Source organism: Panicum virgatum, chromosome 2N (genome assembly GCF_016808335.1).
Source record: "Panicum virgatum strain AP13 chromosome 2N, P.virgatum_v5, whole genome shotgun sequence".
Lineage (NCBI taxonomy): Eukaryota > Viridiplantae > Streptophyta > Magnoliopsida > Poales > Poaceae > Panicum > Panicum virgatum.
Window position 1 is genome coordinate 37,934,895 of NC_053146.1, and position 144,179 is coordinate 38,079,073.

Sequence of the window (144,179 nt, forward strand, 5' to 3'; positions counted from 1 at the left end):
TTGTGTTGTCATCAATCACCAAAAACGGGGAGATTGTAGCAAAAATGGCCTCTCATGCCATATTTCAATATAATGTTTTGGCGATTGATGACACACACAACACTTGGACTAATATATGTGTTAAGATGATCATTATCAGGCTTATAGGTCCAAAGGATGAAAAGATACAAAACACCGAATAAATCAGGTCGAAAGGACCAAGACAGAGGTAATTTGCACTCACCGGTTAAACCGACGTGAGGCAAATTACACATACCGGTGCAATGAGTTCAGAGAAGACTCAATCAGCAGAGTGCACCGGATGAACCGACGATGGGAAAAAATGATGGCGTCGGTGCAATGGACCCAGAAGCTGAGGCTAGGGTTTAGCATCGGTTGAACCGATGATGCGCCGGTCAATTATGTCGGTATAGTTGTCCAGAGAGTTGGTTTTTTAGTTGATCAGAGGACAACTATGTTCACCGGTTGAACTGACGCTACATCGGTTAATTGCCCGTACAAGTAATGGCTAGTATTTCAGTCGGGCAGATTACATTCACCAGTTGAACCGACGATGGTTATTGGGGGAGCGTTGGATTAACCGACGTTAGGTACTTTTCAAGCAGCTTTTCTCCAACGGCTATATTTTCTTGTGCTGCCTATATATACCCCCATGGCCGGCTATCACATATGGTTGGAAGCCTCAAGAGATGAAGAAAGTGCTGCCAAGCAAAGATCCATCACCAACCATCCTAGAAGTGCTTAGTGTCATATCTAGCTTGTGAGAAGCTTTGAGAGAGTGCTTTGTGCACTTGTATAGGCTTAGTTCTTGAGAAAACTAGCTTAAGAGAAGTCTTGCCGAGGCAAGCAAAGCATTCCCGTCGACGACCCTCTGACTTGGTGTGGAGCGGTGCCGACACTTTGTACGGGGGAAGAGGAGACCCCCTCCTTGGTGGAGAAGCTCTGTAGTGGATTTCGGCCGGGTGACCGAGAGAGACGGTGGCGGTGCACGAGACTCATTGTTTTGTGGGCACTTGCCTTTGCTTGCCGGTGCGCCTTGGTGGCCTAGTGTAAGACAGTGATCGGAAGAGCCTCGGTGTCCCGTGGACGTAGGCATTTGAGCCGAACCACGTTACATGACCATGTCTACTCGGGAGTTTGCATCCCTCTTGCACTTACCTCTTTACTTACCGTATTACGTTTCCACACTTACTCTATCTTGCGTGCCTTTACTTTCCTAGTTAGTTTGATTAGGATTGGCTATAGGTTGCATGTCTTTTGGGGTAAGTAGAGAGTAGCATAGATAAACCTTAGTCATAACTAGCATGAGTAGGACGTGTTAGGTTTATCTTATGCAAGTAGATTGAGCCCTAGGTTAGAAAACGAATTAGCGACCCTATTCACCCCCTCCCCCTCTAGGGTCGGATACCCCGGCGATCCTTACAGTGTCCTACCCTAGGACTGGAGTAACTTCTAAAATAGACCTGTTAGGATGAACCCCGTCAGATTAACCAAGTTGAAAATATTTTTGAAATACTCCTTGGGATAAGCCATAGTCTAGAATCTACTCGATCGATGCTCTTTGTTGAGCAAGGCTTGTGGAGTAGTGTAAGAGGAGAGGTATAGGTCGCATCAGTGAGAGCAAAGTAGTCGATTTATGAGGAAATCAACTTTTATTGAGAATTGTCGTGATTACAGAAATTGTAAAATGACAGACTCTGACTCTTAAGACCTACCCCTTGCTCAAGGTAGTAAGTACTTGAGCAATGGTTTACGTGACTAGACATGAAGGTATTAAGGATAATTCTAGTCAACATGGCAATCGACTAGTTTTTGGGTAAAGTTTCCTTCACCAGGGGCGCTCCGAGGGCTTTATGGAGTGTGTTGCACTCAAAGACTGTGTGGGAGGTCTTTGGGTGCATGAAGCACTTGCGTAGGAGCGTTTTGTTGATCTTGCCTCCTCCAGGAGGCGCTTCTCCGCGGTGTTGGCCTTGAGGCTTACCCTGAGGAAATGTACCTACCGGCTTGCGTTTCTTGAAGGATGCAGAGGTGTGTGCCAGGATGCGGTAGTTGGAAAAAGAACTGTATTTCTCTATTTCCTCACAATCCTTTTTCCTTGAGATGATCACGTTGCGTGCGTCACGGCCAATATTGATCACATTGCGGAGATCGCTGTTTGAGTAGTCGTAGTTGTCGCCCTGCTATTCTTGTCGGCGATTGGCAACGCGGTGGCGCCTGAACGCCCTTTTTCAGGTTGAGCAGGCAACGACGCTCGTAGAGCTTTTCTGCCATAGGCTCCTCCTCTAGTTGGACAGTTACTGTGACAGCCGGTGGAGCTGCAGTCGGATCTTGCTTGATAGTAGTCTTGACTTCTGTGACTGTTGAGGGAGTAGTTTCCATGATGTAGGAGAGGTACTCATCATAGTCATCAGAATTGTAGTCGTCAAGGTTGACGCACTCCATTGAATCATCGTCTGATTCGTGGAGCTCAGAGATGCGAACCATGAGGATTTCGCAGTAGAGGTCCTCGACTGCTTGGTTTTGTTTAGTTCCTGACGGATCTATGGGATCCCCTTTCTGGAAGGATTGGTCGGCTCGCTGAGGGCTAGGAGCCTCAAGGGGTTGAGGGCATATCTCCTCCAGGTGCACTGTCCGTCCTTGATGTGTCGCATATATGACCAGTTTAGGCATGGAGTTCTGATTAGATTTGGGAGTTTTAGTCGAGTTGGATTCAACTTCCTTGCTATACTGGATTAAGCTATCCAATTCATCCTCCGAGTTGAAAGAGTACTCGGAGTCAGAATCGGTTAGACCGCCGATTTTAGAATATGTGTGTTTTGGGTGAGCGAGAAGCGGGATGCCCAGCTCTACGCGAAGGGCGTTCTCATTTATCCAATGTAGCCAGGATTGGGTGGGAGTAAGCCCTTGTAGTTCCTTGATCCAGGGTTTGTCAAAGATCAACTCGCTGGATTGCTCAGGGGCATTGGGTGCTCCCTTTTTCTTTTTAAGCTAGACTTGATCCCATATGGCGTCATCCATGCGGGGTGAATGAGCCATGACATCCATAAACTAGTCGACATCGTCTGACCAGTCCTCGAGATCATTGTATTGTTCGAGGTTGTCGAGACTTTCCATGAACTGATACAAATCCTGATCGAATAAGGGGTCAGAGATGTCGGTTGGTTCAGGAGTCCACTTGTGAGCAAGTTTCGGTGAGGGGTTCTGGGGTTAAACAGAGAGAGGCGGTCCCATCCGATCAAGACGGGGGTTTGCCTTTTCGGGTTTCCCACAGGTTTTTGCTCCCGAATTCTACTCCTTATTTCGCAGAGTACTTTCAGCCATGTTAATGAAGTCGATGAGTGTAGAGTCGACTCGATTGATCCCTGAGAACATATTGCTCGACCGTTTTGGTGGTGGGTTTAATGTTTCTGGGTGCTGCTGTGCCTTGGATGAGCCGAGAGCTGATTCTGCAAGATTAATGCATCCCTCGATTGATCGTGAGACTCATTCTACTCCGTCGAGTAGTTCTGAGTTGACAATCCTAGGGCGTTTAATTGATTTGAGGTAAGCCATGTATTTTCCGAGAGTTTCGGAAAATTAAAATTTTTTGGAGTTGGAGTTTGCATCGGACTCGACTAGCTCGTGAATTCGAGTTGGAGTCGACGCGTTCTCAGTGATGTCGGAGTTGAGCTCAAGTAGAGCTTGGTTTTGCCGAGTTCTACAGTGTTGCAGATTTCGGCAGATTGGTTGTTGATTTTTTATTCAGGTGCTTTGGGCATGATGAGGTGACTAGAGAAGCCGCCCGTTCCATCAGCTGTGCAAGCCCAGGAACCAAAAATGAGGGTTGTGCCCTTAGGCACGCTGTTGGCGTCGCTTGATCTAGCCATCGAATTCGCTGAAGAACTCGCCGAATCCCCTATATGGCGCGCCAGCTGTCGGTGTTTAGCCACCAAGCCTGCTCAGGGATATGCTTAGTAGTAGGATTGTAGGTAGGGATCGACTGCTCTGGAACTTGATGGTGCAAGGAACACAAGGATTTAGACAGGTTCGGGCCGTGAGATGCGTAATACCCTACGTCCTGTGTAGTTGTTTGTATTGCCTTAGATGTTGATGTGTTTAGAGGGGGTCCCTGTCCGCCCTTATATATACGGGGCGACAGGGTTACATGGAAAGTCCTAGCCCAGTATAGTTGGAGTCCTACTACAACACGATCGGGTAGTTTCCCTGTACTGTAGCTAGTTCTATGCCTATTCGTATAGTTACAAGAGAGGTAAGGCACATCCATGTGCTATCCCTTACTCTAGAACATTCTATGCCTATAAGCTGTCCCGCTACCCCGGGTCTGACATTACCCTTTGTAGTTCTTGATTCCTAGGTAGGCTAGCCATTGTATGCGTGTGAAGCGACCGATGAACTTCCGGATGGCGCCCAAGAAGTCGAACAAAGGAAAGCGTGTGGAGGCGAAGCCAACCCATGACGAGGAATGGACATCAAGTAAGTGTTCAGAATCTGATTTAGAAACCCTCGTTTCTGCTGGGCTTTTGCCAGCAAAATCCGTGATCCAATGGCATTCCGGCTTTGGTCAGGACCGTCCGTATGAAAATACGAGCGAAATTGTTGGTTTTGCCCCTTATTTTGAACGGGAATTGGGGCTCCCATGTTCTGGTTTCTTCTCTGGGCTCATGTATTACTACAGGATCTAGCTCCACCACTTGACCCCAAATTCTTTTGTTCATCTTTCTATTTTCGTACATTTGTGCAAAGCTTTTCTGGGCATCGAGCCCCATTTTGAGCTCTTCTGCTTTCTTTTCCATCTTAAGCCCCAGCTAGATTCTTACAAATTAGATGTAGTTGGCGGTGCGGGCCTTCAGCTTAGACAGGGGAAGGATAAAGTTTATATCCCCTATAAATTGTATAGCAAAGTAATCGACTGGAAACCAAGATGGTTGTACATAGCGAACCAGGGAGAGACCCTTCCAGTGATTACCCCAGGCCCTCCGATTCAGAGGCCTGAATGGAATAAGAAACTAGTAAATGATAGCTAGATCCCCGAGCTACTCGATAGGATTGCCAGCCTAAGGCAAAAGCATAGTAATCGACTCCACAGCAGGATGTGTGCTGCTATCCTTCCTTGATTGTTACTTAGGCTACCATCAGATAGCCCTCAAAGAAGAAGACCAAATCAAGACGGCATTCATCACACCATATGAGGCATACGCCTACAAGACCATGTCCTTTGGGTTGAAGAATGCAGGATCTACCTACCAGCGTGCGATACAGCTGTGCTTCGCTGATCAGCTACATCGCAATGTTGAAGCTTACATCGATGACGTCGTTGTCAAGACCAAGAGCCAAGACCAGTTCGTAGCCAATTTGGAACAAACCTTCAACAGCCTCCACCAGTTTCATTGGAAACTTAACCCAACCAAGTGCATCTTTGGCGTACCCTCTGGAAAACTACTCGGATTCATCGTCAGCCGCCAAGGAATTGAAGCCGATCTAGAGAAGATCAATGTCATCATGGCCATGGATGCTCCAACAACTATCAAGGACGTTCAGAAGCTTACAGGCTGCATGGCAGCCTTAAACCGGTTCTTGTCTAGGCTTGGTGAATGGGGCTTACCCTTGTTCAAGCTCCTTAAACAACAATATAAATTTGAGTGGACTACTGAAGCGGCGGAAGCACTCGAGAATCTCAAGCATCACCTCCAGTCACCGCCAATTCTTACAGCTCCATTACCAGGAGAGGAACTACTCCTGTATATCACTACGACTACCCACGTAGTCAGCGCAGCAATTGTGGTTGAACGACCGGATGAAGGCCACGCCTATGGCATCCAGAGACCAGTATACTTCATCAGTAAAGTCCTTTCTGAATCAAAGGTCAGGTACCCTTCAATTCAGAAAATTCTCTATGGAATCCTAATCACCTCCAGGAAGCTTCACCACTACTTCGACGAATACAGGATCTCAGTTGTCACTGACTTCCCATTGGCGGATATACTCTCCAATAAGAATGCCGCAGGAAGGATTTCAAAGTGGGCAGTGGAATTGGGAGCATTGGAAATCAAGTTCAAGCCAAGAACGGCTATCAAGTCACAAGCACTAGTCGACTTCCTAGCTGAGTGGTGGGAGAATCAAATCCCAGCACCTCTTAATGTTCCAGAGCATTGGGTAATGTACTTTGATGGCTCACTCAAGCTCGATGGAGGTGGCGTGGTACTTCTATTTATCTCTCCTAAAGGAGAGCAACTCAAGTACGTGTTCCAGATCCTATTTAAAGTCTCCAATAACGAAGCAGAATACGAAGCACTCCTCCACGGGCTTCGTTTAGCTGTTTCCCTTGGCATCAACCGACTACTGGTATACAGCGATTCTCTACTCATCATCCAGCAAGTCAACAAAGAGTGGGACATCAACAAGGAAACAATGGATGCGTATGTAGAAGAAATCAGTAAGCTCGAGAACAAGTTTTCAGGATTGGAAATCCACCACATAGACCGCGATAACAACGTGGGAGCTGATGTCGTTTCCAAGCTTGGATCTACTCGACCAACTGTTCCACCCAGAGTTTTTGTTCATGAGTTACACCATCCATCGGTCAAGATTCAAAATAAACAAACCACCGACGCGGAGGCCTCAGCCATGGTCAGGGAGGTTATGATGATAGAAGAAGACTGGTAGATACAATTCATTGACTTTATCAAGGAGTTCAAACTCCCACCGGGTGTTGAAGCTAAAAGTGCTCAGGCAGCGCGCATCATCAAGCGAAGCAAAGGATTCATCTTAGTCGGCGACAACTTGTACAAGCACTCCGCCTCAAGCATTCTCATGAAGTGCGTCACTCTTGAGGAAGGCAAGGATATCCTAAGGGAAATCCACGAAGGAGTCTGCGGCAACCATGCCGCATCAAGGACACTAGTCGGCAATGCTTACAGGTCAGGTTTCTTCTGGCCAACTGCTGTTTCAGACGTAGAAGAACTTGTCAGAAGATATCCTAGATGTCAATTCTTTGGCAAGAAGGCTCATATTCTAGCACACAACTTGATTACAGTCCCTCCTTCATGGCCATTCACATATTGGAGCCTGGATATGATTGGACCTCTAACTACAGTGCCAGGAGGATTTAATAATGTATTGGTGGCAGTCGACAAGTTTACTCAGTGGATCGGGTACAAGCCAATTGTCAAGATCTCATCTGATAGAGCAGTGGATTTCATCTTCGATATCATACATCGATTTGGTTTCCCTCATACTATCATCACAGATTTGGGTTCTAATTTTACCTCGCAATCTTTCTGGGATTTTTTGTGACAACTCCTGCATAGAGGTCAAGTATGCTTCAATGGCCCACCCACGGGCCAATGGTCAAGTGGAGCGCATCAATGGCTTGATACTCGACGGCCTAAAAAAGAGGATCTACGACGCTAATTCTAAAATGGGCGGCAAGTGGATTCAAGAACTGTCTCATGTGATCTGGGGGCTGCGAAAGCAACCTAGTAAGGCAACTGGACAATCACCTTTTTTCCTCACCTATGGATCAAAAGCTATATTACCCGTAGACATTATGTGGAAATTTCCAAGAGTTGAGGCTTATCAAGAAGGAGAAGCAGATGAAGCTCAACAACTTGAGTTAGATACAGTCGAAGAAGCAAGAATCAACGCTTTGACTCAGTCGGCTAGATATCTACAAGGAGTCAGACGCTATCATGATGAAACAGGACTGCACAAGCTCAATTCCAGATGGGAAGGACCTTTCATAATCTTTAAAGTTACAAGACCACGATCCTACAGAATTACCGATGCAGATGGTAACGAAGTACGCAATTCTTGGAATATTGAGCACTTGCGCAAGTTTTATCCTTGATTCAGTTGTATGACAAAAGTGTCAGTTGATCTCTTTAATAAAGCAATGGTTCCCAATACTTGTCGACTACATTAAAGGAAGCAATCAATCTGATACTATTAAGATTGACTACTTCAATCAAAGGGTTTTTCCAACCAGGGTAATCTTATGAGATTCACACCGACTTGGATAACCTATACAATTTTTCCTACTGGGATAACCTTTTAAGGTTCATCCGAACCGGATAACTATACATGCCAAATCCCTGTCCTTAAATAGGACACATCCTACTCGCCTTGCTTGAGTAGGTTCTTGGATACCTTTAAAAGTTAGTCTCACTTGGGGAACCCGACGGGGTTCATCCTAATCGGTCAACTCTAAAGGTTACTCCAACCTTGCACTAAAGACACAACTACTCGCTTGCTCGAGTATGTTTTGGATACTTTTAAAATTAGACCTACTTGGGTAGCCCGACGTGGTTAATCCTAATCGGTCAATTTTAATGTTTACTCCAGTCCATAAGACGGACACTCTACTCGCATGCTCGAGTAGATCTTGGATATCTCCATAAGTTTTTTTCTATCTGGGTAATCCGACGGGGTTCACTCTAACTGATAAACTGCAGCGGTTACTCCAGAAAGACACCTTACTTATTTGCTCGAGTAGATTATGTATCGACTACTAGTCCTACGATTTCGGAACAAGCTTCTGGTGATGTATCAACAGGACAAAAATTGATCTTTACATCGACAATACATGTTTTTACATATCCAAGAACTATTACAGGCAATTCAATCTGCCAAGTTCTTCATGATCTCCTCAATAATTGGCTCCGCTTCTTCACGATACCCGAGAAAATCGGCATATGGGCATTCTGAAGCAATTCGTAAAGCTATTGGAGCTAAGTTATGCTGAGGCCAATATGATTTCACAATTCCAAGCAAGTGGGCAATGTAATTTTTGGTGGTGGCAGAAAGGTAGTCGAGGATCTTCCTGGGAGCTTCTTCTAAGCGTTCGACCAAGGATTTTCTACTCGATGCACCTTCTTCCTGGGGATCCACCATATCGACAATTACTTGAGCCGCAGCTACTAGTCGCTCGTGCTCACTTGATGGACCTATACAAGGGAAAGGACTTTAGTGATTCTTAAAACAACTACTACAAGCTACCAGGTACGGTCCGAGTACTTACAGGCTTGGGCAGATTGCAGTTGTTCTTGGAGCTTTGTCTTCTCCTCTCCAAGCTCTTGATCTGCTATTTGAGAAGATAAGTCTCTCGTGTATGCTTCCAGTTGGCTGCATAAAGCTCATTCTGCATAGCGAGAGATTCATCAATCCGCTTGGCAATCTGCGCATCTTTTTCTGCAAGGAGTTTTCGGTTGTCTAAAGTCTTGTAAAGAGCATTTGACTTTAGGAACGACTGATTGGCAACATCCTACAAAGATGACACACCAGTTGTCAAACTACTCGATGCTAAGACAGATTTGGAGATAATCAAACTTACCTGCGTAAACTTGAAGCTCCACTTCATGCAGTCTTGGAGTTTTTTCATGTTCTCTAGAGTAAGGAGGGGATCGTCAAAAAGTTCCTTCCCCAGTTCCTCTTGAACGGAGGAAGGGAGAGACTGGAAGGGTATTATTTGTGTACCAGAACTACCCGACCCTCCAGCCTTTCCAGCATCAGCAGCAGCCGCGGACGGAGAAGGTTCTTCAGTATTAGTCAAAGATGGAGCAGATTTCTCTGCTCCAGAAGCATCTTCCTTTGCCTCTCCAGAAGCACTCGCATCTTGGATAGCTGCATCACCAGAACCTTGCACCACCCCCAATATTGGTGAATCGGGGGATGATCGAGTAGAAGTTCCTGGGTTTGCTTCGCACCAGTTGCATAAATCTTGAATTTGAGCTTTCTCTTGCTCAGGGAGATGTTGAATCCCGAAGTACACAGAGTCAGCACAAAGCAACCAGATGTAATTCGGTATTCTTTTGAGATACTTAAAGATACTCACTCGACGCTGTTAGTACAGTAAACTTTTTTCCGCAACAGAGAAGGTCCTGGGCTCTCCTTTCGCTTCTTTCCAATGACATCAGCTAGGGTCCGATTGTCATCATCAGACCATGCAGCTTCAGGAGGAGGTGGAGGCATGCAATACCACACCTTGTAGTTCACCTGTAAGAATGATTACATCAGAAAGCAGAAGAAAGTAAACAAGGAAAGTACTCGAGTATGACTATCGACTACTTACCCAGGCATTCTCAGGCGGATTTGCTGCACAGAATAACATTGGGAGAGTTAGTGACTTATCAAAGCCATCGAGTACTTTGCAGCATCTCTTCAGTAGTTCAGACTGATGGATCTTCTCAGGGGAGAATATGGGGGGATCTTCCAGACCTTCATATCTGGACCCGGGATGCACCCGACGCTGCAGTGGCTGTACTCGACGGCCAAGGAAGGAGTACACCACGGCGTCTCTAGTCACTCCTTTTTTCTTCAGTCTCTCCAAAGCACCACATAGTTTTTTTAACTTGGTTCCCTCCTAGGTCGGCATCCATCCAATTTGCTTGTGCTCATGGGGCCCCGGGAACACGATCTGGCAAAGGAGACTCAAAATTTCCGACGTAGAACCAATAGCTTTTCCGGTCGACTCCTTTACCAGAAGGTTGATAAGATAAGTACTCGCCCTCACTCTCAGGGCGAAGTACTAGTTCAGCTCCACCAACATCTCCAGGCTTGCTCGCGTTGGGGATTGTGTGGAGGAAAAAGAAGTGTTGGAAAAAATGGAAATGTGGCATGACGCCAAGGAAAGCTTCACACAAATGTGTGAAAATGGACAGATGAAGAATAGATTGCGGGGTCAAATGATGAAACTAGATTCCCCAGAATCGCAGAAGAGCATGGAAAAAATCAGAAACAGGGACCGCAAGACCACGTTCCACAAAATCGCACAAAATGACGGTCTCAAAAGTACCTTCGTACGGGCGGTCTTCTCCTTCTGCAGGACGCCATGGGATAAGGGCGCGGCTCTGGAGCAGTTTCATGTCTTCCAATTCTTGCACAGCTGCCTCAGACATCTTGTATTTCTTCCAGCCGGTTGCAAGATCGGGAATTTCTTCAACTTCAGGTTTGGACTTGGATTTCCTTGGGGCCATCTTGGTGTCACGAGCAGGCTTCTTTGCTCGGGGGCTATAAGAGAGGCTAAGGGAATGGAAAACAAGTGAGGAAAAGCTTGGGTAGTTTGGATCTGCAATTGGCAACGGCCAGGAGCGAAAGGCGTAAAAACCCTAGGGAGTTACCTCACAGTTAAATAGGATTGCGAGTGGCAATTTGGTGAATTATTAGAAGTCCAACGGTCATCCTCTATTCTGAGCGGTTTTCAAAAATCATCAGAATATGGTTATATGCCACGAGTTTTGGATCCTCAAATCTAAAGTACGAGATTCACATTCAAGGCTCGGGGGCTGCGGGAAATGTGGCATTAGAGATTTATTTTTCAATCTTTTTGGAAAATAAAGGATGAAAAAGACTGAAATGACCCTCAGCCTAATTCTGCGATTCAACCTAAGGCTCGGGGGCTACTCCATATGGAGAGCGAGTACTTCATTCACCATATATGATCAAGATTTCAGTGCTTGAGCACCTGACAGCCTCAGGGCAACCGGAAGAACTTGGAAGACTACTCGATGTACTCGAAGGAAGGCCCAGAAGCAACCAGAAGGATGTTCTGACTACCTGAAATACTCGAAGATGCTTGACCAAGTACTCGACGCCTGCAGGACTCGACTACGAAGAGCTCGGGGGCTTGTCAGACCCAGGACGGTGGGACTGTGTAACACCCGGTTTATAAAAGAACATAAACCGAGCAATCATATACATGCCAGGATCAAGTCACACGTATATACAACAGAATGAACAGTATATCACAGCACATATCACGAATAAGACATAATAAATCGAAATACGAATGTTATTTATTACATTAATGACAAAAATGTCTGATACAGCGGAAGCGAAGTACAAATACGATAAAAGCTCTCCGAAGCTAAAGCAGGGCGCCACAGGGACGTCGACTGGGAGACGAACACCTAGAAGTCCTCGTAGTCCTGGTAGCGCTGGACGAACTCCCTCGTGTCGGCAGGAACTGAGCAGCAGTAGCGTAGCCAGGAGGAAAAAGTAGAGAAGAGGCAAGAGTGAGTACACAACTTGTACTCAACAAGTATAACACAAACTATGAGGCTCTAGGCTGGCTGACTGACTGCATTAGCTTTTAAGTCTTGGCAAAATTTTATTAAAGCCATTTACTACGAGTTGATGAATTACCATTAACCCAGTTACATAGTAATTAATCAAGATTAAGCATGTTACTACTGAGAACCAAACCGAAACCAAGCCACCAAGGTAACCCCGAGAGGCACCTCCCTCGTCGGAAGGAGACAACCCCACTAATCAAAAGGAGGATCTGGGCCGCTCATGGCCGTGAGCACGGCTAGTATACCAGTTTTACACTCTGCAGAGGTTGCACATCTTTACCCACAAGTCGTGAGCTACGCCAGTTGTTCATCACACTTCCTTAGGTGAGATGGCTAGCGACTCACTACGAGGCCGTTACAAAGAATCTCGTTGGTAAGGCGTAACCGCGAGAGTTAGGTCAGCGACGATGGGGCCCACCTCCAGGGGTACAAGCACAGGAGCGCAATCCAAGCACAGACCAAGCCGGAGGAGCAGGGACCATTGAAGCTTACTACTCTTGCCCCGCAGGTAAGTCACTCCAAACCAAAAAGACCTAATTAGTAAGCCAAGTCTATCCCATTCTAGCCTTGTGGTAGTGCTGTTGTCCCAGGTTGTCGCTCTATGAACCGGTCCTTATGGAGAGTGGCCAACCAGGCAGTAAGCACCGTGCTGGCCCCCTAAACCATGTTTCTATCAAAACCAATTTTAACGAGAAGTGAGCCACTCAAGCCACACAGAGTGCCACTCTCAGAATTAAATTCAAGTAAACCATTAATCAAATTAATTAAAAAGGACCTGAATGTGTTATAGCGCAGCAACCTAGCACAACTAACCAAAATGCAACCCAAAGGTATATATAAAGGATATAAAGTGGCTAGGAAAGTCCTTATAGGCATACAGTATTAAATGCAGTATGAAAATGTAATTAAAAGTGATAGGTTGTTCATGTTATACTTGCCTTCCTCATACTGCTCCTGCTGCTGCTCAAAGTGCTCGGAAGACGGCTGCTCCGGGTACTGGTACTGGGGCTCCTCAGATGGATCAACGTCTACTCACGAACACATGGCCAAAACAATGCATAACAACAAGCATACAAGCAAATACTAACAAAAACTAAGAAATAGTACATCAATACATAAAAACAGCACACTAAACTAGCCTAAAACTATTCTATGCGTTACAACGATCGCGCGGACATAAAGAACGCTTAAACGGAGCTAAAACGCGTATTCTAGGCTAAAAACAAGGTCCAGGGGCTTATTTGTAAGAAAACTGAAGTTCCAGGGGGTTTTCTACAAAAACCGAGGGCTAAAACGTAATTAAACTAAAGCTTCAGGGTCTAACTCGCAAAAACTTCATGCCTGGACTGCGGGTACTAATATTGGAAAATGCAGGGGCTTACGCGCTAAAATCTGGGCCTCAGTGTAAATATTTTACACTAACTAGGACTGCGGGTTGAAACCCAAAAAGAGCAGGGGCTCTTTAGCAAAAGGTACAGGCCGAACCGGTATGGGTGATCTTCGGCCGTAGGATCGCGATCGGAGGGTTCTGGATGAAGGGGTTTCTGGCTTCTAATCTTGGGCGTAGATCTTGGATCGGACGACGCGGGTGTGTTGGGGACGTGGGCGGCGGCGGGCGTTCTGGCGCACGGCGGTGAGGTCGCCGGACTTCACCGAAACGGTGATTCCGGACTTGAATTCGAGCGGAAATTGGTCGGAGAGCAAGGGAGCGACACCCTAAACAGATCTAGGGGATTGACGCAGGGCCACAGCACGGCGGAGGCCCAGTACGGCGGTGAGGCGGCGAACTCTACTGCGGCGAGCGATTATGCATCAACAGAGGGAGGATAAAGGGAAACAGGAGCGCGCCGAGATTTCTCACCCACGTGCGAAGCTTCGGCGGTGGTCCAGAGGGTCAGAGAAGCGGCGGAGCGCGGAGTTCGCGGTGGCGCGGTGGCTCTGGTTCTGCAAGGCGGCGAAGTGCGAGAGCGGCTGCGTGGACGCTTCCCTGGGTGTCGAGCTCCGGTGGAAGGCGGCGCGGCGGTCCTGCAGAGGTACCAAGCAGGTCAAGGGGGCGGGAACACGCCAGCAGCATGGAAATCATGGGGTGGCGGCGCTCACTTGAGACGGGTCCCGTAGAATTACCGAGCAAGCGAGCCTCGGAGTCGCGAACAAGGGGTTGGTGGCCTTCGGGGCGTCGATGCGGGGCAAGAGTGGGGACTTGCCGGGGTGGATCTGCAGTGTGGTGACGGTTCCATGGTGGCACAGAGGAGAGGCGCTGGGCGGGGCAAAAGCGGGGCGAATGTGCTAGGTTTTTGGGTGGCGGTTGCGGATGGGGGAAGAGCGCAGGGTCACGGGGCACCAGATAAAAGGGTAGCCCGGGGATCACGGCGTGCGGGGCGGGCAGGGGATCTCCGGCGGGGATTGCGGAGGCCGTTGCCTGGCAGGATCTCGGCGGGGACGATGGGTCCGACAAGTGGGGTCGGGCGGTCAGCGGGGGCATCGCACGCGTGCGCTGGAGCGAACGGTGACGCGCGAGCGGGCCGTCGTGCGGGGGGAGAGCGGGGGCGCGGGTTGTGCTGGAACGGGGGAGCGCTGGCTGGGCCCGCGTGGGAAAGAGAGGAAACGGTTTGGGCCCGGGGTGAGGGGAAAAAGAGTTGGGCCGCGTGGGTGGAAACGGGCCCAAGAGAGAGGAGTGAGCTAGGCCGCAGGAAGAAAAAAAAAAGAAACTGGGCTGGGTCGAGTTTGGGCTGGGTTTTCTGGGTTTCTTCTTTTCTATTTCTATTCACTCTCTCTTTTCTATTTCTAATTCAAACAAAGTTTGAATTCAAATATAAATTTGAATTCAAACCACACTCAAATAATTAAAACTATGCACCAGCATGAATGCACAAACATGTTGACCCTAAAATAATTTTTTTTAATTACTTATACAACAAAATTAGATTAAATGCAAGCTTTGCAAATTAAATCCTTAGAAAATTAAATAAAACCAATTAAATTTATTAATAAATGCTGAAATTTAAATTAGGGTGTTACAGACTGCTCATAGGCATAGAAGATTCTAGGGTAAGGGATAGCGCATGGATGTACCTTACCTCTTTTGTAACTACCCGAATAGGCGTAGAACTAGCTGCAGTACAAGAAAACTACCCAATCGGGTTGTAGTAGGACTCCAACAGTACTCGGCTATGACTTTTCATGTAACCCTATCCCCCCAGAGTATATAAGGCCGGGCAGGGACCCCCTCAAAACACATTAACACCTAAGGCAATACAAGCAACCACACAGGACGTAGGGTATTACGCACCTCGCGGCCCGAACCTGTCTAAGTCCTTGTATTCCTTGCACCATCGAGTTCCAGAGCTAGTCGATCCCTTGCCTACAATCCTACTGCTAAGGGTATCCCAGAGCAGGCTTGGTGGCTAAACACTGACAAGCTCTTTGTTATAAGGGGAAAAGTAGTTGTAGTTTCGTGAAATAGTCATCAGAAGTTGTAGTTCTTTATTTCAACAAGGCGTATGGATCGCGCATTTGCACGGCTAGGATTGAAAATTCAAAAAATCATATGTCTTTGAATCCCTAATATTATTCAAAAATTTATACTATTTCTTACCATATATCATCCGCTTCGCTACTGTAAACTATGCCTTAATGTTGGTAAAACGATTCAAATTTGGTCTACCACAATAACAATTTGCTTTGTTAAGCTTTAATAATTTTTTGCATATAATTATTTCTATTTTTATTCCGATCGAATAATTGTTATTGGCTTTCATTTTTATTAACAGTATATGTTTGTAACTTATACATAGCTAAATAATATTTTATATTTAGTTTGTCATAATGGCAATAGTGGGTTATTTTTATTATGGTGTAAGAGTATTTTGGACTAATATTTATCGTAATGGAAGTTGTGGGTGATTTTATTTCTTCTTTTTTTTCTACAATTAACGTGGGACTAATATTTTCGAACAGTGGTGGGACTAAGAGGTGGAACATGCCCATGAGGTCAGGCTGGGGCGGCCTGTCGGGTTGGGCAAGGCGGAACCTGCCCGAAAGGAGGGCGCTGCTGGGGTAACCCGTGTGACCCATAGCAGACTTTTCACACTAAGCCCCCCTCCCCCCCCCAACTCTAGATTTTATGTTTTTGTCCTAAACTGGGCCAACAAACCGACTCATATGTCAAATTTGTTCCAAAACAATTTTTTGTTTCGGTAAATTTGTTCCAGCAATACAAAAAAATTGTTCCGGAACAAAAGATAGTTATTGGGCCTTGAGTGGTGGTTTGACTGCTAGTCACATGAGCGACTCTTAATATTTGCTCGAAAGAAAGTCCTGGTCTCTGGCCTGTTTGTGGGCGATGGGCCAGCTCATGATCTTTACAAGGATGACTTTCGTGCCGAGCCGTCTTTGGTGTTAATTTACCCTTAAATACTTATACCCATCAGGCCAATCTCAATGGGAGTATTATAGGAGTGTCATGGACATTAAATTTGCTAACATGTACTAATAGTATGAGGAGAGAGGAGAGAGGAGTGTCATCACCATAACACTCCACTGGCACAGTTCTAAAGTTTTCAGTCTTGGTAACTGTGTCGATGACACTTCCACTAAGACTGGCCTTAGTACACCCCCGAGCCCGCAGAGAGTGGGACACTCCTGTGGAGGCTTGTCCTTTTATTCCTCAATAATTCGTTTCCGTACCGCCTTAGACGGTAACTGCGCACCAGTCGGGCGAGCCCCCGAAGGGTCATGTCCCTCGATCAGGGCGACACATGGTCTCTTAAAACCTGATGGGACGGCTCAGTATCCCACCGGTGGATAATGATGGTTGTGGCGTCGCTTCACTCACGCGGTGTTTCGACTTCTGCCTTCGCGAGCTATAAGAGCAACTCCAACCCAGGCTCTCATTTGGGCCCCTGTTTTAAATTTTGAGAGTTTAGGGAGAAAATAAACTCTAGCAGGCCTCCTAAATGGGCTCCTATTTTAGATGGGCTCTCAAATTAGCACTCAAAGTCCCTAGGAATAGGACCTCCCATCTCCTTCCATCTCCTATGCACGCGCCGCCCCCACGTGCCGGTCCGCCCCCCACGCGCCGCCCCACCGGCGCGCCGGCCGGCCCTACCCCCCACGACGGTCACGACGGAGTCGGGCAGTCACAGTGGCATGCTCCGCAAGTCCATGCACATCCTCGGTGGTGACTGGTGAGCGGGCCGCGGTGGCAAGACATGCGAATCGAGATCTAGAGCGGACCGATCTGTGCCGGTGAGATGGACATCATGGTGGGCGCGCTGTCGGCCATGGTGGACGCGCTACCGGGGAAGCTCGGCGAGCTGCTGGAGCAAGAGTACGCGCTGCTCTCCGGCATCCACAGTGATGTCGTCTTCCTCCAGGCCGAGCTTGGGAGCATGCGCGCCGCCATCCACCACTGTGCCTCCCTCGACCACCCCGACACACAGACCAGGGCCTGGATCGGCAGCGTCCGCGATCTCGCCCACGACACTGAGGACTGGGTCGACCTCTTCACCATCCGCGTTGATGCCGGCGCGAGCGCCTTGTCCTCTGGATTCCTCGGCTTCTTTTGCCGCGGTGTGGACAAGCTCAGGACACTCCCCGCCCGCCACGACATCGCCAACGCCCTCTAGGACCTCAAGAAGCACGTCGTTGAGCTGAGCGCGCTGCAGAACCGCTACAGCGGCATGCCACCTATCCCCGAGGTAGCGCAGCCAGTCGACCCCAGGCTGATAGCGCTCTTCGTCGACCCCGGCAGCCTAATCGGCCTCGAGGAGCCGGTACAGGAGCTTTCCAAGATTGCCATGGACACTAGAGGCTGCATTGACCTCAAGATTGTCTCCATCATCGGGATGGCGGAGCCGACACAACGTGCACCTCCCGAAGCATGCCCACGCTGCCGTCGCCTGCCAGCAGCGTGCAGCTATGCACGAACCACTTGTACGCCTGCTGTTGATGGTCGTTAAGTGCAAAATATGACCGTCAACTGTACTCACTAAAGAAGGAAAACCATACCTCTTACTCGCATATTTGTATCACTAACCCAGCTCCATAAGTTGTTTTGGAAGATTTATGATCTCAGCAGAACAAGTCCTGAATAAGAAGAAAACATGAAGAATACACAGACAAAACCACAGAAGATCGCATCCTGCGTAACATGTGCAAAAGAGGCCCACAAGTCAGAGCAAACCGACCAAACACCACTTGGAAGCCTATCTCTCACTCTCATTTGTGACTTGTACTTCTTAGGGTAGTGGAGCTAGGCTAGTACTTCATCTTCTTTAGCGAATCCAATCGTCTCGGGGTCGGCGAGCAATCCTCGGCCTCTGGTATGGTTTTGTATTCTGACTATCATTATGGTATTCATACAGAGTTCGTTCATGGTTATGTTGCTATGTTCTTAGCTTGCTTTGCCATGATCTTTTGTTCATCAAGTTATACTAGTTGCTTGCTTAGACCAGATGATCTGGGTAAGGATATCGGTTCATTGTGCTTTCGGGCTTGCCTTAGCATCTTACCTGTCCATCCGAAGGGTGGGGGACCCGGGGGTGCTAAGGTAGTGACCTCCTATGCGGGCATGGTGCCCGGATATGCGGGATCCCTCGGATATGACGGTGCTCCATGGTTTGACTGGGGTAGACCGTAGGTGGTGACAGCCCTATCGGTCCACCGGGAAGCTGCTTCTCGGTTAGCGTACTCCCCGACGTTCGGGTATCGTGTAGGAGTTCATGCAAAGATGAAACAGGACTGGATGTTCTCCAGTGCGGGTCATTCTCCTCGATGTCCCTAATTTCCCGGCACCTGCAGTTCTAAGCATGTGGCTAACTTAACTTCTCTTCTAACATGAATAGTATACTAGGATTCGTTGCTTATGCTCCCACTAACCTTAGGTGTATTTGTTTATTCTTTATTCATGAGGGTTGGCTGTTCTATGTGTGTCACATTACCCATGCTTATCTTTATTATCACTTACCCCTGTATAATCAGCAGTTTGCTCCTTATCTCATAATGTTATGGTTATGTAACTAGTAAACATCTTTATACAACCTCGCCATCCCTTGGGAAAATATAAATAACGATACCCTGAATACTTCCGGGTGAAATGCTACAACGGTATATCCGTGTGCTTGCGGATCCTTCTATAATCGTTAAGACATACCGCACGGCGTTTCATGGCATCATTGCTATGAACCAAACCCGTTCATAGTGGCGGAGCTATGGAATGCCCACCGGCATTTCTTGGCGGCGTTGTTGGGAATTAACCCATCCTAGTAGCAACGTTAAGAAATGCCAACAAGTATTTCTGGCGCCATTGCCGGGGATGGCACTAGGTGTAAAGATTTTACTAGCACATAAACCTGGCAATATGAATAAGAGGTAGCTACTGCTTATACAGGCTAATGTGTTTCCTTTTTGTTTTCTCTTGACTGGATGAAAACAGTGTGGTGTATGTCTGGTTTCTCCTTGCCAACAAACATCGTTGAAAATCCTAAGAAGCTCGTGAGAAGGGTCCAACCTCGCGTCGTCCCTCCTCCGCTCTCGCAGTCGACAAGAGAACCAGCTCTTCAAGCACCAATGACAACAACCGAACCCATGGCTGAGAAGACTCTCCGCGACTTCTCCATCCCCTCAGCTGCCAATGTGGCAACTGGACCCAATGTTGATGTTGGGGATGTGAATTTTGAGCTGAAGTCCAGCCTCATAAACATGGTGCAGGCTAGCCCATTCTATGGCAAGCCAAATGAGGACACCAACACCCATCTCCAGAACTTTCTGGAATTATGCAAGACCGTAACCATAGGGGGCATTACGACTGACGTCATCAGGCTCCGCCTGTTCCCTTTCTCCCTCCCGGGGAAAGCAAAATAGTGGTTTTATCAGAACAAGGAAGCCGTCAGCACGTGGGACAAGTGTTCCATGGCGTTCCTCGCCAAATTCTTCCTGTTGGGCAAAATAAATGCCCTACACGAAGAATAACAAGTTTCCAGCAGGCGGGGATGGAATCCATCCCAGAAGCTTGGGAGAGACTCCAAGAGTACATACTCGCATGTTCTCATCATGGGATGGATGAGTGGCTCAGACTCCAATGCTTCTACAATGGGCTAACAACAACATCTAGAGCCCATCAGGATGCTGCTGCTGGAGGAGCCTATCTGGACCTTATAATCGCCAAGGCTACGGCCTTAATTGAAAAGATGGTCTCCAACCAGGGCTGGAACGAGAAATGTTCCCAGCTTAGAACCAAAGGCGGAATGCATACCGTCAAGGAGACGGACATGCACGCCACCAAGCTGGACCTCCTACTGAAAAAGCTTGATAAAGGGAACCAGCAACAGATGCTCGTTCCCGTCCATGCCATGAACTCATACTCAGTGTGTGAAGTTTGTGGTGACAGTAGACACTTGGGGAATGACTGCCCCGAGACCCGTGAAGATGCAGCTTACATCAACAACAAAAACAACGGTTTTCATCCACAAGGAGGACAAGGGTGGGGTCAAGCACGCCAACCATTCCAAGGAGGAGGTAACAATTTCATTTCGAACTAACCCTCCTTGAGAGATCTGGTCTTTAGCCAAGCTAAAATACATGTATCTTTAAATAAAAAGCTTGCTGCCAACGACAAAGTTTTAGAAAACATAAATGCCAAAATTGAAACTCTTTCTTCTGCTCTTAAAAATCAACTAAGTTTCAACAAAATAATAGAAACACAACTTGCACAAGTGGCTGCTGCTATTTCATTTTTATAAAAGATAAATGTGGTGACCACGAGAGGTGGTAAGTCCACTCTTGATCCACCACAGCCTAATCATGCAGAGAAAGCAGCAAGGTCACAGGAAGAGGAGGAAGAACCTCCAAAACGTGACAACCCCGAAGATCCCGAGGAAGAGACTCCATAGAAATTCATCGATACAAGCTTCCTCCCGTTTCCCACCCGGAAATGAAAGACCACCGTGGACGAGCAGTTCACTCGATTTGTTGAGATGATCCAGAAGATACATGTTAACATCCCATTGTTGGACGTGATGCATGTACCAACTTACGCCCGTTATATCAAGGACATCATCAACAACAAGCGACCACTGCCCACGACGGAAGTCGTCAAACTCACAAAAGAATGTTGCGCAGTTATACTCAACCAACCTTCGGAGAAGAAAGAAGATCCAAGCTGCCCAACGATCACCTGCTCAATCGGCACCCAACACTTCGGCCATGCTTTGTGCGACCTTGGGGCTAGCGTCAGCTTAATTCCTAAGGTCGTCTTTGACAAGCTCAATTTCACACATCTAACGCCAACACTGATGCACCTCCTATAACACCCGGTTTATAAAAGGACATAAACCGAGCAATCATATACATGCCAGGATCAAGTCACATGTATATACAACAGAATGAATAGTATATCACAGCACATATCACGTAAAAATATATAATAAAGCGAGTACGAATGTTATTTATTACATTAATGACAAAATGTCTGATACAAAGTATGCGGAAGCGTAAAACAAGTACGGAACTCTCGGAAGCTGGGCGCCACAGGGACGTCGACTGGGAGACGACCGCCTAGAAGTCCTCGTACTCCTAGTAGCTCTGGGTGAACTCCTCCGCATCGCCAGGAACTGAGTAGCAGTAGGGTATCCCCAAAGAGAACAAGAGGAAAAGAGTAGAGTAGGCAAGAGTGAGTACACAACTTGTACTCAACAAGTATAACACAAACTATGAGGCTCTAAGGTTGGCTGACTTAACTACATTAGCTTTTAATCTTGACAAAATTTTATTAAAGCTATTTACTACAAGTGGATGAATTACCATAAACCCAGTTACATAGACATTAATCAAAATTAATTATGAACTACTGAGAACCAAACCAAACCAAACCACCCGGGGAACCCCCCTAATCAAAGGAAGATAACCCCACTAATCAAAAGGAGGATCTGAGCCGCTCATAACCGTGAGCATGGCTAGTATACCAGTTTTACACTCTGCAGAGGTTGCACATCTTTACCCACAAGTCGTGAGCTACGCTAGTTGTTCATCACACTTCTGTTGGTGAGATGACTAGCAAACTCACTACGAGGCCGTTACAAAGGACCACGTTGGTAAGGTGTAACCGCTAAGGATTCAGGCTCCGCAATGATGGGGCCCACCTCGAGGGGGTACAAGATAACACAAACCACGCCTCGCAGCGCAGGGACCATTGAAGCTCACCCCCCCCCCCTCTTGCCCCGTCGGTAAGTTACTGCCGAACCAAAATGACCTAATTAGTAAGCCAAGACCATCCCATTCCAGTCTTGTGGTAGCGCTGTTGTCCCAGGTTGTCGCTCTATGAACCGGTCCTTATGGAGAGTGGCCAACCCAGCACTAAGCACTGTGCTGGCCCCCTAAACCATGTTTCTAGAAAAAAACCAATTTTTAACGAGACGTAAGCCACTCAAGCGGGCCACTCCCAGAATTAAGTTGCATATACCATTAATCAAATTAATTAAAAAGGACCAAGTGTGTTATAGCACAGCACCTAGCACAACTAACCAAAATGCAACCCAAGGGATATATATATAAAGGTTATAAAGTGGCTAGGAAAGTCCTTATAGGCATACAGTGTTAAAATGCAGTATGAAAATGTATTTAAAAGTGATAGGTGGCGTTCATGTTATACTTTCCTTCCTCAAAGTTCTCCTACTGCTCAAACTATTGTGAAGACGGTGGCTGCTCTGGGTACTGGTACTCCTCTGAAGGATCAACGTCTACTCACAATCGCAACGCCAAAACAAGTCCAGCACATACACATACATGCAAACAAAGGCAAAAACTAAGAAACAGTAAAATAATACATAAAAATAGCAAACAAAACTGAGCTAGAACTATTCTACGCGTTACAATGATCGCGTGGACATAAAGAACACCTAAAACGGAGCTAGAACGTGAAATCTAGGCTTAAAACAAGATCTAGGGGCTAAACTGTAAGAAAAATAGAGTGTCCAGGGGTTTCTGCAAAAACCAGGGACCTATATATAATTAACGGCTAGATCCAGGGGCTAACATGCAAAACTACAGGGGCTGGACCACGGGTTCTATTTTTATAAAGCTCAGGGGTCTAAGCATTAAAAACAGGGCCTCTCTGTAATTACTTTTGAACTAACGTGGACCGCGGGTTGATTTCAAAGAAACCCGAGGACTCTTTAGCAAAAAGGCCAGCAAACCGGTATGCGGGATCTAATCCTGGACGTCCAAAATAGATCGGGCCGCTCGGGTGTGCTGCGCGCGCAGAGCGGCGGCGGGACTCACCGGGGTTGGAGATCCCGCGGCGGCACGGCACGGGACTCGCCGGAGCTCGGCGTTCTAGGCTGTCCCGGCTCAAATTCGGCTGGGTTTGGGTCAGAGAGGATCTACGCGTGACACGTGATCTACCTGGGCGCTAAGCTAGGCTCGGGGAGGCTCTGGAAGGTGGATGCAACGGCGAGGGCGGAACTGCACGGCGAGGCTCGCCGGCGCGTACTCGTGCACTCAGATCGGTGCTCTAGTTTGGGGCGCAACAAGGGTTGTGGGTGTGTGCAAGGCCAAAGCTAGCCTAAGCAAGGCCCACGCGAGGCGGGGTGGTGTTGCAGCAGGTCCGCCACGGCGGGGCTACACGACATGCGGCGGCGGAGCACCAGCAACCGGTGTTCCTGCCCCTAGGAGGGCCTACGTGCCAGAACAACAGGCACAAAAGATAGGTGAGGCTGGGGTGTGGCCCACCGAGGCTCGAATTCTTGCAGCGTTGACGTGCAGGGCCGGCGACGTCGAGACCGTGCATTGGCAGCGGGGACCAACCTCGTGGAGGGGGCGCTACAGAGGTCTTTTAGGCTCTTGGATCCCACAGATCGATGCGGGGTCGTGCTGCGGAGGTGCAGAGGGGGTCAGACAAGCCGGAGTTACACCGGCGGCGGAAAATCGCGGTGGCAGTGGAACTTACCCGAGATGCACTCTGAGTACAATTCCGGCGAAGCAGAGGTTGGGATCGGGGACAGAGGGCTCGGGAAGGTCCTTGGGCATGAGGCGAAGCTGTGGCACGACTCGGGGGAGGCTGCGGTGCGGCGGGGAAGCGAGGCCATGGTGGCGTGGGGCTGTAACACCCTAATTTATATTTCAGCAATTAATAATAAATTTAATTGGCTTTATTTAATTTTCTAAGGTTTATATGCTTAGCCTTGCATTTAATTTAATTTTTCTTTCGCAAGTAATTAAAATTCATCTTAGGTTCAACTTGTTTGTGCATTCATGCTGGTGCATAAGTTTTATTTGGTTGAGTGCATAGGAGTTTGAATTCAAATAGTTTGAGTGGAGTTTGAAAAAGAAAAGAAGATAGAAAAAGAAAGAAAAGGAAAAACAGGAATCCCAACCCAACCCAGAAACCCAGCCCAGCTTGCTTCCTTCCCCGCGGCCCAACCTTCCCCATGCACGGCGCACTCCCTTTCCTTAGCTCGGCCCAGCTCCCGCACCAGCCGCTCCAGCGCACGTCTCGCGCGCGCCCTCTTCACTGACAGGGCGGGCCCACATGTCGGCGTTTCCTTCTTCCACCCTTCCTTTCTCCGTGCCGCACCCGAGCTCCAGCTCAGCTCCGCTCCGCCCGCTCTCTTGCCTGCCCGTGGGCCACCCCGACCCTGCAGGGCCACTGGCCAACCTCCCGCGCACACCCTCCTTCCAGAAGCTTCCATACCCGGCACCCGGGATCGCGCAATGGCCGTTGTGCGCGATCCGCTTCCTCCGCACGCAGTGATTGCGGCCGTGATCTCCGCACTGGGCGCACGCACATCGAAGATCCTCATCCCCTCCTTTAATTAGCGTCGCGACCCCCTGCGCCCTCATCCTCCCATCCCGCAGCCACCAAACCCTAGCCGCAGCCACCGCGCGACCTCCGCGCCAGAGCAGGGCCCTGCGCCGCCATAGCCTCGCCGCGCCGTCGCACCCCAGCCCCGACAAGCCACCGCAGCAGCTTCGCCCCGAGCCCAGGACCATTCCCGAGGCCACTGCCCTCCTCCTCCGCCACGACCGCGCCAGGATTGCGCCTGACATCAGCCGAAGTTGACCTCGGCCGCCATGCAATTGCTCGCCGCCGGTGGCTCTCTGGCTTGTCTGACCCCCTCTACACCTTCGCAGCACGACCCCGCATCTCCTCGACAGATCCAAGAGCCCGGAGACGCCCAGCAACGACCTCCTCCGCGAGCTCCGCCACGACCAGCCGCCTGGACCTCGCCGACGACCACCCTGCACGCCGAATCACCCTGACCCGAGCCCTAGGTGAGCACCACCTTGATCCCCACTATCTTTTGCACCGGTTGTCTTAGCCCGTAGCACGTAACCAAGGCTGGAACGCCGGCTTGCCGGTGCTCCATCGCCGCCCGCCCGCGGTGAGCTCACTGCAGCATAGCCTAGCCCCGCACATGATTTGCCTTGGCTTGCACTAGTTCTGCACATGCACGCAGAAGCCACAACACCCGAATCCGAGCCCCAGAGCCACCCAGCGCCTACGCGCCGGCGAGCGCCGTCGCGCAGGGCCGCCATCACCGTCGAACCCGCTGCTCCAGGCTTCCCCATGCCTCGCTAGGGACACCAGTGGATTACCCATCCCGCTGTAGCCCCCAGACCGCCTGCTCCGACGAGTCCCGGTGAAGCGCCGCCGCGGAAACTCAGCTCCGGCGAACAACGCCGCCGGCCCCCTCGCGACCCCGCGCCCTGAGCCATCCGATTTAGATCCAGTGGCCCAAATGAGCCCCGCGCGCGTGTCAAAGGAGCAGATACCAGTCAGCTCCTGCAAGTTTTGCAAAAGAGACCCCGGGTTTCTCTGGAATCAACCCGCGGTCCAGTTAGTTCAAATTTAATTCCAACCAGGCCCAGTTTTTAGCGTTTTAGCCCCCGAGCTTTTTGGAAATAGCGCCCGCAGTCTAGCCTATGCGTTTTTATGTGCTAGCCCCTGGATCTTACCATTAATTATGTATAGGCCCCTGGTTTTTGTAGAAAACCCCTGGAAAGTCTGTTTTTCTTACAGTTTAGCCCCTAGACATTGTTTTAGCCCAAGATTTCGCGTTCTAGCTCCGTTTTAGGTGTTCTTTATGTCCACGCGATCGTTGTAACACGTAGAATAGTTCTAGCTCAGTTTTGTTTGCTATTTTTATGTATTGTTGTACTATTTCTTAGTGTTTTCTCTTGTTTGCATGTATGTGTATGTGCTGGACTTGTTTTGGCATTGCGATCGTGAGTAGACGTTGATCCATTTGAGGAGTACCAGGAGCCATCTTCAGAGCAGTTTGAGCAGCAGGAGAACTTTGAGGAAGGCAAGTATAACATGAACAACACCCATCACTTTTAATACAATTTCATACTGAATTTTAATATTGTATGCCTATAAGGATTTTCCTAGCCACTTTATATCCTTTATATATATCCCTTGGGTTGCATTTTGGTTAGTTGTGCTAGGTTGCTGCGCTATAACACACTTGATCCTTGTTAATTAATTTGATTAATGGTATATGCAACTTAATTCTGGGAGTGGCCCTCTGTGATCTGTTCTTGAGTGGCTCACGTCTCGTTAAAAATTGGTTTTTCTAGAATCATGGTATAGGGGGCCAGCACGGTGCTTAGTGCTTGGTTGGCCACTCTCCATAAGGACCAGTTCATAGAGCGACAACCTGGGATAACAGCGCTACCACAAGACTGGAATGGGACGGTCTTGGCTTACTAATTAGGTCTTTTTGGTTTGGAGTAACTTACCTGCGGGTCTAGGGTGGTAAGCTTCAATGGTCCCTACTCCTCCGGCTTGGTCTGTGCTCCGTGTCTTGTATCCCCGTGAGGTGGGCCCTATCGTCGCTGATCCAACTCTTCGCGGTTACGCCTTACCAACGAGATTCTTTGTAACGGCCTTATAGTGTGTTTTCTAGTCATCTTACCTAAGGAAGTGTGATGAGCAACTAGTGTAACTCACGACTTGTGGGTAAAGATGTGCAACCTCTGCAGAGTGTAAAACTGGTATACTAGCCGTGCTCACGATCATGAGCGGCCCAGATCCTCCTTTGGATTAGTGGGGTTATCTTCCTTTGATTAGGGGGGTTCCACGGGTGGTTTGGTTTGGTTTGGTTCTCAGTAGTTCATAATTTAATTTTGATTAATTACTATGTAACTGGGTTATGGTAATTTCATCAACTTGTAGTAATTAGCTTTAATAAAATTTTGCCAAGATTAAAAGCTAATGCAGTTGAGTCAGCCAACCATAGAGCCTCATAGTTTGTGTTATACTTGTTGAGTACAAGTTGTGTACTCACTCTTGCCTACTCTACTCTTTTCCTCTTGTTCTCTTTGGGGACACCCTACTGCTGCTCAGTTCCCGGCGATGTGGAGGAGTTCACCCGGAGCTACCAGGAGTACGAGGACTTCTAGGCGTTCATCTCCCAGTCGACGTCCCTGTGGCGGCCAGCTTCCGAGAGTTTTCGTATATGTATTTACGCTTCCGCTGTATCAGATTTTTTGTCATTCATGTAATAAATAATATTCGTGCACGCTTTACTATATCTTTTTACGTGATATGTGCTGTGATATAATGTTCATTCTGTTGTATATACGTGTGACTTGATCCTGGCATGTATATGATTGCTCGGTTTATGTCCTTTTGTAAACCAGGTGTTACAGGGGCTCTGCTCCGGCGCGGAGGTCGCGGGGTTGGTACTGGGGTGTAGAGGTGGCGGCTGCGGGATAGGAGGAGGGCGCAGAGGGGAGGCCGGGCATTTAAAGGAGGCGGCCGGGATCTCGGCGTGCGCTCCCGGGAAGGAAGGCCGGCGCAAATCTCAGTCGGGAATCTCGGCTTGGCTGTTACGTGAGCGGAGGGCGCGGGAGGAGGGAGACGGTGCTGACGTGTGGGCCAGGAGTGTCAGCGGAGGGCGACGCGCGCATTGCGCAGGGCGCTGGGCTCAGGCGCGGGGTGGAGCTGGGCCGGTCGCAGCCTTGCTGGGCCGAGCGCGGGGCGAACGGGCTGGCGAGGGTGCTGGGCTGGCACGCTGGTTGGGCCGGGGAGAAGGAAAAGGGGCGCTGGGCTGGGCCGATGCGGGAGCTGGTGGGCTGCAGTGGGTTGGGTTGGTTAGGGTGATGGGCTGGGTTGGTTTTCTTCCATTTTCTTCTCCCTTTTCTTTTTTCTAAATCAAACCAAACTAAACCTATTTGAATTCAAATTTGAATTTGAATTCAAACCACACTCAATCAAATAAAATTATGCACCAGCATGTATGCACAAACATGTCGAACCTAGAAAATTTTAATTACTTATGAAAGAAAATTAATTTAAATGCAAGACTAAGCATATAAACCTTAGAAAATTAAATAAAGCCAATTAAATTTATTATTAAACACTGAAATTTAGATTAGGGTGTTACAAATCCTACCCCCTTACAGGAATCTCGTCCCGAGATTCTGAGCTGGCTAGCAAAGAGAAATAAGGATGGGATTAAGCTCTACGCACACCTGGTATCACCTGCTGCTGATCCTGATCTTTCTGGGCACCCCGTTTGGAGCAGTTCCCGGAAATAAGGTGGGTCTCGTCACCACTGGTACACGGGATTGGTGAAAGGACCTGGACTGGTGCTACCGGTGACAGGCGCTTCTATGGACAACTTTTGGCATAATGACCTTTTTGCCTGCATTGGTAGCACATGTGGCGGCGGTGAATGGCCCTACTTGGTTGACCTCCCTGTGAACTTAACATCACATCTTGCATTATTTCTGTTACTTCCTTTTTGGACTCCTTGCGGCCGTGTGGCTGAATCACCTTCATAGTGATAGTCAACCCATCAACATAATCATATAGGGCTTGGTTCTTGACCTGTGTATCTCTAGAGCACTCAGGATCCTTTCTCTTCTGGATGGTCTGTAGCTCATCGACCGATGGAAAGTCAAGGAAAAGGGAATCCTCTGCTAGCTGCTCTTGATGAGACATCTTTCTCTTTGTACTGGAGAACAACCTCTGGTTCCTCCTAGTTGTGGCTTCATCTTCAGTCGCACGAACTTGACGACAAGGAATGTCATAGAATTGGCAACAAGGACAAGTTTTCTCACCATTTTCTGGTGGTATGTTGTTTGCGAAGACTGATCTTGTACCGTTATCGGCTGTTCCACGAAAACTGTTGCATGAACACCATCACCCATTGCACTGTCTCCAAGGCCTTTTTGTTCTGCCGACATCTGAGCTGGGATAAAAGGAAACACAGATTGGTAAGGTCAAGGAAGAGAGAAAAACCCCACTATTTAAGGTTCTATCTTATTTAGACAACACTGCCCAGGCATCACTGCTGCTAACTCCAAATAGGTATTACATAAATCCGAAAAAAGGGAATTATAGCATAACTCTTCTGCCTCGTCCGAGAGATTCTCAAATTCTCCTGTACTATCTGTAGGCCAGGGTGTCACATCCCTACCCCCTTATAGATACCGACGTCCTCGTCGGTGAATCCCTGGATATCACATCCTCTTCGCACTATCCTTCTTCTCAACAAGTATGACAGGAGAAACCCAAGGCATGATAAGGTAGAGGGAAACAGAGTGTATGGTTTTATCCCCAACGATCTAACTCATTTTTATTACTTAATTCAGGTTGAACTTAAGGGTCGATTTACATGAGCAAGTTTAACTACTATGCTATGCAATCAACCAAAGATCCAAATCAAACATTTAGCATAACCACAAGCATTCAAAAGTTCACACTTTAGTCGAGTTTATCACGCGACTCGACTAACACAACGCATCGCAAAACGGTCTATCGTGCTGAGGTCAGGGAATCCTAGACTGAAAAGGGTCGGTGAGATACTTCAAGGCCAAAGCTACGGAAACTAATTATATAGAGAAAAATCAAGGTAAGACGAGTAAAAATCTTAGAATTCAAGGAGTATAATAGCAAAATAGTTTCAGCAGACAAGGCTTAGAGAGAAGAAGACCTAAAACTCGACCAGTTCTATCTAGGCTTTCGTCCTACAGTCGATATAGCTCTGATACCACTCTGTAACACCCGGTTTACAAAAGGACATAAACCGAGCAATCATATACGTGCCAGGATCAAGTCACACGTATATACAATAGAATGAACAGTATATCACAGCACATATCACGTAAAAAGATATAATAAAGCAAGTACGAATGTTATTTATTACATTAATGACAAAATGTCTGATACAAAGTATGCGGAAGCGTAAAACAAGTACGGAACTCTCGGAAGCTGGGCGCCACAGGGACGTCGACTGAGAGACGACCGCCTAGAAGTCCTCGTACTCCTGGTAGCTCTGGGTGAACTCCTCCGTGTCGCCGGGAACTGAGCAGCAGTAGGGTATCCCCAAAGAGAACAAAAGGAAAAGAGTAGAGTAGGCAAGAGTGAGTACACAATTTGTACTCAACAAGTATAACACAAACTATGAGGCTCTAAGGTTGGCTGACTTAACTACAATAGCTTTTAATCTTCGCAAAATTTTATTAAAGCTATTTACTACTAGGAAAGTGGCTATAGGCATACTGTATAAAGTGGCTAGGAAAGTCCTTATAGGCATACAGTACTAAAATGCAGTATGAAAATGTATTTAAAAGTGATAGGTGATGTTCATGTTATACTTGCCTTCCTCAAAGTTCTCCTACTGCTCAAACTGCTGTGAAGACGGTGGCTGCTCCGGGTACTGGTACTCCTTCGAAGGATCAACGTCTACTCATGATCACAACGCCAAAACAAGTCCAACACATACACATACATGCAAATAAAGGCAAACACTAAGAAACAATACAACAATACATAAAAACTACAAACAAAACTGAGCTAGAACTATTCTATGAATTACAACGATCACGTGGACATAAAGAATACCTAAAATGGAGCTAGAATGCGAAATCTAGGATTAAAACAATATCTAGGGGCTAAACTATAAGAAAAACAGAGTTTCCAGGGGTTTCTGCAAAACCCAGGGACCTATACGTAATTAATGGGTAGATCTAGGGGCTAACATGCAAAACTACAGGGGCTGGACCGCGGGTTCTATTTTTATAAAGCTCAGGGTCTAAGCGTTAAAAACAGGGCCTCTCTGTAATTACTTTTGAACTAACGTGGACCGCGGGTTGATTTCAAAGAAACCCGAGGACTCTTTAGCAAAAAGGCCAGCGAACCGGTATGCGGGATCTAATCCTGGACGTCCAAAACTGATCGGGCAGCTCGGGTGTGCTGCGCGCAGAGCGGCGGCGGGACTCGCAGGGGTTGGAGATCCCGCGGCGGCGCGGCACGGGACTCGCCGGAGCTCGGCGTTCTAGGCTGTCCTGGCTCAAATTCGGCTGGGTTTGGGTCAGAGAGGATCTACACGTGACGCGTGATCCACCTGGGCACTAAGCTGGGCTCGGGGAGGCTCTGGAAGGCGGATGCAACGGCGAGGGCGCAACTGCACGGCGAGGCTCGACGGCGCGTGCTCGTGCACTCAGATCTGGGCTCGAGTTTGGGGCGCAACAAGGGCCGTAGGTGTGTGCAAGGCCAAAGCTAGCCTAAGCAAGGCCCACGTGAGGCGGGGTAGTGTTGCAGCGGGTACGCCACGGCGGGGCTGCACGACGTGCGGCGGTGGAGCACCGGCAACCGGTGTTCCTGCCCCTAGGAGGACCTACGTGCCAGAACAACGGGCGCAAAAGATAGGTGAGGCTGGGGTGTGGCTCACCGAGGCTCGAATTCGAGCGGCGTTGATGTGCAGGGCCGGCGACGTCGAGACTGTGCGGCGGTAGCGGGGATGGAGCTCGTGGAGGGGGCGCTGCAGAGATCTTCCAGGCTCTTGGATCCCACAGATCAATGCGGGGTCGTGCTGCGGAGGTGCAGAGGGGGTCAAACAAGCCAGAGTTACACCAGCGGCGGAAAATGGCGGCGGCGGTGGAACTTTCCCGAGATGCACTCCGGGTACAATTCCGGCGAAGCAGAGGTTGGGATCGGGGACAGAGGGCTCGGGAAGGTCCCTGGGCACGAGGCGAAGCTGCGGCGCGACTCGGGGGAGGCTGCGGTGTGGCGGGGAGGCGAGGCCATGGCGGCGCGGGGCTCTACTCCAGCGCGGAGGTCGCGGGGTTGGTACTGGGGTGCAGAGGTGGCGGCTGCGGGATGTGAGGAGGGCGCAGAGGGGAGGCCGGGCGTTTAAAGGAGGCGGCCAGGATCTCGGCGTGCGCTCCCGGGAAGGAAGGCCGGTGGAAATCTCGGCCGGGAATCTCGGCTTGGCTGTTGCGTGAGCGGAGGGCTGGGAGGAGGGAGACGGTGCTGACGTGTGGGCCAGGCTTGTCAGCGGAGGGCGACGCGCGTGTTGTGTGACACCTCTGGTGTCAGTTTAACCAAAACCAGTCAATTAACATAACTTCACACACAAATGAGCTAAGAAAACTTAAACAAGAACCCTATATCTAGTTTTTGCAAACTTGTGTGTAAATGTATGAGTGCATGTGTTTGAGTGCAATAAGCTTGAAAAACAATGTTTGGTACACTTTTAAAACTTGACATGAGTGGTAATAACACACTAAAGTACACCTTTCATAATGATCTATAAACTTTCTATGCAAATCAAATCCAAACTGGAAAGCCCTCAAATGCAAAAATCAATGGAACCATTATTTGATTTATGAAGAGCTACTAGTTTAAACAAAATAAAAATTTGAACAAAAGGTTAAACATTCCTTTAGCACATAATAATAATAAATATTTATACAAAACAATAATGCATACTTGTATATGAGTATGTGTGGATATAAAACTTGTAGAACTCTCATGCTCAATTTGTCACAACAATTTAGTATAAAGACACACTCATATTTTTGGGGCACATAGTTTAATTTAAAAATACTTTTGCTATCTCAAAATTTAAACATTCAAATAAACAATAGTTCTATTTCTAGTGTTAAGGGAGTTAAAATAACTTCAAACCAATGCAAAGAAGCCTATGAAAATGAATAACAATATTCACCATGTCATGTTAAACAAAAGTTTAGTTGAAGCCTAGGAGTAAAAGTGCCAAAATTCACATGAAATGATAAGTACTTTAGATGGCAGTTTTTGAAATAATTAAATAACTCTCAAACCACTGCTCTAATGAAAAAGTGCATAACATGAAAGTTGTAGATCTTGAAAAACTGAGCAAAAGTGGTATTCAACACTTTTTCATTTGAGGCCCAGAAGAGGGAGACAATTTGAAATTATAGAACTGAGTTTTGAACTTTGGATTATTTACGAGACTGCCACTGCCAGCACACCTTTCTCCTCACACGCCGTCCGTACTCCGGCGACGGCAAACCGCCCCGGGAACGGCCGTAAGGGCCTGCGCGCCCCTGGTTTTGCTCGGAACCGCGTCGCCCTGGCTCGTCCTCCGCTTGCCACGCTCCCATGGTTACCTGGACGGCCGCCACGACGCCCGCCATGCGCCACACCGCCCAAACGGCGTCGCCGCTCGCCGTCGACTGCCTCCGCCCCCGGCCCGGCCGAATCAACCTCCCCCGGATGGCGCACTGCACTCCCAGGAGCGCCCTCCCTCTCCTTCACCGCCTATAAAATGACCTCAAGCCCCCTCGCGCGCCCAGACCACATCCACCGCGGCCATTGGCGCCGGCGAGCTAAGCTCGTCACGGACTGGCCGCCCCAGCCCCACATTGCCCAGACCGGCAACACCACCACCCTCCCAGACCTCTACCGAAGCTCTACGACCCGGCCGCCCAGCCCTACGGCCAGCAAAGCGCTGCCGCGTCGGAGCAGACCCTCCGCCGTCCGCCCCTCGCCGTGGAGAGCCCAGCTCCAACCACCTCCGCTCCTCCCACGACCACCCAAGGGTAGCTCTCGAGCCCCTCTCCATTTTCCCCCACTTTCCCCTCGCCGCCGGCCATCCCCATCGCCGGGAACCGCCGCACAAACCCTCCCCTGTTCTGTGAGTTCCGCCAGGGACCCCAAGTTAAAAGAAACGAAACTTCCAGGGGTCAAACTGCAAAATGTGATTAAACTTCAAAACAGTGAACTTCAAAAATGCCTAGAAAATTGTATAAAAATCAGAAAATGGAAACTAAAATGTTTTGGAATCCTTGGAAAAAGATCTGCAAGTTTTGTTACATGCACATGTTCATAATCTGCCTACATTTAAATCTACGAAAATGATTAGATTAAATGGGCTATGTTTGTTCTAGGTGTTGCGCTCTGTAACCATAGCTGGTTTTTTGGCTAGGTGATGTCTTGCAATGTTTCTAGTACCTGGTAAAAATTTAAATGACTTGTGACACAATTAACTAGGTCAAAATTCCAAGATTCCTAAATCTACTAGTATTGCTCATGTATTAATGCTGGTAGAAATAATGAGGTTCTATGTATGAAACTTTTTCCTTGTATTCATGTCACTAAAAACTTACTTTTACGAAAGTTTGAGAAATTTTAGATCAGTCTAACTATATATTTGATTTAATGATTGTTAAGTAAGCTTTAATTATGATAAATAGTTACTTTACTTAGAAAAATCTAATAATATTGGTGGAACTCTCTTTTAGTCATATATTTATGTACGTAAAGTTTGAGATTCATGTGATGAACAGAACTGTAGATGTAAAATATGCATGTTATATCATGTTTAGTTTTGCTATTTTTGTTCTAGAAGAAATCTGTCATATCTAGTCTTCATCTTTTGATATGTTACTAGTTAGAATGAGAACTAGCTATGGTAAAAGTTTCACATACATTACTGGTCATATTAAAGTCCAAATGAATATGCATGTTCATATCTAGTTTAATGCATGAGTAATTCATATTCTAGAAATAATGCCTGAAAATTTTACTGAAGCATGTCTAGTCCATGTCTAGGCTTTGGTAAAATTTTGACAACCATATCGCTAGTATAACTCTCTGTAGAATTAACCTTATTTAATAGCTTGCTAAATTTGTTCATTTTGTCACCTCTGATGTATAAGTATATAAAATCTGGAAAAATTACGGTACTGAGTAGATGCTTTTTAGATGCTCTCGTAAAATTTGTAGCACCAGAACCCATGTCAAACTTTCTGTACAAAAAAGTGAAGCAACTAGAGTAATCTACTTACATGCTTTGTTATGGTTTATTGCTTTATGATTAGATGCTGAAAACTATACCATAGATGCTAGAGTACCTGATCTGTGCTACTTAAATTTTTCATCACTAGCTCATGAGTAGATTTGTTGTAATGAATAGTAAAAGCATGCTATGTTTTAATGATAAAAATGAAAACCAAACCACGCAGCTTTTTTATGAAGTAAAGTGAATTTAAAAACTACTCTATAAACGATTGCCCAGAAAATAAAGTTAACTAAGACCACCACAACAGACACATGCTATACTGGACTACAACTTTATAGTGAAGGAAAGAAATATGTTTATATCATGTTGTAACAATATCATTTCTGCATGCATATAGAAACGGTAAATCTACTCGACGGTGATTACGAATTGGTGCCCGCGAATACTACCACTCCCGAGAGTGTCTCTCTTAATATTATTGACTTGAATCAAGACCCGAACCAATGTTCGGAAGAGCCCAAGGCTACTTTTGAACAGTGCCCAAGAAGGCAAGCCCCGGTGCATAATCCCATTATTTTACACATTATATTCATCTTACTATTTGTATATGTTGTAATAATTTTTATTATGCATTTACGTTTTCTAGGAGTTGATCGAAAATCTTAGGTGCATGATCCCTAGGTACCTATGTTTGTTATCCGGATCTTTTTCTCGACTAGTTGCCCCGCTAACTAGGTACGGTAAAAGTCGAGAGGTTTCCTGCCTTTCGCGAGATTATAGGAGTTGACTGACTTTAATTCCTGCTGAAATATAAGGACAATGGGCGGGGTTGTGTAGTTGTGATACCCCGCTGGTGTAGTCAAAAATAGTTAAGGTCGCGGTGTGTGGCTCATTTTGTTAAGCGTTTGAAAGTACTAGCCACATGCCGAGAAATATGGTAATCGGTAAGGTTAAGTACCTGATTGGACCAGCGAGTGGAACGATCTCGCACCCTCTTGTTAGAAGTAGGTTTTATTTTTGTCCGGACGTACGGGTGCAGACACGTCGGGCTCTGTAGTCGGGGAGGGTGTGCCGGATCCACGGACTGGAAAGAAAGGGGAACTGTAGCGTGGGCGGGAGCGAAGTCGATCCCCATGCGTGTGGTCTAGGTTCCCCTGGCCAGGTTGAAATTCGATTTGGAATCGTCCGCCTCTCACGGCATGAGATTGCTTACCGTTTTCAGTCACACAGAGTAACAAGTGGAACATGATGATGATAATACTGCTGGATGATTAAAATGATTGATCTACCATGTTTGTGTAGAGATAGATGCAAACTTAGAATGGTTAATCCAACTGGAAGATGGCTAAATAAAATCTGAAAATAAGGATCAACATTTAGTGGCGTTTTTGGCAAAACAAACCCCAGCAACCAAAAAGCCTTGCATGTCTAGTTATCGGACTATGTTATATCCGGTGACGGGTCAGTCTTGCTGAGTATTAGTATACTCAGCCTTGCTTGTGGCACTGTTTTTCAGGTACTAACTTCGAAAATCTGTTTGCAAGTCTTACTTGGCCGTGTACCTTGCCTCCGGACTGGTCTGTTGAGTGGGATGGTCCTTCAGCTGGTGCTGACCACCCTCCTGCTGAGTGACGTGTTCCATATGGGCTTTATCGATACGTCATTTCCTTTCGTTAGATGTTTTATTGCTTCCGCTGAGACTATGACACTTGAATAATTTGTGTAGTTTGGAATTTTGTAATACTTTACTACTCTGAACATGGTTTGTAATAAATTTCTCTTCCGCTGCAATCACTCTGAGATGTATGAAATGTCCTGTTTTGTAATCTCTGAGCTCACCTTCGTGTGAGTGTTGTCTGCTGATCTTGGAATAGCGTGGCTTTTATCGAGGCTTCACTCGAGGAACTACCGGTGAGTGCCAAATTTGGGTCAGAGTTGCTTAGCAACAAAGATCAGTGCACCTGGGCCCAGTAGTTTTGGGTGGTTCCGCCACAGCTGACATCAGAGCTCGCAGACAGCCTACCAGAGATGACAGCCTCGGTTCTCAAAACAACAAATTAAAACTTGACTTCAAAACTACTAAAGTTTTTGAAAGAGTTTAGGACCTCCAAGGACAAGTCTAGAACGTAAAGCCTTAGGGGATCTTATGGGTATAATCAGGTGGCTTATATTGTATGGCTAACTTCCAGCACATTACTTTTTAGTATTTAAATTCTGTAATTTAAATTCTGCAACTACATCGTCGCCACGGAGGTTTGCTTACTCAGTCAGCTGAGGGAGTCTGACCTTCCCGTCGGTGATGCGAGCCGAACGCTAGAGCTAGAGCAGTGGCCTACTTGAGCTGCTGCCCATATACCAACTCCGGTTGATTATATGGGGAGTAATGGTTCGAAGTTGGAATTCAATTCCCCGTCGAAGACGGTACTCAGTCAATACGTTGTTTCGATAACGTATGCTTAATGTTGTCCATACGGCGGTAATTGTATGGATGCCGGTTCTATAGTGATCGGTAATGTATGTGAACGCTTTCGTGAGTGCTGGCACGGAAGGTTCAATTTTATATATTGTCAATGTTCTGCAGGTACGCTAACTCGAAATCGATTCCTAGGCTAGATATCTATATTGAGTAGCTATATAGCGAGAGACGTATTATGTATGCCACCGAAGCTAACCACGTAAGTCCAAGGTTACTTGGCAATTCTTTTCTTTGGTGAGGACGATTAAGATCTGCATTCATCCTCAAATCATCAGCAAAGAAACTTTTGAAAGAAATCGTAATCAAAAAGGTTAAAACACAATCTCAAGGATCATCTAGACAGTCTGCAAATTCTGGAAAATTTGGCTTTCTCGAATTTTAAGATATGAAGATTTTCTCAAATCAAGTTGGGTCAGTAAGATAAAATGAAGCTACCTAAATCACCAAACTACTGTAAAATTTGAGAATTTTTGAAGACTCCTAGCTTGATGTTTTTGAACTTAGATCGATCCTCTGTAAAACTGTCAGTTTTGAGCAGTCTGTACAAACTCAATTTTTCGACCTATTTCAGTTGCTCAAATGAAAACTAGTACAATATGAAAGTTGTAGATAACTTAATGATGAACTTACCATAAAAATTAGAATTATCTTGGTCAATTGGTTTGGTAGATATGGTCAAATTACTCTTTCTCTGGACAATCTATTTTCTGGTTTGACATCACTTCAAAACCTTGAGGATTTCACCTTGTTAGGATCTGAACTGGCCTTAGTGTTGAATAGATGAAGTGTTCATCATTATCTTAGGCATCTTCTGTAATATTTTGAGATTTTTTAACCAAGTAGATTGTCCTTGGTGAAGAAAACACTAGCTCTCGGTTCGCTGAATTTTCTGGACATACAGTAAGGAAAACTTTTAAGGAAAATACCATCATAAGGTTTTAATTAGACTTAGTCTTGGCTAGAAAAGTTGTGCACAATGATATTAGGAATTCCCTAGAAAAATTTCAAAAATTTTTGGACCCCTCAATTTAGAGTGATGAAACTCTAAACTTGCTTCCGGTACAATTGAACTCTCATTGTCTAGTTTATACCCTAGGGATTATTGCTGAAATTTTCACCCTTGTAGATGACTCTTCTTAGCTGTGAGTTGAATAACAAAGTGGTCACAAAATTTCATGACCTAAATTCTCAGAAATTTTCAGCTTCTTAATATTAGTATACTCCAAGTTATAGGCAAAACACTATTGCCCGGCCTGCTGAAAACAGCCAGAACAGAGAAGCAAAGACCGAATATTTCAACCATCTTAACCATTGTTTTAGCCTTGGAGTTGAATACAAAAGTTGTTCCAAATTTCCTAAGCTACATGCCTACAAAATTTCAACTTCATTAGATGTATATAGTCGGAGTTATGGCCTAAATACAGAGACTCTATTCAGAAAACCAGAGGTGTAGTAATGGACAATTTCGACCATCTTACTCTTCGAATTAGCCTCTGAGTTGACTACCAAAGATGTAGCACGTGAAATTATCTAGTTGCTGTCAAAATTTCAGAAAGTTTTGATGAACCAAAAGAATGTTACAAATTTCTTTGTAACGACTAACGCTGCACAAACTAGTTACACAGCATTTGTTGTGTTCTATTGTGTTGCACACTTGTTCATTGCATCTTGGAAGCTATACGAATCATATCGCTGATACTTGAACTCATATATTTTAGATGGTGAGAGCAACCCATAGTACTCTAGATAATTTTGGTGCCAGTGGTAGCGGATCGCAACCACCACCACCCGGCCTTGAGGAATTACTTGCCACCCAAAATGAGTTGCTTCGACAACTTGTTCAGGGACAGCAAGCGATTTCTCATTTTCTGCAGCAACAACACTTTCAACTAGATGGGCACAAGGTCCACCAATCTCCAGTTGCAGACTATCAAGAGCTCCATGAAGAGACACAAGAAATAAAGGATGTTCACTCGGACTCCCTAATGCCGCCATCACAACTTCCGATGAAACTTAAGGATGACCAAGTAAAGTGTCTGACCCCCAAGCATGGCTCAAGCAATATGGACTTGACTGGATGGGAAATTACATGCACAAAATTCGTTCCCCGTGGTAAAAGGCAAACCCGCAATGCTATTGCTGCCAACACAATCCTAAGAGCAAGAACTCGCTCGCCTGTCCATGAAACCATGGACCCAGCTAGGTGCACTATACCCGAGAATGGTTCAGTAGATATGCTAGATATGACATCCTCACAATGCAAACAGCACAGTGGTCCGAGTGAGACGAACTGTTGTTTCATCTGTAGAAGTCCTACCCACTTCACTCGAAGATGCCCTCAAGCCACACAGCAAAATCAGGACCAAGGTTCTAGCCAAACAAATAAAAGCATGCGCAAAAGATTGCGGGATGAGCGCAAGAAATAGGCTGATCAGGTCGAACAAGGAAGGATCAATTTCACCACTCTTGAAGAAATTCATGATGGTACCCGTCATACCTTCCCTATTCCAACTCACCTGGCTCTCTAGTTAGCATATCAAGGATGAGTAATGTGTTGATTTGATTTCTAAATTCAGGTCAACAGAAATATAAAGAACTTGCATAACTTTCTTGGTCAGTACACTGCATTGGAACATGTGCAATGCATGCCCACACACATACTCAGCACACTTGTGTGTACCACATTATGTGCATAAACCATGTGTATCATCACACCATGAACCGCACATCCACTAGCTTACCTCAGGACAAATGCACCAATCCGTGTGCATATTTCTTAGGAGTATGGGTCGTTGTATCCGTATATTACATCGACACAAATTTATCTCCCATGGGTGCTTTAACTCATTTAACCACATATCTGCATTGCCACATTTCACAGATATGTTGGTATTTCCACAATACGTCACGACTTTGAACAATGGTGCATCTCTCTCAAAACAAGTACCAACTATTAAATAAAATCATCTTGAGCAAGAATGTCTTGAGAAAAGTTTGCTTCTGCCGAAGAATAAGATCTCCATACTAAAATGCTGTCAGATATAAGTGGACCGGCAGGTACAGAAGAGAAACCCAAATTTTTAGACCTGATCAACTACCTCAAAATAAGTTGAGCCTGTGGAACCAAATGTATTAAAACAAATCTCCTTACTTATATAAAACTTTGAAAATTTTTAGAGAAGTGTAACCCACAAAATTCAGTCTTTTGGTAAACCCCTATGATCCTGTCAACTTCTAGCAGTCTGGCCACATGAATTTTTCTACCCACATAAAAGCTTTTCCTGAGAAAACGTTCAACATGAATGTTGTGTCTAACTGAGTCTAGAAGCTACTGAAAAATTTTTAGAATTTTTAGTCATTTTATTTGGTACTTATAGTCAAAATACGAGCCCTCTGTTCAGTCTGAAATCTGGGTCAACCTTTAGGCAAACACTTAATGATTTGACTATCTTAAGCTCTGTTTCTTAGTTGGAGTTGACTAGAGGAAATGATCATCATTATCTTAGGCACCCCCAGTAAAAATTTGATAATTTTTAGACCTTGGATTCCTCAGTTATGATCAATTCTATCAACTACCCAGAATCTGTCCTGAGAAAATCGTCAAGCACAAGCTCTTCTAAATAATGGAGAAGCCTAAATGTTTTACTACAATAAGGATATAATTTTATCGTTCGAATCTCCATAGTGGATAAAATGAATCATGATCTCTGAAAACCAATTCTTGATAGGTCATCTCTCTCCAAAGCTTTGCAATCACTTGGGTATTAACGAAATATATCAAGACCCTAGGCAAAATTTCTCGCTAAATATATCTCATAATGCTATACCAAAGACCACTAAATATTTGGACCAGACTTGATAATCAGGAAAAATAACCAACAAAGATAATACTAGAAAATCTTAAAGCTACCCACTCTAGCCAAATGAGTTATTTGGATAAAAAGAAGAAAATCTTTGCAACTCAAAGCCGGTAATAATGTCTACCTTCTGGTTTCACCAACCAAAGGCACACACACTGTCCACACTTAGTTTATTCACCTGAATCTCGGGACGAGATTCTTTTTAAGGGGGTAGGCTGTGACACCTCTGGTGTCAGTTTAACCAAAACCAGTCAATTAACATAACTTCACACACAAATGAGCTAAGAAAACTTAAACAAGAACCCTATATCTAGTTTTTACAAACTTGTGTGTAAATGTATGAGTGCATGTGTTTGAGTGCAATAAGCTTGAAAAACAATGTTTGGTACACTTTTAAAACTTGACTTGACATGAGTGGTAATAACACACTAAAGTACACCTTTCATAATGATCTATAAACTTTCTATGCAAATCAAATCCAAACTGGAAAGCCCTCATATGCAAAGATCAATGGAACCATTATTTGATTTATGAAGAGCTACTAGTTTAAACAAAATAAAAATTTGAACAAAAGGTTAAACATTCCTTTAGCACATAATAATAATAAATATTTATACAAAACAATAATGCATCCATGTATATGAGTATGTGTGGATATAAAACTTGTAGAACTCTCATGCTCAATTTGTCACAAAAATTTAGTATAAAGACACACTCATATTTTTGGGGCACATAGTTTAATTTAAAAATACTTTTGCTAATTCAAAATTTAAACATTCAAATAAACAAGAGCTCTATTTCTAGTATTAAGGGAGTTAAAATAACTTCAAACCAATGCAAAGAAGCCTATGAAAATGAATAGGCATATTCACCATGTCATGTTAAACAAAAGTCTAGTTGAAGCCTAGGAGTAAAAGTGCCAAAATTCACATGAAATGATAAGTACTTTAGATGGCAGTTTTTGAAATAATTAAATAACTCTCAAACCACTGCTCGAATAAAAAGTGCATAACATGAAAGTTGTAGATCTCAAAAAACTGAGCAAAAGTGGTATTCAACACTTTTTCATTTGACGCCCAGAAGAGGGAGAAAATTTGAAATTATAGAACTGAGTTTTGAACTTTGGATTATTTACGAGACTGCCACTGCCAGCACACCTCTCTCCTCTCACGCCGTCCGTACTCCGGCGACGGCAAACCGCCCCGGGAACGGCCGTAAGGGCTTGAGCGCCCCTGGTTTTGCTCGGAACCGCGTCGCCCTGGCTCGTCCTCCGCTTGCCACGCTCCCATGGTTACCTACACGGCCGCCACGACGCCCGCCATGCGCCACGCCGCCCAAACGGCGTCGCCGCTCGCCGTCGACTGCCTCCGTCCCCGGCCCGACCGAATCAACCTCCCCCGGATGGCGCACTGCACTCCCAGGAGCGCCCACCCTCTCCTTCACCGCCTATCAAACGACCTCAAGCCCCCTCGCGCGCCCAGACCCCATCCACCGTGGCCATTGGCGCCGGCGAGCTAAGCTCGTCACGGACCGGCCGCCCCAGCCCCACATTGCCCAGACCGGCAACACCACCACCCTCCCAGACCTCTACCGAAGCTCTACGACCCGGCCGCCCAGCCCTACAGCCAGCAGAGCGCCGCCGCGTCGGAGCAGACCCTCCGCCGTCCGCCCCTCGCCGTGGAGAGCCCAGCTCCGACCACCTCCGCTCCTCCCACGACCACCCAAGGGTAGCTCTCGAGCCCCTCTCCATTTTCCCCCACTTTCCCCTCGCCGTCGGCCATCCCCATCACTGGGAACCGCTGCACAAACCCTCCCCTGTTCTGTGAGTTCCGCCAGGGACCCCAAGTTAAAAGAAACGAAACTTCCAGGGGTCAAACTGCAAAATGTGATTAAACTTCAAAATAGTGAATTTCAAAAATGCCTAGAAAATTGTATAAAAATCAGAAAAATTCAAACTAAAATGTTTTGGAATCCTTGGAACAAGATCTGCAAGTTTTGTTACATGCATATGTTCATAATCTTCCTACATTTTAATCTACAAAAATGATTAGAATAAATGGGCTATGTTTGTTCTAGGTGTTGTGCTCAGTAACCATAGCTGGTTTTTGGCTACGTGATGTTTTGCAATGTTTCTAGTACCTGGTAAAAATTTGAATGACTTGTGACACCATTAACTAGGTCAAAATTCCAAGATTCCTAAATCTACTAGTATTGCTCATGTATTAATGCTGGTAGAAATAATGAGGTTCTGTGTATGAAACTTTTTCGTTGTATGCATGTCACTAAAAACTTACTTTTGCGAAAGTTTGAGAAATTTTAGATCAGTCTAACTATATATTTGATTTAAAGCTTGTTAAGTAAGCTTCAATTATGATAAATAGTTCCTTTGCTTTGAAAAATATAATAATATTTGTGGAACTCTATTTTAGTCATATATTTATATATGTAAAGTTTGAGATTCATGTCATGAACAGGACTGTAGATGTAAAATATGCATGTTATATCATGTTTAGATTTGCTATTTTTGTTCTGGAAGAAATCTGTCATATCTGTTCTTCATCTTTAGATATGTTACTAGTTAGAATGAGAAATAGCTATGGTAAAAGTTTCACATGCAGTACTTGTCATATTAAAGTCCAAATGAATATGCATGTTCATATCTAGTTTAATGCATGAGTAATTCATATTCTAGAAATAATGCCTGAAAATTTTACTGAAGCATGTTTAGTCCATGTTTAGGCTCTGGTAAAAGTTTGAGGACCATATTCCAAGTATAACTCTCTGTAGAATTAACCTTATTTAATAGCATGCTAAATTTGTTCATTTTATCACCTCTAATTTATAAGTACATAAAATCTGGAAAAATTACAGTACTGATTAGATGCTTTGTAGATGCTCCCGTAAAATTTGTAGCACGAGAACCCAAGTCAAACTTTCTGTGCAAAAAGGTGAAGAAACTAGAGTAATCTACTTACATGCTTTGTTATGGTTAATTGCTTTATGATTAGATGCTGAAAACTATACCATAGATGCTAGAGTATCTGATCTGTGCTACTTAAATTTTTCATCACTAGCTCATGAGTAGATTTGTTGTTATGAATAGTGAAAGCATGCTATGTTTTAATGATAAAAATGAAAACCAAACCACACAGCTCTTTTATGAAGTAAAGTGAATTTAAAAACTACTCTATAAACGATTGCCCAGAAAATAAAGTTAACTAAGACCACCACAACAGACACATGCTATACTGGACTACAACTTTATAGTGAAGGAAAGAAATATGTTTATATCATGTTGTAACAATATCATTTCTGCATGCATATAGAAACGGTAAATCTACTCGACGGTGATTACGAATTGGTGCCCGTGAATACTACCACTCCGGAGAGTGTCTCTCTTAATATTACTGACTTGAATCAAGACCCAAACCAATGTTCGGAAGAGCCCAAGGCTACTTTTGAATAGTGCCCAAGAAGGCAAGCCCCGGTGCATAATACCATTATTTTACACATTATATTCATCTTACTATTTGTATATGTTGTAATAATTTTTATTGCGCATTTACGTTTTCTAGGAGTTGATCGAAAATCTTAGGTGCGTGATCCCTAGGTACCTATGTTTGTTATCCGGATCTTTTTCTCGACTAGTTGCCCGCTAACTAGGTACGGTAAAAGTCGAGAGGTTTCCTGCCTTTCGCGAGATTATAGGAGTTGACTGACTTTAATTCCTGCTGAAATATAAGGACAACGAGCGGGGTTGTGTAGTTGTGATACCCCGCTGGTGTAGTCCAAAATGGTTAAGGTCGCGGTGTGTGGCTCATTTCGTTAAGCGTTTGAAAGTACTAGCCACATACCGAGAAATATGGTAATCGGTAAGCTTAAGTACCTGATTGGACCAGCGAGTGTAACGATCTCGCACCCTCTTGTTAGAAGTAGGTTTTATTTTTGTCCGGACGTACGGGTGCAGAGACATCGGGCTCTGTAGTCGGGGAGGGTGTGCCGGATCCACGGACTGGAAAGAAAGGGGAACTGTAGCGTGGGCGGGAGCGAAGTCGATCCCCATGCTTGTGGTCTAGGTTCCCCTGGCCAGGTTGAAATTCGATTCGGAATCGTGCGCCTCTCACGGCATGAGATTGCTTAATGTTTTCGGTCACACAGAGTAACAAGTGGAACATGCTGATGATAATACTGCTGGATGATTAAAATGATTGCTCTACCATGTTTGTGTAGAGATAGATGCAAACTTAGAATGGTTAATCCAACTGGAAGATGGCTAAATAAAATCTGAAAATAAGGATCAACATTTAGTGGCGTTTTTGGCAAAACAAACCCCAGCAACCAAAAAGCCTTGCATGTCTAGTTATCGGACTATGTTATATCCGGTGATGGGTCAGTCTTGCTGAGTATTAGTATACTCAGCCTTGCTTGTGGCACTTTTTTTCAGGTACTAACTTCGAAAATCTGTTTGCAAGTCTTACTTGGCCATGTACCTTGCCTCCGGGCTGGTCTCTTGAGTGGGATGGCCCTTCAGCTGGTGCTGACCACTCTCCTGCTGAGTGACGTGTTTCATATGGGCTTTATCGATACGTCATTTCCTTTTGTTAGATGTTTTATTGCTTCCGCTGAGACTATGACACTTGAATAATTTGTGTAGTTTGGAATTTTGTAATACTTTGCTACTCTGAACATGGTTTGTAATAAATTTCTCTTCCGCTGCAATCACTCTGAGATGTATGAAATGTCCTGTGTTGTAATCTCTGGGCTCACCTTCGTGTGAGTGTTGTCTGCTGATTCTGGAATAGCGTGGCTTTTATCGAGGCTTCACTCGAGGAACTACCGGTGAGTGCCAAATTTGGGTCAGAGTTGCTTAGCAACAAAGATCAGTGCACCCGGGCCCAGTAGTTTTGGGTGGTTCCGCCACACATTGCGCGGGGCGCTGGGCTCAGGCGCGGGGTGGAGCTGGGCCGGTCGCAGCCTTGCTGGGCCGAGCGCGGGGCGAACGGGCTGGCGAGGGTGCTGGGCTGGCACGCTGGTTGGGCCGGTGAGAAGGAAAAGGGGCACTGGGCTGGGTCGATGCGGGAGCTGGTGGGCTGCAGTGGGTTGGGTTGGTTAGGGTGATGGGCTGGGTTGGTTTTCTTCCATTTTCTTCTCCCTTTTCTTTTTTCTAATTCAAACCAAACTAAACCTATTTGAATTTGAATTCAAACCACATTCAATCAAATAAAATTATGCACCAGCATGTATGCACAAACATGTCGAACCTAGAAAATTTTAATTACTTATGAAAGAAAATTAATTTAAATGCAAGATTAAGCATATAAACCTTAGAAAATTAAATAAAGACAATTAAATTTATTATTAAATACTGAAATTTAGATTAGAGTGTTACACCTCCAGCTAGCGGATTCTTCAGTCCGCCATCCAGAGGGAATCGTTGAATACATTCCAGTCAAAAATCGAGACTACTTCATTCCGGTTGACTTCGTAGTGCTCGACATGGAAATATCAAAAGAAACACCGCTTATCCTTGGGCGGCCATTCCTGAGCACTGCTGGAGCACACATCGATGTAGGAGCTGGAGAAATCTGCTTCAACATCAACGGAAAAGAAGAAAAGTTCCCGTTCCAGCCCAAGAAAGAACAATGCTCAATGATCAACACCAAATCTGGATAGGGCACGCAAGAAAAAATTCGAAGTGACTTCTCCCGATCAAGAACCAACGACCACACGGACCACAAAGAAATCAAAGAAGGAGTAGCGTAAGGTTGCAAGTTCGTCTTCATCCACTTCTCCAGGACAGGCCGAACAATGGTAAGAAAAGTAGGAGAAAGGTCCCGCTCGTCAGACTCAAAACGACGAGCCCTTTCCAAAGGTAAATCAGTACGTATCTCATATTTATTTTCCACCATTTTGCTTTTCTCGACTTTTTGGTTTTTCCCACTGCATAATTGAATTTTCAAAACACCCTTTCATGCTAGAATCTTTTCTAGCACTTTTTTCTGCTATTTAAAAAAAATTAAAAAATATATTCTGAGCATTAAAATCCTTTCAAAAATAATTTTGAACATCTTTTGAAGCAAAGTTTTGCCAGGCACCCAAGTTTTCAAAGTTTATGGCCGTCAGGGAGCACCTGGGCCCTGGCTGTCAGCTAGAGGGCCCACAGGGGGGCCGGCCGAACCCTAGGGTTAGCCGACCCCACCTGGCAACGGCTCCCTGCCAACTTTTTTCAACGGCTAGTAGCCATTGTGTCTAGCTCCTAGCTGTTGTACCCGGCCATTCTCTCTTTAAATAGAGGCCGAGAGGTGGGTGTTGAGCTCTCACACTCAACTCTCATTTCACTCACTCCCTCTCAAACTCTCTCAAGCTTTGCTCTAGGGTTTTCATTGGATTTTTGCTCAAATTTGAATTCAAGAAACCTCTCTCTCTCTCTCATTTCTTTGCTGCTAGAAAAGAAGGAACAACTCACGGGTAAGAACATTCATTTCGATTTCACTAACGTAACCCGTTTCGAGTTGCACGTGTTTTGTTTTGTCCAAAAATGAAGGGCATAGGGCGGAAGGTTTCCGGCGCATTCAAAAAGATGATGGGTGGAAGTTCATCTCGTTCTTGGGGTGGCTCGAGCTCGCACACTCCTGAACCGACACCTACACCAAGCACGATGGACTATGAAGAAGAAGAACAACATGAAGAGATGAAAGCCGAACCGCAAACCGAGGCCATAGAAATTGACGAAGATGACGCTCTCTACCTCGACTTACGAGATGATCGTGAACGACAAGGCTACGCCATCCTCAAGAACCGAAGCTTCGTCCACACCCGAGCCTTCGATCCGGAACTCCCCATCAAAACAGGTATGTACGAAGACTTCGCTAATATTTAGCATGCAATTGGATGGGACAACTTCGTTCCCATTGAGGAGTATGGTTCTCGACTCCTCACCACCCAATTTCTTTGCACTCTTCGGGAGGTGGAAAACTGGATTCATTTTTTATTTTTCAGGAAAGGGTATTTGCTTTTTTGGAAAAATTTTGCCGGCCACCTCGATTTCAACAAACACTGGCCAATTTCTCTTGAGCAAGCTTGCCGTGGTTTTAATCGTCATGAGTTTTGGGGCCAGATTTTGAGTCAAGTTGTCCATGGAAAGTTTGCACCTCGGTGCAGCGATATTCATAATCCAACTCTTCAATTGATGGACAAGTGGTTAGCCATCACTCTCTTTCCAAGAGATAATGTCCGAGCCGTGCACAACGATGAGTTGCTCATACTATATGCCATGGTCAACAAGATCAAAATCTCCCCCGCACAAACTTTGGTTAAGCAATGGCTTTCAAATTTCAAAATGGGTCCTATTGAGTGCATTTCTTTTATTACTCGTATCACAACACATATCGGTGCCTTAGAGGGGAATTTCATTCCTTTCATTGAGGGCGACCATACGTATATCGACGAGGCCTATTTGATCCAAGGTCACACACTCAAAAAAGGCCCGGATGACTTTTTGATTTTCTTTTTCTTGGGCCATACAAATGAGATTCTGCTGCCCAATGCGGAGTTCCATTTGTATAATTGTCATTCGCTAACCATCCCTCTCATTCCACGAGAAGGGGGCCGTAGACATAGCTCTTCTGGTTTGCTTGGCAGGATGACAAAAAGCACGGCCAGAAGGGAAGCAGCACCGACACCACCGCCTCAGCAGCCACAGTACTCATATCAGCATGAGGCAGGTGGTTCGTCTTGGCACAGTGCTAGCACTGAGAAGTGGGCATGGCAGGCACCAAGCCGTCGGTCCACCAGTTACAGCTCCAGCGGAGCCCCGAGCCTCACTAGAGGGACGGCCTCATCCCGAGGGTTCAGCACCATCACCCAGCAGCTAGGTGAGCTGCGGGTACAGAGTGACAACATCCAAGATACGCTGCACCAACACATCGAGACATCCCAAGCATGGCAGCGTCACACTGGCGAAAGACTCCACGACATGGAGCAGAGGCAGCTGCAGCGCCAGGAGGTGTGGAGGGCCTACTGCCGTTGGACAGGTTTTAATCTCGACTAACCGTAGTAAGCCAGAAGCTAGCTTCGGGGAAGACCCCCACGAGAGGTAACTTGTATCATGTATCTTTACCGCTTTCCAAAACTTGTATGAAACCAAATAAAAATTTGCAAAACCTAGAAAACTCATAAAAATTTGCATAACTAAAAATAAATAAAAATTTGCAAAACCTAGAAAACACCAAAAATATTTCTTTAATATATGTAGTAAGCATGGTGTGAGTTTTTCTTGTTGAGATGATGAATAGTTTCTCTGTTAATTTCCTTCATATGCCTAGTTACAACTTTATGCTCTACCTAGTTTTGAGTTCGTTGGCTAAAAGTTCAAATCTTAAACTTGAAACTTGTGGGTAGCAAAAAGTATGATCCGAATCTAAGTTGTTGTGAGCTATGATATGGTTAAGTAGAGTTGCTATGATCTTCTCCTATGTGATGCTTGATATCCGGAGTATTTAATTTTCAAAAACACAAAAATAAAATAAAATTCCTCGATGATATGAAATTTCTATCCAAAGCCATATGTTTTTTTCATTGCAAAACTTCCACATATGCAACTTTCTATCTCATTGAGCTTTGTCAAATTGTTGTGACCCTTAGTGAGATTCATTTCATACTTTCATGATCAAGATCACGTACACGTTTCCACCACATGCTATGCTTCTACACTAGAAGTAAGCAAACATCCATCGATCCATAAAATAAAACTCCATATCAATGTATGACATCTCTCTCTCAAAAAATTATATCATGGATATGGGCTGTGCAAAAAGAAATAAAAGATTCATACCCAAAAAATATATGTCATATGTTTTGGCATGTCAAAAAAATATAGAAAATAAAAAATGCATGCCAAAAAAATATGACACATACTTAGGCATGTTAAAAAAAAAGAGACGAGAAAAAAAAAAGATAGCCCCTTACCTCTGTCGGTTGATTTCGCTCCCCCGAGAGTCTGCCCCTCCGCTCCGCTGAAAAAATGCGCTTCTCGCCTCTACCTACTTCCCCGTGCGCTCCGGCGGTTCCCCACCCCACACCCCCACCCTCACGCGACACCCCCGGGGGGGTTATCCCCCCGTGCAGTCCCGACGCGAGGCGGTCTCCCCCACGCTTGAATTTTTTTATTTCTAACCTTTTTTAATAATATTTTAATTTCAACCCATATTGGTTTTTATTTGCAGGGAGTAGCCCGTTTGGTCGCGCCACTTGCCCTAGCGTGACAGATAGCCTCTGTCGCGCCAGTGCATGTGGCGTGACAGTGTGGCCACGCTAGCGGCCCGAGCCAACGCTGCGCCGCATCGGCGATGACGTGGCCCTCCCTGTCGCGCCACATGCACTAGCGCGACAAGACTGTCGCTCCATGCGGCCTCGAGGCAAGTTTGTATGATATCTTACCGGCACCATGGTCTCCTAAACTGCGTTAAAGAGCACATGGATGGATTTCCACCTCTTGTGCATAGGTGGTGCATCCGACACTTTCCAGCAAATATGTGGAGGCGTCAGAAAAAGAAAGAACTAATTGGGAAACTAAATTTGTTGTGTTCAGTGCGCACGGAGAAAGCTTTTGAAGAAAAACTTGCTGATTTAGAAAAGGACATGAATGAGAGGGCCAAGGAGTGGTTGAAAGGTGAAATGGTGGACAAGGACAAATGAGCTCTTGCTTATGATGACGGGGGGTGGCGATACGATATCATGACCACAAACAACGCTGAGTCAGTGAACAATATATTCAAAGGTATTCGATCAAGACCTGTTGCTGGCATTGTAGAGTTCTCTTTCGAAAAGTTGAACGAGTACTTCATCGATAGATGGGGGAAAGCTCGGAGTTTGTTGGACAAGGGTCAATAGTGGGGACTAATAGCGCATGAACACCTTGGGGATGCCGAGAATAGATCAGTGAACCAACTTGCAGTGCCTTACGGGCCTGAAAGAATGATTTATGGTGTTAGAGGAGCAGGTGGTACAAATATAGGAGGTGAGAGTCATGGAGGACGCCATTACAAAGTGGACCTCAGATCTGGAGACTGTACTTGCATGACTCCACAATTGTTACACCTTCCATGCTCGCACCTAATAACGGCATGTAGGGCCCACGGTTTTTGTTTCAAAAGCCCCACTTACTTGAGTCCGTACTACGCTCGGTCGAACACAATCAAAATATGGGAGGCTAGTTTTGAACCTTACCTGGATCCATCTCAATGGCCGGAGTACAAGGGAGTAGAGTACGTGCCGGATGCATCACTGTTGAAACCTAAGAAAGGAAGGAGGTGAAAGAAAAGGCTCAAAGGTGATATGGATGAGGCACAAGGTCGGGCTAGTGCAGACTGCGGAACCGGTGACTTTGATGAGGACAAGAGCCAAAACCGTTGCTCCAAGTGCCATAGATTTTGTTCTCAGTGCAAATGTAAGAAGAAAAAGAAATCTAAACGAAAATGAACGGCCCAACCTAACCCGAGAAAGAGAAAAAGGCATAGCACACAGGTTTGTGCTTATTATGAATAATAATTAGCAATACAAGTTTAAATAGAGTTCATTATTACTCAGCAATCGTTGTTGCAATATTATTTATTGATCGTCTATATTTATTGTTTTAATTACCATGATCATTCTAAATACTTTTTTGGTTCATTTTTCTGTTGGTTCTAACAGATCATGTTTTGATTTGTCACTGCAGGATGGCGCACCCCAGGTTCCCCCTACTGGAGACGTTCTACGACTCCAACCACCGAGCACACATCCTAGTTGACCGTGGCGAGGTTTGTATTTGTTTTACCGAGCACACCTCCATTTATATAATTTTTTCCTGCCCTCTAACGACTCGTTTGCTATGATATTAGGCGCTGCAGCCCCTCCGCGCACGTACCCACTCCCCACTTCGGTGGGATGAGCGATATGTGCCGTACCTTCTCCGAGCCGGGATGCTTCCTCTGGCGCGTGTTGTCTGTGCGGGGCTCCCAGTTATGGATGCACCTCTTTTGACTGCTTTTATGGACCGATGGAGGCCGGAGACACATTCATTCCATTTACCTTGCGGGGAGGTTAGCATCAGTATGCAAGATGTGGCGATGATTCTCGGGCTACCTTTAGAGGGCAATGCAGTGATCGGCATGATTCAGACTGATGGATGGAGGGATATGGTGGAGGCACACATTGGAATTCGACCTCCAGAACCACCTGAGGGAGTCAAGGACAGGTAGACCTCAGGTGTTAGCTCGGCTTGGTTGAAGCAGAATTTCAACCATTGTCCTTAGGGAGCACCTCAGGAGGCTGTAGAGAGGTATGCTCGCGTGTGGTTGTGGCACCTGTTAGGGGGCTTCCTGTTTCCGATGGTTCTGGAAACACCATCTCATGGATGGTCCTTCCAATTCTAGGACAGCAGTGGGAGAACATTGCTCAGTATAGCTGGGGGTCGGCAGCACTAGGGTGGCTTTACCGGCAGCTTTGTGACGCATGTCGGTGTGCTGGCAATGACTCGAACCTAGGAGGTTGTGCATACCTCTTGCAAATCTAGATTTGGGAGTTGTTTCCAGTCGGTCGGCCATACCGTGGCGAACTAGAGGTAATTCTTGGCTTACAATTAAACCAGAGGCAAAGGATGGATCCGGAACTTGGACCAGCACATAGGCACAACCATTACAAGGAATACCTTCGTTGGTTCCATTCAGTCACTAGAGTTTCAATCAAGCCGTCACGGTCAACTGAGCCTATAGAAGACCATGCGGACACGGATGATGTTGATGACATCGTCGACAAGTATGATGACATCACATGCGGAGGAGTGCAGCCCGAGAGGGGCCCTTTACAGAACTACATGGTAAACAAAGCTTTTTGAATGTTGTGTCCTTAGAAATAAACTCACAATTTGAATTATGTTAGGACTAACTCAATCTTATCAGGCACAACAACTCGGCCGTCTCACTAACGAGGCAGGCGTGGCAATGGCCCATGCAAGCGAAGGAGATAACGGAGGGGGCCACTTTAGGGCATTTGTCGAGGTAACCATATTTATGTTTAGTTATACTGTCACCATCTTTGTAATGCTTTCTTACGGTATTTGCCTAACATTTTATGGCTGCACACAGAAGCTTAATTGCATGGCTCGCCCTAATGAGGACTTTGGTCCACTGGCCCCTGGTGCGGGAGCTTCTAGTGCATGTGGCCCCACCTCAAGCAACCGTACACCGATTCACTACGGTGATGTGACCGCTACAACTCCTTTGCCCTCCGGTTCCAGAAGTCGTTCGCGGTCCACTTCGAGGACGGCATCACGTGCCGTGTCTAGGGGGAAAGCTATCCTGTCACCAGAAACCAGTGAAGAGTCCGACCGCCAGGACAACTCAGAAGATGAAGACCCAACCTTTCAGGTACTCAGGATGTCTCAGTTATTTGATGCTCCCCCAGGAACGCAGACTCAGGGCGAATCGAGCCAGGTAAGCATGTGTAATTGACATGTTTTAACTTAGAGGTGATACTGCATCATTATAAAGAAAATGTGATTTTGTACACATTTTTGGTCTTCAACATGCCTCCATATTATATATTTTTGTGCAGGCACCTCAGGATGCACCCCCAGACTCTCCTCCGCGTCACCGACAAAGGCGTTCTCGTGACCACACCGATGTTGGTAGCGCGAACGTGCTCCCAATAGCTCCTGGAAGGCAACGGCGCCCCACCGACCCTTTCAGCCTTGCCGAGCGTGGACGGCGCCGTAGATGAAGGAGCTCCGACACTTTGTTCCTAGATGTATTGTAAAAATGCTACCTAGAACCTATTTGTGCTTGTCATGAACTCTTTGTGTTTGTCATGGACCACTTTAGGTTGTGATGGACAAGATGCTTGTAATGATACACTGTAGCTTGCAACGGCACCCCACCGACCCTTTCATAATGAATTCCATGCAGCAAGAATAGCATTGAGCAGCAGTAGAAGCAAGCAGCAGAAGCAAGCATGCAGCAGCAGGAGAAGCAAGCAGTGGCGAGCAGCAGCAGAAGCAAGCAGCTGCGAGAGGGAGCAGCAAGGCAGAGCACCAATGTAGTTAGGTGGCCGAAAACAGTTTTGTCGCGCCATTCCGGGTGGCGTGACAAAACTGTGCCCTTGCGCCACCGCAGGCGAAATGCAGACCTTTCTGGGCTATGGGAAAACATGGCGCGGCAGAAAGGGTATGCCGCTCCAACAAGGATGGCGCGACAATCCTTCTATGTTGCGCCAATGGGAATGGCGCGACCAAAGGAATCTGCCACGCCACCAAGTCAAAAATGCAGTCCTTTCTGGACTTTGACACTCCATGGCGCGGCAGTGTGGCTCTGTCGCGCCAACAACACTGGCGCGACAAGCCTACTCTGTCGCACCGTTGGGAGTGGGTTCGTGCGCGATTTGCATCCCTTTCTGGTCTTGGGCAGTCGTTGGCGTGGCACGGCTATTCTGTCGCGCCACCCATACTGGCGCGACAAGGCACTTGCTACCTGATGCCTGTTTCAAATTTGTTTCATTGAATCCATCACGATATATGTTTTGATAATGCATATATATTTGATAGTATAAATGTTGCTATAGTTTCTATAAATTTAATCAAAGTTTAACAAATCTGATTTGAGACAAATCTAATGTGATATGTAAAAATAACTAGAGGGAGCAGTCTAACGAGAAATCCATGGTGCTCACCCGTGCGCGCCACGAAACCGTGTTCAGGAACCGGTAGCCATTGCACGACACGGTTAAACGGGTAACTCTGCTGTTAGGGGCAGAAACTCGATTCATTTGTGCACCAGAATACCAGATCCATTAACAATTGGCACAAGTTAACATAAAAAAAAGAACTATTACTCTAATGCATAACTGAAGAACAATCATGGACATCGATCGACCCTTTTCACCTCAGATAAGGCACTAATGGCAGTGCAGTTTAAAGTTCCAAGGTGTTGGATTTGCTGTTACATGGCTCAAACACCAAATATAACAAGGGTTGAAATTTTACAAACAGAGAAACGTCATAATTTAACAACAAAAAACCACAGACGCCCTTGGTTCAGGAAGCCTATCCCAGTCTAGCCAGCCAGTCCATCACCTTGTTCTCCATCATGCACTTACAGGGCTCTCCAGGGTTAATGTTGTGCTCCCCACAGTTCGAGCAGTCTACAAACTCACCGAGCTCAAACTTGGAGTTCCAAAGAAACACCTTGAGACGTGAAGCTCTTTCACTAACACAACGCTGGAGATCGTGGATGTTTCATAACCTGATATGTCCAGGTACTCAAGCTCCTCTAGGCAATCAAGGAACGTTATTATAGCAGAGGCAGGCATATCAAAATTTGGTATCTCGATCTTCTTAAGCTGAGGAAGAGAGGTACAGATAACTGAAGACAATCATATATAGAGTCCATACAACTATAAATAAAACAAGCTAATCAGAGTCGCCTTTAATCAAAAGCTCTCCCCAACCATCATCATCATCATCTCCATCATCTTGGACTATAGCTTTCCCCTTTCTTGCCTCAATTTGGGACACTGTGACCTCTACTTCCGCTGCATTCATTGCCCACCACTCGTCATCATCTCCATCACCAGGAATGTGGTCATGCTCAGAACCACTCTTCCCTTTGTCCTGCACTGCACTATTCCCTTGGTTATCAACTACATGTGTGTCGACTGCTTTTCCTTTCCTGTCAGACAGGTGATCCTGGGCAGGTAAGTCTCCTACAAGTGCCTTCATTGCATCCATTTGAGTAGCTCCAACACCCAAAACCTCCGTGCTCGCGGATGACACATCCTTCTCAATGTTGGGCACCTTGTGTGGCAGATCGGCAACTAGGGCCTGCATTGCCTCCATCTGAGCCTCCTAAGCTAAATCCTCCATCTTTTCCATTTCTTCCATCCTCTTGTTAGCCTCCAATTTCTGAAAATATTCTTCCCATGAACCCTTTGGATCAACAGTAAAATCTTTCTTTGCTCTTTCCTCCCTTAACCTCTGCCTCTCCATCTCCTCCTCCTTCTTCTTCTTCTCATAATTTGCCAAAAGCTCCCTATCTGTGAGGGGCCATGGGTACTTGCTTCGGTTCCTCCTCCAATAAACAATGCAATCCTCAAGAGTTACCTTTTCTGCTGCCTTCTTTCCATACTCACGCCGTAGGTCTTGGAGTACAGGCCCTGACAAAAATGACTCAAGGGGCAACGTAACTTTGTAATCCTTCCTTATCTTCAGTTTTCTATTTAAAGTGTCTCCAGATTTCCAATGCTCTTTTGTTCTGCCCAATTGCAACATTAGCTCATACCGGCTTTCGAACCACTCCCAATCACATGTCCTTCCCTCCTGAAAAATTATTGAGAGTCAAACATTCATAAATGTTAATGTACCAAGTACTAGCACAATGACAGAATCATAAGGAGTTTCAACTTTGTGGTTAATATACGAACCCAATACTCTCCGTAGCTATTGCCACAGTAATATCCATAGCCAAGCTCAGAAGGAACTACGCCTTTTGTGGGCAGAATACCACACTTGCATCGAAGACTAGGAGTAGTTGTACATGGCCATGGCTTCTTCCCACTCTCAAATTCTCGCACTTCCTCTTCTGTCGGCCAATGAGATCTAGGACCATAAATATACTCATTGAAGTCACATGCCGGTCCATCCTGCATGACACATAACATTAGCCACATAATTACAGCAAAATTAAAGAATCAATGCTACGTTACATGACACTTACTCTAGTCTTTAGCGAGCATCTAAAAAAGGGAGTGAACTTTGGAGGGACACCAATATTAGGCCTTTGAAGTTTGGCACGAACACTGCAATGACATTTGGGAGGATTGTTCACACGATATATAGCATCTTCTTGCTTCTCTTCCTCTGTCATAGGTGGTGGATTTGGTGGGGGAGGGACCCATCGTCTAAACTCATTGTACGCCCACGACTCTGACCGATAATAAGGGAACAGCCGAATTCTAGGATCGAACTTATCCGGACCATCGATCCATTGAAAGAAAAAGCAGTGGCAAGGATTCAATGAATCATTCCACTTGCAAATGTAAAATGCTCTACCGGTCATCTTGGGATGCCTCGATTGCTTCACTACTGCCAGCTGATTGCCCGGTTCACAACGACAGAATGGAACTGGAAGGGCAGGAGGGACTGGGGCATCCTCATCACACTCGGATGGGTACTGTCCACCACCAAGTAGCTTGTACCGGGCATCGCTCATTGCCATGTGTATTGTAGATACATAAATTCCATTGCCATGTGAAATAAACAAAATACTTATGGAAACAAAAACAAAATACTTATGGAAACAAAGTATATACTAATTAAGCACAATATACCAGCGTTCAAAATATAATATGTACATTCGTAAAACTATGGAATAAAATTACATGTAACTCATATTAACATCCACACTACTCAATCCTAGAAATCATATTAATCGATGCATGCACGTACTACCTCACGTCCAAATCGAGAGCAGAGTACCATCTACGTATCATCTAAAACCCTAATCATGAGAAAACTATCAACAACACCACCGTTTCTCATATCAAGAACCTAACCCTAATAAAAAAACCATCAATAACTACTAATACACACTGTTAAACGATGAGATATTAGGGGCAATACCTTCGGACAAGGATGGGGAACGATTCCCTCCACTTTTTTCCCTCAAAAAATCCGAATTTGGGGGGATCTTTGGGGGGGGGGGCGCCGTCACCCTGCCTGCAGCACTGGTCGGGGAGGAGGAGGGAAAGAAAGGGAGGGTGGGGGAGAAGGGGCCAGCGCGGGCCCAGGACATTGGCCTTGTCGCGCCAGCCCGTTTGCGCAACAGGCTTGTCGCGCCGGTGCATGTGCCGCGACAGGGAGGGCCACGTCATCGCCGACGCGGCGCAGCGCTGGCTCGGGCCGCCAACGTGGCCACACTGTCGCGCCACATGGCGCGACCAAACGGGCTACTCGCTGCAAATAAAAACCAATACGGGTTGAAATTAAAATATTATTTAAAAAAATGTTAAAAATAAAAAAATCCTCACGCTTCCCCTCACCCTATTCCCAACGACAGTTCCAGCTTCTCCCACACGCCGGCCCATCCGAAATCCCGCGCGAGCAGTTCAGCTCCTCCCTCGCTCGCCGGTTTCGTGTGCGGCCTCCGCACCCCTTCGCCATCGGGTCAGCTACTCGGGCGCAGGCTTCGCATCCGCTCTACCCCATCTTGACTGTCGACGCGCGACGTCGCGGCCGTATCTCCGCGCGCGCAGGCATCCCGCAACGCTGCCGGCCGTCGGGAGTCGGGCGTCGGTCGCCGGGCGCCGGGCGCCGGCTCGCCTGCCGTCGCCCCGCCCCCAGACCGGCCCTGCTACCCTGTGCGGCTGTGCTGCGCAACTTCCGGCGAACCGCCACCGCAGCTGCTACTCGCCGGCTCGCTCCCCGACCGGGGATAGGACCGCCTATCGCTGGCCCGCGCACCCAAGCGCCGCTGGTCCCGCGTGCCGCCGCCCTCGCCGGCCTGCGCGCTGCCGCCTTGCTGGTCCCGCACACCGCCGCCTTGCAGGCTCAGCTGGAACCGCGCGCCACCGCAGCCTCCGCTCCCGCCGGCCATCGCTGGCCTTGGCACCGTCGTGTCCTCCACTCCTCCTCCCCGGCTAGCCTGCGCGCCGAAGGCCCGAGCCCGCCTCGCAATCGCCACGGCCGCGGTGCCTCCGGCAAGCGGACGGTGGCCGCGGCCGCCGCGAACTGCCCTCGCGGCCTCGTGGCAACGGCTGCACGCACCGACCCCGACGTGCAGCTCCGCCTGGTGATTTTAACAACCCTCCGACGCGAGAAACTGCCCTCGCTCCCGGCGTGCAGCGGACGTCTTCCAAAGGTTTGTTCTCTCTTGTCTTCCAAAACCTTTGGGTCTCTTTGCCTGCATGTGTGAACTGATGTTATGTTGAAGTTGGTAATGTTAGGCAGCTGGAAACTTTTGTACCATCTGTGTTAGTTTGTATTGAACGTGCGATGTTAGCTAATATTTCCCGTTTCTCTATGAAGCAACTCCAGAATGTAACTCATGTATTGGCTGCCAGCTTTCAGTACTCAGTTGAACCGTCTTGTGGGCAGAACGTCTCTATTGCTTGATCTTGTTTATTTTACCACTATTGCTGTATTATTTGTCCCAACGGTGGCCATTTTATTCGCTGTAGTTCACTTCCAACGTTTTCATTTAATTTATCTTTTGATTGGTATTTTGGATGGCTTGAAGTCAATTAACTGAACCTTAGATTGCAGATTACCTTTCCTGTGTTCGTTTTGGATATTTGAAAATGACTCAAGCAGACTTATATTGAAAAAAATTAATTTTATAATAGTCTGTTATACAGGATCAGTTTGGATAGGCTAAAGTTGAGTGCTAAATATCAGCGCACTTATACCATTGCTAAAGTTCTTAGGTCTTAGCTAGGTTCTCACTCCATTAGTACATCCGTTTGGATGGACTACCGCTAACTTTAGCACTTTTGGACATTAGCTCTTGGATCCAAACAGCAGTGGCAAAGTCTCTCTGCCCATAGCAAGGCAAAAGCAGTGGCTGGTTTGGTTGACAATCAATTTTGCTGTATATTATTGTCCAAGGCGCCAATGTCGATCTTGCTGCACTTATGTGACAGGAAGATTAGACTCCTGAATGTAGTTAGAGCAAAATTGGCCATTAACAAGTGGGCCAAATGGTTGATAAGTTAGGATTGACTGGGTCATCGTGATAGCAACGAAAACTAACTTCAAACTGCTATGGTTAAACACGGTAAGATTATGTATAAACCTGCTAATAAAGCTAAAGGTTTACAAGCTGCCTGTGGTGACCTGCTGTCAGCTCCTTTTCCCGTAGCCAGCACATGCCAGATTGCCAGTCAGCACTCAGCGAGAGCACCCCAGCCTGAACATTTGAAGCATCAAAGCTCACACTAACAAAATGTTCAGACTGTACTTGCAACAACACTATCAGTGAGACAGTAACAGTATTCAGGCCAACAGTTTGTTACTTCTACTTGGACAATGCGTAGGAACACTGAAGATGATGGAGTCAGTCAGGTATGAGATGAATAGATACCCTTCCAGGCCATTGCCATTGCTTCCCAGACTGATGGTTGACCCAGCAGCCATAAAGAATGTTTTACAACAGGAATCACTGACAAAATTCAATCCCCTTCCCTGGGTTTCAACCTCCAATGTCACCAATCAGACTACAATAAGAATGGTTTGATCTTGTTTATTTTACCACTAGCAACATCACTCTCATGATACACAAGTATTGTTAAGTCACATTGTTTTTGGCTTGTCTGCCTACAGGCCTGAGAGCAGTTTAAGTTCTCGAATTCAAGCTGGTTTTCTGCGTGCCATTTATGTCCTTTTATTTTGCTTTGAGGTAAACTGTTCTGTACAATTACTGGCACAAGCACATGGCAGAAGTTCCAAATTCGCCTCTTGTGACTTCTACTCTTCTCTCTTATTACTGTTGCTGGCATACAATCTAAGCCCCTCTCCCTGTGTACAGGTACATTCAGGTGGCAAGGTAGAGTTGAAGAGAAGAGGAAGCGTGCACTGGACAGATAGGTAAAGAGATTACATCTGAAATGATTCTTCACTTTAGCAAGTTGTGCAAGGGCTGCTACAATGTGCATTATGTGATCCCATTGTATTGACCATTAGTGTCTTTACCATATTTGCAAGTCAGGTGAATATCCATACTAGACAATTGAGAAAATAGAAGACATAAAATGAGATGCCGACGGTATAAATTTGTCATGTATGCATCTTCCTTGTATGAATGCACTTTGATTAGTAGCAACCATGCTGTTCAGATGGGGGGCCTGGCGATTTGCCATGATTTTTGTTACCAGTTTTGCAAAACTATGCACAAGACTGATAGGTCGATAGTCTTTGACTTCCAATGCACCTGACTTCTTGGGAATTAGAGTGATGAATGCAGAATTGAGCAGTTCCAATTTCCTTGAATCTCTCTGCTGTAGACTCCATATGGCTGCCATGAAATCCATCTTGATAATAGGTGGAACATATTCTCCTGAAGCTATGGACAAACATAGCAGAACAGAGGGAGTAGTTTATAGTACTAATTTTGTATTTCCAACAGTGCAGGCAGTTAGCTTGTGGTCATCCTCACCCATTTACTTAACAGATAATTTGGTTGTTAAAACCTGTTAACTTTCAGGGGTTTGATTATTTTGCAAGCTTTGTTTAGCTCCAGTCTATTTTCAAAGCCCACTGATTCAGCTTTATCCACCCAAGTTCAAGTACTTAAAAAGTAAAACCCAGGTGGACCATCTTAATTAATCCTAAATTGAAATGCTAGAATTTCCAGTGTGGTAGTGTCAGCTTCTAACAAATACTTCTATTTAATTTACAATCTGACAGAACATTATCAGACACTTCGGATGTCAAATTGTGTAATATACGTTTTCATTTGTCAGAGAGCTAATTTCTCGTTTTTCAAATTATCCATAGTAAGAAATTAAAACAAATTATCTCCCAAATGTAACTCCCTGCATTGCTCATACAAAATCACTGCTCGTGCTTCACTAAGTGCTGCGGCAAGCAGGTTCTTTTTATTGTACTCATCAGAGGTAACCTTGTTGTTTCTTTGTACTTCGATCCACGCATGACAGCATGTTGTTACCCTTTTCCCTGAGTTGTATTCATATACTGATGATGATACAGTAATGTTAAGACTTCTAGATCACATTGATTGTTGAAAGCTATATGATATGGATTAGGTTGGATACAGTTCCAAGAACTGAGAGTAGAGGCGTAGAGCACCCCCTGTCAACTGATCGCTAGCAGGACTCATCCCCATGGCCTGATTAAGAAGGGATGTTTGATCTATTCCTCGCTTAATCCATGAGAGATGCAGACTGAACTTTATAAACTGTAGATGGATGTTTTGACCCCCAAGGAAGCTGCTTCTAACCAGGGAATCCTAAAAACATGGAGGAATTCCCTGTATGGCCCTACTAAACTTACCTCTTCCTTCCTTGGCCCTTTTTTTCAGAACTTCCCTATATGACCCATTAACTTCGTTCCTTCCCTAATTTGGCCCTTCTGTCAGTTTTTAAGTGTTAGCGATGTTAACAGCCACGTGAAAAGACCATTTTACCCCTATTTGTATTTCTATAACCAAATTGATATTGGTACACGTTTCTGAACATTTTAAAAAGAGTAGTACTTGTATATGTTGTAGTGGACTATTTTTTGTATTATTTATAAAAAGAAGTCACTTGACTTCTCTAGCTCTGTGATGCATCTCTCAGTGTTATGTTCAAATCTGTAATAATTATTTAGTCCTCATAGCATTGGAGCTGACATCACTATCCAATATTGGACAAAACCCTATACAACTAAGTTTTCCTGAGTATGCATTGTTGATGTTGCGCAGTTTATTTTATTCTCCATTCGCATGTTGCTTATGCTGATATACGGAAATTCATATCTAAGTTCTTTTTTCGATTCCTTGCATTTGATATTAACGGACACTTTGAACTGATTGTGCCACAATCTATTAATTTTCTATGAATATGACTGGTGTATGACATTTGCAGCTCTTGACAAGGACTGTTAAAGGAATCTATGGAAACAAACTGTTCTCGTGCTCCATTTGGCGAATTAACAAACCTCTCTAATGCAGGTAACTAATGAATAAACATGACAGTATGAATTACTTGCATTACAAAAATAGATGCACTGACTATATATGTTATGCTACGTGTACAGTAGAGGCTGAGAGCGCACTCAATTCACAGTCAGCAAACAATGATAAAAAGCAACGTAAGCGGGAAAGGGAAAGAGCAAGGTATGCTTCAATGTCTCAAGAACAGAAGAATGCAAGAAACCTGAGGCAGCGTGAAGCGCGTAAAAAAAAGAAAGGTGTTGGTGAATTCCATATTTGTTGCTCTACATATATATTACCCTGTAACCTGCATGGGTCAACATTCCATCAATTAGTTGCATATATTAATACTCCTGTCTACTGGGTCATGTCCTGTCCAATCATATTTACTATACTATAGAATGCAACTAACTTTGGATTTTGATGGTGTGTGGTTTTAGAATGTCAGAATTCCATGGAAACAAACTGTTCTCGTGCTCCATTTGGTGATTTGACAAACTACACTAATGGAGGTAACTAATGAATAAACAAGATGGGAGGGATTACTTGAATTAGAAAAATAGATGCACTGACTATATACGTTCTGCTATTTACATCGAAGGAGCTGACAGTGCATCCAATTCACTGTCAGCAGACAATAATGCTAAGCACCGTAAGCGGGAAAGGGATAGAGCAAGGTATGCAACAATGTCTCAAGAAGAGAAGGATGCAATATGTCTGAGGTAGCGTGAAGTGCGTCAAAAAAAGAAAGGAGACTGACGTGTTACATATTTGTGGTGTTACAAATACATTACCTGTAATTTGGATGGGTCAAGATCACAGGGATCTTACAAATTAGTTGGACCTTTAAACACTTCTACATGCTTTGTAACATTTTCTCATATATTTCTACTCTGGTATTAGAGTATGTATGGTTGTCATAATATCTCTACAACATGAAAGGAGTACGATGCCCAGTAGAGTTCCTGGCATTCCATTTGAGCAACTAGAATTGAGTTCAAGTTTTGCTACTTTATATTCTTATATTTGTACAAACTATTTGCAGAAGGGGTTGGTGCACTGAACGATGAAAATGTTGGTCTTGATAATCATGAACGATCGTTCCAATCATCTAAGTTATGTGACAAGGGTCCAGAGTTATGTGACAAGGGTGCTCCTGAAGTCTCTGACATGACCATAAACATCCATGATTCTGTATCCAAGACAAGAAAGTCAAAGAGTGCATACCAAAGGGAGTGGTACAAAAAACTAATCCCAGAGCAGAAGAAAGCTAGGAATGAGCGCCAGAAAATGCATGATTCGACGCTAGCACGGTTGGAAGGGAAGAGAGCATGCAAAAGAAGACGAAATGAGTTGAAAAGGAATATACGGCACACTCACTCCATCGCCATGGAGAATCCACATTATGTCCCTAAACTTTTGGATCCAGCTAAGGATGGTGCAAAAGTAAGTGCCGCCGATGTGAGTATTCCCCAGTTCGACTGGACGCCAGCTGACTGGACGCCAATCTACAATACCACCATCACATGAAGAACAATCACCTGATCTTGAGGCCCCAGAAATGCTTGCTGGCCGCTTAAACCATAAGCATCATGTTACACACGGAGAAAGATATTCATTGTTAACACGTCGGAATCGACATTTTGCGTCAAACATGGCAAGAAAATCTTGTCGGACAGTACATGAAGATCAAGGCATTTATGAAGATAATGACGAAGAAGTCAGTTTACCGCAAACCCCGACTGATACATCTATTATAACTTAAAACCTGTCTTAACAAAAACCGTGTTATATGTTTTATAGATAGTCTTGATCAAAGCCAACCAAAATATACAGGGATCCAGCATGTACAAAGGGTATAGATGATGATAATTTCTTTATTTTCTTAGATTATAATTATTATTTCTTTCGCACATGACAGCATCTATTTCATTAACCTGTGTGCCTAACTCACAGCCGAGGATGATTGCGCCGAGGATGATTGTGATGAGGACGTGATATTCGAGGAGGACGAGAAGTTTGAAGGATACCTCTTTGCAGGCCAAGGTACTTATATTTCCATATGAAGACAAATTCCAAGATGCTTTAATAGCATCTCTAAATATGTCTAACGCGTAACTATTTAAATACTCTACTTTAGATGATGACACCAAAGAGGAAGTCCTACTCAACGATGTGGATGATGACTCTGGTTTAATCCTAGATGTATCTGATCCGTACGACGCAGTGTATGCCAATATGCCTGAAGATACCCATATGTTGGAGCCTGTTGAGAACTGCCCGGAATGCAACGCGAAGAAGTTTGAGTTCGAGCCCCCCGGATTCTGCTGCTGCAGCGGGAAGATTAAGCTATCCACACCTGATACACCACCCGAGCTCATGAGGCTGTGGTCAAGTTCAGATGCTGATGCTAGGCATTTTCGTGCGAATAGCAGATTTTTTAATGGGCATTTCTCATTCACTTCAATGTATTGTCAGCTTGATCGTATCACCACCAATATGAGGACCGCTGAGGTATACACATTTCGTGCGCATGGCCAAATTTACCATAACCTTAGATCGTTTGGTAGAGATGGTACGGAACCAAGACACCTGGAACTTTACTTCTACGATGACGATCCCAGCCTTGAGTATCGGTTCCACAAGTGCCGGCAGAAGTGCAAAGAGATGGACAAGGAGATGATTCGGAAGTTGGTCGACATCATGCGTGATAACCCGTACTCTAAGCATCTCAAGAGTTTCAGGCAGAATGAGAATCTTGATGACTATCATGTGGAGTTGAACCTTGACCAGCGGTTAGACCAGAGAACATATAACACGCCGCTGACATCTAAAGTGGCCGCTATATGGATAGAAGGGAGCGAGCGTCTAGGTCAATTCAAGAATAGTGTTCTCCTGCATGGGAAGGATAGGTCTTTACATGGCATCCGGTCATATCATGGGTGTTATGACGCACTCTCGTACCCTGTATTTTTTCCAAGAGGTGAACTTGGGTGGCACAACATGATTCCAAAGGCAGGTGTTACTATGGAAGAAGTGAATGCCGCTCGCGAGAATCGCTGGCAACATGGGCAGGGCAATGGTGATGATGATCTAGGTAATTTGTTTTTACATAACTCATGCAGTGTACCTTGTAGGATGTGCAATCACAGTCACTAATATAATATTCTTATATGTACAGGGTCTGCCGGAAATCTATGTGTGTATGTACGTGATTACTACTGCTACAAATTTCAGATGCAGCCAGGAATATTTAACCCAATATTGCATGGCAAGCGTCTTTTCCAGCAGTTTGCAGTGGACACTTATGTCAAGATCGAGAGCGCTCGTTTAGACTACTTCCGTAATAACCAGGATCAGATAAGGGCTGATCTTTACCAAGGTCTTGTTGACAGTCTTCATGCCGGCGAGGGATGAGCAGATGCAATTGGCAAGCGTACTGTGCTGGGTACATCATTCATCGGAGGGCCTCGGGACATGAGGCGGCGGTACATGGATGCTATGGCATTGGTGCGAAAGTATGGTAGACCTGATATATTTCTCACGATGACCTGCAATCCTAATTGGGATGAGATCAGGAGGGAACTTTACCCAGGCCAGAAACCACAGGATCGTCCAGATCTTGTTACCCGGGTCTTCAGGGCAAAACTTGAGGAGTTGAAAAGAAGTTTTCTCGAAGATCACATCCTTGGAGAGGTACAGGCCTACGTAGATGTCGTTGAGTTCCAGAAGAGGGGATTGCCGCATGCCCATTGGTTGCTTATAATGCGCAACAAGTTCAAACTCACGTGCCCCGGACAGTATGACCTTCTTATATCAGTCGAGCTACCGAATAAGAAGAAGTACCGGAGCTGTACAAGATGGTCACCAAGCATATGATGCATGGGCCGTGCGGTTTGCTAAATATGAATTGCCCATGCACGAAGGGTCGTGGTTCATGCAAGAACCATTACCCGCACCCTTTCTGCGAGGCCACCTCACAAGGCAAGGATTCTTATCCCGTTTATAGGCGACGTGATGACGGGCGCAAGGAAAAAATCCGGGGTCACGAGCTGGACAATCAATGGGTTGTCCCTTACAACCCTTATTTGCTACGGTTGTTCAACTGTCATATCAATGTTGAGGCATGCAGGAGCATTAAGTCCATGAAATATTTGTTCAAATATATATACAAGGGGCATGACCGAGCGTCCATGGCCGTCAGAGAATCTGCCAAGGAGGATGAGAATGGTAACATCGATGAGATCAAGCAGTACAGGGACGCTAGGTGGGTTACTCCTCCAGAAGCGCTGTGGAGGATATACGGCTTTGGGTTGAGTAAGGTCCATCGGCCCGTAAAGCAGCTGTAGCTTCATCTACCTGCCATGCACATGGTCTCCTTCCATCAACGCAAGAAGATTAAAGACGTGGTTAACTGTCCAGGGGTCGAACGATCAATGCTGACGGCGTACTTCGAGGCAAATAGGACGCACGAGAAGGCTCGTGGAATCCTCTACCATGATTTCCCCCAATATTTTACTTGGCAATCTAATGGAAAATTCTGGCAATGGAGAAAACATGGAAGTCGTAGCCAAATTGATAAAATTGTCTTGGCTCATCCGACTGAAGGTGAACGCTACTATCTCCGTGTTCTCTTAAACCACGTCACTGGTGCTACCTCATATCAGCATCTGAGGACGGTGGACGGTGAGTTGCAGCCAACATTCCGGGAAGCCGCAGAAAAAAGGGGCCTGATCGAAGAAGACAACACTTGATGATTGCCTCACGGAAGCCGCACTGTACCAGATGCCGTCCTCACTACGAAGGCTATTTGCAACAATTTTGGTGTTTTGTGAGCCAAGTGACGTGTTTGGGCTGTGGCAGAAACATCTAGAAGCAATGTCAGAGGACTACAAGCGCAATTGTCCTTTCGCAATGGCCATGGAACAGATGGTGCTGATTGACCTTAGAAATATGTTGCAATCGATGGGGAAGCATATAAACTCATTCCCACTACCAAATATCGACGACACCTATGACACAGCAAGCGGTGTGCCATGTGAGATATTTGAGGAGTCAATCATAGTACCCAGTGCGGATGATATGGCGCTGCCCAAGTCCTTAAACGATGAGCAGAGGGCTGTATATGATGAGATCATGTCCACAATTGACACGGACGAAGGCGGCTTGTTCTTTGTGGACGGACCTGGCGGTACTGGGAAGACTTTTCTTTACTGGGCCCTGCTCGCTAAAGTACACGGCGAGAACAAGCTTGCTGTGGCGACAGCTACATCTGGTGTTGCCGCCTCCATCATGCCTGGTGGAAGAACCGCCCACTCACGCTTCAAAATACCGCTTACTATTGAGGATGGTGGATGTTGTAGCTTCACGAAACAAAGTGGTACTGCCAAGCTGCTATGGAGAACATCTCTTATAATTTGGGATGAGGCTACTATGACAAAGAGGCAAGCGGTGGAGGCTTTTGACAAAAGCTTGAGGGATATAGTGGATAGGCCGGAGCTACCCTTTGATAGGAAGACTGTTGTTTTCGTTGGAGATTTCAGACAGGTACTCCCTGTTGTCTGGAAGGGGTCGAGGGCTCAAATAGTCGATGCTTTGCTGCGGAGGTCGTACCTTTGGGATTCGATGCGGCACCTAAAGCTGGTGCGCAACATGCGGGCACAGAGCAACCCATGGTTTGCAGATTATCTCTTTCACATCGGTGGTGGAACAGAGGAGGTAAATGGTGATGGAGATGTGCGTCTCCCAGATGATATCTGTGTGCCTTATACTGGAGATGGTAAAGATCTTGATAGATTGATTGAATGCATATTTCCAAGGCTGAATGAGAACATGACAAGCAAGGACTACATCACGAAATGAGCTGGTGGATATGATTAATATGAAGATGATCAGTAGTTTCCGTGGGGACGAGATGGTTTATCATAGCTTCGACTCTGCAATTGATGATCCCCATAACTATTACCTCTCGGAGTTTCTTAACACCTTGACCCCGAATGGTCTACCTCCACACGTGCTAAAGCTCAAGATCGGTTGTCCAATCATATTGCTTAGGAATATTGACCCTGCGAACGGACTCTGCAACAGAACGAGGTTAGTGGTACAAGGATTCTAGAATAACACAATCAACGCAGAAATTGTGTTGGGGCAGCATGCTGGAAAGCGGGTTTTCCTCCCTCGGATACCCTTATGTCCATCTGATGATGAGATGTTCCCGTTCCAGTTTAAGAGGAAGCAATTTCCGATGAGGCTCAGCTTTGCCATGACGGTTAACAAGGCACAAGGGCAAACTATTCCCAACGTGGGTGTGTACTTGCCCGAACACGTGTTCTCACATGGTCAGTTGTATGTTGCGCTATCTAGAGCAACCGCCAGATCAAACATCAAGATCCTCGCACTCCCACCAAATGTTGAGGAAGGCGGTGAGGAAGATGAAAAGAAGGATAAGAAGCAATCCAAGAAGAAGGATAAGAAAAAATCCAGTGCGAAGGAGAAGAAAAAAACACCTAATAATGAAAAAAAGAACATACCGACAAGAAACGGTACATACACAAAGAATATTGTGTACAAGGAGGTTCTAACGCTATAGATGAGGTAATATATTCATATATACAACATAATATTTATTAATTATTCTACTGTATGAAAATCTTATCATGTTGCTTCCTATAATTAGCAGATGTATACAAGTCCTTTTCCGTCGTACCACGAAGGTGTTCTATGCCATATAAAAGCTTATCAAAGGAATCACATGCGCCGGTGTGCTTAGTGCGGGACGGCGGGCGATGATTGCACAAGCAATGCGCCTGTCGCAAATCCAGACAGCTTATTTACAAGCAATAAGATTTAGCTATTCTATTATCTTTTCATACGAACCTTTTTTGTATTATCAAAATATATGGTACTCTACTCCCAATTTGATTGATACTTAAGTGTCTAAGAGAGTCTTTGATACAATGATCACTTTCTTGTGATTTTTCAGATTATTGTAATATATAGTTGCAGGTTTGTAGGATTGCACGATAGTCGGGCGCTTGATTTTTGCCGCTCCCGTAGCAACGCACGGGCATTCAACTATGAATACCTTTTGGAGTGACAATGGTGATCCAATTTCTTTGATTTATTTCACGATACCTTTTGGAGTGACAACGTTATATATGATTAATGTTGTTATTTGTTGACAGATTTATATCGTTAAGCGCTTGATTTTTTCCGCTCTCGTAGCAACGCACGGGCATTCAACTAGTCCAAAAGAAAAGAAAAAGAGACATGGTACATACAAAGGAGTTCATACACCATCCACCAAAAAATATATATCCACACACTTGCACATCTTGATCAAGGTTTATGACTTGTTTCTCCTTTGGATCCGGTTTTTGACTTAGCAAAATATGAGAAGCAGGTATGCCTTCAGATCCTCCATACCTATAGCTCCACAAAAATAGCTATTAGAGATAGGGTGAGGAAGGAAAGGCACAATAAAAAGCCTTGGTAAGGAATTATACACATTGAGCAATCTGAGAGATCATCCGAGGAACTTTATAAATTTCTTTTGAAAAACTTTACAAAACCTCCGGATTGACGGTTGAGCTAAGAGAAAGAAATACGAGCACTCTATGATATCGTTCTGACTCTCAACCGCCAAAGATGAGGTGAAGCTATAAGCCCCATAGAAGTAAGGTAAGAGGTAAGAACAAAGGCCAACTTATTCAAAATGAAGGTAAGAAACACTCGGTTGTGCCTAAGTATGAGTTGAAAATTCAACATTGTAGCAACTCCTGATCAACAACAAAACACCAAGTTTTGCTCGGGACGAGCAAAAGGCTAGCTTGGGGTGTTGTTGATGGTCGTTAAGTGCAAAATATGACCGTCAACTAAAGAAAGGAAACCATACCTCTTACTTGCATATTTGTATCACTAACCTAGCTCCATAAGTTGTTTTGGAAGATTTATGATTTCAGGAGCACAAGTCCGGAATAAGAAGAAAACACGAAGAATATGCAGACAAAACCACAGAAGATCGCATCCTGCGTAACATGTCCAAAAGAGGCCCACAAGTCAGAGCAAACTGACCAAACAAACCCTGGCACCGACGTATTAGAGATCAGGGCCCACCAGGCAGTGTACCAAAGAAGGTCGGTGACCAGAGGTGGCGAAGTGGGGCTGGCCAACCCCATGGGTCGGCCGAACCTGGCCCACTTCCTGTCCAGGTGCATTTTGGCGGGAAGCTTGCTCTGATCCTCCTGAAGGCGGTTACAAGTGTTTCCATGTATAACTCTGGCGGGAACCGACCTCAAGAGCTATAAAAGGGGCCTCCCACCACTCACACCACACACACCACTTGGAAGCCTATCTCTCACTCTCATTTGTGACTTGTACTTCTTAGGGTAGTGGAGATAGGCTAGTACTTCATCTTCTTTAGCGAATCCAATCGTCTTGGGGTCGGCGAGCAATCCTCGGCATCTGGTATGGTTTTGTATTCCGACTATCATTATGATATTCATACAGAGTTCGTTCATGGTTATCTTGCTATGCTATGTTCTTAGCTTGCTTTGCCATGATCTATTCTTCATCAAGTTATACTAGTTGCTTGCTTAGACCAAATGATCTAGGTAAAGATATCACTTCATTGTGCTTTCGGGCTTGCCTTAGCATCTTACCTGTCCATCCGAAGGGTGGGGTACCCGGGGATGCTAAGGTAATGACCTCATATGCGGGCATGGTGTCCGGATATGCGGGTTCCCTCGGATATGACGGTGCTCCACGGTTTGACTGGGGTAGACCGCAGATGGTGACAGCCCTGTCGGTCCGCCGGGAAGCTGCTTCTCAGTTAGCGTACTCCCCGACGTTTGGGTATCGTGTAGGAGTTCATGCAAAGATGAAATGGGACTGGATGTTCTCCAGTGTGGGTCATTCTCCCCGATGTCCCTAATTTTTCGGCACCTGCAGTTCTAAGCATGTGGCTAACATAACTTCTCTACAAACATGAATAGTATACTAGGATCTGTTACCTATGCTCCCACTAACCTTAGGTGTATTTGTTTATTCTTTATTCATGAGCGTTGGCTGTTCTATGTGTGTCACATTACCCATGCTTATCTTTATTATCACTTACCCATGTATAATCAGCAGTCTGCACCTTATCTCATAATGTTATGGTTATATAACTAGTAAACATCTTTACACAACCTCGCTATCCCTTGGGAAAATATAAATAACGATACCCTGAATACTTCCGGGTGAAATGCTACAACGGTATATCCGTGCGCTTGCGGATCCTTCTGTAATCGTTAAGACATACCCACCGGCTCATAGTTGTGGAGCTATGGAATGTCCACCGGCATTTCTTGGCGGCGTTGCTGGGAATTAACCCCTCCTAGTAGCGACGTTAAGAAATGCCAACACCTGCGGCTGGTCGAACCGCCGCACCACGGACCACACCACCACGGCCGGCGCCGCCACGTGCTGGACCACCGCGGAGCAGCACCGCCCGGGCCCCGGCGCCGCGTGCTCGTGGTGGCGCGCCGCCTCAGCGGGAACCTCGCCGTCGTGCGCCCCGCACCGCATCCCCGTGGTCGTCGCGACCGCCGGTGCGGCCACTACCACCACGCACCCGACGCTGGCCAGGACCCGGCCGTGGTGTTGGTGCGGCATGCTGCCGGGGCTGGACGCCTGGATGCACGGCATCTTGTGGCGGCGCGTGTTTCGCCTAGCCGGCCGGGCAACTTGCTGGAGAATCAAATTTTGGGCCTGACAGTGGGTCCTGTCGTTTGCAGACCGAGATTTGAGAGGCCTGCTAGAGTTTGGCTCTGATTTTGGACCTCAAATTTTGCAGGCCGGCTTCCAATTGGAGAAATAGGGATCTGATTTTGGACCTCTAGCTGGAGATGCTCTAAAATGAGAGGGAGCCGTTCACTCTCCCCTCGCTCACCTCCCTCGCCACGATGCCCACTCTCCTTCCCCCACATTCCTAACTTCGCGGTAGAGCCACGGTCAGGATCGCAATGGAGGTGCCATTTCCACTGCTGGAGCTCCCGGAAGAGACGACAGTCGAGATCGGTACGCGTAGCGTCGAGTTGCCGAGGAGCCGGCGGCCACTTTCGACGCCTTGAGGGCGACCTGCCAGTATATGCGCGACTGTGTGTGCCTGTCACGCCTCATCGGTTGCCACCTTCCCCTCGAGCGGATGTACTACAGCCTCCACAACGGGGCGTTGTGGGCCATGCTCGTCAACAACACGCTTGAGGCCGGCAATCCGGATGTGCGCTTCATCGTCGTGATGAGGATGGTATTCGTGGAGCACATCGACTCGCTGCACCCTCCTCTTGGCGAGCTCGAGTGCCTCGCCGCGGAGAGGCATGCGTCGTCAGCCTTCGTGCTGGCCATGCTCCTCTACCGCACCAACGACGGACGCGATACGAACCTCTGCGCCAGGAGACTTCTCCGTCAGGTGGAGGGCGACAGCCCGGGGGACGATCTCATCGTCTTCTGGATAAAATAGAAGTTGAACCGCGCACTCCACCACTTCCGCGTCGTTCTGTGGCGGGATGCCTGGTCGGGATACCACATTTCGCTCCCCCTACCGATGCCTCCGACTCCGTCCCATCCCTTCCTTCAGTGCAGCGGTAGGGGCGACTTCAACGGCGAGGGCACGCGGGCTGGTGTGGTATGGGCGTGAAGCTTGAACTCTGGATGGAGTGGGAGATCTTCTGCGGCGAGGAGAGCACAAAGCAGGATCTGGGCATTGTGCGTCCATCTCTTTCGTATCTTAGGACAGCAGTTGTTCTAGAGTAGTTTGTTTCACTCAACGCCCCCCTCTTTTGTGTTCGATCGGGACGCTTTTTGTGTAAACAACATGGTCTTGTGAACCCTTATGCCCTAGTTTAATGGAATGCATCTCTATACATTACGTCAGTCACTTCGTTCGTGATTCGAGCGGCCGTTCACTAGACCGTTTTGCGATTCCGACCCCCGACTTTCTCCTCGGTGGAGAAGCTTCGTCTGAGGCGATGTTTCGTCTTGACTTTGTTTTCCCTTCATGCGTTCTTTCGCTCGATTGGAGGGGTTGAGCAGTACCTCACTTTTCCTTGGGGATCGAAGGTCGGCGCTCGTTGAGCCGATAACGGGCAAGTTCGAGTGAAGCTCTCGAATGCCTTTTGTTGGGTTCGATGTGGGACGACTGGCGACCAACTTCATGGCATCCTGATGGCCGACCTACTAGTTCCCGTAGCTGTTCGGCCGACTTTGAGGGCTCGATGCCTCCCTATGGTGGGATAACCTAGGGTTGGGTGTCGTCAAGACTTGAATTTGAATCCGAGCGCCCGTGACGTTATGACGTCCAGGTTCTAGCCACTGCAATACAGGAAATGCGCTGTATGTCGTGTGTCTAAACATTTGCCGTGTGCCAAACGTCGGGCACACGGCAAAAAGCCGGTTTGCCGTGTGCCGGGCAACGCGGCTCATGGTAAAAATCTGACTCACGGGTCCTTTGCCAATACTTGGTTGCCATGTGTTACACACGGAAAAAACTTTGTCGTGTGCAAACCAGCCTTTTTGCCGTGTGCCTTTGGCACACGGCAAATGCCCTGCATCCCGTAGTGCTGGGGCCCACCCTTCATCACCCCTTGGTCGGCCGGAGCGGCTGTCGAATCCTTCATCAGGCCAGCCTTCACACTCTCGGACCTAGGTGGGCCGAAGGGCATTTTCAGCCCCATATCCCTACTGACAGTGTCAGGACAGCCTTCGCACTCTCGGACCTAGGCAGGCTTATCTCTAAGCCATGCTGACAGTGTCAGGACAGTCGGGTCGTGTGATTTTTACCATTTTCGAGGGTCGGGTGTGAAGATTTCTGTGACTCATGTTGCTACCTACAAAAGGCGCAAAAAATCATGAGTAAATTCTCTGTATGCCATTCAAAAATGTAACCCATCCCTTCTATGCCATTGAAAATTACCTCATCCCTTCTATGCCATCATTTATAATTTTCCATCCCTTCCATGCCATTGCCGTTAATTTCTCTAACAGATTCGTTAAAAGGTACAGGGGAAAAGACAATAATACCCCTCCGTTTCCTCACCGCAATTTTTTTCCCCGAGTGCCCCGCCCCTCGACGCAGTTCACCCGGCCGCCATCCAGCCACGCCTCGACGCGCTCCACCCGCCGCCTTCCGCCGCGCACGCACGCGGGCCGCCTTCCGCTCGCCGCTCGTGCACGCCCACGGCTGCGCCCGCGCGTGCTCGCCGCCTCGATTCACTGCGCATGAGGCCGCCGCCGGCCGCAGGGGAGGTAGCGGCCATCGAGCTCCGCCGCCGCGCGGATCTGTGGCCATGGCGAGGCGCGCGCAGGCTCAAGGAGCTCGGCGGAGCTCGCCGCCGCCGGGGTTCCCCGCGGCGAGGGAGGAGGACAAGGAGGGGCGGCGCCGCGCGAGGAGGCAGCGGAGCTCGCTCAGCGGGGAGGGAGGAGGGACGCGCTGACCCGGCCCGCAGCTCCCCGGCCCGCGCGGCGGCGCGAGCTCGCCCAACGGCGAGGGAGGAGGGGCGCGCTCGCCCAGCCCGCAGCTCGCCCGCCCGCGCGGCGGCGTGGAGCTCGCCCAGCGGCGAGGGAGGAGGGCCGCACTCGCCCGCCCGGCGGCAAGGGAGGAGGGGCGCGCCGCCGGGAGGGAGTCGCCGGCGAGGGTAGGTGAGGGAGGGAGGGACCCCGCGCGGAGGGCACGGCCCGCGGCGGAGGACGCGGCGTGGCCCGCGGCAGAGGACGCAGCGCGTGACGGCGCCGGAGCAGGGATGCGGCAGAGGGTGCGGCCGGTGGCGGAGGACGCGACGCGCGTGGTGGCCCGCTTGACGGCGGCTGCAGCAGGGGCCCGACGGAGGGCGCGACGCGTGCGGCGGCTCGCGCGACGGCGGCCGCGGCGGAGGGGCAGCACGGGCCTCCGCCGCGCACGCCGGGCCCTCCGTCGCCATCGTGGATCCGATGGGTTCAAGGTTGAAGATGAATCTGACGTGTGGGTCCCACACGTCAGTGGTAGTAGAGAGAGGGCAAGGAATAGGAGCCAGGGGTATTATTGTCCTTTTGTCTTTCAGTTTAACTGCTCCGTTAGTATTTTTGACACCAATGGCATAGAGGGAATGAAAAATTAAAAACAATGGCATTGAAGAGATGAGGTAATTTTCAATAGCATAGAAGGGATGGGTTACATTTTCCAATGACATACAAAGAATTTACTCAAAAATCATACCCCTCGCTGGGTCGGACCAAGGCCACTAGACGCGCGCCCGTCCCCTGTCAGGCTGGAAGGCCCGACCTCCGCCGAGTCGGGGCGCCCGACCTCTTGCGGAGAAAGTCTGAGGCGGCGAGATTTGACTGTCTGTTAGCTTTTCAGCAGTCGAGTCGTGCATGCCCTGGCTGCCAGCGTCACGACACACGTGCATTCAAGGCGAACCCATCGGCCGAGAGGGGACGTCCTGTCAAATGCCTAGGGGTCAGGCGAGCCTAGCCTGTGTCAGGCGGCGGGCCTTGATGCGACCGGTCAGGTGATGTGACCGGGCGCTGACCACCAGTAGTTTCCGGCACTGTCATGATTACCAGCAAAATCACCGTGGTAGGAAAGTAGTTACCGCGGCCCTGTTTTGGTTTACTGCTAGTACTACTAGCACACATTTTCCGAGAAAATAATCTTCAATACATAGAGTACTGAACAAAGTTTATTTGTAAAACTTTTTCACGGATGGGTGTAACTTTTCACGACGAATCTAATGATAGTAATTAATCGATGATTGGCTACAGTGATGCTACAGTAACCATCCTCGAATCGTACGGTCAAAGGCCTCATTAGGTTCGCCTCGCGAAGTAGAACACGGCTGTGGAGTTAGTTTTGTAAATTAACTTTATTTATTACCCTTAATTATTAGTTAAAATTTTTGTGCTACTTGTGCTAAGCTAAACCAAACAGGGCCCGCATTGGCGCGGATTGTGCCGCGCTTTGATTTCCGCATTCGCCCTGCTCATCGACGCCCAACTCGCCATGGCGAACTAGACCTGTAGTGACATTACCGAGGAGGACCTCAACCGCCTGGTGAGTCAGTTCTTCCTCCCGGCGAAGACAGACGCCAAGGAGTGGAGAGTTCCCAGGCTCGAATGCCCATTGGAGCTGCCCGCCAGGTACGTTGTCTCATTCACCTGGTTCCACGAGCAGGGGTTCATGGTGCCAGTGCACCCGTTCTTCAAGGGTTGCTCTCATATTACGAGATCAAGCTGTAGCACCTAAACCCCAATAGCATCTAGCACATGGTGGTGTTCTTCGCTTTGTGCAAGGGGTACATGGGGATCTACTCCCATTTCGAGCTGTGGCGACATTTCTTTGTCGCCAACCTGGAGAGGGTCAGAGGAATTGGGGAGCTGGTGGCCATCGGGTGTTGTGGGATTCACCTTCGGTCGGGGTGCTCGGTGGGCTACATCGAGATCCCGCTTACCCGATCGAACAAGGGGTGGCATGAGTCCTGGTTCTACCTCAAGAACAGTGAGTACGCCCGCTTCCAACTTTCACTGGGTGTGCCCTATCGAGCCCACTGAAGCAGTGGGAATAGGGCTGCCCGCAGACGTACCGGAAGAACCTTGACCCCCTCGTCGACGCCGTGAAGGAGCTCAGGGAGGTAATGTTTTTCGAGGCCGATGTGATCAGTGCCTACCACCTGAGAAGGGTGGCGCCCCTAATGGCCTATCATCTCATGATATGTGAGATGACATTGGACGCCAACCTTCAAGGGTCGGTCATTAGCAACGTCACGCCAGGGGTGGAGGAGGTCACCCGGTGCATCAGGGTTTCGCTGGGCCTCCTAGGAACCTTTGTGTTCCCAATCGATTGGCACACGCCAATGCACCCCGTGGTGGGGTCTGTTGCTTTGGTAAGAATCCCGTCTATGTTTCTTTTTTTGCGTCTGCGTCCCCTTCTCTCCCTCTTCCTTTTCTTCGTTTTGACTTGCTAATGACCGGCCCTCTTCCAGGATCTGGGCAAGTGTTCTTCCCTACCACCGGCCATGAAAGACTGGGACGCGATGATGCGCAACCGACAGGCCAGAGTGCGGAGGTGAGGGGAGGTGGTAGCGACCTCCTCTGACTCAGAAGACGATGACGACACCGATGATGATGACGACGATGATGGGGGCGCCCATTGGGAGGACACGGCCATAGGGCCGTCGGCTCGACCAGCGTAATGCCCACAGCAACTGCACCGACAGGGGTCTGCGGGCATTTTCGGCCATGTCGGGACTAGTAGTCAACCCTCTAGATGTCGCGGTCCAGAGGCCGCGTGACCAGCAGCAATGCAGGGTGCACCGTCCCAAGTGCCTCTAGCAGCGCGCATCGAGGCAGCGCGTGGCTCGGTGCTGAAGCTAGTGATGCCATCATCGGGGTCAGCAGTGCGTGCGCCAGGGTCGGCCGGCATGTCAGGGGGCTCCAGGGATTGCGCCCGGGCGGAGGCAAGGCTAGCGTCCGCCACACGGGGTTCGCCCGTGTGACTGTCGCATTTGGAGGGCATCTCCGGAGGCGACAACCCCCACAAGGTCATTTGTTCCCAAGTCGGGACGGCGTCAGTGCCGACACTGCCGACATCGGAGGATAGCCTCCTTGAAGGGCCACCATAGCAGGAGTAGGTGGTGAGGGAGAAGATGGTACAGCTGGGGCAACTGATTGACCTGGAACCGGCTCCTGCGTCCGCGGAGAGGGCCTACCGTGGGTGAGGTGTCGACACCAGGGTTTAAAATTTCGGCGGCATACCGTCGAAATTTCGGTGTTTTTTTCGTTTTCGGTCCGCACCGGCTTTTGGTATACCGGTGTTTTCCGGTATTTTTTGTTTTGAATTTTAAAAATTTAAAAAAATTTATAAATAACTATCAAAAAAATTGGGAAAAAATATGATAAAAAACTAGGGGCTTTTATTAGCTAATAGCACTTAAAATCATTCAAATCTAAATTGATTTGGTAGGTAAAATTGATAATTTGGGTTCGAACCCGTTACAGACCCGCTGGTTTTCCGCGCGTGGGCACCGGTTTTTCGGGACCGGGCACCGGTATTCCGGCCGGTATCGCCGGCTTTCCGCAGCCGCAGATCTGTGAGTTTTCTGTAATGATTATTCATTATTTATTAGTGGATTTGAACTTTGATTATTCGTTAGAAATCATAAGGCTTTATTTCATAGAAAAATCCCTATAGGTTATGCATATTGCATGATTGAAATTTTTGAGTGCTATGGTATTGCATATAGAAATACCTAATGATTTGCATGATCGAAAAATACTTGAGTGTAATGATTTGCATGATCGAAAAATACCTTATCATATATAAATGCTTGAGTGCTAGGCTGCTAGCTATTTTTAGTTTATAAGCTTCCATGAATGTCTAGCGTATTTACTTACACTATACTACTTTTTTGCATTATTGTAGTGTGTTTCATTTTTTATTTCTCATTGTGTGCTGGAGTTTATTATATATTGTGTATTATAATCTATCAATATAGACATAATTAGGCCAAACTCCGCCAAAATTTTCAATTTTTTTCATAAATACATAATTTTCCATCATTTTCCAACCATTACCATCATTTTTCGGTGAAATGCACCGGAATACCGGTAAAATACAATGAAATTCCGGCCGGAAAACCGAAATTTCGGAATTTTGAATTTGAGAACTCTTTCCAGTCGAAATCACCGGAAAACCGAGAAATTTCGGCCGGTATATCGTTTCCGGTGGCCACCGAAATTTTTTTCAAAAACGAAAACGTAAACCCTGGTCGACACAGGTGCAAACGGTGAGCGGTGCCGGCATTGCGCCGCACGCCCATGAGGAGGCGGTGGCCCTCGGTGGCGACGGTCAGGGCAAAATCCTTGGCGAGGACGCAGGCGCGGTGGCGGGGGCGGACGGTGCCAACGCCGTGTGGTGGAACTACCTGACTTAAACTAGCTCAAGTGCACTAGTCGGCAACTCAACGAGTCCGACTCAAAATGCACCTGAAACAGTCCAAGTTTGGCATCCACAGGGCACCCAGAAAGGCACCCCTTCCAGGGACACGACTCGAACAATCGAGAACAAAGACAGGATACATCTCATACATCACATGTACAAGTACACCACAGCGGAAGCAGAAGATACAAGATAGAGGCATAGTTATTAGGACCGGACCGGCAGTCGGACTGCTAGTGTGCTCGGTTCGTTGATTCATTGTTCTGATCGAATGAACCAGTGGTTCAAAGAGGTTCAAATAGATTAAGTTTTAGCACATAACATAAGGCATAAAGTGGTTTGGTGGAAACTTGCTTGGGTGGGAACCTTGTGTGGAGGGTTCAAATCCCACCATCCGCACCATTTTGCCCATTTATTCCCACCTAGGCGCCTTCCCCGGTCACATTTCTCTCCGAGTCGCACAGCATGGCTGGTTTTCTTCGATTCGTTTGAATAAAAACCGCCCGATTTTCCATAAAAACCGCCGGTTCAACCAGATATTCTCCGGTTCGATTGCAACCCGGTTTTTTACGTGGACCGAACCGGTGCAGCTTTTGGTTCGCAGTTCAACCAGTCGGACCGGCCGATCCTAATGACTGTGGATAGAGGTACAAGGATAAAAGAATAAACAGCAGCGAATACAGGAATAAAATAGCAGCAACTAGATAAAAGGAAGACTACTAAACAACTAAACTATAAGAGTCATCCACCGAGCCCACCGGTGGACTTCTCTCCAAAACAACCGTCGATCGGCAACATCGACGAAACTCGCAGACTCGGACACCTGTGATAGGGTCAGCAACTAAAGACCCTCAGTACAACAAGTAGTGGCAAGACTTACCCGACTAGTTGGTCTAATGACCGACACCAAGGATGTGCAAGGCTATTTGGTTTGCTGGCTTAATGTATTTGCAGAAAAGCTTACTACAAGTTATTCCTATTCCAAGTTTTAGCAGCGAGTAAGTGATTAACCGACTCAAGTTTGCACCTGAACTCTAAAGCAATCACAAGCATTGTTCTCAAACAAGCAGTGTTATTGTTCCCTGCTATCATCAATCAATCAACACTCTATCCCGATCAATCTGTGACTCAGGTAACAAGTAGTCCTTAGAGTAGTCCTTATAATCGAAGGACAGCACGGCAATCCAGATCGATGTACACACTGCAGGGGGAAAACCTGATCACACACGACCGGTGTTGTACGCTCAACCGTACGCAGCAACCTTTCGCGTCATCACTACTCTCCTTGAGCCAGGCCCCCACCCCCGATCCGGTCTAGCCCCAGTCAAGATGCCTCCTGGCAGTCCCTGGCATCACGGCTCGCCACAACTCCACATGCCCGGAGAGGCGACAAAACGAACCAAGCGAAAGTGGAATCAGCTACATCGGCTTATGGTGCCCACATGTGATCAGTACACACCTCGAACTTTTTACATCAGGGCCACACAATCGACCCTTTGGCCAAGGCGGACCAACCATAACCAAGAACCATGAAACATCCGCCCGGAACGGAAATGAGATAACAACAACAACCACCATCCCAGTGTGATAACAGTAGTAAACCTCCAAGGTCCTATTCTCGCGAGTGACAGTAAATCACTCGACTTCTACCGGTATCCAACTATTAAGCATAGCAGAGCTAACGTCCTGCCATACTAGTATAGACTCCATATGATAAAGGTAATGCTTTAAAGTAAAGGTTTCAATCAAAGAATTGATGAACCATTAAATGCCATAAGCCAGGTACTACACAAATTGTTTACCTTTACTCTTTTCTGCTAAACAAATTATTCTGCATGACTCTAAAATAATACAAATGATTCTGCAGGATGTTATTGATCATGACCTTTCTGGTTCTCAAATGCTTCCACATCTTAGTAGCACTCAGTTGAGCCAAATGATGCAAGAGGTAACTCAGCTGAGCCAATTATCATTGTTACAGATATTTGTATTCAATAGTGCAGCACAGCTTAATAGCATCTATCATTGATACAGGAGCCTCAGCCTAGCTTGCTCTCACAACAACGAGGGCCATTGCCAGATCCTGACTTCATCATGACCAACAGACCCATTGCAAGGTCTGCTCCACTTACAACAGGCACCAAGCAAGGCAAAGCTGCCGCTACAAAGAAGAGAAAGGTGGCAAAGAACACTGAAGTTGCAGCAAGCAAGAAGAACACTGCAGCAAAGAACACTGGAGCTGCATCTAGCAAGAAAAAGACGGCAGCAAAGAGTGGGACTACTTGATCAAGACTGAGAGATAGCTGTTTACTTTTGTGAATGATAGATAGCTGTTTACTTTTGTGCAAGGCAGAGGAGGATGGTCTGTCTTGTCCTAATATTTATGTAAGGTGGTGGGCACTAGTTTAAGGTCACGCTAGCAGCATCAAACAATGTGTTAAGTCATGTAGTGCTTATCTTGGTTTAAGAGCATTACTCATCTGTCATATCCAATGCAAAATGCATTTCATGCTTGTGACTAGTCAATACGTGGAGATCAAATTATATCTGTCATAATTTCATTACATTCATCGGGCTGGACACGTTCCAATAAATTTTAGTCAAACAGAGCATGTTTCATTACACCATGCAGAGTGCAGCTCGTTTAAAAGTGTACACCATATATTACAAGGGGTCATTAGCAAAACGATCGTCATCACGTGATCGAACTACGAGCAGATAGGGGTGTCTCTGCGTATTTACAAGGCCAACTCACCCCCCCTCCCACATTGGTTCCAGGTTGGCCTGCCACATCATCTTCTACAGCGGGGCAAAGCCCGTTTGGACCTGTGATGGCACCCAAAGCCAAGATGAGTGAGCTGATTCTGCAATTTGGGAGTGTGGGGACATAAATGACACACCTTGACAAGTTAAAGGACCGCCCATGTATTTTACTCTATATTAAAATATTAACATTACAGACTGTGACAATACTCACTATCTATATCTGTGATCTATGTCACTACATCTACATTTGAAATGTATATCGCCGTACAAAAATCATGTAATTATTATTTAATTTACTCTATCATGAATTGTTTTATGATTAAAGTTACTTTGAAAAATGATGAAATACTACTATTTGCTAAAAGTCACCGACGACATGCATTAAAATTTAGAAAAGGAAGTAGTATGTACCTATGCTCTGTAGCTTCCCACTAAATCCAGTCAACATATCAGAGTAGCGGCTCCACAACATGATGCCACCGTAATTGGGGGAGGTTTCCACCATCGGCAGCACTTGCAACCAGTAGCGTCGGGCGACGCCGGCAGCCCAAGAAACACGGACGGCAAGAACCGTGTCCAGTTCTCCCACGCGCCCTTGAGGTAGCTCTGGTCCGCGAACGTGTACTGGCACGGCTGGTTCTGGTTGTTCTGGTTGTCGAAGAACTGCACCCAGACGTGGTCGAACAGCCCCGTGTCGAGCGCAGGGCCGAGGAAGGCGTCCGGGTACGGGCAGCGCGGCGCCGCGGTGAGCAGGTACGTCCTCCCCGCCGCCGCCGCCGCGGACGCGTTGTACAAGGACCTCAGGTACCTGGCCAGGTCATCGTAGTAATCACGGCTACCGCCCGAGATGGCGAGGTCGATGCCGTCGAGCTCGGCGTCGTCGCCGAACGGGCGATGCCCGGTGCCGCCTAGGAAGCTGGACCAGAGGTACGTGGCCAGGCACTGCGCGTCCGAGGCGCTGGAGAGGCTGTAGTTGTGCGCGGCGCCGCCGATGCTGAGGAGCACCTTGACGCCGCTGGACCGGCAGGAGGCGACGCCTTGGCTCACCAGATCTGCGCAGCCGCCCCCGGTGGGGTTGTTGCAGTGGCCGCCCAGATTGAGCTCCGGTGTCCGGCCGCCGCCGAACACGGAGAGGTAGGCTATGATCACGGTGGCGTAGAGGCCGGTGGCGCATGTGGCCGCCAGGCTGTCCTCGTTGCCGTTCTGGCCCCAGTAGACGACGATCTTGACGCCGGCACCGGAGGCGGCTTGGGCCAAGAGCAAGCACCAGGCGCAAAGAAGCTTCAAGTTGCAGGCCATCGTTGCAGTGTTTATGGGGAATTTGGGAGAGCGTAGTCCAGTGCGTGTTCAGCTGCTCCTTTGGTTGCAATTGTGAATTGCCACACTCCACTTACCGACACGCCAAGTGGTAGACTGCAAGGCCATTGGATTGGATGGACTCTTGATTCTAAGACGAGGTCGTTTCCCAGGCCGGCTTCAGACGGGTACCTTAATAAATGTAAATGAGCGTCTGCAAGACTATCTGACATTAACAAGTGTAAAAGAACCAATCCCCGACGGCGAATTTCTCATTACCATCCTACGTGATAGATACTCCGTCCGAAGACGAAGTTAACCGATGAGGCAGACAGACGGCAGTGAAGAACCGCGGCTACGCAAGATATAGCCTGATGGAAAAAAAAGTTCAATTTACTCCCCTCAACTATAGCCAAAGTTTGGATAGCCCCATAAATTATAACTTGATTCAACTTACCCCCTAAACTATGTCATTTAGTTTATTTTACATCATAATATAATTTATTTTTTATATTTCTCTATACCTAAGTTGAATTAATTTCAAATTTTGCAGGGTAGTAGTGGACATTACAATGCATATTTAGAAAAAGTTTTATAATTTTTCCCCATTAGTTTTCATATAATTTTGAACTCCAACAATTAATTTATTATTAAATATTCTAACCTATCAAAATAATAATAAAAAATTATGATATATTTTTTTCCTAACATGCGTTATGGTGTGTACTATTATGTTGTAAAATTTCAACTTAAAACTCCACCTATGCATGGAGAAATAAAAAATACAAATTATATTAGGTGGTAATTTGAAGATTTTTATTTTTAACCTATTTTTAAGTTTTATTTGAAAAATAACCCACCCAAATAAATATTTGCAGATCTAACCCTTTTGGTCGCGCCAGTCCGCGTGGCATGACAAAAATATGCTGTCGCACCACATGCATTGGCGTGACAAAGGTGTGCCATGTTGGCACGCTCTGGAGCGCTCGGAAGAGGTCTGCCAGTGCATATTCCACACGTCAAGCTTGTCACGCCACTCCCACCGGCATGACAGTATAGTCTTGTCACGCCACCCCCGCCGGCATGATAGAAAAATTATATCTTTCTCATACGAACTCGGATGAAGATGAATTTTATATGAAAATTGTAGCTCTCAACGAGATCTACAACTTTATAGTTTTGATTTTTTTATTTGAAATCATTAAGATACTTAAATAATTTATTTAAACTTTTAACAACATATTAAGCACTTTTACCTCTATTGGATCGTCTCCAACTTGGCATGTTTATCATGATTCCACCAATTAAGTTCTATATAACATTTAATATATGAAATAGTATGAACTAAATTATAATAATTTAATAAGAACGTAACAAAAAGAAACGTGAGGCTAACGCGAGAAAGAAAGCGGACACAGCCAATAAAGAAAACAAGACAGGTACGGTGATTTTATTTGATTGCTTTTTATCATAATCATTGTTCGTTCTTTCATCTTCATTACGTTGGCAGGTGCTGAAATTGATCACCCTGGGACAACTGACGTGGGTTAATCTCAAGTAATCTCAAGTTACCTGCAGTTCTGTCCAGACAAACATTGCAGCAGGTTAGTGTGCCCGGGCGTATTTTTTTTCAAGTAATGTCACGTGGTGTAATTTATGCATAATTTCAAAGACATAGTGGCAGGCTTGTCAATGTAAAATGGCTCTGACATGTAATATCTCCCATTTGGGTGCATGTGTCCAATAAGTAATGCCACTCGGTTTTCTTTATTTCCGATGCACCAGATGAAATTTGTGTGCCACATACTGGGGATGGCAAAGATCTTGATAGATTAATCCAGTGTATCTTTCTAAAACTCAACGAAAACATGACAAACAAGGACTACATCACTTCTAGAGCCATTTTGTCGACTCGTAATGATTGGATTGATAGAATTAATATGAAGATGATCAGTAGTTTCCAGGGTGGGGAGGTGGAGTACCATAGTTTTGATTCTGCTGTAGATGATCCACACAACTACTACCCAGCAGAGTTTCTTAACAACCTAATACCCAATGGGTTGCCTTCGCATGTGTTGAAGCTCAATGTTGGTTGTCCAATCATATTGCTTCGAAATATTGATCCGGTGAACGGATTATTTAATGGTACGAGGCTTGTCGTTCGTGGATTCCAAAGAAATACACTTGATGCAGACATGGCTCATGTTTGGTCTTTATGGATATTTTGATTTCATCGAATGTAATATATATTGACTATGGCTCGTGTTTGGTCTTTATTTTAAGATTTTTCTAATTAAGTATTATGTATCTTGTGCTATGAATTTTTTTGCTGCCCATAGCAACGCACGGGCATGAACCTAGTGATTATATATTTTGATTATTTTAATCCAATTGTCAACCTTGGATTAATTCCATCGTAAATTCATGTGGACGTGTCACTTAGGTCAATCAACCCAAAAAAAAAAGTTCATAAATTTTTTTAGTTGTTCACCGTAGATCCATACCTATCCATATATGGACATAATGCCGACATGACTTGCTGACCGTACATTCCCCTTCTCTTTAATTGTCAACTTATTTTATAATGAAAGTTGTGTACCTATTGCCTTCTTTTCCACCATAACATCTCCATCCTCTGGTCAATGCGATGCTCGTCGATCACACCACTTACTTGTCTAGCCAAGACCATCACTCCAGGTGCCTCCTATCTATCCCACCATTCTAGATATTAGCTACCATTAATATTTAGAGTGTTACATTATATTCTATATTTAACAATTATATTGTTTGATTTCTCATTATATTTTTTATTAAATTATTATAATTTAGTTCATAATATGTCATATATCGAATGTTATATAGAACTTAATTAGTGGAATCATGATAAACACATCAAGTTGGAGATGATCCGATAGAGGTAAAGTGCTTAATATACTGTTAAAAGTTTAAATAAAATATTTATATATCTTAATTACTTCACATGAAAAAACTCAAAACTACAAAGTTGTAGATCTCGTTGAGTGCTACAATTTTCATATAAAATTCATCTTCATCCGAGTTCGTATGAAAAAGATATGATTTTTCTAATATCAGACCTTGTCACGCCGGCGGGGATGGCGTGACAAGACTATACTGTCACGCCGGTGGGATTGGCGTGACAAGCTTAACACGTGGAATATGCACAGACAGACCCCTTCCGAGTGCTCCAGAGCGTGCTAACCCCTTCCATGCGCTCCAGAGCGTGCTAACGTGGCACACCTTGTCACGCTAATGCATGTGGCGCGACAGTATGTTTTTGTCACGCCACGCGGACTGGCATGACCAAAAAGATTAGATCTGTAAATATTTATTTGGTGGGTTATTTTTGAAATAAAACTTAAAAATAGGTTAAAAATAAAAAAAAATCGAATTTGAACCATATGATATAGTTTGGGGAGTAAAATGAATCAAACGATAGTTTAGGGGTTATCCAGAGTTTGGCTATAGTTGAGGAGATTAATTTAGATTTTTTCTAAAATTAAGAAATCTTACAACCCATGGCCCAACTGATATTTGGGCCTCGGTATATGCCAATTGGCAGCCAACACACTCCGAATCAATCCAGGTCAGAGAATACCGGCAAGGCGAGGCGAGGCACCGAAGGCAATGCGATCCAGGCTCCCTGATTCCCGAGATAGGCCCTGTTTGGCACCACGACCACCAGCCGCCCGTCGCTTATCCGCGAATGCAGCTCGGACGCCATTTCTCTGCTTTTCCCTCAGGCAGTACAAAGTTTCGCTTTTTTTCGTTGCAGGCGTTGGCCAGACGCGCGTCTAACGCGAAGCGTTGGACGGGATTATTTCCGCTTACCGCGTTTAATCATCGCCACCGCGGTCCCAAATAGGCGATAGCCGCGCGAAAATAATTAATTCCCTGCCACTGTCAAGCACGGCTGGGCTGGTCAAATTCCAGAGTCTTTTACCTCTATACCATCAAAAAAGTTGGTGCTTACTTCCATACAACTAAAAAATTTCTTCGCACATATATACCATCGCGTGAACTTTTTTTTGTCTTGTGTACCATTTTGAACGGATGAAACACTAACAGAGACTAACGGGACTGTAGAAAGGCTGTTATACCGTTCGGTGCTCAAAATTGCTTTGACACTGGGAGTTCACTTGTTTGGGAGTCTTTTACGTGTATGCCCTTATGAAAGTTGGTGCCGACCTCTATGCCCCTAAAACGTTTGATCGCACCTGTATGCCCTCGCGTGTTTTTCTCGTGACTCGTGTGCCCTTCTGTTAGAAACGGACAGTAAACAAACTCTGACATGTGGGTCTGAGCAGGGGAAAAGATTAAATTGCCCTTGTGAGTGGAAGGGCCACTCCCCTTTACCAGCCCGTGGCGCACCCCCCGCCCCCCCCCCAATCCCCCGCCGCTGGGAGCCCCTCACCCCCGCGGCCTCCCCCTCCGGTGGCTAGGGCGCACGTGGGGGCACCGCGCGTGGAGGGAGCGCCCGTCCCTGCGCATCCGAGGCGTCCGGGTCAGGCGATAAGCAGCAGAGTACTGCGACCCCAAGGAGCGCATCCTGACGGTGCGCAAGACCTCGCACTTCTCCCCCGGTGACGGCTTCGCAGCCTACGACCACCGCACGGGCGGGCTGGCCTTCCGCGCCAACACCTACGGCCGGGGCCACGGCGGGTGAGCTCGCGCTGCTGGGCCCGGGCAGGGAGCCACTCCTCACTGTGCGCCGCCGTCGCCCGTCGCTGCACCAGCACTGGGAGGGCTTCCTGGGCGCCCGTGCTGACGGCCAGAAGCCGCTCTTCTCGGCCCGCCGGTCATCCATCCTCGACAGCGCCACGACCGGCGCCGTCGTTGAGCTCCTCCCGCCGCCCTCCTCGTCGCCGCCGGGCGCCGCCCCCGTGCTGCTCCGCGTCGACGGGTCCTTCGCACGGCGGTGCTGCCGCGTGGTGGCGGCGCCCAGGGCCGAGGGGGAGAAGGCCAAGCTGGTGGCGGAGATTAGGAGGAAGGTGGACGAGGGGACGCGCGTCGTCATGTGCCGGGGCGTGTTCGTGCCGAAGGTGAGCCCCGGCTTCGACGCCGCGTTCGCCATGGGGATCGTGCTCGTGCTCGACCAGATTGCCGGCAACGGGCCCGGAGACGACGCCGGAGCGGACATTCTCGACGCCAAGATCTGGTGACCGGTTTTGCAGGCCGCGTACGTTTCCCCCCGAGCGATGTAATTGCAGCGGTGCCCTCTCATAGAAGGGCAAAGAGGTCTTTTTCCAGCGCCGTTACCTACCGTTACCTCCTGTTCCATCCAAAAGGGCACACGGGTCACGGAAAAAAACGCGAGGGCATACACGTGCAACCAAATTTTTTAGAGGCATACAGGTCGACACCAATTTTCGTAAGGAAATGCACGTAAAAGACTCCTTGTTTGGATCGCGCGCTGGAACGCCCAAAACAGCAGCGCGGCCGCAGCCAGAGCCAACCCCAACCTGCCCGTGAGTGAGTCCGACCATTTCTTTACGGCAACTTGCGACCACCGCCACCGCCACCGCCACCGCCACGGCCATCCAAGCTCCCGTCCTTATCCTGGAATTCCACTTACGAACTCACCACCACATCAGGAAGCCATCAAGCCCCTCGACTCGGGAAGTCAGGAATTGAGGATGTGCCTGACGCGCAGCCCCCGCGAGGACGACGACAAGGAAGGCCGCGGCCGCGGTCGCAGCGCACGCGCGTTCCGCGAGTGAGCCAAGCCACCCGTCGCTCGCGCGCCTCGTGGGCACCGTGCGCATGCTCTCGGCGTGGTCCTGCCACGGGTGGCTCTTCCTCGTCCTCGAGCTACGGCCTCGCGCTCCTGAAGGCCGTCCACGCCACGCTCGGCAAGACACTCGTGACGCCGTGGGCCGCGGCGGCCCTCCGCGATGCCGGCAGACCAGGCGCTCGACGCCTTCCTCGCGCTCGCGGACGCGTACTGCACGTTCGCCTCTGCGATGCTTGCGGCGAGGCAGAGCGTGGCGGAAGCGCGGGCGGGCGCCCGGTGCGGGGACGGCGCAACGGTGGTCGAGTCGGCGCGCGCTCAGGCGGACCGATAAGGAGTTCCGCCACCTCGCTGCAGCGATGCGGCACGCAATGGCATTGCCGGGCTCCGCGCCCTAGCCCGGCAGCCGGGCTGACCTCCCCGCACGGGGCTTCGGAGCCGCGCGGCCTCCTCGCGGAGCAGCGGCGAGGCGGCGCTGCTTGGTGGTCGTGGCGGAGCGGCGGCCTCCTCACGGAGCGGCGGTGCTGGGTGGCCGTGGCGGGCGGCGGACGGCAGCGGGCGACGATGGTAGGAGTGGCGAGCGGCGGGCGGGACTCGGTCTGGGTACCGATCCCCCAAGGGAGAGGATGGTTCCGTGGTAACTGCAAGTGTCAAGGGCAAGATGGTCTTTTACACAATCCGGTCCCATCTGTCAACGCTTTTAAACCGTTAAATCCTAACGGAAAGTGGACGGAGTGGTATAGAGAGCAAAAGAAAGTTTGTGGGATGGTACACAGGTGTGAACAAACTTTTTAATAATACATAGATAAACACTAATTTTTTTAATAGTACACAAGTAAAAGACTCCAAATTCCAACTGCCTCCGCCTGCGCCAGCAACCCCTCGTGTTGGCCGTAGCCATGGCGGGCTGGAATTCTCAGGCCCGGTTTGATGTCTGTAGCGCAACTAGCGTGCTAAGGCGCGTGGCGCCGGGCGGTCGGCGGAGGTGTGGGGCCCACAGGAAGCGGATGGATTCCGAGCCTACACGCGGCTGTATCTTTCACGAGTGAAGGACCGGAAATGGCTTGTGCGATAGCGAGAGGACGTGTTTTTTTAGGTGTGAGCTAACAAATTCAGGATAACTAGGCTCTTAGAGATGCTCTGACGCCAATCCGTCACTCGCGCTCGCCAATCCCATCTGCCGCTTACTATCTCGCGCCTTGCCGCTCCCCTCTCACCCCGCGCTCGCACCAATCCACAGCGGGAGAGGCAAGCAGGCCGCCGCCGGGAGGCAGGCCGGAGAACCGCCGTGCCCGTCGCCAATCCCGCGCGTCCGGCGGTGAGGCCGGAGTACTTGGCGATGATGCCCTGCGACTGTGCGAGATGCGCGTCGCGATGCGGAGGCATGCCATGCGCCGACAGCAGCTGCTCGTACAGCGGGTTCGCCATCACCTCTGCCTTGCATCGCGCCGTATCGATGTGGATGCTAACTTGCCGAGTGCAGAATGTGGGTGGTGTGCGAGCTGCAGCAGACCACGACGAGCGTCCACACGAAGGCGATGCGGCCTCGGCTCCGCGCCAGGAGCTCCTACTTCCTGGTCGTTGGCCTTGTTTGGTTGTTGTTCTAGAATTCATAGGACGAGGTTTGACTGTCTATTAGAGGTGTCAAATAACGGCTGTTTACAAAATCAACTCCGGAAACCCTGCGCTAGAAACTTTGAAGAATTTAATGAGACCTTGACCGTGTAATTAGAGGATAGTTACTGTAGCATCACTTTAGCCCATCATCAATTAATTATCATCATTAGATTCATCACGAAAAATTACACCCATCCTTGAAGAGGTTTTGCAAATAAACTTCATTTAGTACTTTATGTATGTGAGATTTTTTTTCGGAAAATGTGCATAGTAGGAATCCTAGAATTCTAGACCTAAAAGCAGGTACAATAATGAGCTTATAGCCAAACTAGTCAGTAATTTTTTTGATGTGGAATGGAGAAGGGAGAAGAGAGCTTGGCTTCTAGTTAAGCACCAAGCACGGATGCATAGGTAATAGGGTTAATTGGATTCGTGCCATTACAATTATCTGAGTTCACTGATCTGCTATTACAATTCGTCATATTGGAATCATACCACTACAAATTTACAACTCTACGAAGCATGCCACTACATACCCCTTCGTTGTGTTTCTAAAAAATTTTGGACCAAAATACCCTTGGTCTTCTTCTTCCTCTAATCCCCTTCTCTCCTTCATCTCTCTCCATGACGTTCGGATCTCCGATGGCCGCCCGATTGCTAGCTCTCGCGGAAGGGAGGTCGCGCTCTCGCCAGGGTTTACAAAACCGGTGGGAACCGGTCCGGTTTGGGCCGATACCAAACCGGCCCAAATTCAAAATTCAAATTTGAATTCAAAAAAATGAAAAATTCTCAAAAAATTCCTAAAAATACTTCAAGGTGCGACGAATCTAATTGTGTCAAATTTTCTCAAAAATTCGTTCGTTTAACATACTTTTCGGGCATTTAAAGTTAAACCAAAAAAGAAAAGGAAAAAATGAGACGGCCCATTAAGGCCCACTTGGCAAACCGGTCAAACCGGCCGGTAAACCGGTCAAACCGGCCGGTATAACGTTCCAAACCGGTTACACATGCAATTTTAAATTTGGATTTGAATTCAAACCGGTCAAACTGGCCGGTATACCGGTACGAACCGGTTGAACTGAGTTTTTTGAATTCAAATTTGAATTCGACCGGTATCGACCGGTTTCCGGCCAAACCGGACCGGTATACCGGTACCGGACCCCGGCGGTTTGGCCGGTAATGAAACCCTGGCTCTTGCACGCCCGTCGCGGCAAATGCTTGCACGCTGCTAGGCGCCCGAACCTCGCGCGCGGGCCGCTCTCCGCGCGTCGTTCCCGCGCCGGTGGCCCGCCCTTGCGCGGCTGCGCCGCCGCCACGCAGTGTCCCGGCCGGCCCGCCCACAGCCTCGCCGCCCTCGCGCGCGCCATACCCCGAGCATCGCGTCCTGACCCACCGCACGCTGCCTCGCCTGGGCGACGTCACACGCGCCCGCTACTTCGGCGCGACGCATGGGTGAGCCGACTGGCATCCGAAGCAGCACGCCTTCCCCTTCTTCAGCTTCTTGCCGCTGCTCTCTTCACTGCCCAGCCAAGCAAACCAGCAAGCTCCCCCTCCACCCACCTGCTGCCGCTGCCGAGGAGACGAACCATCCAAAAACCCAAGCACCAGGTAGGAATCGCCGGCGACAGGAGCAAGCAAAGCATCCCTACCCCAGCATCGGATCCGCGGCCCGTCCATGGTGGATCAGGAGGCGGCGTGGCCCCCTGGACCTCCCTCCTGCTGCGCGCGTTGAATCAATGCTCCCTGCGGAGGGGTCTGCTCATGGAGAGAGAGAGGAAGGGGAGAGGATAGAGAGAGGAAGGGTAGAGGGGATGAGAAGAAGAAAGTTAGGGGTGTTTTGGTCTATAAAATATAGGGTCATTTTGATCCATGCCACTACAATTTCTTGAAGTTAGATTTCATGTTGAAATCCATGCCATTGAGTGGCATGATTTTGAACGTGACACCCAATTTCACGGAGTTGTGGTGGCACGAATCGAATTTTCCCAAATATAAGAAACACAACGAAAGGATATGTAGTGACATGTTTCGGAGAGTTGTAAAATTATAGTGGCACAGTTCCAATATGACGAATTGTAATGGCAGATCAGTGAACTCGGAGAACTGTAATGGCATGGATCCAATTAACCCTAGGGCCTTGTTTAGATGCGAAAAGTTTTGGGTGTAAAATACTGTAGCACTTTCGTTTGTATTTGGTAATTATTGTCCCGCCATGGGTTAACTAGGCTCAAAAGATTCGTCTCACAAATTATAATCAAACTGTGTAATTAGTTATTTTGTTTAGCTATATTTAACACTTCATGCATGTGTTCAAAAATTCGATGTGACGGGGAATCTTGTAAAATTTTGAAATTTTGAGTGCATCTAAACAAAGGCTAGGTAATAATGGGTCCTAATAAAGATCTATATGGGGACAATAGAAAATAGAATGAAACCATATAATAATAATAAAATTTTTTGAAGACAAGTACGAGCCAATTATTGGATAGTTAAGACTCTTGTTACTTGGCTTATAGCCAAACACTTAGACTCTATTATTACGAAATTCTTATTGGCGCTCGTGCGCCGCTAGTAAAAGCAGCGAACGGACGTCCTCAACCTCGTCGTCTTCAACCTCCTGCCGCGGCCGTGAGCTAGGGTTTGGGGGAGGGGGAGGGGGCGGCCAAGGAGGGTGGGAGGTGGGTGGAGCGGCTAGGGCTGGAATCGAGCCGAGCCTCGATTTTTTTCGAGCTTTCTTCGAAATCAATATATTCGTATTTATTATAGTCTCCCACGTTGTTTGATATGCAACTTCAAATCGAGCATAACGAGCCGAGCCTGTCAAAATTGACTTTTGTTCCAAATCAACTAATCTTTATTTTAAAAAAAGAACAAACGTAATCGGAGCAATTTTGAAACGAGCCACCGAGCCAGCTTAACGAGCTTTTTTTCCAGCCCTAGGAGCGGCCACCGGCGAGGTCGCCGGCGGCCGGGGTGGTGGCGGGAGGCGGCGGCTTTAGAGTCCGGGTTGCTGGGGATGGGGGGCGGCTCGCCGGCTCCCATGGCCACCCGGCCATAGAGGAGGGGGCCGGGGGTGGCAGCGGCCCGGCGGTGGAGGTGGGTTGTCAGGCGGAGGGCGCGGCGCCGCCGGCCGGGCCCGGCCGGACAACCGGTGAGCGGTGGCCGGCGGCGACGGGACGGCGCGGTGGCGGGCTCGGTTAGTGCGGCGGCGGTGGAGGGTGGCGGCGGAGGCCGCTGGAGCCGAGGGAGGCGGTCGACGGTGGGGGCGACGGGCGACGGAGGTAGAAAAAAGAAGGAAAAATGAAGATGGAAGAAGGAAGAAGATGAACAGAAACCGTTCGTTCCTAGCGAACGAACGCCCGGTAGAGTCCCCCCTATTAAGAAACCGTTCGTTCCTAGCGAACGAGCGCCCGGTAGAGTCCCCCCTAATACCATGCTCTAACCAAACAAAGCCGTTATCTCGCTGCGCCAGGAGCTGCTCCTTTCCTGGTCGTTATCTCGCGGCACTTGCGGACGCTGTCACTGGCCCCTGCTCACGAATCCCGCACCGCCGCTCACCAATCCCGCGCCACGCCGCTCGCCTCCCGCCCTGCAAACGCCCAATCGACCGTGGGAGAGGCGGGCTGCCGCCGCTGGGAGGCCAGCCGCCGCCGCGGGTGGCCGCTGGGACCGTCGCCAATCCCGCGCGTCCGGCCGCGGGGCACAGCAGAGATGACGTCCCGGATGACCGGACGCGCGGGGCGCACCGGCGGCCCTCCCCGCGCCACGGAGGGACCCGTCGTCCGCCTCGATAGTTGTCGATGTAGCCGCCGGATCCGGCACAACCACGATGCTGCTCGAGCTCGATGTGACAGCATGATGTGCGGCGGCTGTGCAGCGCGGGTGCGGGCTGTCCTGGCCGCAGACCTGCGGGTGGAGACGGCTGCCGTCACCTCCTCGCCGAGTCCGCGGCCATGCGGCTGCCGGCTGCGGGCGCCGGGCCGGCGCCGGGCGCGGGGGAGGAGCTTGCGGCGAGCCTCCCAGCGGCAGCGCCCGCCTCTCCCGCGGTGGATTGGCGCCGGTGCGGGCTGGGAGGCAAGCGGCGAGGCGCGGGATTAGCGAGCGGCGGGCGGGACGGGCGAGGGAGAGCGCCGGATTGGCGTCAAAACGGAGTCGCGACGTGAAAACGAAGTTCTGCAGATGGGGCCGGCGCATCAACCTTTGGATCCTCTTTCAACGTCCCTGATCGAGGCCATGTCCAGCCGTGACATGTCACCGAATCTGGATCCTACTCCAACTGCGCCGCCCCATCTCCTCCGGAACCGGATCCGCTGCAGTTACCTCCCCTGCAGTTGGGTCACTGCCACGTGGGCCCCACGCGTGCAGGCCCCACACGCAGTGCCGCGTCGCCCGCTCGCCGCGCCGCCCTGCCTGCTCCTCCCCAGCCGCGCCGCCCGCTCTCCTGCCCCCGCCGTGCAGCCCGCCGTCCTCCGGCCCGCCGTGCAGCCCGTCGCGCCTCCCCAGCCGCGTCGCCCGCCCTCCTGCCCCTGCCGTGCTGCCCGCCCGCCCGTCGCCTCCCCGCTACGCTCGCCGGCCGTGCGAGTCCGGCATGAGGTCCTTCATCCTCGAGCGGCACGGGATCTGTGGTCCGAGCGAGGAGGCAGTGAGCTCGGGGAAGACGACAGCCTCGAGGCCATAAGCTGCTGAGCCCACTCCAGCGTTGGCATCCTTTGTGCTCTCCCGTGTTGGCAGGTTGCCTGTTCCGTGCGCATCGTCTCTCTGCTAGTCTGCTGTCTGCTGTCTGCTACCGCCCCTCACCGAATCCGATGGCTACACCACCCTCTTCCCCCACCCCCGCGCCGCCGGAGCCGGCGACCGAGCCGCCGTCCCCGTCCACCCTCGCGGATGGCGCCGCCTCCGGCACGCTCCCGGCGGCGGAGGCCTTCGCGGTGCACTACCCAGGCTACCCATCATCCCCCGCGCGCGCAGCCCGCACCCTCGGCGGCCTACCCGCCATCGCCAAGGTACTACTTGCCTACAACCCTAACGCCCCCTCTGGTTCCAACTTTGCGGCGCGTCGGATCGAATTGAAACTGATGTTCGGCCGTGCGGCTCCTCCTATCTCGCAGGTCCGGAGCTCCGACCCCAGCGCCCGACTGGAGCTCCGCTTCCGCCCCGAGGACCCCTACTGCCACCCGGCCTTCGGCGAGTCCCGCGCCTCCACGGGCCTAGTGCTCCGCCTCTCCAGGCGCAAGGGCGCTGCGCCGCCGCGCGCCGAGGTGGTCGCGCGCGTTCGGACCGCCTACCACTTCGAAGGTAAGTGCCCCCCCCCCCCCCCCCCCCCCCGCGCGGAGCGCGACATGTTCGGTGAAATGCCGCCTGTTCTCTCTTCGCTCTTCGTGTACACCCTTGTCCAATTAGACGCCGTGGTATATATAGGTCGGTCCACTATATCACTTATCTTAATATTTGTAGCAAGATGAATCTGGAGTGAATTAGGTGGCTAGGCAAAATTTGATTCCAGACACTCTTCAAAGGTTACATTTGCTACAACCACTAAAAAAACTTGTCTTTGCTATAAGACACTATAAATCTATGGTAATATGCTACTGGACACTACATCCAATATTATATTCGATTTTAGTGAAAAGCTATGGAAACTGACTAAATTACCCTCGTGTATAGCCTGTTCAGTTCTTTGCAATGAGTAAAAATAGGATCACGAACTGCATGGCCGGACGGCGGCACCTTCCTTCCTGCGGCGTTGACTCCCGGCCGGCGCGGCCCCCTCCCTACTACATCCTCCTGTGTCCCCCTCCTCCGGCGCACATTCTCAATCAGCAGTGCCGTTGCCCACTCACAGCGGCAGCAGTGCTCCCTCTACCGACTGTGGCGCTTGATCTCGCGTGGGGCTGCTCGAGGCTTTTGGAGGGGATTCATAAGATTGAAATTAGTCTTTTCTCTTCCAGAGATATTTGGAGCAAAGGAGTTATGAAAAGGGGTCAGATCCAAGGAAAAAAGTTCCCCTAGATTCTCAAGTCTCATCGGTGTGAACCATGCTTAAGGAATTACCATCTTTCCTACTCCCATGCTTGGTTGAAGTCATTGATTAGTATTAACTAGGCGGACAGAAACCAGTCTGTTGATAAGTAAATGTGGTTATGTGGGAACTGGTGCTGGTTAATCTATTAAATCTGGATAAATTGGTGCAAGGGATTCTTATGAATGACTCTTTCACTTTTATGCTTCCTCAGCTACCAATGCACAAACAGACTTTCTGTGTTTTGCGTCATTAGTTTGAAGTTTTACATAGTTTCCTATGTTTTCTTATCTTGTTGCAAACAGCACTGTCCTTTAAAGTTATTTGTTCTGTTCTTATGTTTTTTGACTGCATCCCGATGTCTCACCTGTGTTTGTTTTGCATCCTTGCATCCCAAATCGTCACTGAAAGGAATGCCAAAATTTGCATGCTATACTTGTTAACCAATGCAGATTAGAAAATGAATTTAATTATTTTGCTTTTCTAAACCATGAATTAGGTTTTCATTATTCTTATATTCTCTGAGAGTTGACCCCCCTCCCCCCCCTCCCTCTCCAATGAGTTTGATGATGTTTGAGTTTATGCATGTGATAAATTTAACATTGATTTATTCTATGTGCAAATTTGCTGATATACAGGTTAATGTAGGTATGGCAGATTTTCAGCATGTTGTTCCAGTGCATGCTGCACAAGTAAGAAAAAGAAAATGGTCAAATTCCCAAAATGATAATGGACATTTAGGTAGTGGTACGTTCTTTTCTGACATTCTTTATCTTGCAGATTACAAGCTTATTGTAATGTCGCCATTTCTAGTAAATATCTTCTTTTTACTGGATGGCAGATACGACAAGACATCAGGAAACAGATGATGGAGATGTCATGATGTTGGTACCCCCACTCTTCTCAGTGAAGGATAGACCCACAAAGATAGCGTAAGTTACATCAGTTGCTCATAGCAAATGAGTTGAATTTTGATTTCTTCAACTCAGTTGATATTTGCAATTTGTTTCATTGCCTTCCAAGGGATAGAAATTAGCCTCATTGTGGAAATTTGTTAGTGAAATTTCCAAGATACAAATTGTTATTGCGCGAGTGTACATAGGGTCTTTGTATAGATAATGTCTTTCACTGCTGACACCAGCCAAAGGTCTTGGTCTGTGATCAAATATCCCATTTTCTTGCTTTGAAAAGAAAAAAAAATGTTGCAGGCCCCTCTAAGTCCATAGTCTACATTGTCGGTCTGTGAGCCAAGAACTTAGAGGGGGAGCATTGGAGTGTATTGCTCACCTTTTTGCTGGCAGCTTAAGCTTAGGCATGAAATATTAGAGTTATGCCTTTCTGCTGAGGACACATGCATGTTGATCATGGCATCTATTATTAAAATAGTTTGGGTTAAAGTTTTGATTTGAAAGCAACAACCACCTAAATGAACATTTGGATTTAATGTACATGGCTTCTGATTGATTCTATATGGTTTAAAAATGTTCAAAAGTTCAAATAATGAGTGCAGCAATTGGCATGCTCGGGCTGGTAGGCGTCTCCCTTGCCTTGCCAGGATGCCTATGGCGTCTGCCTCAGGTGCAAGGCGTCCAAAGGCATCGTCTAGGCGCTGTGGAGGATGAGGAGGGCGCCATACATGGGTAGCACTTGGGAAATTGAGCGGAGCAGCAGGAAATTAAGGGGAGGGTGGAAATCGGGGCAGGAATTGGGTGGAAATCTAGTGGCAAAACCTGCCCAATCCTGGCTTAATTGTGAGGGAAACAGAGAAGAGAGAGGGAAGGAGAGGGAGGCAGGAGAACTCACGGCGGCGGTGCGGATCCCAGGCAAGACGGCGACGGTGACCCCTGCGCATCTCCACCTGCCCTCCACAAGGCCACGGCCCCGTGCGGCTCCACCTCCTCCGTGCCTCCGTGCGGACGGCGGACCTACCTCTGCTGGTCCACAGCCCTGTGCGCCCCTGCCTCCATGTGCCTCCTCTACTTGTCCATGGCCCCGTGCGGCCCTTTGCAGTAGTGCAATGGCCAGGCACCTTCAATCTCTAGTCTTCCCTAGTTCCCTTCCCTCTGCTCTGCTGCTCGTAGTTCCCTTCCCTAGTCCCCTCTGGTCTGCTGCTTGTGCTTGCCCTGCACTATGCCTCTACTGCCTGCTTGAGTAGTTGTGCGTGGCTCTGGAAAAGGGTGAATGTATGGTACAACAGCACAATAAAGTTATTAGTTATGTACATGCTACTAAATTTTGCTGTCATGGGTTTGTTTAGGATATGTCTATGGCATCGCCTCGCCGCACGCCTTATATGCCTAGGCATTGTGAGGGGGGTAGGTCGCCACGAGTCGCCTTAGCGCCTTAAGAACCTTGCCATGTGCTATTAGAATGTGTAAAATTTCATTTTACTTAAACCGAATATAAATTTGCCTAACACTTACTAGTGCAATTGTTCTAGGCTTCTACCATCATCAAATGCAGTATCTAAAAGCATGCACAGGGGAGTTGTACAAGAACGATGGGAGGTACATAATCTTGATTTACTTCCTTTATATCAATGGTTACTTACACAGCGCCATGGATACTTCTCAGAGATGCAGCCACTCTACCTAGTGGGAAATGGCTGACTGAATGAAGTAATTATTTCTTTTTCTTTGGTTACAGATGAAGGTTGGACCAACTCTTGCTCTTCCTTTCAACATTCAAGATATCCTTTGGGCACACATTCGTATGATATTGTGATCTTCATAAGTGGGCACATACTCCTTTGTGAAAAATCGAAACTTAAGAGGAAATGAATCAGATATGGGGAAAATAAAAAACTCCTCTTGGGTGGGAACGATCATTCAAGAGAAGAATAAAAACTAATATAAAAGAGAGTACAGACTTAATTCAGGGGGAGAAGAGACTGGTGGGCAGAGGAACCCACTCTGGGGCTAAATACGGGGAAGAAGTGTAATTGGTGTTATATGCATATTCGTATTGGTTCTTGAGGTGGTGGAATGTCAAGGACCAGAACCACAGCTCTGCAATAATGAGAATAGGCAAACTTATATGTGCTGCGGTTTTGCGTGCTCTTTTAGTGAGAACAATGCTGTGGTAATGACTCTGTTTCGTTATGACCAAATGCCTTGCTGTTCTGACATGAGATGACCTTCCAAAATTCACTTTTTTAATGTGGACAGCTTAGATATTCTTCTTAGAAAGCAAAATCGTTTCCCCTTCTCAAGGTTTGATTGCATTCCAGCCTCTTGTACCTTTGTCATGACGTAATTGCAATATTATTGCATTCCTTCTTTGTTACCTTAATTGACATATACTTGTTCCGGGGAAGATTAATTGGGAAGACCATGTACGAAAAAATTCAGTAGATTGGGACTGGCAAATGGCTGTCTGCAAATTGTTTGATGAGCGCCCTGTGTGGCCAAGGCAATCACTTTATGAACGGCTGCAAGACGATGGTGTGCATGTCTCACAAAACCAATTCAAAAGGTTTCGTTATTCTTCCACTCTTTTAGAGCTGCCTCATCATTTAGTTCCTTTGTTATGTCTTTCAATTACTATTTTCTTTACTCATTCTATACTCTTTTGGTTTGGATGCCCTTTTTTGTTTGCTTAGGCTTCTGTTTAGAGCTGGATACTACTTCTCTACTGGACCTTTTGGTAAATTCTGGATCAGAAGAGGATATGACCCTCGTAAAGATCCTGACTCTCGAATGTAAGCAACAGCTTCTTTGTTGATAGTATCGTGTTGTTTATTATTTTACAAACTGTTACTGGTTTGTGCTTTTGATTCAATTGCATTATTGTAGACATCAGCTGTTTCCATTGTTCTTTTTTTCCCAGCTGAAAATATGGTTTGAAAGTTCCATGCTCGGTTGGGAAACATTTGTACTAACCAAAAAGCATAATAAACTAACAACACTTATGCTTGCATTAACATGTTTTTGAGGTTCATTTTGTTTTCCGTATTGGATAAAGTGGTATATGCTTTAAACCTTCTGTCATTAGAACAGTGCTGTGAAGCCAATAGAGGGAGAAGAAGCAACAAGCATAATGAACTACTTAACTAGAAGGAACGATGAAAATATAATACAAGATCTATCTGTAATAGCCTACAAGAGTCCATTGTAAGGGCATGATACAGGCCCCAAACTGTATCACGTAGGGGTTCTACCCCTCCCTTTTTCTTCTTAATATATTGATGCGCAGTTCTCCTGCGCGTTCGAGAAAAAAATAATAATACAAGAACATCAAACTTTGGACTTCATAAGTACTGACAGTAGTATTGTCATTGAATTCTTAGTTTTCAGCATGCCATCTGTTCTGTTCATGTGAAAGAACACTGCTGTGTTACTAAAAACTTTCAGCTATACCTATGAAAATTTCCTGCATATGGAAATGGAAAATTTGGAGAGAAATACATCAACATCAACATCAACATAGCCTTTTTTCCCAAGCAAGTTGGGGTAGGCTAGAGATGAAACCCGAAAGAAATAAGTTCAAGGTTCAGGCACATTGATAGCTAGTCTCCAAGCGTTCCTATCCAAAGCTATCTCTTTAGAGATATTTCAGTCCTTAAGGTCTCTCTTAACCGACTCATCCCACGTCAGTTTAGGTCTACCTCTACCCCTCTTTACATTATCGACCCGCTTAAGAACCCCATTACGCACCGGCGCTTCAGGAGACCTTCGTTGGACATGTCCAAACCATCTCAGCCGATGCTGGGTAAGTTTCTCCTCAATTGGTGCTACTCCGACCCTATCCCGAATAACTTCGTTCCGGACTCTATCCCTCCTTGTGTGCCCGCAAAACCACCGCAACATCCGCATCTCTGCTACACTCAGTTGCTGGACATGTCGCCTTTTTGTAGGCCAACATTCAGCACCGTATAGCATCGCCGGACGAATTGCTGTCCTATAGAATTTGCCTTTTAACTTTTGTGGCACCCTCTTGTCACAAAGTATACCAGAAGCTTGCCGCCATTTCAACCAGCCAGCTGAAATTCTATGCCTAACATCTTCATCAATGTCGCCATCCTTTTGTAGCATCGATCCTAAATACCGAAAAGTATCCTTTTGAACCACCACTTGTCCATCGAGACTAACGTCTCCCCCCTCATGCCTAGTCGCGCTGAAATCGCACATCATGTACTCGGTCTTGGTCCTACTAAGTCTGAACCCTTTCGACTCTAATGTGCGTCTCCACAGCTCTAACTTCCTATTAACCCCTGTCCTACTCTCGTCAACTAGCACCACATCATCAGCAAAAAGCATACACCAAGGGATCTCACCTTGTATATCCCTTGTCACCTCATCCATCACTAAAGCAAATAAATAAGAGCTCAATGCTGACCCCTGGTGTAGGCCTATGTTAATAGGAAAGTCAGTGGTGTTGCCATCACATGTCCGGACAAACGTCGTCGCATCCTTGTACATATCCTTAATGAGGGTAATGTACTTAGTTGGGACTTTGTGCTTCTCCAAGGCCCACCACATGACATTTCTCGGTACTTTGTCATATGCCTTCTCAAGGTCAATGAAGACCATGTGCAAGTCCTTCTTCTGTTCCCTATATCTCTCCATCAATTGTCGTATTAAGAAAATCGCCTCCATGGTTGACCTTCCAGGCATGAACCCAAATTGGTTTTGGGTCACACTTGTCACTCGTCTTAGGCGATGCTCGATAACCCTCTCCCAAAACTTCATCGTATGGCTCATCAGCTTAATCCCACGGTAGTTAGTACAACTTTGAACATCACCCTTGTTTTTGAAGATAGGTACTAATATACTTCTCCTCCATTCATCCGGCATCTTGTTTGACCGAAAAATGATATTAAAAAGCTTAGTTAACCATACTATTGCTTTATCTCGGCATCTCCACACCTCAATGGGGATACCATCGGGGCCCATCGATTTACCTCCCTTCATCCTCTTCAAAGCCTCCCCGATCTCTACCTCCTGAATTCTCCTCACAAAACGTCTGTTGGTATCGTCAAAAGAGTCATCTAACTCAAGGGTAGGGCCCTCACTCTCCCCATTAAACAACTTGTCGAAGTACTCTCTCCATCTATCCATGATCTCCTCATCCTTCACTAGCAGTCGATTTGTCTCATCCTTAATGCATTTGATTTGGTTGATGTCTCTTGTCTTCCGCTCGCGGATTCTAGCCATCCTATAAATGTCCTTCTCCCCTTCTTTCGTGCCTAGCCGCTGATACAGGTCATCATACGCCTTACCCTTTGCTACATTCACAGCTCGCTTTGCAACCCTCTTCGCTAATTTATAACCCTCGATGTTGGCTGCACTCTTGTTAAGGTGGAGGCGCTTGTAACACTCCTTCTTCTCCTTAATAGCCCTTTGCACCTCGTCATTCCACCACCAGGTGTCTTTCCCCTCCTGTTTGCCTCCCCTATTCACGCCAAACACCTCTGAGGCCACCTTCCGAACACATGTTGCCATCTTTAGCCACATGTCATCTGCGTCTTCTCCTTCTTCCCAAGGCCCCTCACCTAGCATCCTTTCCTTAAACGCTTGTGTCGCTTCCCCTCTAAGCTTCCACCACTTTGTTCTCGCAATCTTGGCACGTTTGTCCCGGTGGACACGTACCCGAAGACGAAAGTCCGCCACCACAAGCTTGTGTTGAGGGACAACACACTCCCCAGGTATCACCTTACAATCTAAGCAATCACGTCTATCCTCCCTCCTAGTAAGGATAAAGTCGATCTGGCTCGAGTGTTGTCCACTACGAAACGTCACAAGATGGGATTCCCTCTTCTTAAACACGGTATTCGCTATCAACAAGTCGTAGGCTAACGCGAAGTTCAACACATCCTCCCCCTCTTGACTCCTGCTACCATACCCAAAACCCCCGTGCACTTGCTCGAACCCTACATTAGTCGCACCCACATGGCCGTTGAGATCTCCTCCTATGAAGAGTTTCTCGCTGGTAAGCACGGTACTAACCATGCTATCTAGATCTTCCCAGAACTGCATCTTGGTGCTCTCACTAAGGCCTACCTGAGGGGCATAGGCACTGATCACATTCAAAACCGAATCTCCAACTACCAACCGGATTAGGATAATCCGGTCGCCTTGCCTTCTAACCTCTACGACTTTATCCTTAAGGCTCCTATCAATCAAGATGCCTACATCATTCCTACCCGGAGTTACTCCCGTGTACCAAAGTTTGGAGAGAAATATTAAACTTTTATTTTCTCTAGTTATCTTTTATCTCTCACCATGTACACTCTTGATTGGCAAAAACATAAATAATATTTGGAACACCGTTCACTGAACTGTCAAGTTGTTACATTACTGGTTTTATAAAAAGGAAATACTGCATATAAAATCGCAGATTTTAGCGCCACTTGCAAATACCCCCATAATGTTGAATAGTTGCATTCAAAATCATCCATATTTCTTATTGCAAAATCTAAGTCAAAACTCAAGTTGGTTTGCAATGCTTACACTACTCAAAATCAAAATCCAAAACTACCATTTGTTGCACTTCAAAAGACAAATTTCTCATGATTTCTTTCACCATGGAGCTTACGCTGCACCCTCTGAAACTCTAGTACCACACCATCGAACAGAGAAATCAAGCTCAATGGATTGCACTTGAGCACATGATGCATTCTTGCCACTCGATCTATGCAGTACCGATCCGGCCCAAAGGGCCCAGCCCATAACAGTCTATGATTTATAGCTGTCTCCTTCACCATCAATTATTCATTTTTTTCTTGTAGAAACTGTTTCTATTTTTCCTTTTAAAAATTTCTTTTCCTTGGTTATCATACAGGACTAGAGCATGTTGTTTGCAACAGATGGTATTACCACTATAACATGTTCTTTTCAGTAAAGTTTACTGCTAATGCTTAGAAACTGTGAACACAAAAGTAACTAAAAATAATTTGAATTCATCTGAACTTATTCTCCTTTTGCACCTAGTTCACTTTCTGCAAAAAAAATGTCTTCAATATTAGGTGGCATCTGCACCTTTTGAAATTGAATTATGATATTAAACTTTTCATAAAATATTATTTGACTTCCATCTAAAAAAACTTTTCTTCTTGGGTAGCAAATTGGCATGCTTACATGGGTGGTATCTTTTTCTTTTGAATCAAGTAGCTCTCTAGTCTCTTCTGCTATATTCTTTTTTTTTTTGTCTCCCAAAATTTTGTTAGGTAATATGTCTTTGCATTGGAGTATTAGAAGATTAATATGTTACATCTGAAATTTGGAGGCTCTAAAATGAACGAACCCAATGTTCAAAGATTATTATGGTAATCTTTTCTGTGTATTTTGTTTTACCATTTGACAATACTGTATCAGCTGAGATGTTTTTTGTTTGCTAGATATCAGAGAATTGATTTTCGTGTGCCTCCTGAGCTAAGGAATCTTCTAAGGACAAAGGATTCTGGGTGAGCCATATTTTTCCTTTTAGTTAGTAGTTGAAGTAATTTCTATTGAAGAACTTTGACGACTAATCTAAGTAGATTTCCAAATGGAACAAACAGTGACTGTGGTACAGCAGGGACGGGGCGAGCGAGAGTGCCACTCCTCCCCTGGTGACCTGGGCATGGAGGCAGCAGCCCTAACCCTGGTGGGGCTGCTGCCTTCATTTCGGCTGGCTCATATGGCCCATAACAAGATGATTGCTTTGTCTATCAGCATCTTTTTATTCGTTCTTGATGGCTCCGTATGTGTTTCCTTTCAGAAAAAAAATTTCTTTCAGTGCAACTGAGAGCTATTGTTTTCCCTGGTCTGCAACTCAATATGAGGGTGTTTTTCATTGCTGCTTGCATTTGTCCCCCTTGCTTGTACATGTCTGTTTCTTAATGTGTTTTGGTACTTGCAGATCTCAAAAGTGGGCAGAGATGTGCAAGCTTGAAGTGATGCCATCTCAGAGTTTCATCTTTCTGCAATTATTTGAACTGAAGGATGACTTTATTCAAGAAGAAATTCGAAAACCTTCTTATCAATCAATTTGTTCAGTGAGTACCCGGACAATTGCGTTCAGGCTTTATTTTAGTCTCTATACTACTTAGAAATTGTGTCTGAACTCTTCATTATTGCTCATTCACTTCATATCCACTACGGTCGATTAATTACATGATATTTGTGCTTTCTGGGATCTGATGTTGGTATTGATATCAGAAGCTCATCGTAAAGAAACATTAGTAATAGCTAATTGTTGCTGTAGCAATTATTATTATTTTTTACTATCTTTCACCAGAGCACATCAAGTATTCCTGCACTCCAATCCTTGGACCATCATGTGACTATTCATGAAAAATTATGACAAGTTTTGGTGATGCAGATGACTATCATCAAGCTGCTTACAAAATTAAATTGATTTGTTCAATGAGAAACAAGAATAACTTTCAGATTTTTCATTAAATTGTTTTTTATGATTGCCTGAAACTATTATTCTTTGTTTCTTCTTTTATAAGTACTGTTTGAAGCTGATTTTTTTTGGAATCTTTGATGATAGCATTCTCTAAATTCTCAAAAATATTTCCTGACTATTTTATGTGGCGTTTAAAAATCTTTGAATGTTGAAGTAAGGGTGCACTAGATATTCTCCATCTTTCGCCAATTTTAATTTAGACCAAGTTTACTCCACTTTGCTGTGATTATTGTCTGTGCAGCACCTTATCTATAGCTAGTACCCAGATTATCTTTGCGCTATAATGTATGCTCCAGAATAATTGATTCCTTTGTAGCATTTTACAGGATGGTTTTCTAAGCCAATGATGAAAACTCTGAGGTTGCAAGTGAGCATAAGGTTCCTCACTTTATTACCTAGTGAAGAGGCAAAAAGCTTGTTGAGGAATGCCCACGAACTTATTGAAAGGTCCAAGAAGCAGGAAGCCCTTTGGAGATCTGAGCGATCAAAAGAGGATAAGCATGTTGATGAAGGTCTGTTTGATTTCATCTACTTCTTATCACTAGTTAAATGCATAACTATTAGATGTATATAGCTGTATTCGACTTGTATAAGTCATGTAATTGACTTGTACTCCAAGCCTATACAGCCTATATATACAAGAGGTCACCCCACCTCCTAGGGTGTGTGGTGTTTTACCAATTCTCTACAATAACCTTTGATTTATATGAGCGATGTGCAATCTGAACATATTAACAACATCTGTGGACCTGCCGAGCTACACAAGCAGTATGAATATATTGCTGCTTGGAGCCTTGGACAGCTTACAATATTATCAAGCTAATTTGTAGTTTTTGTATGCACATAGTGCAAGTTCAGACCAGATAGCTTACTTTCCATACAAAGAGTATTGCAATTGTTCTTTCTCGGGAGAGACACCTTAGCACATCTATCCTGGTTGATAAGTCCCCCTTCTTCTCCCTATAGAAGCTCCTGCCACACATACTGGAACTGAGGATCAAGTTGGCCTTAACAAATCTGATAGTGAAGATGTAGATGACGAAGAAGAGGAAGAGGAGTCGGATGGTTATGAATCTCCACCTATGGTATGTCATCACCTGCAATGATTTCCCACTATATGCTACAACTTAACTTATTGTACCTGTTGTAGGCAGAGGGTTTTTGTGATTTCACCTTGGATGATTCCTGTATCCTTTATAACAATAATCAATCAGTTTTGGTTTCTGTTCTCACTATTTAATGGTGAGCTGGTTATATTCATAGTTATGTTCATAATAAAGTGCCACATTTAATTTCAACATTTATTGGAAATTTGGAGATTAAAAATGGTGAGAATTTTTTATTTCAGCCATCCCATGTATGATAGTAGTAACCTTTTGGATCTGTACCTGTCTACCTATCAAGCATACATCTTTCGTGTCCAAATAATGAGCTCAGAAGTAATGAGCTCAGAAGTGATCCACAAGTCTTCTTCCATGACAGTTAATAGGTTTTAGTTTTCTTTCTCTCGGTGTTCCCATTCGCTCTGTTTTTTTAGATCAGCTTTGGTGTCTTTTTGAAATGTCACATTGCCATTTATTATTTTTCTTTGATACCATTAACATTATTATGTTGGTTTTTAAAAGAAACACAGCAAAATGTAAACGTGTTATGGGTTTCGCACGTCTTCAGCAATTGGGTCATATGAATTGATTTTACCATGTGCTTAATTTCTGATAAACACTATTCTGTCAGATATGACATTACTACCTGCATCCTTATTTTCTGCCAAGGTAAAATTGTCTAGGTTCTTGTTCCATGGCAATATAGGTTCAACTTTTATAGCGTAACAGAACGTTCTACATACAAACCTATGCCTCAATCCAAACTCACCCTTTGATGAGGTTCCTAGTTGTTTTTTCCTATGACCTGTTATCAGATGCCCTCGGTGAAGGCTTCTCCAATGGATACCTCGAAAAAGTGCTGCGCAGCTTTCCATTGCAGGAAGATGGCCAAAACAGATCAGCTGATGCCCCTAATGCTGATGGTAGTGATGGGGAGTTTGAAATTTTCGAACAACCCAGTGACGATGAGTCTGATGGTTAGATTGGTTTTCATGGGAGTTAATCTCCCACAACTTCAATTTTGCAAGCACATAGATCAGATGCATGTAAGAATTGCATTTCATGGCTTTGTTAAATATCCTTTTTGTTTCGTTGGCCGTTGGGTGCTTATGACCTTACTAGGCATTACTCCGTGCTGACTAATCATATAATCCCGACACATCGATCAGCCAACAGTCCAACACCGTCGTCGTGGAATTGTGCTATGCCGTCAGAAAGTCATTAGACTCTTGCTGTTTGCCGGCTCGTTACAACCTGCAATTCTCGGGTGGAGCTGGCCGAAAAAAAAAAAGCATTTGGTACAGCTTCTCAGGTTATTTGGGTTTGAGGATAGGAGCTCGACCCAGCACAACACATTCCCAGTTTGTTGGGGTTGAATGTTGAGGCCTTGTTTGGATGGCTAAAAGGGACTAAATACTTTCCTAGGTGTGATAATGAGCTAAACATGAGCTAATTGTAGACTAATTAGATCTGATGGGATCCAACCATCAATTAGTTGCACAAATTAGCTCACAGTTAGTATATGTTTAGACCTATTTCGCATCCAAATCCGAGGACTAAAAACTGGTCCTAGTATCCAAACGTAGTTTTGAGTATATCATGGCAAGATAAAACTGCATCACTGAATTGTCTATAATTTCATTTTCCTAGGCTCGAATAAGGTTTAAAATTCCACCGAGAATCATGTCTCTTAACCATGTAAAACTGATGATCGGCCTAAGAGAGACGGCAGTTGGTTGAAAGGTTTTTGAGCGAAATCTTATGGTCGCGCTAGTCAACTTGAGGGTGGTGTACCAGGTCTTACGATCAGCACCTTTGGCAGGACTCTGAAGAGTTTAGAATTGGTTGGCTTTTAAGCCACAGGAAACAACGAATACTAGCACCTTTGACAGTTTGATTTGAATGACTTCTAAGTCACAGGAACACAGGAAACAACGATTATACGGGGTACAAAATAGAAGGAACAAGTAATAAAAAAGATATACAGCCACTTTGTGGCTATTAGATTACTAATTCATAATTTTTGCAAGCAGTGGCGAACCCAGGGCTCGATTGGAGCCCGGGCAAATCACAAGGATCTCATATAGAACTGACAAACTATAGTTTTGATGACTAGCATCTTACACTTGTTGCACCGGAGCTGAGGTAGGTTCCTGCCTAGGGATGCCAGGCCCTAGGCGCGGCTAGGGGTGGTAATGGGCCATGGCCCTATGGCCTCTTCACAGCCCAATAAAGCCCTTAAAATTTTTAGTTCAAAAATACATATATTTAGAGCCCGGCTCTTTTAGGGCCCGATCCTTAGATTTTCTAGTTCAAAATGTTGGGCCCTTTACCACCCCTAGGCGCGGCACTAATCGCAAGCTTACTTCGTCCTCATCATTGATTCTTAATAATCGTTAGATCCATCCATAAGTGCCATTTGAAGTGGTGGCCTGTATGTAGCCAGATACTTTCTTTGTCTCAGAATAGATATTATGTTAATTTCTCCTAAGTTAAACATTTTTAACTTTAACTTTGAATAGCAAAAAAATATAAAGATTGATAGTATAAAAACGATGCAAGTATATTCATAATAAAAACCAACTATCATAATGTGCAATTTTTTTATTTAAAATAAATTACTTTTAGAAATATTTTTGGTCAAAATCGAAAAAGGATTAATTTAGAACAAAATCTAAAATAAAGTACTCTTAGATCTCATTTGTTGGATATGCAAGACGGATGAAGAAGCATTCTTGTTTTGTGTTGTATGTGGAAAAACTTGTGTCCCTATGCTAAAAGGTGATTTATATTTCACTTTTTTGGTATTCGTAGAGGTGAGGGTTCGTACATATTTGTAAACAATTGTACTGTGTTTCGTAAGAAAGCGTGGCATGCCCCTTATCCCAAACATTTTTCAGGAACGGAACAACAAACATCATCCCTGCCATGTTACAACATTTCTCAACTAGCGTACTGCGTTTCTCGATCCACGTTGCTTGGGCGACTTGGAGCAATGAATCATAAGCCAGGCATAACAAAGCGGTTGTCCTAAGTTTATCCCAGCAGCCACAATGAATCATGAGACTGGTTCAGCTAAGCTTACTTCGAGCTTCATAGTTGATTACCACAGAGAAGTGCTGCACAACGGCACAAGTTATGCGCCACCCTTGCAGGCGAGAACACCAATATCTATCTATCTATCTATCTATCTATCTATCTATACTATAAAAATCGAAAATAATTGAAAATTTTTCTCACCTAAATTGGGCCCGCCATACCCCTCACGCCGGACCCACGTGTTAGGGCTAAGGGAGGTGGGAGGGGATGGAGACCCATAAAAATCGAGAGTTAGGGGATGTTTCTGTCCAAAACTCGTTTATTTTTTCACCCGATGATAAAGATAAAAAATAATTAAAAAAATTTCTCACCTAAATTGGTCCCGCCATATTCCTCATGCTGAACCCGTGTGTTAGGGCTAAAGGAGGTAGGAGGGGATGGAGACCCATAAAAATCTAAAAATCGAGAGTTAGGGAATGTTTGTGCCCAAAACTCCTTTATTTTTTCACCCGAGCCCGCGTACCCGTTCTCAGGGCCTTCTCCTTTCCCTCTTTTCCCTCTACTCCGTGCCACGGCCCGTTGGCCATGGCCGCCGCAGCCTCCTCCCGTCCTCCCGCTCGCAGCGCGCACGCCACCGCCTCCTTCTCTCCTCCCGCTCACAGTGCGCACGCCACGGCCGCCACAGCGTGCTCCCCTTCTCCCGCTCGTCCAGCGGCACGATGCCCCGGATCTCCACTCACCGGCGTGCTACCTGGTCTGCAACCCGGCCACCGCGCAGTGGGCGTCCGTGCCGGCCTCCGGCTGGGTCCCCACCGCCTCCTAGCAGATGATGTGGCTGGATCCCCATTGCCTCCCAGCAGGTGACGCGCACCTTCCTGCTCTTCGACGCCGCCGCTTCCCAGCACGCGTTCCACCTGCTCCAGTTCTGGCTGGACGAAGAGATCGAGGCCGAAGAGGACACGGACGAGGAGGTCGAGAACGCGGAGCGGGAGGACACCGAGCACGAGTCCGAGTCCAGCCAGCGATCCCGCTCCAAACTTTCTTTTTCATCCACGTGTTTGATCCGAACTGCTTTCCCCCTACAGATTACATATTGCAAATTTGACCATAAAGAGTTGTGATGGAATTTTGCCGGCCGCCGGAACGTCGAGGTCTGGGAGGCGGCCCTGAGGACGCTCGGCGTGGGATCGGCGTGGGAGCCTTCCTCTGCGCTCAGGCGGCGCCGGCGCTCCTTCCTCTCCTCACGCGCGGCAGCCTTACCAGCCTCATGCTGCTCATCCCATGGCCCCTCAGCGGCTCAGCCCTTATCCTCTGCTGCGGCACGCGTTTGGGCACAACGCGTTTCCTGTTGACTGTTTAATTATCTGGTTGCTCTTAGTGTTTTGTTGCAGGCTGTGGGGGTTTCCAGTCTTCCAGGGGAAGGTATGGGTAATTGTTTGAAGTAAACTGTACCATGCTAATTTTGAGACAGCCACTTTATGCTGAAGAAGATTGGAAGCATTGCTTATAGTCGATTCTTGAACATTGTAGCATATATCGTACTATGAACAATGCAGTGAGCAATAAGCTCCCTATAGAATAATCGTTATGCTGAACATTGCAACAGACTTTCTGGTTGGTGCTATGCGAGTGTTTGATTGATGTGGCATAATGATGAGTCATGCTGGTTCCAGGTACAGGTCCGCATTTGATGCTAAGAAAATTCCACAAGGAGGATACACACTTCCAACTTTTCTTTCTTTGAACTGTAAATCATCGACATAACAAAAGGTGCTTCATCACCCAAGGTAGCAAGAACAAGGTGTTATGTTTCGAGAAATGCATAATGCACATCAATTTCATTCAGGAGTCTATTTGGGTGACTCGGTGCTGAATTGCAAGGTTGATGATTCTGCCTGGCTTGCTGTTGATGCTAATAATCATCTGCTATCAGCCTCTGCTAGAAGGCCTTGGTTCAAGAATTCAGGTTATGCTTCTACAAAGATTTGAAGGTCAGTTCACAAAAGAGATAACGGATGTACTTAAATTGATTTATTCCAATTCTAAATATAAGCATCATGGAGGCTTCACAGATTTGCCAAGATACTGCATTTGATTTCTACCTGTATAGCTATGCTGGCATTCAGGTTGGGTGTCCCTGTCCAATTACTGAACTCCGTTTACTCTTTTGGAGTGTTCTGATCCATCCAGTGCAGTGTTACTTGGCTATAGATCAATTCTAGATTTATATGTTGATGAACCACAGCATTGGATCTTGACACATGATTGTCAATTAATTTGATCGGTATTGCACAAATAATGGCAGCACCTTTATGAGAAAAGTGGCAAACATAAGATTGTTTTTTTTTTACGGAGGGACGAGCACAAAAATTAATTGAGCAATGAATTGCTTGGTCTCTTTGCTCTTTCTTTGATAAAAATTGTGGCAAAAAAATCTTGGATCCATCAGCAACTCTTCATGCATCTCTCATATGCACAAAAGTTATATTCTTAAAAATTTGAGAGGTGAACTCAATATTTAGTTTTCAGTCATACTAATCTGGACCATGCAGAGAAGGGGAGAAAAGGGGATGCTTGAATCTGGAGTTATGCGCAACATCCTTAATAGTTGAAGCAAAAGAAGTTAAACTGTCAGGATCTGGCTTCAATAAAGTAGGTGGGTGAGTTATTCTCGGATGTATCGATCCTGCCAATATGAACAAATCACTGCACCCTCGCTTAGGAAGTTAGCAGGATCTTACATGTGCTTGAGATTAAGCATGATTGACACAACAAAGTCCATCCAAACCTGAATTTGATATAGTACGTGAATACAAACTACTTTCTTTGTATTTGGTAACTGAATGTGCTTGGCCACACGCTTGGATCGAAACTTCTTAAAGGTAAAAAAAATTGTGGAGCTCCGCAACAAGGGGAGGTCAATTGTTTGGAATCGACTCCGAACCAATCTGATCCCACACAAAAACCATATTGAAGCTATGCATAGTACTGCATACTCCTAAGTTTTTTTTACCGTATCAAAGTGACACGCACGTGCATTATTACTAGTAAAATCATAGGTTGCTAAAGATTGGTACAAAATATAGCATGAAAAACTTCCGGCCTAAAGAACCTACAGATCTGGATGTCCGATGACTCGAGCATGCAAGTGGCCTCAACTTATTGATGATATAGGGAAAAAAAAGTAAAATTTGTGGCTGCTGCGATTCGAGCCCAGGTCTCCACGGCCACAACGTGGAATTCTCACCACTAAACTACAGCCACTTACAGATTATGACATACCAATCATAATTTATAACCTTCTAGAGTACTGGTCCAAATGGGCAAAGACAGAACTGCATATGCGGGACAATAGACACCTCGAAGTTGGGCCTTCAAATGTGTACACAGTCTGCATGACTTCCACACCAGCACCATCGCCTCATTTTCATTTGTTTGGTTACCTACACCATCAATCGGTAGACTCCTGCTTGTGTATTTCTGAGATAGTGTTTCTTTTTGGCCAATTTTTTTACTGCTGATATGAATCGGAATTGCTTTTCATATTCAAATTTAAGAATTGCTTTAACATTATTTGTTTTTCTCTGTGTTTTGTATCTCTAGGCGACCTGATGGAAAAGCATATTTCAGGGGGAATATCGTGCGAAAATGGAGATTACCTGATCGAGTAGCCCTAGAACCTAACATGCGAAGAGGATCTTTTGTGGCTCTGCACGACTGTAGCTGCAATGAAAGTCAAAATGCAAAGTACAATGGCGCTTTCACCAATCGACAACTCACTTAACGCGTTTGTTTTCTGTAACACCTTAAAATTTACCTTTTAAAGTATATATCTAGCTTAGTTCTCTAATTTACAGGATTCAAATAGGAATAATTGTGGAAATTTCAAAACTCATCATAGGCTCCTCTGGCCCCGGCTGGTCCTCCCTTCGCAACTAAAAGGGGGCACGCCATCCCTCCCTCCTCCCCTATAAAAGGGGGCACGCCCCTGCTCGTGCGCCCATGAAGGCCACGCCCCGCCCTAGCCGCCGGCGAGCTCGGCCCCAACGCCTATGGCCCTCTCCGTCTCCCTCCGCTCAAGCCAACCCCACTAGCCGCTCGCCCATGGTCCCCTGAGGCTCCTCGACCAGTTTCCCCATCGCCCAGCCGCCAGAGCTCCTGTTCGTCAAGCCCCCTCCTCCTGACCATCTTCGACTCCAAAACCTACACCACATCAGTTGTAGGTGAGGTCCTGATGCTCTCTTGCCACCTCCTGTTGCCGGAAATCCCCTACCTCGCCGGGAATTTCACCTCCATTGCCGCAGCTGCGCCTAGTGACCACACTGCAAAGATTGATATGTTTTTAGAGTCCTTAGCACAAGAAACCAGGGGCCTATCTGCGATACTTTGTTTATTTCAGCTCTAGATTCAAAACCAGTGAAATTATAAAAATTGAATAAAACCATAGAAACATCAGAAAAAATCAATCTCAAATGTTTTGGAATCCCTGGAATAAGATCTACAACTTTGTTTGCATACACATTCTAAAATTTTAGTCCTATTTTAATCTAGGTTAAAGATTAGTTCAAATAGCTCTTAAATATGTATCTCATGTTCAAGAACAATGCTCTGTATGATTTTGGAACTTAGGCTTATCTTGGCATGATGAAATCTGTGTAAAACTTTCAAAGACATATCACATTCCTAGCTAGGGTTCTTGGCAAATCTTGCTCTAGGCTTGGTTATCATGGATATGCTTGTTCACGCTGTTTAAGGGCTAAGATAGTAACGAAACTTTTAAAGTAGAGTTTTTTCCTCCCAGTGATGCCATGGAAAAATTTTAGAAAACTTTTCTTCTACTTAAATTGTTCATATGACAAGAAGATACCTATATATACTTTAAATCAAGATAAGTAGCATAGTGCATAAAAACTTATGCAAAATTTACCAGAGACTAGTAATGGAGCCCTCAAAATCCTAGGACCGGCACTAGGCGTACGTAGGAGCCTAAATGTGCTGCCGATCGTGTCCTCCTACAACTCATACAGCTTCTGCAGACATACTACTTAACCGGGATATCCAAGCGGACGATCGATCTTGGATGCCCGTGAGCTCTTTGCCAATCGACATCCATGGCGAGCAATAGGCGGTGACGGCCCCAACGGCGCAGGGACGCGCCCGAGGCGCCCAAGCCGACGAAAGAGTCGAGGAATAATGATGAAGAGCCCCCGGCGTCGACGACAACCACCGTGCACGACATCCCGACGATGTCCTGGAGCTCGTCCTCCTCCACCTTGTCTCCTCCGTTTGTCTCGTGCGCGCCGCGTCCGCGTGCAAGCGGTGGTGCCGCGTCGTGGCCGACGCCGAATTCCTAGCCCACTTCCGCCTCCTGCGCGTGCCCCGCATCCTAGGCCTCTACCTCAACTGCGGTGACACTCCTGTCTTCATGCTGTGGCCAGCGCCAGGCATCCCCTTCAGCCAGCAGTCCTTCTCCCTCGACTTCCTGCCGGAAGTCGTTGGCGCCTGGGTGACCCTCGACAGTTGTGACGGCCTCCTCCTCCTCCTCCGAAATGCATTGCGGAGTCGCCGCTCTGACCCTAACCTCGTCGTATGCGAGCCCAGGACACGGAGGTGCCAGTCAATCACCTTGCCGGACCGGCTAAGCGCCCGCATGTGCCTCGGCGCATTCCTGCTTAGGGGCGGCGCGACCAGCGGGGCCGGCGGTGGTCTCAACTTAGGGTTTTCATGTTGGGCTAGCTGGGCTTTCTTAGGCTGCTCTGTCGTGCGTACGCTGGTCTGCTCTGCTCTGATCTTGTCAGCTCGTTTAGCTTGCGAGAGCCAGCTCAAACTTGCTCGTTACCTTAACGCTAAAATGTTAGCTCCGCTAGTTAGGAAAATAAAACGAGTCAAGCCTACCGAGCTAACGAGCTACGAACATTATTTCGTCCGGCCCTAGTGGTACACACCGGCGATGGTTGGTCCAACAGAAGAAGTACCGGATGGACCCGTGCATGCGGGAGAGAATGTGGCGCTATTGTTTGCACATAGGGGTGGTAAAGGGTCTTAAATTTTATCCTAGATAATCTAAATGCCGGGTTCTTATATTTCATACAATTTTAAGCTAAAAATATATAAAAAATAAGTTGGATTGTGAAAATAGCACTTGGACCATGATCTGTTACCACCTACATGCACACGGCTGGGGTCTCGACGCTTAGACGACTTGGGTTTCTCGTTTGGCGACTAGGGTTTTTCGCACCTCCCCTTCCCCATCTCCATCTCGTCCCTGTTCCTGATCCGATCATTACTATGGTGATCTCTGGTTCGCGTGTCCACGTCCCACCCCTTGTTTGTATCCACGTTAAGATCTCCATTTAGAGTCGAGCCTAGATCTGCTAAACCCCCTAGTCGTCGCTAGGTCGGGTCTCTGGCTTTCAGCTCTCGTTTTTCTCACTGATCGGAATTGGGGGCGGGAGGACGATTAGCAATATGGAGGCAGTTGAGGACTTGATGGAACGTATGAAGCTGTCGGTGGTGGAGAAGAAAGGGATCAGTGTGGAGGGTTTTGGCCCGGCTAGGGCTAGGACAGTGGAGGCGCAGACGATTGGGAAAGTGCTCGCTGACAAGCTAGTTAGCGAGGAGGGGCTCAAGCAAAACCTAAGAAGAATCTGGTGTCCAATTTAGAGGATTTTGTGCAAGGATCTGCGGGGAAAACCAATTTTTGTTCACTTTTTTTGCAAGCTGCTAGCAAGAAGCGCGCTTTAGATGAGGGGCCATGGATGTTCGGTAAGGATCTTGTGGTCATGGTGGATTTTGATGAGTCAAAAACCATTGAAGAGTTGGATTTCTCTTTTATTCCGATTTGGATCTGGGTGCTGAAACTTCCTCTTGGGATGATGAAGAGGGCAACAAGGGAGGCAATTGGTGAGGAGATTGGAGAATTCATGTCAATGGACCTTGATGATGATGATACTGCAGGGAGGTTTATTCGAATCAAGGTGAAGGTGGACATCCGGAAGCTATTGATGAGGGGAGTGACAGTGTGCGTGGGGGAGGAGAACAGGCCGATATGATGTCTAGTGGAGTATGAATTTCTGTCGGAATTCTGCTATACTTCACTACTACATTAATCTTTACAGAGGCAGGAAAAATTGATTTTCTGAGGCGGCACAAGAAACACCTCAGACCTAAGGTCACAGAAAATGAGCATATTCTGAGGCGATTTGGTGCCCGTCTCAGTTGATTAAATAAAATTTTTAAAAAAAACCCGCGACAGGCCCACCGAGCCCATCACGGGCCCGCCGAGTCCCTCTGGGCTGCGCCGTCGCCCGCCGCCGCACGCCCGCCCCCTCCGCACGGCCCGAAGCCGCACACCCCCTCATGGCCGGATCCGGCGCCGAGGAAGGCCGGATCCAGCCCTGCTCGGCGGATCTGAGCGCCGCTGCCACCGCACGCCCTCCGCGCCGCCGCCGCCACACGCCCAGCGCCACATGGCCCGCCGCCGCACACCTCCTCGCGGCCGAATCCGATGCCGGGGAAGGCCGGATTCGGCCCCTGCTTGGCGGATCCGAGCGCCGCCGCCGCCGCATGCCATCCGCACCGCCGCGCGGCCGCCACGAGTCCGGCCGGGGTTGGGGCCGAGCGGCGTCAGGGCCGGGAGTTTGAGGGCGAGAGAGGGAGGGAGACAGAAGAGAGAGAGAGAGAGATGTTAGGATTTGGCTGGGGTATGGATTTTAATGGGCTCGGTCCATTAACTGAGGCGGTCACGTTACACATGACCGCCTCTGAAAATATCCCGATTAACTGAGGCGGTCACGTTACACATGAGCGCCTCTGTTAATCGATTTACTGAGGCGGTTTCCGTAACCGCCTCAGTTAATAAAAAATGACCGCCTCTTTTAATGATGGGCATTAACAGAGGAGGTTATTTTTTATGCCTGCCACAGAAGTCTTTTTAAAGTGTCTCGCTTAATCTAGAATTGTAGTAGCGCTTGTGGGGGTCATAAGGTTTGTGGAATGAAACTGGGCAGAGGGGAGGTGCAACAATACTCAAAGAAGTTAAGATGTATACTAGAGAATAGAAGGCTAGATGATGGAGGTCGTGATAGATTTGGGGAGGACGATTTATCCCTCACAGGAAATCGTCAGGTAATGGTGGTAGGAGCTTCTCCTCTAGCTCAGGGGGTCGCATCCTGTCAGGCAAATCGGGGAGTGATGGTCCCTCCTGGAGAAAGGATGTGGGGGACAAGGAGGTAGGGAAAGGTGTTGTGGGGAGGAGGGAAGAAGAGGAAGTGCAAAGCTCACTAAAAGAGAAGCAAAAACAGACCATGGAAGCAACAGTAAAGAAGGTGTTGTTCGCTGGAGAGGGTAAGTTGACAGAGACAGGGACTGGTGGTGTGACTGCGGTGGGAGGGGTCAAACAGCTGGAAAACGGGAGTGAAAAGAATGATGGGGTGGAGCTAGACACTGGAGGGCGGCCACGTGAACAGCCCTATGCAGGCCATGCATGTGGATGTTGGGGTGTTGAATGCAGAAGGAGAGAAGCGTTCTCGCCCGAATGATGTGCGAGGATCTGGTGTAGTACTCTCGAGCCCAGAAAAGAAACGGGCTTTGGAGGCTAAAGACGGTGTCGTGGATGGTGAGAAGAAGAGGAGGGTCACATCTAAAACAACTGACGTGGGGCTGCAGGATCAGCCCTGCAATGATCAATGAGGATCATCACGTGGAACTACCGGGGGCTTGGGAATGGCCAGACAGTTCGTGACCTTCTGAATATTCAGAAGGAGAAGGATCTCGATATTTTCTTTTCGAAACAAAGATGAACAGTAGAAGGTAGACGGTTTGATGTGGCGTCTGGGTTTGACAACCATGGTGGTTAAAGATTCCATGGGGCTTCCGGGATGGAGAAAAAGATGGAGCCTGGGGCTTCTTGATCAGAGATTGTCAAGAGAATGTCAAGGTCGAGGAGTCTTGGCGGGAGCTGGTCGGTTGAATGCTGTGCATGATATGCACTTGCAGCTGAGGGAGAGGCATGTTTGGCTGCTCTAAATGCAGCAATGGACTTGGGAATTTCCCGAGTTGCTGTTGAAACTGATTCATCAAATCTTGTGGAAGCTCTCACATCAAACAAGTTTGATCAGGCACCAGGAGCAGTCATTTTCAAGGAGCTGCGCATGCTTTTGGCTCTGCATTTTGTTCCTACAAATATTTCGTATGTGTCGCATTTTCGTAATCAATGTGCTCTTGAACTAGCTCGTTGTGGGCCCCTGCCGAACTTGGTACAGTCACTGTTGGATCGCGATCTTGCCGATGCGGGTTTGGGTAAATAAATCACGAGCACAGATTCATCAAAAAATAAAAATACATGCACACGGCCGGCCGACGCTGAGCGTACGAGGCAGATAGGCGAAGCGATGCTCGTCAGGAGGATGAGCTCCTGGAGATCATCGTGGATTCGTGGATGGAGTGCATGCCCATATCCATATGGACATATATATATGGTCTCCTAATCCGATCCTAACAGTTGTTTGTTCTTGTTACGAGACGCGATTTTTTTTTTGACGAACGAGACGCGATTATTAGTCACGAAACTCGTAAAAACTTTTGGTTCAAGTAAAGAAAGCTAGAGATCTAATAAACTACTACTCCTATATATATGCAATGCTTTCCTGATCGACCTGGACACGGTAATTCGATCGACCTTATTCCACGGCGAAGGAAAGAGAAAAACGTTGGCGGCGCGCAGAACGTCAACCCAAAGCCGATCGATGGCGTCGATCCAGCCGCCACCGCTCGTCGTCGGCCGCCACTTGTCCACCCTCGGCTTGGCATCGATCCAGCCGCCGTCGTCGCCCATCCTCCGCCGCCACGCATCGGTCCAGCCGTCATCGTCCACCCACCGTGGCGGCGTCAGTACCTGGGAGATCGCCGACAGCCGTGGCGGCCTCCTCCTCCTCTACCGCGGCGTCGAGCTCTACGGCCAGCTGGGCAGCTCGGCTGCGGCGAGCCGCCGGAACGTTCCCGGGCTCGTCGTGTGCGATCCCCTGGAGCGGCGGTACACGCCGATCCCTTGCCCCCGGGACCTGGACGGCCACAAGTACCTCGGCCTGTTCCTGCTCGACGGCGGCAGCTGGACCGGTCAGCCTGCAGGCAGCGATGATCGCATCGGCATGTCCAGCTTCAGGGTCATGGCAGCGCTGCACCGGCCCCACGCGTGGGAGCCCGGTCGCGGCGTGCCGGTGGCCTACGTGTTCTCCTCGGGACAGGCGGAGGCGGCGCCGGCGCCGGCGACTGGCACGTCGTGAAGTGGGCGTGGCGTAGCGGCGGGATCGATATTCCCTGCGCGATCGAGTCCTTCTACTTCGCCGGCCGCGCGCATGGTTCCTTCTACTGGGGCATCAAGGGCTCCGGCGGCGCGGGGCTTGTTCTCGACGAGGCCACGGCGGGATTCTCGATGGCCATGCTGCCGGAGATGATGCTCGGGTCATCGTACGACCTCCCCGTGCGACCTCCCGTCTCTACCGACGACCTTGCCGAGAGATCTGCCGTCGACGACCAAGATGATTTGTACACCCGTAACAATGCAGTTGCCGTGGCCCGTACTTGTGCTGAGTACCCTGGGTCGTTGCTGCTATTACTGCTTAGCTTGGACCGGCAGGATTAATACAATACTCCAATAGTTTGGCCCTGTTTGGATCCAACTTATTATACTACAATAGATTATACTCCCTTTGTCTCAAATTATTACAACATCTCCAAAAGCTGTATCTTGGAAGAATTAGTTAAAAAAAGAAAAGGAAGATAAAAAACTCTCATCCAATAGAAACTCTATCTACCTCGTCTTCTATCCTCGTTTTCTATTCAGGGGTGCCGTTGGGCGTCTTTGCCTAGTGCTGAACGCTAGCCATCCCTTTTTGAATTTTGGAGAAGCTGTTGGATTTTATCCCTTTTTCGCTAGCTATTTTGTTTTACATAATAGCTATATCAGAATTTTAGTTATTCATAGATACAAGAGCTCTTGGAGATGCTCTTAGTCGTTTTGGCTTTTCTAGATATATATAGACTTTACTATGCACCTAGACATAATATATAGAGTAAAATACACAAGAGGTCCACCAACTTGTAAGGGTGTGCCATTTAGGTTCACGAACTCCAAAAGTGCATATTTAGATCCATCAACTTGTAATTCGTGTCACTTAGGTTCGTAAACTATGAAAGTGTATTTTTAGGTCCATAAACTTGTAATTTGTGTCACTTAGATCCATAAACTCCGAAATTGCAATTTTAGGTTCATAAACTTCATCCATGAGCAATTATGTGGCTACAGACTCTTAAAGGTCGCCCCTATATAGTTGTCCATTAATATCTTTTAACCCCTCATCAAGAACCACTTTGGGTTGACCCAAGTCTAACATCGTCACAAGATTTTTCGCCACAACAACTTGCACCACCATATCCGCCACCACACCACGGAAGATATAATATCCCCTACCATGGTACACATGTTGTTGAGTCCCTCTATAACTTGCTCCAACTTTCCAGAGCAATCACCCCTACTCTCCACCCATATTATGGGGTTATATCTGGATATAAGGTCCATAACTCACTAATGGCAGTTCAGAAGCCCCCTTTGAATCCCAATATATGTCAATAACCTCCAAAATAAGTCTTTCTTCCCCCCTCCCCTCCCTACGCACTTGATTTGAAATTGGGGCTCAAATTTCACCATTCTGATGAAACTCCAGTAATGTGTGGGAACCGTGTAGATTCATGTTGGTGCGATATCAGTGCATGAAGTCTAGGTGGAGGGGTATGGACTTAGGTGACACAAATTACAAGTTTATGGACCAAGGAATGAACTTTCAGAGTTCGTGGACCTAAGTGACACAAATTACAAGTTTATAGACATAGAAATACAATTTTGAAGTTGATGGACCTAAGTGACACCCTCCTATAAGTTGATGGACCTCTGGTACATTTTACTCTAATATATATCTAGATGCATATCAAAAAGAGTAAATTGCACTATATGTTCCCAAACTTGTCCCAAAGTTCCACATAGGTCCCTAAACTCTCAAATCATGCATCTGGGTTCCTAAACTCTGTTAAGTGGTTCATCAGAGGTCCCAAACGCGTCATGTGAGCTTTCCATGCTGATTTGGCATGCCACATGGCGCCACGCTGGACGTCAATGGTCATCGGTGGGCTGGTTGGTAGCTGCTCCTGAGGTGGAGAGCCTTGCCCCAGCTGTGTCTTCGTTGCTGGGAACAAAGTGTTGGCGACCTCATTCGCGATCTGCGGAGTGTTGCAGGAGTTGGGTTCCTCTATCTTGCTTTGGAGATAGGATCTACCGGCAGCGATCATGACGCTTTTCATCTCGGCGGTGAGCTTATCAATGGCAGCCTCGCTATCTAGCTTGGCCTGGACGCCCGTGATGGTTGCGCCGTGGATTTGCGCCTTCTCGATGTCATGGAGGCGGGTGTTGAGATTGACGAGCTATTGGTGCACCTCATCGAACTTGTCACGTAGGTTGGTGGAGAACTGCTGGAGGAGTTGCTTCATGATGGTGGCGGTGGAGGCCATGGGTGCCCGAAGGATCGAATTGGTCTCCGGATTCCAGTGTAACAAGCGTGACCGGGAGGTGGTGGCGGCGGCGGCGGCGTTACGGTTTAGGGCAGCGGCGGCGGTGGGAGAAAAGGAGGGGGCGGCAGTGCTAGGGCAGAGAGAGAGGAGAGGAGGTCAGTGCAGCGAGAGGAAGGAGAGGGAGGAGATAAGCGTTTCAGCGATTACTTTCTTGATCTCAATGATTACATGGTCCTAGTATTTATAGTCCCTAAGAGACTTGACCCCTAAGTAATTCTAGAAGATCCTTATAAGATTGGATTCTCCTTTGCAGCTAACAAACTCTGATTCCTTAACTAATCAATCTCTTTCCAAAACCTCCTAGGACTCGATATGGTAACTAGATAGCGACGACGGCAGCAGCGGCTCCACCCGGCGCGCGGCCCTTTTAGGGCACGGCGTTGGGGGGCGCCCGGTGCCCCATCTTGGGCCCTCGCTGGTCCGTTTGTTCCGTCAAGGATGGCGACCTGTGTTGGGCGTGTTACACTTCGTCATAACTATAGAATCCATGTATACAATAGTTTTGTTCTTCTTTCTAGTGAGATCAATAGCTTTGTTTTAGCTATAAACCTTAAGTACTCTTATGTGGAACACCTTTTGACAACATTTTACAATTCATTGAGACAACACTGGTTCAGAAACATACTGATTATTGCTTATATAATATTTTACCTTGTCTAGCCAAGCCACAAAGTAGAAGCACCACCACCAAGTCGCAGCCAAGCCTCCACCTTTGTCAAGCGCCGCTGCAACCCCAATTCCATTCACGCAGGCGTTCGCTGGATTCTTGTCCGGTGAATGGTTGGTCCACTCGTGCACCGACGGCATCTTCTGCCGTATCAACCTCGGTGCTCAACCATCTATATAGTTGCAGGTACAAATGGACTAATGTTTTCAATCCAGCTTATGCCACTACTCCAAAAAACGATTTGTAGCAACGGCTTTTTTTTAGGGGCGGACACAAATTTGACCCGTTGGTACAAATGATCGTTGGTACTGTAGCAATTGAGCTGCCTCTAGAAATACCCGCCCCTACAAATGTCATCCCTGCAAATGGGTTGGAAACCAAATTATACCCAGACCAATCCATTCTCATTAGGGAAATTAATATTACCCACACCACTCCAAACCACCACCACCACAAACCAATCCAACCCAAACATTTCAGCTCATGATGTAATAAACTATTACCCAAACTATGGTTACAACCCAATAAGAACCCATTTTCCCAAAAAAAATTTATAGTGTAGATTTTGCCACACCGTTTTGCACAGAATAGCTTTCAGTTATACTGAGCAATCTCCAACAAATTTCAATTAATTTCAATAAAATTTTATAATATGAACGCGAGGTTTTATTTCTAGGGTCCAGCTCTTGACGTGAGACCCACGTGTAATTCTAGCCACACTGCTTTGCACAAAGTAGTTGCTAGTTATATCGAATCATCTCCAACAAATTTCAGTCAATTTCAATAAAATTTTATAGTGTGAACATGAGATTTTATTTCTAGGGTCCGGCTCTTGACATGGGACCCACATATAATTCTAGCCACGCTGCTTTGCACAGAATAGCTCCTAGTCATACTGAGTCACCTCCAACAAATTTCAATCAATTTCGATAAAATTTTATAGTGTTAACACGAGGTTTTATTTCTAGAGCCCGGCTCTTGACGTGGGACCTACATTTAATTCTAGCCACATTGCTTTGCACAAAGTAGATGCTAGTCATACTGAGCCATCTCCAATAAATTTCAGTCAATTTCGATAAAATTTTATAATGTGAACGCGAGATTTTATTTCTAGGGTCCGGCTCTTGCGGGACCAACACACACACACATATATAGTCATACTGTTTTGCATAAAGAATCCATTTCAGCCCACTTCAATCCACTCCAATCCATATTTATATAAAACCCGGTCCACCCACCCCATTAGCTAATACAACCCATTTGAATCCACCCAAATACAATCCATATCAAAACCCAAACCATTAAACTCATTTCAACCCAAACCATTAGCAGGGCTAGCCGTCCCTACAAATACCATTTGTGGGGGCGGTTCACCCCCCAACCCGTCCCTAAAAATATGTGTATAAATTCTGCCTTCTTCCTTCTCCCGACCCTCCATTGTCGGCTCAGGAGAGGAGCTCCCCCAATATTTAAAAAAAAGAAGGGGGGGGGGATTTTCAACTTGATTTCCTTCAAGTTAGGGGCTCTAGGAGGTAAGTTAACACTAAATTCTTGTCATTTGTAAGCTCTTTTGTTAGATTTATGGCTCAAATGGAGCTCTCTTTGCCTCTCACTAGATCTAGATCTCCATGTTGTGGATTAGCCATTTGAGACACTATTTGCCTCAAACTTTTGGACGAAGTTGTGCTATTTTAGTAGGAGAACAAGATTATCTAATCATTTGTACTAGATTTATATGTTTTACCCCATATTTCTAAGTAAATTATTTACTAGATCTATGGAGGAGGAGTGAGAAGAAGTTTTTTTTCCTATTTTTACACATATGCATGATATTTTTTTAAGATGTGGTACGATAATAGGTTTTAATTTATCTATGATCTTTGGTTTTAATTTTCTCATTTAGTATTATGTTAATTACCTTTCTTCAATATCTACTCATTTACAGAGGTATATTTTTATTGTCATTTATGGTTTTTCTTGGAGATAAGAATTTTTTAATGTTTTAATCTATTATTTATTATTTGTTATTGTTCGCAGATGGATAGGGCATGGATGTACAATGCAAATAGGATGGGTGCATATTTTCGTGGAGAGCTTGATAAATTCATTAAAGTTGCGGAGAACTACGCAAGAAAGGAGAAGACACAGTTGATACATTGCCCTTGCAGAGCTTGCGAGAATTTGAAAGTATTTAGCGACCCAACTACAATCAGATCGCATGTGATGGTGAGTGGTTTTATTAAGGACTACACGATCTGGAAGAAATATGGCGAGACGGATGCTCCCCCTCCGACGAATAATCCACTGGATGAAATCATACGAGGCGAGGAGTTGGATAGAATGTTTGATGCTTATTATGATTTTGGCAGAGATGATGATGGTGTCAGCGTTGATGATGGAGCGGGTGGATTCCATAGTGATGATGTCGATGACAGGCCCATCGATAGTGATAGTAGTGAAGATGAACTTGACGACGGAGATTTTCTGAGCCAGTTGTTGCGCCACACCAAAGAGGAGGTATTGGCTACTAGTGCCAGGGGGTTACCAAACTTCGAGACTGTGAGAAAATCAACAGAGAAAAATATATATGAACGATCAAAGGGATGCCCGAAACACTGGACCGTCCTTCATTTCATATTGGAGCAGTTGACTCTGAAGGCTAAGCATAGTTGGTCATATGGTAGTTTCAATGATCTGCTGCGTATCTTGGCTTGGTTGCTTCCAAAGCCCTATAAAGTGCCAGCCAACACATACCGAGCCAAGAAGCTTGTTAGTCCTTTCACGATGGGTGTTGAAAGAATCCCTGCATGTCCAAATCATTGTATTTTGTATCGTGGGGATACTTTCAAAGACCTGAAGGAATGCCCTGTATGTTCTGCAAGTCGGTACAAAAACAATGCGGGTTACTGTAGTGATGACAATCAAGGTCCATCCATTGAGACAGACGACGCTACTTTAGGCATTTCTGAAAAGCAGAGCAAAATTCCCGTCATGGTTATGTGGCACCTCCCAGTTTCCGATCGCCTTAGGCGTTTCTTCTCGAACCCAAAGGATGCTGAGCTGATGCGATGTTGTAATTCAGATCAGTGCAAGAAGGGTGACAAAAAGCTCTGACATCCATCTGATGCTCGGTAGTGGAAGGAATTCGATGACAAGTATTATCTGGAATTTGGAAATGATCCGAGAAATGTTCAGTTTGCGTTGAGTACGGATGGAATGAATCCGTTTGGTGAAAGAAATAGCACCCATAGCACATGGCCAGTGATACTGACAATGTACAATCTGCCTACATGGTTGTGCCAGAAGAGGAAGTATCTTTTGCTATCTGTGCTTATACAGGGCCCCAAGCATCCTCGTATCGATATATATGTTTTTCTTGAGACTCTGATGCAAGAGATGGAAACTTTATGGAAGGAGGGTATCAATATCTTTGATGGTTTTGCACGGCAGCCCATTAATCTTAGAGTTATTATATTCATTACCATCCATGATTACCAGACATTATTTGTCTTTTCAGGACAGGTCAAAGGTAGGACGGGATGCACGGTGTGCGTGGATGGCACTGTATCGTCTTTTCTTGAAGGTTCTCGAAAGGTAGTTTACCTTGGGTACAGACGCTTCCTGGTGGAAGGACATAGGTTGTTGGTGTTTACCGCCAAGCCTGCTCAGGGATACCCTTGATAGTAGGGTTTGTAGGTAGGGATCGACTGCTCTAGAACTCGATGGTACAAGGAACACAAAGATTTAGACAGGTTCGGGCCGCGAGTTTGTATAATACCCTACGTCCTGTGTGGTTTGTATTGCCTTTGGTGTTGATGATTGTTTGGAGGGGGTCCCTGCCCGCCCTTATATATCCAGGGGGACAGGGTTACATGGAAAGTCCTAGCCGAGTACAGTTGGAGTCCTACTACAACACGATCGGGTAGTTTCTTTTGTACTGCAGCTAGTTCTACGCATATCTGAGTAGTTACAAAAGAGGTAAGGTACATCCATGAGCTATCCCTTACTCTAGAACATTCTATGCCTATAAGCAGTCCCGCTGCCCCGGGTCTCCTTGAGCAAGGCTAAGTCTCCTTGATCTTTTCTTGTAATTGAAATGGCGTGTGGGCCGGTAGTACTGTGAAACAAATACTGGATATTTGTTGTAATGTTAAGTACTCGTTTAGTATTTGGATTATGAAATCCTTTGATGTGTCGAGTAGTTGTACTCGAGGATCCTGAGTGTAGGCAGCATCGGGCCCACTCAGTCATAAAAGCAGATACATAAAATTGTATCCGTAAGTGCCTTAATAGGCAAGGCCTTTCTCGATTAGAATCGAGTTTGTATGGTTCTGAAACCATGGTGCTGACCGGTTAGGATTGAATCCCTCGGGATCAACCAAGTGGGAATAGCACTAGAAGATGAAAGAAGCCGTAGCTTAGAATAGATTTCCTTTTTGGAGGAAAATTTTCAATTAGCACACAGCTAATGCGGACTTTGTTGTCCAAATGGGGGGAAGAACTCTTATTGAGTATTTAGGAGGTATAAGAAGTTTCTTGATGGACAAGAAGACAGGCAGCTCTCGACAACTACTCAGAGTACTAAGGGAGAACAGGAATTCTCTTTGTATCTCGAGCAAGCGAGTAGTACCCGTCAAGTACTCGAGACAAAAAGATTATGTATTGAAGATTCCCATAGTACACTAAGCAAGCGGGAAACTTGTGTCGACTTATTTTAGAGTATCAAGAACTCATCTGTACTCCTTGTAGGGTTTATGTAGTTGACTAGTTAGGATGGACCTTGTTTGGTTACCCAGATAGTATGCAACTATTTGCCAAACTACACGATCGTATCGAGTAGTATGTCCCATTAATGGACTGGATTAATTTCTAGAATAGGATTGTTAGGATTGAACTCCGTTGAGTTAACTAAGATGTGAATATTCTAGAAACATCCTAAACTTACTCGAGTAGGGCGAGTAAGGTGTCCTACTTGAGGACTGGAGTAACTCTAAGGCAAGTCTGTTAGGTACTAACCCCGTCAGGTTGTCCAAGACGAAGGTGCCGAAAGAGTATCAAAGACCTACTCGAGCCAGTGAGTAGGGTGTCCTTTTAACCAAGGACTGGAGTAATCCGTAAGACAGAACTGTTAGGTACGAACCCCGTCGGGTTGCCCAAGACGTAAATGTCAAAGGGATATCCAAAACTTACTCGAGCAGGGCGAGTAAGGTGTCCTTTTAATCAAGGACCGGAGTAATCTGTAAGACAGAACTGTTAGGTACGAACCCCGTTGGGTTGCCCAAGACGTAAATGTCGAAGGGATATCCAAAACTTACTCAAGCAGGGCGAGTAAGGTGTCCTTTTAATCAAGGACTGGAGTACCTCTTAGGGCAAGTTTGTTAGGTACTAACCCCGTCGGGTTGCCCAAGATGAAGGTGCCGAAAGAGTATCCAAGACCTACTCGAGCAAGGCAAGTAGGTTGTCCTTCCGGAGGACTAGAGTGTCTTTTAGGACAGAACTGTTAGGTACGAACCCCGTCGGGTTGCCCAAGATGTAAATGTCGAAAAAGCACTCAAGTGTGAACCATAAAGACTACTCGATAGCTGCTCTAGTGCCAAGCAAGACTTTCGAGATGGGGTTTTGGTCGTGTGAGCGAGAGCCAAGTAGTCGATATAGGAGAAATCAGCTTTATTTGGATTTGTCGAAATTACAATAACTGTAAAGTGACAGACTCTGACTCTTAAGACCTACCCCTTGCTCGTTGGACGTGAGCAATGGTTTACATGAATAAATTTATTTGAAGATAAAACTAGTCGATACAGGGGTCGACTAGATTTGTGGAAGGGTCTCCTTCATTAGAGGTGCTCCAAGGGCCTTGCAGAGTGAGTCACACTGGTAAATCGTGTGAGAGCTCTTTGGGTGGATGAAGCACTTGCGTAGCAGTACTTTGTTGATCCTGTTTCTGCTCTGAGACGATTCACCTTGATGCTGGGTGCATGGTTTACCCTGAGGACGGGCACTAATGGTTGCCGGCTTGTGCTTTTTGCAGGATGCGGAAACCTTTGGCGGGATGCGGTAGTTGGAAGAAGGGCTGTACGCCTCGACTTCCTACCATTCCTTTCTCCTTGAGATGATGATGTTGCGCGCATCACGCCCAACATTGATCACACTGCGGAGGTCGCAGTTGGAGTAGTCGTAGTTGTTGCCTTGTTGTTCTTGTAGGGTGTTAGCGAGGCGATGACGCTTGAACGCCCTCTTTTGGTTGAGCTGGCGACAACGTTCGTAGAGGTCTTCTGCTGGATTCTGCTCGTCCAGTTGGATGGTGACGGTCACCGCTGGAGGAGGAGGAGGAGCAGGTAGATCCTCATTGGTGGTAGCTTGGGCTTCTGTGATTGTAGGAGTAGTAGTTTTCGTGTTGTCGGAAAGGTACTCGTTGAAATCATCAGAATTGCAGTCGTCGAGGTTGAGACACTCCGTGGGATCACCCTCAGGTTCTTCGGCGATACGAACCATGAGGATTTTACGGCAAAGGTCTTGAATTTCTTGGTCTTGTTTACCTGAGGATGGATCTAGAGGAGTGCTCTATTGGTAGGGCAGATCCACTGGTTGTGAGCTGGAGGCGTTGGGATCTTGTGCCTTCCTGAGATGCACCGTCCGTCCTTGCGGCGTTGCATATATAATCAGGTTAGGGATGGAGTCCTGATCGGACTTGAGGTTTTTAGCTGAGCTGGACTCGACTTGTTTACTATACTAGATTAGGTCATCCAGCTGTTCCGCCGAATCGGAAGAGTACTCGGATTCGGAGTCGGTTAGCCCACCGATTTTTGAGTATGTATGCTTTGGGTGAGCGAGAAGCGGTATGCCCATCTCTACATGGAGGGCATTCTCGTTCGTCCAGTGTAGCCATGATTGAGTAGGAGTTAGCCCCTCAGGTTCCTTAATCCAGGGTTTGTCATAGATTGAGTCGCTGGATTGTTCTGGAGCCTGGGCTTTTCCCTTTTTAAGCTTGGCCAGTTTCCAAAGAGCATCAGCGTGTTTGGGTGGGCTGGTCATAGCATCCATGAACAGCTCGACATTGTCTGACCATTCTTCGAGATCGTCGAACGGTTCAAAGTTCTCGAGACCGTTCATGAAGCGATCAAAGTCTTGATCGAATTTGGACTCGACTGGTTTCGGAGTCCGAGTGTGAGCAGGTTTTGGTGAAGGGCTCTGAGGTATCTTGGAGATAGACGGTCCCATCCGAATAAGCCGGGGGTTTGTCTCACCAGCTCCCCTGCAGATGCCTCCTCCCGATTTCTGCTCTTTGTTTTGCAGAGTGCTTTCAGCCATCTTAATGCAGTCGGCAAGCTTCAAGTTGACCCGATCGATCACTGAGAGCATATCGCCCGACCTCTTCTGTGGTGGGTTTAGTGCTTTAGGGTTCTGCTGGGGCGCATATGGGCTGAGAGCAGTTTCTACAAATTTGATGCATCCCTCTATCGATCGTGAAACTTGATCCACTCCGGCGAGTAGTTCTGAGTTTTTGATCTTAGGGCGTTTGATCGTCTTGAGATGAGCCTGGTATTTTCCAAGAGTTTTGGAAAAGTAAGGCCTTTCGGAATCAGAATTTGTGATGAACTCGACCAAGCCAAGAGTTCGATTTTGAGTTGTCACGTTTCCCGGGTTGTCCGAGTCGAGTTCGGGTGGAACTCTTTTCTCGTCGAGATCTGCGGACTCGCGGATGTCGGCGAGTTGGGAGCAGGTTTTTGATTTAGGCAAGTTAGGCGTGACAAGGTGGCTGGAGAAGCCTCCCATTCCGTCAGCCGTACATGCCCAAGAACCGAAAAAGAGGGTTGTGCCTTCTGGCACGTTGTTGGCGTCGGTTTATCCGGCCATCGAATTCATTGGTGAACTCGCCGAATCCCCTACCTGGCGCGCCAGTTGTCGGTGTTTACTGCCAAGCCTACTCAGGGATACCCTTGGCAGTAGAGTTTGTAGGTAGGGATCGACTGCTCTAGAACTCGATGATACAAGGAACACAAAGATTTAGACAGGTTCGGGCCGCGAGTTTGCGTAATACCCTACGTCCTGTGTGGTTTGTATTGCCTTAGGTGTTGATGATTGTTTGGAGGGAGTCCCTGCCCGCCTATATATATCCGGGGCGACAGGGTTACATGGAAAGTCCTAACCGAGTACAGTTGGAGTCCTACTACAACACGATCGGGTAGTTTTCTTTGTACTGCAGCTAGTTCTACGCCTATCCGAGTAGTTACAAAAGAGGTAAGGTACATCCATGAGCTATCCCTTACTCTAGAACATTCTATGCCTATAAGCAGTCCCGCTGCCCCGGGTCTGACATAGGTGCCGAAGTAAAAAGTTCTATAATTATTTTGATGGCAAGTCTGAATTCAATTATGCTCCTGTGCAACAAGACGGGCACTATGTTTTCAAAATGGTTCGGACCATCCAGGTCATTTATGGGAGGAAAAAAGAAGATGGGAAGAAGAGAAAGAGAGATAAGGCACCTATCGATGCCGTACCATTCAAGAAATAGTCCATCTTCTACAAGTACTTGCCGTATTGGGTAGATCTTGAGGTTCGGCATGCAATCGATGGTATGCACCTGAAGAAGAATGTGTTTGGGAACACAATAGGGATCCTCCTGGAGACATCAGCCAAAACAAAGGATACCTTGAAGTCACGTCAGGACTTGGTAGCCCTGAAGATAAGACAAGATCTGCACCCTGTGGATAAAGGAAATGACAGATATGAACTACCCCCAGCTAGCTACAACTTGACACATGATGAGAAGAAGGCAATGTGCGAGAGCTTAAGACGGATCCGAGTCCTGAGTCGTTTCACGTCCAACATAAGAAAACTAGTCTCGATGAAAGACTTGTCACTATGCGGCTATAACTGTCATGATTGTCATGTGCTGCTGACGGTATTCCTCCCGATTGCAATCAGAGTGATCAAGTCAGTATTTGTAAAGATGGTAATCACTCGGTTGTGTTACTTCTTCAATAGGATTTCACAAAAAGTGATTGATGAAGATGAGTTGTGAGATCTTAAAGAATTCATTGGGGAGACTATGGCGCAGCTTGAGATGTGCTTCCGTTCGGGTTTTTTTTGATATAACCGAACACCTAATGATTCACATTGTCGATCAGATATAGGCACTTGGTCCATTTTACCTACACGAAATGTGGACGTATGAGCATTTTATGTCTATCGTCAACCGGTACTTACTAAATCGTGCTCATCCTGAGGGGTCCATGATAGAGGGATACAATACTAAGGAAGTCATGGAGTCTTGCCTAGGTTATCTATAGGATAATGTGTCCCTTGGTTTGCCAATTCCACGATTTTTGGGGAGGTTGGAAGGTGTGGGCACAGTCGGCAGGAAAATCTTCATCGATAAAGATTTCAAAGGTGTGTAACAAGCACATTATTGCATCTTGCAGCATCTCACGATTATGACACCTTTAATCGATGAACACTCGGGCATGATTCGTGCAGAAAGTAATGGCCGCTCGGCTGATTGGGTCATGAGAGATCACAAACGTCGACTTACTACATGGTTGAAGGCTCTAGATCTACCAATTAGGGAGACTGTTGAGGAGCAAACGATCAAAAGATTGGCAGTTGGCCCATCTAGCCAGGTCACATCATGGCATGGGTATTGTTGGCAGCCAAAATTGGCAAAGTGCGCGGCCGACCGGTCTGACCGGTCGGGCCGACCGGTCAGACCGGTCGGGCCGACCGGTCAGACCGGTCTGGCTCTGTGTAATCCGAATCTGGTTAGAATTGCTTTGTAGAGTCCGTTTGTAACCCGATTTGGAAGGGGTACGTCTTCCCCGGCCTATAAATATAAAGGCCACGACCGATTGAGGTCCTTCTACCCAATCAAATTAAACAATTTACAATTTTCCTATTTTTCTCCAAACCCTAGTTTTTCCAATCTCGTGCTATTCTTTGCTCGTCTCGATGGCGTTCAAGGACGTCTTGGGTGGCCTACCGACTCTAAGACAACCCTAGATCTGCGAGCTCCAATGGGGTCCCTCCCGAGCTTGTGGCTTTAGGTCTTCGCGGAGCTCTCTGCGTCCAACCGGTCTGACCAGTTGGTGCAACCGGTCTGACCGATCACTGGTGTGCTTCGTCTGGTTGTGATGGTTGCGATCTTGTGCGTTCTAGCGCTTGTGTGTTGACTAGATCTGCGTCAACATACTTTTTGGCTACTCCGCTGGGGAAAGATCTGTATTCATCGGACGCAATGACCGGTGACAAGGTTAACCCCTCCAAGGTAGATTCCACTCCCATCGATGTCAAGTATGAGGACATACCTGAGAAGAGCCACAAGCAATTCGAGGCTGCACTCCAGAAGGAGCAGGAGGAGGCTAAGAAGAGATTGCTTGCATGCTATGGGAAGACTCGGCAAGGCGTGTTCGAGAAGGACAAGTTCATCATGCCTACATTCACACCGCCACCGCCAAACCCATCTACTACGGCTACAGTTGCTGCTTCATCTGCTTCCACTCCAAGCGATGTAAGTTTTACATTCGATTCCATTAAGCAGTTCGCTGAAGGCTTTTTGGATAGATTCGAACAGTCGCAAAAGCTCACACAAGATTTACTTCTCGACTTGAGTCTACAAAATAGGGTTAAGAAACCTATTAATGATTATTCTAACTTTACCCCTAACCTTAGTTTTTCGGCTGCGCCAATAGAGAATTATTAGTATGGTATGCTACCGAATTTCTTCACGGGACAGACACCACCGCCAGGCTTAGTTTGGCCGTCCAGGGCCGAACCGGTCTGATCGGTCGCTCCGACCAGTCAGACCGGTGCCTCGGCGGGCGGACCGGTCAGATCGGTCACTTAGACCGGTCAGACCGGTGCCATGGTGCTCGGTTCTGCGTCACAGCCACCACTCGCGCCTCTTCCTACTTCGGCTGCCCCTAGCCTAGAAGAAGAATTGGCTGAGTTTGTACCGCCATATACTACGAAATCATACGGCGAACCTCCGTTTCCTCCACCGTTGCCCAAGGATGTTTGGGATGATTGGCTTAAGGCAAATCCACAATATGCCGCACAAACGATGTCCACTACTGATCCTATGACACATCGTTTAGGCCAAACATCTACAGGCAACTATGAGGCCGATCTTGCTAGGATGAAGGAAGATCTGGCCGATATGCTTAAAGATAAACTTGGTTTTGTTATGGGTAAGAGTCGGCTGTATCGTAGGCCGTATGCTGATGCTTTTGATTTGATTCCTTACCCTGCTGGTTGGCTTGTTCCTGAGTTCGTTAAGTTTAGTGGTGATGATAACCGATCCACTTGGGAGCATATTGGCGAATATATCGCTCAACTTGGGGAAGCTGGTTCTAGCAAGTCTTTGCGTGTTCGCTTGTTTTCTTTGTCTTTAACTGGGATAGCTTTCTCTTGGTTTTCGTCATTAGCCCCGAACTCGATTCGTTCTTGGGATGAATTAGAGCAAAAGTTTCATGATCACTTTTATAGCGGGGATAATGAAATTAAATTGACAGATTTGACATCAGTTAAACAGGGTAGAGATGAGTCTATCCAGGAGTACATTAAAAGATTTAAAGATGTTAAGAACCGATGCTTCAATTTAACGCTTTCTGAAAAAGATTTGGTCGATTTGGCTCTTGTGGGTTTGCGTTCTAGTTATAAGGAGAAGCTTGATGGTTCGGGTTTTTATTCTTTAAATTAGCTTCAGGTAAGAGCCTTGAACCAAGAGGCAAAATTTAGAAAAAGAAAGATACCTACAAGTCCCATCGTTCAAATACACATTTTGTTGAATATGATTTCTATTCTTCGGACGATGAGGATAAAGAAGTTTATGCTACTGAGTTTGTTTGGCCCGCCTCAGCCAAACCATGTACTTGTACATCTCTCAAGCCGACTCAAAGGAATCGGCAAGAGGAGATGAAATTTACTTTCAATGTGTCCAAGTGTGATCATTTTTTTGATGAATTATTAAGACTTGGGCATTTGAAAATTACTCATGTTATACCGCCGCTTGAGGAGCTAAAGCGGCGTGCTTATTTCAAATTTCATAATTCTTCATCTCATGCGACTAATGATTGTAATGTGTTTCGTCGATAGGTACAATCGGCCATTAATGAAGGACGATTGACCTTTCCCGAGATGAAGATAGACAAAGCTCTGTTTCCTGTTCACAGCACTGATCTGAACAATGCAAAGGTGCTGATTCGGCCGGATCAAGCCGAAGGAGCAAAGGGCAAGAATGTGATCATTGGTAATGATAGGCCATTGACTGATGATAACAAGATTCTGGCCAGGGAGGTGATTCAGGAGAAGGCTCCTGATGGGAAGAAGAATATGAGGATCATACTTAAGCCTCGTACGCTCGGGGGGCAAGAGGGTTCTTCTTCAGGCGACCGGTCTTCTGCTCAGCCTAGACCGGTAAGACTGGTTTCTCAGACCGGTCAGACCAGTCCTGGTGGCCGGTCAGACCGCCCTGGCTGTCAGCCCCGGACGTTTAAGCCAAAATGTCTGGAAGTGGGTACATGGAAGACAAACTAGCTGAAGGTGCAGGGCAAGGTCGCAAATCAGAAGCCCACCTTTGGTCAGTTGTTGAACAAGTACTCAAAGGCCGTTCGAAACAATCGGCCCCTAAAAAAGAGACCGAGATCACCTTTGCATCAAGGCGCACCTTCATCTCCTAGGGGAGATTCAAGCAAGCGCAGGGGTGATGTAGTTACTTTGTTCCCTCCACAACAGATGCAACCGATGTATGCCACCATGCCTTGGCCGCCATCGGTGTCGGATTCTCAGTTTCCCACATGGGAGAACGGGGGATTTTGGATGCAATGCTATCCGATGCCATGTCCAACACACTTCCAGGGGGAGGGAAGCTCTAGAGGACCTGTGTTTGACAGGTTGAGGCAACCGATTCACGACCGATTGGGTCACCACCAATCTGGTCAGGGGCAGAACCCCGGACCGGTCAGACTGGTCTACCCCGACCGGTCAGACCGGTCTCAGTAGAGGCCGGCCCAAGTTCGTCCTGTGCGTCAAGAATACTGCGTCAAGGAGAAGAAGGACGAACCCAAGCCAATGCAAGTTGATTATGAGAAGGCTCCAGTCAAAGTTGTGCAAGTTGAAGACGGGAAAGGTAAAGCTCAAGATGCACAAAAGGGACCGATGATCGTTGAGACTTCAGTCAATATTTCTCAGAAACTTGTGTTGGCCAATGATCGTGAGGCCAGTAGCAGCAATCTCAAGGACCAAGACAAGGAGAAGTACTTTCAACCTAGGTGGTGCCCACTGGGGTTGACATATACTTAGAAGAGGAGGTTGCAGCGTCTTCGCCGCCAAGAACAGAAGGAAAAAGAGGCAGAGAAGTTGAGGGATGAGCAATTCGATAAGTACAGACCAAGGATCCCTCAAGGCAAGGTGTGGCAGGTCAAGACAGCTGACCAGCCTACAGGTCCGGGCGGACTGCTCCAGCTGACCGGTCTGACCGGTGTCCCGGACCGGTCTGACCGCTCAGAGCAACCGGTCAGACCGGTCGACCCTGAACCCAAGCAGAAAGCTGAAGAGATTGTTCCCGCTTCGGCTCCTGGCGCATCAGAGGTTACAACAGCTCCTTCTACAGCAGAAGACGAGGAGTTGGTGGATTATGAGGTTTCTCCGAAACACACAAACATGGAGATTAATGTTGTGCGCTTTTCTGATGATTACTGGGCGATTCCGAAGGAGGAGACTGGTCATCTGGACTTTGGGCCGCGCGAAGCTATTTTTCAGAAGCCCAAGGATTCGGATAATCACTTGAAGGCTCTCAACTTGAGGGGGCATATCAACGGGAAGCCAGTTTCTCGTATGCTTGTGCAGAGTGGGGCAATTGTGAACTTGATGCCCTATTCACTCTACAAGAAACTCGGCGGGACGGATGATGAATTGATCAAGACGAACATGACGGTCAGCGGCATTGGAGGAGGTGATCCCATTAGTGCCAAGGGGGTTGCTTCAATGGAGTTGACCGTTGGAAGCAAGACAATTGCGACGGCGTTCTTCATCTCCGAGGTGCAAGGTAACTTCAATCTCATACATGGACGTGATTGGATTCATGCCAATCAATGTGTACCATCTTCCTTGCACTAATTTCTCATTCAGTGGATCGGCGATGAAGTTGAGGTTGTGCATGGTGATACCTCTTCTTTCATTGGGACCGCCGATTCTGAGCTCATTGGTGTGCATGATCACATCAAGTGCTTATCGGGCCTGGATTTGACCGATTATGACTTGATCAGTTGCACCAAGGAGGGTTTTGTGTCTGTAGTCTTAAAGCCGATGGAGAATCGGCTACATTTACTCCTGTGATGCAGCAAGGCGACAATACAGAGCCGACTGGTCAGACCGCTGCCTCTGACCGGTCAGACCGGCCGACCGGTCAGAACGGTGCATCAGACCGGTCAAACTGGTCCAACGTAGACTGGTTGCAGCAGCACATCGAGCACTATCGGGCGAAGATGAATGATATGTGCGAGGCCATTGAGGACTTCGGTGATTTTGATAAGTTAGGCCAAGGTTTTATGTCGGCTGATCCTTTAGAAAAGGTAGATATTGGAGATGGTTCTATTTCTAGGCCGACTTTTATAAATGCAAACTTATCGGATGATTGTAAAGCCGATTTAATAAAATTATTGAAAGAATATGTCGATTGCTTTGCATGGGAATATTCTAAGATGCTTGGTTTGAGTCGTGATTTGGTTGAACATTGGCTGCCGATTAAAGCCAGTTTTAGACCTTATAAACAACCTTCTAGGCGTTTTAATCGCCTATTAGATGCTGGATTTATTCAGTCTTGTCGTTATGCAGAGTAGATCTCTAATATTGTGCCCGTTGAGAAGAAAGATTCGGGCAAGATTAGAGTGTGCATTGATTTTAGAGATCCTAATAAAGCTACTCCTAAAGATGAATATCCTATGCCTATAGCCAATTTGTTGATCAATGAAGCTTCTGGACATCGGGTTATCAGTTTTCTTGATGGTAATACGGGTTACAATCAAATATTTATGGCTGAAGAAGATACAGTCTAAAACGGCCTTTAGATGTCCTGGCTTTGTTGGTTTGTTTGAGTGGGTTGTTATGACTTTTGGATTAAAGAATGCTGTTGCTACTTATCAAAGAGCTATGAATTTGATCTTCCATGATTTACTTGGAATTATATTGGAGGTCTATGTTGATGATATTGTAATTAAATCGGCCGGCTTGAGTCATCATTTGGCTGATTTAAGACTTGCTCTTAAGAGGATGCGTCAGTATGGATTGAAGATAAACCCACTCAAATGTGCTTTTGGTGTATCATCTGGAAAGTTCTTGGGCTTCATTATTCATGAGAAAGGCATAGAGATTGATCTAAAGAGAATTGAAGCCATGAAAAAGGTGGAGGCTCCTGCTTGCAAGAAAGACTTGCAAAAGTTTCTGGGTAAAGTGAATTTCTTGAGAAGATTTATATCTAATTTGTCTAGAAAGATAGATACTTTTACTCCTATTCTTCGGTTAAAAGATGAAGCTAGATTTACTTAGGGGGCAGAACAGTAAGAAGCTTTTGAGAAGATCCAGAAATATTTGTCTTCACCACCGGTTCTCAAAGCGCCTAAGAGAGGTACTCCTTTTAGGCTTTATGTGGCTGTAGAAGACAAGGTTATTGGTGTTGTTTTGACTCAAGAAACCGAAAGAAAGGAGTATATTATTACATATGTTGGCCGATGACTTATTGATGCAGAGACAAAGTATACATTTATTGAAAAGTTATGCTTATCATTGTATTATGCTTGTACCAAGTTGAGGCATTATCTTTTATCAAGTACTTGCATAGTTGCTTGTCAAGCTGATGTTATTAAGCATATGCTACAAAAGCCAATTTCGAGTGGAAGAATCGGAAAGTGGGCTTATGTGCTTGTCGAATATGATTTGGCCTATGAATCTTTAAGAGTTGTTCGAGGCCAAACTGTAGCGGATTTCATTGTTGAACATCGGATTAATGATGAGCATGATTTGGAAGTCAGTTATGTTACTTGCACACCATGTAAGTTATTCTTTGATGGATCGGCTTGTGATGATGGTCAAGGGATTGGTGCCGTTCTAATTTCTCCATGTGGCACTATTTTTGAGTTCTCAAATCGATTGGAAGAAGAACGCACGAATAACCAAGTTGAGTATGAAGCACTTCTATTTGGCTTGGAATTCTTAGAATCAATGGGCGTTAAACATGTAGAAGCTTATGGAGATTCACTTCTGGTGGTGCAGCAAGTATCCAAGGTATGCCAATATTATAATGGATCTTTAAATGCATATCTTGATAGATGCCTTCATATTATCTCTTGCTTTGATGAGTTTGTAATTCGACATATTCCAAGAGATAGTAATAAGAAGGCAAATGCTCTGACTCAGCAAGCATCTGGTTATAATGTTACTAAAAAATATTTTAACATGAGAAAGCCGATGCGAGCAACAGCCGAGTTGCTGGTTCTGGACGAACCGGTCAGACCGGATGCTCCGACCGGTCTGACCTGTCAGACTGCTGAAAACAATGAGTCGGCCGTTGCTTCCAATTCCAAAGGGAAGGCCGAGGTTGCTGATTGGAGGGTGCCTATTGTGACGTATTTAAAGGACCCTGGTCATGGTGCAGAGAGGAATATTCGGCGTTTGGCATTTAAATACATTTTGATCGACGATGAGCTTTATCATCAGACCGCCGAAGATGTACTTCTCAAGTGTTTAGATTCTGATCAGGCTCGTGTTGCTATGGGAGAAGTTCATGAAGGCATCTGTGGTACGCATCAATCGGCTCCTAAAATGAAGTGGTTGCTCAGGAGAGCTGGTTTCTATTGGCCAACTATGATGGAGGATTGTTTCAGATATTATAAAGGATGTGAAGAGTGTCAGCGGTTTGGTAATGTTCAGTTGGTGCCCGCTGCGTTATTATATCCTATTATCAAGCTATGGCCGTTCAGAGGATGGGTGTTGGATTTCATTGGTCAGATTAATCCCCCTTCTTCAAAGGGACATCGCTTCGTGTTGGTTGCTACAGATTACTTCACTAAATGGACCGAAGTGGTTCCTTTGAAGAATATGACACATCGGGAGGTAATTGAGTTTATTACAGAGCATATTATTCATAGATTCGGTATTCCTCAAACTTTGACAACAGATCAAGGCTCATCCTTTATTTTGAAGGAAGTACGTGATTTTGCCGAATCTTATAAAATCAAAATACTCAATTCATCTCCATACTATGCTCAGGCCAATGGTCAGGCCGAGTCTAGCAATAAGATCTTGATAAAACTTATCAAGAAAAAGATAGAGGAGAATCCCAGGAGGTGGCATGAGGTTCTATCTGAAGCATTGTCAGCTCATCGCATATCTAGACATGGTGCTACTAAGGTTACTCTTTTTGAGCTTGTATATGGTCAAGAGGCCGTTTTGCCCGTTGAGGTGAATCTGGACGCTTATAGATTGGCTAAACAAAATGATCTTACCGCTGTTGATTACTATGACTTGATGATGGACAATATTGATAAATTAAGCGACAAGCGGTTGCAAGTTTTGAAGGAAATTGAGAAGGACAAGCTTCGGGTGGCTAGGGCTTACAACAAGAAGGTAAGAGCCAAATCTTTTCAGGTTGGTGAGCTGGTATGGAAGACAATATTGCCTCTTGGGACAAAGAGCAACAAATTCGGCAAGTGGTCGCCAAGTTGGGAAGGACCGTACAAGATCATCAAGGTTATCTTCGGCAATTCTTATATGGTGGAGACGATACAAGGAGAACATCTTCCAAGGGCTCTTAATGGAAGATACTTGAAGAAATATTATGGCAGGGTGTGGCAATATGCTTGAAGACGAAGACGGCCGGTATAGAGTATCATTCTTAGCATTATTAGCCTTGTATTTTCTGTGTAGATTCATGTATCTTGGCTAGTTTCTGGTACTTGCTTTTTGGCTTGCAAAGCTCACCAAAAAGGCAGGGGGGCATATGTTGGCAGCTAAAATTGGCAAAGTGCGCGGCCGAGTGGTCTGATCAGTCGAGCCGACCAGTCAGACCGGTCTGGCTCTCTGTAATCCGAATCTGGTTAGAATTGCTTTGTAGAGTCTGTTTGTAACCCGATTTAGAAGGGGTACATCTTCCTCGGCCTATAAATATAAAGGCCATGGCCGATTGAGGTCCTTCTACCCAATCAAATCAAACAATTTATAATTTTCCTATTTTTCTCCAAACCCTAGCTTTTCCAATCTCGTGCTATTCTTTGCTCGTCTCGATGGCATTCAAGGACGTCTTGGGTGGCCTGCCGACTCCAAGACAACCCTAGATCCACGAGCTCCGATGGGGTCCCTCCCGAGCTTGTGGCTTTAGGTCTTCGTGGAGCTCTCTGCGTCCAACCGGTCTGACCGGTTGGCGCGACCGGTCGCCGGTGTGCTTCGTCTGGTTGTGATCGTTGCGATCCTGCGCGTTCTAGCACTTGTGTGTTGACCAGATCTGCATCAACAGGTATGATATTAATGGATATCTATTCTATACTATGGCCAAGGACAAGAAGACCGTGTCGCAGAACAGTGGTGTTCATATTGAGGCCTTGGATGAGAGAACTGGTAAAAATACAACATATTTTGGTGTCAGATGATATATGGGAAGTGCAGTATGGATCCAATATACAAATCCCGGTGTTTCAGTGTCGTTGGGTCAAACACCCCAAAGGCGTTGAAGTGGACGGCTATGGGCTCACAATTGTCGACCTCAACAATATTGGTTACAAAGACGACCCATGGGTACTTGCTTCACATGTCGCACCGGTACTCTATGTAGCTGATCCTGCAAAGAAGACAAAACATGTTGTCGTGCCTGGAAAACAAGATATCATAGGAGTCGAGGGTATCGACGATGTGCAAGAATATAATCAGTATGATCAAATGAACCCCTTCACAGACCTATCACAGAAGATGAAGATTATAGAAGCAGGCATACAAAAAGATGACAAGCTGTCAGCACACTAAGATAGCGAATCGAGAATTGTTTCAGTTTAAATATATGCAGCTAATATCTCATGCATTTATGTACTTTGAAATTTGTATCAATGTGAGATATATTAATGTTCGGTACTGTTTGTATCTTGTCACGCCTTACTCTAATTATGTGTTGGCGCTCCTTAAGTACCCATTTTATCCCTTGTTTATCCTTGATAATGGCATGAATTTAATATCAAAATCACTAACCGTCCTAACCCTGGCCTAATTATTGGTCATTTTTACATTTGCACATATATTTTGGAGGAACTTTGTTTTTGCAGGTTTTTGGCCTATTTTGGAGCATGAAATGACGAGGCCCGTGATCGAGCGCTAACACGGAGAAAGACGAAGGCCAAAGCCCAAAGGAAGGACCAAAGCCCATGTTGATTCGAAGCCCATTCATGCACATCCATCCTCCAAGAGAGCCCAAAGGACCAAGCCCACAAAGATGAGATCAAGATACTTCGGGATTAAGCAAAGCAAATGAAGATTTAAGGAAGGATTCCCTATTCTATCCTTTCCTCGAAGATATCTCCAAGATAACAATGTCCAAAGGGGTGCAATCGTGAAGCACATAAACTCTAGAAGATGCGAGGAGTCTACACGCGAAAGATGAGACCGAGGCGGGCCCGAAAGAGGGTAGGTTGGCCAGCCTAGGCCCATGAGCCGGCCGGCCTAGCCCGTTTCCGAGGCGGTTCGGCCTCCCCTTCGACCGGTGGCTTCCAAGGCTCATAAATAGCTCGCACCTTATTCAACTCGCGGCATCCATCCACTCAGAACTCGACGAAAAGCTAGGGCCAAGACCAGAGGGAGACGACGGCCGCCGCAAGTCTTCGAAG

At 46.7% G+C, this 144,179-nt stretch overlaps 5 protein-coding genes, 2 long non-coding RNA genes, 1 other non-coding gene and 2 pseudogenes across 22 annotated transcripts; 7 read left to right on the forward strand and 3 right to left on the reverse strand.

Annotated features, from left to right (window-relative positions):
• Positions 1-17,906: 17,906 nt before the first annotated feature.
• Positions 17,907-72,789, reverse strand: LOC120662574 (abscisic acid receptor PYL4-like). The gene is made up of 2 exons (XM_039941695.1): positions 72,508-72,789; positions 17,907-18,008 (listed from the first exon to the last, which is right to left on the reverse strand). The coding sequence occupies exons 1-2, from the start codon at positions 72,787-72,789 to the stop codon at positions 17,907-17,909; spliced, it is 384 nt and encodes a 127-aa protein (XP_039797629.1).
• On the reverse strand, positions 20,021-20,127 carry LOC120663088. The gene has a single exon (XR_005670312.1). It is a non-coding gene; the product is annotated as a small nucleolar RNA R71 (small nucleolar RNA).
• Positions 58,481-64,036, forward strand: LOC120660362. 2 transcript variants are annotated; one of them, XR_005669555.1, is made up of 6 exons: positions 58,481-59,310; positions 60,976-61,034; positions 63,035-63,120; positions 63,207-63,359; positions 63,543-63,614; positions 63,704-64,036. It is a non-coding gene; the product is annotated as an uncharacterized LOC120660362 (long non-coding RNA). The 2 variants fall into 2 exon arrangements; XR_005669556.1 differs by having other exon boundaries at positions 63,210-63,359.
• Positions 65,010-68,590, forward strand: LOC120660361. The gene is made up of 2 exons (XM_039938861.1): positions 65,010-65,148; positions 65,243-68,590. Exon 2 carries the CDS (start codon positions 65,341-65,343, stop codon positions 66,259-66,261), a length of 921 nt encoding a protein of 306 aa, XP_039794795.1. The 5' UTR covers positions 65,010-65,148; positions 65,243-65,340; the 3' UTR covers positions 66,262-68,590.
• Positions 72,790-77,097: 4,308 nt separating the features above from the next.
• On the forward strand, positions 77,098-82,609 carry LOC120660363. Its single transcript, XM_039938863.1, has 3 exons — positions 77,098-77,256; positions 81,921-82,001; positions 82,088-82,609. The coding sequence occupies exons 1-3, from the start codon at positions 77,233-77,235 to the stop codon at positions 82,337-82,339; spliced, it is 357 nt and encodes a 118-aa protein (XP_039794797.1). The 5' UTR covers positions 77,098-77,232; the 3' UTR covers positions 82,340-82,609.
• Positions 82,610-82,634: 25 nt separating this feature from the next.
• LOC120660364 lies at positions 82,635-84,118 on the reverse strand (annotated as a pseudogene).
• A 1,865-nt stretch (positions 84,119-85,983) lies between these two features.
• Positions 85,984-89,295, forward strand: LOC120662575 (annotated as a pseudogene).
• A 6,617-nt stretch (positions 89,296-95,912) lies between these two features.
• On the forward strand, positions 95,913-109,577 carry LOC120660365 (transcription factor tau subunit sfc1-like). 14 transcript variants are annotated; one of them, XR_005669557.1, is made up of 15 exons: positions 95,927-96,484; positions 96,590-96,776; positions 98,149-98,247; positions 98,342-98,432; positions 99,941-100,007; positions 100,147-100,189; positions 100,803-100,974; positions 101,102-101,200; positions 105,839-105,904; positions 106,342-106,477; positions 107,210-107,405; positions 107,860-107,978; positions 108,044-108,080; positions 108,812-109,042; positions 109,173-109,287. XR_005669557.1 is itself a non-coding variant. In XM_039938865.1 (14 exons), the coding sequence occupies exons 1-14, from the start codon at positions 96,287-96,289 to the stop codon at positions 109,377-109,379; spliced, it is 1,908 nt and encodes a 635-aa protein (XP_039794799.1). In that variant the 5' UTR covers positions 95,918-96,286; the 3' UTR covers positions 109,380-109,577. The 14 variants fall into 14 exon arrangements, 13 of the variants coding, with proteins under 13 accessions (XP_039794801.1, XP_039794799.1, XP_039794798.1 ...); XM_039938865.1 differs by lacking the exon at positions 108,044-108,080 and having other exon boundaries at positions 95,918-96,484; positions 98,149-98,244; positions 109,173-109,577; XM_039938864.1 differs by lacking the exon at positions 108,044-108,080 and having other exon boundaries at positions 95,919-96,484; positions 109,173-109,577.
• A 1,983-nt stretch (positions 109,578-111,560) lies between these two features.
• Positions 111,561-114,833, forward strand: LOC120660367. The gene is made up of 3 exons (XR_005669558.1): positions 111,561-113,026; positions 113,588-113,691; positions 114,639-114,833. It is a non-coding gene; the product is annotated as an uncharacterized LOC120660367 (long non-coding RNA).
• Positions 114,834-126,360: 11,527 nt separating this feature from the next.
• Positions 126,361-127,437, forward strand: LOC120662576. Its single transcript, XM_039941696.1, has one exon. It carries the CDS (start codon positions 126,361-126,363, stop codon positions 127,435-127,437), a length of 1,077 nt encoding a protein of 358 aa, XP_039797630.1.
• The last annotated feature ends 16,742 nt before the right edge of the window (positions 127,438-144,179 follow it).

Coding starts and splice junctions, on each gene's coding strand:
- LOC120660363 (XM_039938863.1), top strand. CDS start 77,233: ATGCCCATTGGAGCTGCCCGCCAG. Junction 77,257..81,920: donor CCATTGGAGCTGCCCGCCAG/GTACGTTGTCTC, acceptor ATGATTCTGCAG/GATGTTATTGATCATGACCT. Junction 82,002..82,087: donor TGAGCCAAATGATGCAAGAG/GTAACTCAGCTG, acceptor TCATTGATACAG/GAGCCTCAGCCTAGCTTGCT.
- LOC120662574 (XM_039941695.1), bottom strand. CDS start 72,789: ATGCCGTGCATCCAGGCGTCCAGCCCCGGCAGCATGCCGCACCAACAC. Junction 18,009..72,507: donor GGCGGTTCGACCAGCCGCAG/GTGTTGGCATTT, acceptor CATCAACAGCAG/GCGTACAAGTGGTTCGTGCA.
- LOC120660361 (XM_039938861.1), top strand. CDS start 65,341: ATGCCTGAAGATACCCATATGTTGGAGCCTGTTGAGAACTGCCCGGAA.
- LOC120660365 (XM_039938864.1), top strand. CDS start 96,287: ATGGCTACACCACCCTCTTCCCCCACCCCCGCGCCGCCGGAGCCGGCG. Junction 98,433..99,940: donor GATAGACCCACAAAGATAGC/GTAAGTTACATC, acceptor CAATTGTTCTAG/GCTTCTACCATCATCAAATG. Junction 101,201..105,838: donor AAAGATCCTGACTCTCGAAT/GTAAGCAACAGC, acceptor TTTGTTTGCTAG/ATATCAGAGAATTGATTTTC.
- LOC120662576 (XM_039941696.1), top strand. CDS start 126,361: ATGGATAGGGCATGGATGTACAATGCAAATAGGATGGGTGCATATTTT.